Genomic DNA, 107433 nt, shown 5'->3' on the forward strand with positions numbered 1-107433 from the left:
CATGCTGTCTTATTTCCTTTTACTTAACTGTCTGCCTGATGAAGAATTCCAAAGAAATCAACACACTGCTGTTTTTGACTTTGCTACTTTTAGTTGGTCCGAAATAAAACACGGCTTGGCCTTGGGTCATGGATTTTTCTACTCTGGACAGAATCTTTTGCCACTATTAGGGTAGTTCTGACAGGCCACATGTATTTCCGGAACGAGATTTTCCAACTATCCTTCCTCTGATGATAGGGGCTGGAGAAAAGAACGTTGTATTCTGCTTACAGGGAACATTGGGAGGCATCCCTAAAAAGCAGTTCCCCAGCCAAAGAAAACTGTACTAATAATAGCTCCATACATGCAGATAAGAAGTTATGCATATGATCATTAAACTAGAAGTTCAGGTTATATAGGCAAACAGCAAACACATGATAAGGTCTATGTATGAGTAATGGGGTCACAGTACACCAATAGTATCCTCCTCCCATGTCTATCTCTTGCTGATCAGATTCTTCTTCTTTTTTTTTTTTTTTTTACATACACAGCTGTCACAGGCCTGCTAATAAATTAAATTTGATCTCTGCCCCTCCTTCAGTTCAGTTTGTCAGATAAGATCTTTAGCAAAGAAACTCCCAACTTCCCTTTTGAGAGTCCTTTTGAATCAAGACCTTCATGCCTAAATACAGATCTGGTTTTCTGTGTTCCCTGTTTTTTTCCACATTGAAGAAGAAACTCATCGTGCACTTCTGTTGAACTGGAAGCGTATGGTCAAAGAGTCATCACGGAATTGTAAAGTCATGAGGGGGACTGAATATGGGAATATAAACCAGTCTGTTAACCCAGAGAGGTTCAATCATATTCCACTCTGTTTCCCCAGAGTGGGAAACAGTCAGAAAGCTGCCTAGAATTGAGAAGGAAGAAAAAAAGGAAGCCTCTGGTCTGAAGTGTTCCTTTCAATCAATTGGCATCCTTCAGTCTCGAAAGACTATGGTATAGCACTCTGAAAAGTGGTTCTGGAACAGCATCTAGTGTGGCTGAAAAGGCCAATTCGGGAGTGACAATCCCTTCCACACTGGGAGCAAGTGTAGTCTGTCCCTGGTCTGTCTCCCTGGCTATGGGCCTTCCTTCTTTGCCTCTTTGCTTCAGTCTGTTGGGCAAGTGTCTCTTCAAACTGGGAGAGGCCATGCAGCACAGCCTGCCTCCAAGCGGGCCGCTCAGATGCTAAGGTTTCCCATCTGTTGAGGTCAATTCCTAAGGCCTTCAGATCCATCTTGCAGATGTATCGCAGCTGTGGTCTACCTGTAGGCCGCTTTCCCTGCATGAGTTCTCCATAGAGGAGATCCTTTGGGATCAGGCCATCGTCCATTCTCACGACATGACCAAGCCAATGCAAGCGTCTTTGTTTCAGCAGTGCAAACATGCTAGGGATTCCAGCTTGTTCCAGGACTGTGTTGTTTGGAACTTTGTCCTGCCAGATGACACCGAGGATGCGTTGGAGGCAGGGTGAAAGAATTGAAAAGTGAAGTGAAGGGAAAGGGAAGTGAAAGGGAAGGGAAGGAAAGTGAAAGGGAAGGGTAGGGAAGGGAAGGGAAAGGGAAAAGAATTGAAAAGTGAAGTGAAGGGAAGTAAAAGAGAAGGGAGGGATAGGGAAAGGGAAAGAATTATGTCCCTGCAGCTTCAATCATCAGCGGAACGTCACTCTCATCAGTGCATATGCACTGACTCTGTCATCACCAGCAGAATCCATAAAAGAACCTATCCTTTTATTCCTATAACTGCTAAGTGTACGTAAGTGCGTTTGGTGAGGGACTTGGTCAAAAGCTTCTTGAAAGTCCAAGTATAGTGTGTCAGCTGGATCACCTCTATCCACATGCCTGCTGACACTCTCAAAGAACTCAAGAGGCAGGATTTACCTTTGCAAAAGCCATGCTAATTCTCCTTCGAAAGGCTCATCTTTCTGCATGCCTAATAATTTTATCTTTAATTGTGCACTTACCCAACTTCCCTGGAACTTACCCAAAAATTTAGTGATGGAAACTGGTGGGGGCTGTAATTTAATTGCTGAATTGAGTTTATTTTCATGTTCTCATGAGCTCTGTCAGTTTCAATATGTTTAAGACATGGAAAAATGCCATTTTCAGTAGTGTACTAATAGATGCCCAAAATAGTTCAAGTTCTTCTTTCCTGTAAATTTCAGAGGAGCAGTTGCCTATTACAAGAAACACACAAACAAAAAGATTCCTGTGGCTCCTTTATAGTGCATGTTTCTAAATCCTATGCATGTTTGCTCAGAATTAAGTCCCATTCTGTTCAGTGAGGCTTACGCCCAGGAAAGTGTGCAGAGAATTCAGGTAGAAGTGCGATCCAATGATACCAATCTGGGTGATTTTCATGATATTGGCAAGGCTTTCTGAGTACCATTAATTTAACAATTGCAAATATACCTGAAAGTCAGAAAGTCTGCCATGCCTGGACTGATGCTAATCATTTTTTTTTCCAGCCTCATGTATGGAGGTGAAAGTAACAGCCTTGGCACCCAGGGCAATGATGTCATGACATCAGTTATGGGTTTGCCTGGACAAGGAGAAGGTGTTGGCAGCTGCTGCTTTGTGATCTGGCTGCCGCCCCCTTCCTTCTTTTGTTAGGGCTCCCCCTTGAAGGGGCACAACCTTCAAGGGGGAGCCTTCACAGGAGAAGGAATGGGGGCAGCAGCCAGATCACAAAGTGGCCACCACCAGCACCTCCTCCTTCTTGGGAGAACCTGGAAGTCACAGAGGAAGAGGCACTGGCGGAGAAAGATAACTGAACCCTCCTTGGCGTAGTGCCTGGGATAAGTGTCCCTCAGGCTCCACCCTAGTTATGCCTCTGCTCGTGTGAATACAGTATATGAAACTTGTATCTAGCCCAGTACTGTCCAGACTGACTGGCTAGTTCTCCAGGCTGTTCTTTGGCAGCTCCACATGGAGAGGCTGGGGATTAAACATGGCAGCTTCTACATACAAAACAGATACTCTTCCATGAACTACTATAGCATCTCACCTGTGAAACATGAGAATTGGTGGGGTGTTTTTATTTGGGAGGGGGGGGGTCCGGTTTTTGAGCAATTCTTCTGAACAGCTTTAGAATGCTACACTAGGGCCAACTTGTAGGGCACTAAACTTTGCTCTAAGTACCAACTGTGTAGGCCCATGGCTTGGTGAAGAAGTAAGTGTATTTAAACCTTTTACTTCAGTACCATTTCCCCACAAAAACTAAGTCCTCGGAGTCAGTGGCGTAGCTAGGTCATTTGACACCCGAGGCCCATAAATTTTTGTCACTCCATATATATTAATTATTAATTCATTCACATTTTTATACCACCCTTCCTCTAAGCAGCTCAGGTAAAAGTAGCACCTGGTCACTGCACAGGAGAATTGATTTACAGGTACAAAAGAAACTTTCCAGGCATCCCAAATACATCCAGAAGTGCATCACATCAATTCACAGCAACCAGAGGTAAAAGCAGCACCTGGCTCCCCTTCCCATACACACCCCAGGGGAGGAAAGGGGGAGGAAATATATGAAATATCTCTCTCTCTCTCTCTCTCTCTCTCTCTCTCTCTCTCTCTCTCACACACACACACACACACACACACACACACACACACACACACATACAGCATGAAAGAAATATTACAAACTAATGCTCCTCTTGGCTTCTGATTTACCTGTCTGTAAAGAGCAGAGATGTTGATGATGAAGCTGTGCAACAGATGAAAACACTGTTCCTTGCACTTGCTACTCGAGGAGAAACCACCTCCCAACCTTGTGCACTTGCCGCTGTGCGCCAGGAGGCTCCCTCCTCTCTTCCTTCTTGTTGCGCCCAATGCCTGTATTGCATCCCAGGTGCCCCAGCGAGCACGTGGATGCCTGAGCAATGGGCTTTCAGTGAGCCCCTGTTCCTGAGCTCAGACCTGGAGCTGGCGCTGACTGGCGAGCTCCTTGCTGAGGTGCTCACGTGGCCACTCTTGTGCCCCTCACAATGAGTTCCTCAGTTAAGCCTGGGCTTAGAAGCTGCTACGTTCCGCCCTGGTTCTCCTGTCATCTTGTGGGCGGCCATCTTGGGAGGGACCCTCAGGACACCCTCTGTGGGCTGGAAGCTGGGGTGGAACGCCCCCCCCCCTCTGTAGCAACGCCTCTGGTGTTCCTACTTGGCTAAAGCCCTTTTAAAAAAGTCAGGGGAGCATGTGTGCCCATAGAGTATGCACGGCACAGACACACAAAGAAGTATTGTAAGTATTGTCCAAACTGATCTTGAGTTCATGAGGCCATGGCTGCCTCCCCCCCTCCCAAGAGATGCAAGCTTTCATTCAACATATCTTCTCCCTAGCAGCAGCTACCTTTGATGATGCTTGACAGCACATGTTGGTGGCTGTGTGGAGAATATTTTTCCCTGGGCTTACTGTGGGCCTTACAAGGACAACAGCCAGACAGGTGAGGAAAGAGGCTCCAACATCACCCATTCCTCCTTTGCAGGACCTTACTTGGCCCACCAGCAAGACCCACCACACACAAGAAGAGCCCCGCTGGATCAGGCCAAAGGCCCATCTAGTCTAGCTTCCTGTATCTCATAGTGGCCCAGCTGATGCCTTAGGGAGCACACAAGACAACAAGAGACCTGCATCCTGGTGTCCCCCCTTGCATCTGTCATTCTGAGGTAGCCTACTTCTAAAATCGGGAGGTTGCACATACCCATTACAGCTTGTAACCTGTGATGGACTTTTCCCTCAGAAATTTGCCAATCTCCTTTTGAAGGCATCCAGGGTAGGTGCCGTCACCACATCCTGTGTCAAGGAATTCCCCAGACTAATTACATGCTGGGTAAAGAAAAGTTTTCTTCTGTCTGTCCTAACTCTCCCAACACTCAATTTTAGTGGATGTCCCTTGGTTCTGGTATTGTGTGAGAGGAAAAAGAACACCCCCCCCCTATTCACTCTATCCATTCCCTGCTTAATTTTGTACGTCTCAATAATGTCCCTCCTCAGGCGCCTTTTTTTCTGTACTGGAGCCCCAAACACTGTTGCCTGTCCTTGTAAGGGAGGTGCTCCAGCCCAGTAATCATTTTGGTCGCTCGCTTCTGCACCTTTTCCATTGTCACTATATCCTTTTTAAGATGTGGCGACCAGAACTGGACATAGTACTCTAGGTGTGGCCTTACCAGAAGCCTCATTTCCCTGTCTCATGTATTGTTTGACCATCTTGTAAGTCACTGTAGCGATAATGTTACTGGAAGGTGAGGTCTGAATCTTGAAAATCAATAACATGAATCAGGCTTGTCAATGGGGCAGCTCTATGTGCAATTTGTCTGCTGAAGAGGGTGCTGAGGGCAGACACATTCCATTCATACTGCAGTGGTTTGTCCATAATGGAAGAGGTTGCTCTGCCCAACCTATTGCAGCACAAAACTGAGGTCCATAATTAGTCCTCCTTGCAGGCCTCCTGGAAGGGGTGCAAACTTTGTCTCCCCCGTTTCACCATTGGTTCAGCTGGTTAGCTTGGTTGTTTTGTTGGCCCTGTCCTTTGGTTTGTTCCATTGTTTCTATTATCCAATAGTTCTTTTGTTGCTGGAGCAGAGGCAGCTACCTGTTTGAATGAATGAATGAATGAATGAATGAATGACTCAAGCGCAGGGTCACCAAATGTCCTCTTTTTCCAGGACGTGTCCACTTTTTTAGTCTGTCCTGGAAAGCAGCTTAAATGTTCTCCTTTTTCCTGTGAGCAGGCAGTACAGAGGCTTCTTGTAATTAACAAATTACTAGTAATATAGGTTTACATTCAATAATAAGTAATATAACTTAAATTAACCACATGAAATCAATATACAAGTGTTCTTAAGTTTAATTTTTGTCACGTCCTACATTTTTCTTGGATGCCCTACATTTTGGGGTGCTTTGTCCTCTTTTTCAGTTCTGACATTTGGTCAGCCTGCTCAAGCAAGCCCTGATTTAGGCCCAAATCCTATCCAGTTTTCCAGTGCTGGTGCAGCCATGCCAACAGGGCATCCTGTGGTAGGGGATAGGCATAAAGGTCTCCTCCAGGTATGCTTGTTCCCTTTCCTTGGGGCTGCATTGTGGCTGCACCGGCACTGGAAAGTTGGCTAGGATCAGGCCCTTAATCATGATTTCTAAGAAGCCTTGTTTCAAACCCACCAGGGAAGCCCTGCTTTTGGGCTTGGGGGGGCCCTCTGCACATGCTCCTTGGGGGGGCCCTCTGCACATGCTCAGAACACCCTTTCAAGCCACAGATGCAAAAGATGCAAATGAAAGGCTGAAGTCAGCCACACAATGCTGCCTTTTGCTTTTCAGGAAAGGGGCTGGCTGGAACTTTCTGCTCACCAGCTTCGCCTCCAGGCTGGGATGGCTGCTGAAAGTGTCTCCTGTTCCCTGACACAAGCAGCCTTTCAGAGGATGGGAGGCCACCGGCTCGCTCTCTTCCCCTGGCCTCAGCGAGGCTCTACTCTGCAGGCGTCCCTGCCACGCCTGGGCGGTGCAAGGCCGGCTGATCGCATCGGAGCCCAGGGGGCAATAAAGTGCGGCCCGCCCCCTTGCTAGTGGGAGGCGGTGTGCAGCCCAGCCCCATAAAGCTGGGACGGGACGGGCTTTGGCTGCCACTCAGCTGGGGATCTAGCGCCTGGCTCTGCTTCTGGCCCCACTGACGGCTCCCTCGGAGGCAGCGATGGCCCCCCCGGAGCTGTACCACAAGGAGTTCGCCACGGCGGGCCAGAAGACGGGGCTGCAGATCTGGAGGATCGAGAAGCTGGACCTGGCACCGGTGCCGGAGCCCTTGTATGGCAACTTCTACGTGGGCGATGCCTACGTGGTGCTGCACACCCTCAAGAAGCCCAACGGCGTCCAGTACAACCTGCACTACTGGCTGGGTAGGGGGCGCCGCCTGGGTGGGTGGGACGGTGGGCGCGACCGGTAGGGCTTCCAGGGCACGGCGGTGGCGCTCCGGGCTGTGCCCCCAGGAAGGGCAGGTCCAAGCGGGGAGAGTAACCAAGGGGGGGTGACACCTGCAGGGGGATCGGTAGCCTCAAAGGAGAAGGAGGGACCATCTCCACCCCCCCCAGCCAGTCCCTCCCTTCTTGCAACTTTCCCTTAAGCGAGGAGCGCTCACGGGTGGCGTAGCCAGAGGGGGGCCAAGCACTAAGTTTTGCAGGGAGTCTCACTGCAGAGTGCAAAGGACTCTTGGCAATGAATGGCTCTGAGGAGGAGAGGCAGGGCAACCAGACGCCCTCTCTTCCCTTGACGTGTCTTCTTTTTTTTAAGCAAGTGTCCTGGAAAAGAACTTCAGTGTCCTCCTTTTCCCTGTGAGTGGCAGCGCATAGATTTCTGGCAATTAATACATTGCTTGTAATAAATGATATGTAGTATAGTTTAAAATTTAATAAGATTGTGTTTAAATTAACCCCGTGAAAACAATTTATGAGTGTTTTTAGCTTTCTATTTTGCGGTGTCCTACATTTTTCTTGGATGTCCTACATGTCGGGGTGCCTTGTCCTCTTTTGTGGTTATGACATCTGGTCCCTCTGGGGAGAGGCTGCTTGGATGGTGTGGTGAGGTTCCCTGCAAAATGTAGTGCTTTGCACCCCCTCTAGCTACACCACTGGTGAGTGCTCCTTGCTCAAGGGAAAGTGGCTATGCCACTGACACTCACAACTGGTTTTGCCCACATAGCCTGAATTTGCAGTCCAAATATTTTGGCAGCATTATCCAACCAGCAACACTATTCTCATCAGGACCTCTCTCCCAGAGCAGTTTTATTGGGGGGGGGGGGGGGAGGTACGAAGTTTCTTTTTGGGTCATTTCCCAAAGGGGGAGAGGAGGGGTTGAAACAGAGCCAGGGAGTGTGGTGACAAGGGTGGGCAGAACAGAGGTGGAGAAGGGGCAAAACAGGGCAGGGAAAAAGGGGTGACAGCCAGTAGAGTCCAGGTCTACTGGGCTTTGCAATGCAGAGCCCAGGTCTACCTGTCTGTGCAGTGTTGGCAGCTAGATACAGTAATATGGAAAACCAAACGAATTCCTGAGTCTTTTAAATACAGAAAATCATTGCGGAAAATTAGCATCATGATATTAAGCCACACTAGAATGGAAAGTGACTGTTTTCACCAAAACATACTTCTGCAGCAACTGTAGCCCCACAGCTATGCCCCTGAGCTCCTATACCCTCCTTCATGCCAAGTGGATCTACATGCCAAGGACCTACAGTAGCAGGCCATTCTCCTCCCAGATTTCACACTGTGTTAAGGAGTGTCATGTATTCATTCCTTGGTTCAGCACATGTGGTTTATGGTGGCGGTGGCCACGCACCCAGCATCCCACACAGGCAGCGAGTTCAGGTGAGAAAGGAAAATAGAAGATCCCCTGAGCCCCTTTCATTGGCTTCTGGGCCCCGCACAAATTACCCCCTTTACCTCACTCTTATGGGCCCTGGTTCTCATCAGGGGCTATGAACATACAGTGGTGACCTAGGCTGGATAAGCTGAGTCACGCATCTCTGATTGATTCTTCTGTTGCTGATTCTTGGGGGATTACTTGATGGGAAAACACTTTTGATATACTCATAGAACTTTTCTGTCCAATCAGCAATCAGTAGCAGATAAAGAGCTGTTTTGCAGGGACTTGCTGTAGCTCACGGGGTGTAGCACCTGCTTTGTATTTAGAAGGTCTTGGGTTCAATCCCTATGTCACCAGGTGCTGCAGAGAAAAATTCCTGCCTTGGAGATTCAGGGCGCAGTCCTAACCAACTTTCCAGCACTGGCATAGCTGTACCAGTGGGGCAGGTGCTGCATCCTGTAGTTGCGGGGGCAGTCATGGAGGCCTCCTCAAGGTAGGGCGATGTTTGTTCCCTTACCTCGAAGTTGCATTGCCCTTATGTCAGTGCTGGAAAGTTGGTTAGAATTGCAACCTCAGTAAACATGAACCATACTGACCTGGCTTCATCCCAGAGGACAAGAGCTACACAGAGCTCTTTGTCACTTTCACAGTTTTATAAACAAAAGAAAAATCTCTTGCGGGCAGCACAGAAAAGAATCTTGCAGCATCTTAAAAAGAGGTTTTCTGTGGTGTTTCTACTTTGCTTTGGGTCCCCACAAGGGGAGAAAGGTGGGATAAGAATTCAGTAAGTGCGTGCGTGCGTGCGTGCATGCATGCATGCATACATGCATACATGCATACATACATACAGACAGTATGGTCAAATCCGGCATCTTCCAAGGTGACAAATTCCAGAAAGATGGAGCCATATTAGTTGCTTGCAACAATCACAAAAGAGTCTTGTGACCTCTTTAAAGTCAAACCAATCTGTTGTGGCACTGTAGGCCTGTTGGTCTTTAATTATGTCAGAAGACTCTGTGTGTATTTACTGTAACAGGTGCTCTCCCTTTGGAACATGCTGGCTCTGAATCATCTATAGTCCCACCCCTCCTTATACTACTCCTTTATAGCATCACCCTCCTGCCTTCTGTGACTATGACCTCTCTTAAGAGAAAAAGAAATGAAGGCATATTGTAGAATCACAACTAGTAATTATAAAGCATTTATGGCTTCTGGGTATAACAGAACAGTCACCTTCAGCTGCTTGGTCAGGATTCCTATCTGAGTCAAGACCAGACTCATTGGTGTAACTCATTCTACCGCTTACTTACTAACTTAGGCTGCAATCCTAACCACACTTTCCTGAGAGTAAGCCCCATTAAGCAGAATAGGACTTCTGAGTAAACCTGGTTAGAATTGTGCCCATACTTACTTAGAACCCAATCCTATTCAACTTTCCAGCACCAGTGCAGCTGCAATGCAGCGCCAAGGCCTCTGTGACTGCCTCCCCACCACAAGATGCAGCACATGCCCCATTGGCACAACTGCACTGGCACTGGAAAATTGGATAGGATTGGGCCCTTACTAACTTACTTTCTTCTGTTTATTCAGTTGTAAGGGGTGTGTGTGTTGTTGTTGTTCTAAGCAGGTAGCATGCCAGTTCTTCCTTGCTTATGACATTTGTGTGAACACTTCCTGAGGTACAGCCTATGGTGGCCACCCCTAGTAACTGACGTCAGATATTGATGCCATGCGTCTGTGTACTTCAGAATATGCTGGCACAAAAATACTGCTTTCCACTGGGAGCACACGAGTGGTCTTTCTGCATTGTTCTTTACTTACCCTAGTCCATGAATAACAGGAAAAACTGTCTTGCTGAAGACCTGCCGGCTAGTTTCCATTTCCAACAGCGACTGCATCAAGTTCTCAGCTTTGAAATGAAGGAGGCTTATCTTTTTTTTCAGTCCTTGTTTTATCAGAAGCTCTTGATCTGGCTTCTCTTCAATAAGGGAGGCGTAGCCTAGGCCTTGAAGATAACTGCTTTGGTCACAACTGGCAGAAAACGGTACTCTGGTTGTGATCAAAGATTATCCTGAAAATAATGAGTCTACAACTTTTGAAGTGTAGATAGAACATCTAATTATGTTATGAACTAGAGGAGGATGGCTTATTTTGAACCTCCTGTCAGAATGCAGGGATCAAGAATGTTATGTAGCTCAGTGGTAGACCAAATGCATGCTATGTACCAGATCATAGGTTCAGTCACCGGTGTCTTCAGGTAGAACAGGGGATGAACTCTGGAGAACTTGGAGAATTCAGGGCACAATCCTAACCAGGTCTACTCAGAAGTAAGTCCTATTTTGTTCAATGGGGCTTACTCTCAGGAAAGTGCAGTTAGGATTGCAACCTCAGTATAGGTGAGCAACCCAATCCCATGCAGCAGGCTTAGTGAGGCCTCCAGACTGGTACTGTATCCAGTGCTGTAATTAAGTAGGCAGAATGTCTCCTTGGGGTAAGGGAACATTTGTTTCCATTGTACCCACAAATCCCATTGTGTTCAATGGGGCTTACTCCCTGAAATGTATTATAGGATTGCCACCTTGTAATTGTTTAATGTAGATGTGCCTTAAACCTGCATAGGCCACCTGCTCTGCTGTTTTGCTCCTCTAAATACAATCCTTTCATCTTTTAGGAAAGGAATCCTCGCAGGATGAAAGTGCAGCAGCCGCAATCTTCACAATTCAGATGGATGATTTCCTTGGAGGAAAGCCTGTACAGCACAGAGAAATCCAAGGATACGAGTCTACACAATTTGTTGGGTATTTCAAAGGTGGCATTAAATATAAGGTATGCAGTAGTCCAAGCACATGATCTTTCTCAGAAAACTGGAAACTTTCAAAAAAGGATTTTTTTTTCCCAGTGAGGAAGGCATGGGTGCAGACAGATGTAACAATAGTGCAGAAATCATATTGGGTTTTTCAGATATGTTCCCTCCCACCCCCACTAGTGAGCATGGCTTTGCAATTGATATAACAGATATAATTGATATAACATATAATTGATATAACAGAGATATACAGCATTGGGACATTGCATGGTCTGAAGACGTCTCGCTGAAGCTTAACAGACAATTTTGTTTTCAGTCAATGGGAGAAAGATGGGAATTAAATATAATAAACAAGGGTAGGCTGTAGGTTAGTGGGAAAGCACACACTTTAGCTGCGGAAAGTCCTTGGTTCAGTCTCTAGCTGAAGCAGAACTGGGAAATGCCTGCGTCTGAAATGCTAGTTACTGTAACTTAATAGTAAGATAGCTAAACCCCTGTCTGGTTGAGTATATGGCAACTTACTATATTCCTTCAACTAAGCGATCACAGACTTTATGAAGCAATCATAAAACTTCTGCTTCTCAATTTAACATAGCCACTAGGAGGGGTGCCCTCTTTTTCCTTGGTCCTCCTGACTGAAAGATCATGCTTAGGAACTGAAAGTGTCTCTATAGTTTCCTTCAGCTGATTGGTCTTTTTGTTAAACTACTCCAGGGACTAGAGTGGAAGGAGGATGGTTTATGAGTGACTGGTTTCTGTCAATCAGTGCTGGACTAAGAACATAAGAATAGCCCCACTGGATCAGGCCATAGGCCCATCTAGTCCAGCTTCCTGTATCTCACAGCGGCCCACCAAATGCAAACACCAGATAACAGGAGACCTCATCCTGGTGCCAATCCAGCTAACTAGTTGCCAATCTAGCTAATTGCCAACTAGTTCAGGCAATCCAGCAAACCATGCTTTGTTAGAATGGGAAAGAGGTTTGTGTCCTCTAAATTCCAGTTTCATATTTTTGTTCCTAAACTCTGGTTAGAACAGGCTATGATTTGCTGGGACATTGAGGCAAATCCCAGTTTGTTCTAAACCAGGATTGGAAGTTTAGAACTTCCTGCCTTCATACATGAGGGGCAGGGAGGAGCTGATAAGCCCTTGTGCATGTCACAGAAACAATAAGCCATGGTTCTGCATGACTTTATAACTAGGTTTGTGTCTCAGTTGGTAAACTGTGGTTTGTGGCTGTCTGATTTGGAACCAGAATCAAAAGCCATGGCTGGAAGTGGATGTGGAAATGATAGTTTGTGCTAACGGTCATTTAGGATGATAGATAACCCATAGTTACAGCTGTCACTTTGCATGATTGAGACATACAAAATTATGCAGGCGATGGACAGAGTGGATAGGGAGATGCTCTTTACACTCTCACATAACACCAGAACCAGGGGACATCCACTAAAATTGAGGGTTGGGAGAGTTAGAACAGACAAGAGAAAATATTTCTTTACACAGCATGTGGTTGGTCTGTGGAACTCCTTGCCACAGGATGTGGTGATGGCATCTGGCTTGGACGCCTTTAAAAAGGGATTGGACAAGTTTCTGGAGGAAAAATCCATTACGGGGTACAAGCCATGATGTGTATGCGCAACCTCCTGATTTTAGAAATGGGCTATGTCAGAATGCCAGATGCAAGGGAGGGCACCAGGATGCAGGTCTCTTGTTATGTGGTGTGCTCCCTGGGGCATTTGGTGGGCCGCTGTGAGATACAGGAAGCTGGACTAGATGGGCCTATGGCCTGATCCAGTGGGGCTGTTCTTATGTTCATCTGGAGAGCCCTGAATTATGGAGATAGGAATGAATATACTTAAATATATGCCGTAAGACACACTGCATGGTTTGAAAGCATCTGTAGCAGAACCTACTTATCTAAGCCAGTATGGGCCTGCTCAGACTCTTTGATGGGAGACTACCAGAACCCCATGAGGCACGCAAGCATAATAATATATATGTTTTCCAAAATGTTTAGGTTTTGCTCCATTTTTAGCTCTAATTCTTTATTTGTATTTATTGTTGTATAGATGATGAAACCTCATAAATTACTGAAAAGAGGGAAAAACCACTTTATTTGGATTTAGGAAGTTGAGTGTTGAGATGATGGAAAATAAAATAGTTCTGTATCATGGTCTACCTGTTGCATATTTGAAAGCTCAAAGCAAAGCTCTTGGAGGTGAACCAGTAGCTCAGTGGATGAGGACTCCTTTTACGAGGAGTGAAACTCTTACATACAGTAAAAGTTTCATTCCTGATATACCCAGGTTGCAGTTTGGGAAAGATCTCTGCCTAAAGCTCCAGAGAGCTGTTGTGCCAATGGAGACAATGCAGAGCTACATAGTACCACTCAGAAGAATGCAGTTTCATATATGCAACAATGATTTGGGTTCTCTGAGCTGTGAGCCATGGTTTGGTGTGATGCCTGAATGAAGCTTCTGTGCATGAAACATAGGTTCCAATATGCTTGAAAAAGAAACTAACAAAAGTTATTTGACTTCTCCTAGGCAGGTGGTGTTGCCTCAGGCTTTAAGCATGTAATCACCAATGATCTAAGTGCACGGAGACTTCTGCATATCAAAGGTCGGAGAGTGGTGAGGGCCACTGAAGTTCCCCTTAGCTGGGACAGCTTTAACAAAGGAGATTGCTTCATTGTGGATCTTGGAACAGTAAGTTATTGCAGAATTAATTTTTTGCAAACAAATAAAGCATCCTGTCCTATTGCCACAAAGTTATTAAGTTCAGACTCCTAATTAGAATCCAACATGCATTTGGCCTTCTCCCATGTAGAGTCCTGACCGCAGTATTCCATGAGCATAGTTGGTTGACCCTTATAAACATTTAAGCAAAGCCTAAGTACAAAAGACCTACAGAAAATCAAGTTTGTCAGAACTCCTGATTCTTGGAAATGGTTCCTACACTAGTGAGGTTTTGATATTTAAAAAGTGGGGAATGCTTTTGTCTGACTGTTAATCCTCCTGATTTTAGAAGAGGGCTACCTCAGAATGCCAGATGCAAGGGAGGGCACCAGGATGCAGGTCTCTTGTTGTGTGCTCCCTGAGGCATTTGGTGGGCCACTGTGAGATGCAGGAAGCTGGGCTAGATGGGCCTTTGGCCTGATCCAGCGGGGCTCTTCTTATGTTCTTATGTTGCTGGTTAGAAAGCTGAAAAGGACACAGTTGTGTGAGAAAGGAAGGTGGAGTCTCACAGATTAGAATCAAAGGGAAACTGGAACAATGTCAAAGATGAGCTGAGTGCAGATGTATCAACTACCCAGTAGTTTGTCCAGAGAGAGCTCAGGCGCCACAATGTGCTGTATAAGTGGATCCTCCCGTTCACCATTGGAGCCATTCCAAGCAGACAGTAATGCACAGGCGCCTGCAATACTTAATGCACCACCTTCCTCTGGCTATGCAACTGCAACTGCAACTGAGAGTGTGTGATCAGGACTTGGACAACCATAGAGATATGATCTACATTTAATATAGTCTTATGAATTGCAGAGTGTTCAGCTTTAAGTGAAAGTTTCTTCCGATATGACTATTAATGCTCATGTTGTGATGGAGGAAAGCAAAGCAAAAGTTTTGGGATATGTTGATGGCCTCATCCTGAGTCAGACTATTGGGAAATTTAGCTCAGTATTATTCACCAAGACTGGGTTTTGGACAAGGGCCTTTCTGAGCATGACCTATAAGGGTTGCCAGGAATCAAACCTGGAACAAGTTTAAACAGGCATCTTGCCACATAGCTATGTTCTCACCCTTGCAAAGCACTCTTGGGCATTGTGTTGCTACAGGTGGTTACTGTTTATCTGTAGATTTTATATCTGGATCTGGCTCAACATGGGTCCCTCCCCGGGAAGCCCTCCCCAGTCCTCAACACAGGTCCTTCCCCAGGAAGCCCTTCCCAGCATAAAAAGGGAAATTGGGAAATAGCATTTTTAGCACTATGGGGCCATTCTGAAGACTGCAGGCAAACACATGCAACTTGTGTGAACTTCAGAAAGCCCTCTGGAGGTAACCAGTGCTGTGCTCTGGTTGCCTTTGGAGTGTTTAAAGGGGTAGAAACTGTGGATTTCCTTATCAGCATTTTTGTTATCCGCGGTGGGGTGGTGGTGGTGGTGGTGGTCAAAGAATGGATCCTCCATGGATACTGAGGCCCCACCTGTATTTCTAGATTTGCCAAGGAGTGAGTCATTTTTTTCCTGAACAAGAATATTCTAAAAGAAGCACAGCATGGCCATAATTATAATCACGCATCCCCATGTTGAAAACAATTGGCTAAGGATCTTAACATTCAAATAAAACATTTGAATTAGCTGCAGCCGTCCAAACTCGTGAAGCTTTTTCCAAAGTGGTCTTCTGTGCTTCCAGGTTTTCCCCACTGCTGGATTTAAATTATCTATATAACTCATCTTGATCCTCTAGGGCTAAAAAGTGAAGAAGTAACTTTGGATGAAAAAAAATGTAGTACATTGCTTGGAGAAAACAATATGCTGAACCCTGGTGGCTGTACAATTACCTACTCTTACTCACGATTAATTTGTTTAATTAGTCATCTTCCACTTGACTGTTATGGTGCAGATGAAAACTGCTGCTATATTCGAGATCAAAGTGAGCAATTGAATGAGGGACCATTCTGCAAATGCAGAGGCTGCATTCTTATGCACACTTTCCTGCACAGGAACTCACTTCAGAGTAGGTATGCCTAGGATTGTGCTGTAAGCTTACTTGTGGTCTAGGAGGGTACTTTCTTGGCTTATTTTTAAAGGAGCCTTTCAGAAATGGCATGGGGAAAAAGTATTAAGACATAGACCCTCTCTTGGGACTGAAGAAACTGAAAATGTTACTTTTATATTAGTAATGTCATTGAAAATGCTGTTGTAGTTGTGCAGCTGGGCAGTTACGGACCTGGCTGCTGTAGTGCCTGGGGCAGGCTGCAACATGCTGCCCGCCCGCCTGCCCCTTTCCTTATTTACCAAGTTGCATGGAGCCTCAGGCAACCTTCCCATTGGCACTTCAAAAGCCCTCTGAGGCTTCTGGAGTGCTGTAAAAAGTACATTCGGTTTTCTGATGGAAAACCCGAAGTTCTGTTAAGGGTGCTCCAGAAGCCTCAGATGGCTTTTGGAGCACTGCGGGGAAGGTCGTGCTGGGCCTCACCTGCCCCCCTGGTATGACTCTGGAGGGCTGGGTGGAGGTGGCAGCACGGGTGAAGGTGGTATCACGGTGGGGGTGCCACCCCCATAGGGTCCACAGACATGGCACCTGGGACTTTTGCCCCCGCACCCTCCTCCAGGCCCACCACTGCAGCTGGGCTGTTTTGGCTCAGTAGTACAGCCACCTTCTGTTGATATTTCCCAATGATTGTACAAACGTATCCTAAACACTTAGGTACAACAGGTAGGATTGAGCCATAAGCAAGTTTGATTTTATACAAGCAAAAGTGAGACCATTATTAATGATGCTTGAGCATTTTAAACTTGGAAAGCTGTGTTTTTATGATCAATGTTATCAGATAACATAGGCATGACCAGCTGGTAACATCCTGTTGGCTCTGTGGTTGGTGGATGAAATCATAGATCTGAAAGGGATTCAGTGTTCACCAAACATGTTGTATTTTGGGATTATGGGCAGGATTGACCATTCTTAGATGTACTATAAGCTTTGGTCGGGTATGGATCAAAACAGAAACTTCAGTATATGCTAGAGCTGACCTGCACAAACAGAACAAATTCCTGTAAGCTTTTCAGCAGGGAGGCCTGAAGGAAGTACGTGCACACAAGGTAACTTTTTTTTCCATTGAGTAAGGTTATATACATAAGCATATATGAGCATAAGAATGCTGGTTAGCTCTTTTTCTGCCAGCCTGGTTGTTTTCTGTGACCCTCTCTGCATTCAGTACTTGTCTACAGAGGAAAATGCTGAACATTCAGAGATGGCAGGTTTACTTGACCATGTGTCACACTCACATTTCTCTTTTCCCAATTCACTGAATGAAATCCAGAGTTAGAGGAAGTATGAATACTAGTTGTATTCAATGGCAGGAGAGGGGTATTCATCTCTGGCTTGTAGGCTTCCCAGAGGCAACTGGTTGATCCCTGTAAAAAAGAGGATGCTAGACTAGATTGATGTTGGACCCGATCCAGCAGGACTCTTCTTGGGAACCTGGAGATAATAACTGAATGCTGTAGTCCTCTGGGTCTCTGGATCGTGACTAGAGGGCTGAGTGAACCCCGGCCCGAAGGCCACATCTGACGTTCAGCTGAATCCTTCCCCCTTTGTCTGCAACGATCAGTTCCAGAGCACCACACAATTGCCAGTCCTGAGATCGGGATGATGTGACATCATTGCAGAAATCCAGATGCAATGCCTGATGGGGCATTGCACCATTGAAGCGACGGGAACAGTGTATGCCAGTACCACCGATCCTGCCCCCCCGTCTAGGCTTGATCCACCCTCCCGCACACCCGTAAGTCGCCCAATGGGGGACTCACCTGCTTTGGTGGGTGTCCTTTGCTGTGCAAGTGTGTGCACAAATGCCCCAGCCTTTGCTCTAGCGTGCCCAGCCTCCACTCTGTCTGCAATCTACTCCATGTTGGCAATCTTCAGTCTCGAAAGACTATGGTATCGCGCTCTGAAAGGTGGTTCTGGCACAGCGTCTAGTGTGGCTGAAAAGGCCAATCCGGGAGTGACAATCCCTTCCACACCGGGAGCAAGTGTAATGTGTCCCTGGTCTGTCTCCCTGGCTGTGGGCCTTCCTTCTTTGCCTCTTTGCCTCAGTCTGTTGGCCAAGTGTCTCTTCAGACTGGGAAAGGCCATGCTGCACAGCCTGCCTCCAAGCGGGCCGCTCAGAGGCCAGGGTTTCCCACTTGTTGAGGTCCACTCCTAAGGCCTTCAGATCCCTCTTGCAGATGTCCTTGTATCGCAGCTGTGGTCTACCTAGCTGTGGTCGCAGCTGCAATCTACTACTGCAATCTAAATCAAAACTCTGAGTGTTTTGAGTGTTCAGAGTGTTGAAGCTATTTGGGACTGCGAAAATGAAGGTGTGGGCTTTCGTTAGTTGTCTCCTTGGTTCCAAGCAGGATATATACTACGTTTGCCTGTACTGGTTGTGTGCTCAGGATATGTTATTTGCTGAAATGACTGTGAGCCAAAGAACATGGGGATAAATTTAGACAAAGTACATAAGCGAAGAACTGTAGTTCTTTCAGAGTCATCTGTTCCACCTTCTTGCATTTTACGTCACCTAAGTTTTGCTCTATGAGGTGCTCTGTCAAATCATCATGGCTTGTTCTGCAGTAAGTTTCTGACAAGGAAACTTATTTGGGGGCATTTGTGGCATTGCGCTGTTGTGGTTGTCCCAGTACACTGAAAGACTGTGGTTGCAATCCTGTCCTCACTTTCCTGGGAGTAAGTTCCATTGAACACAATAGGACTTACTTCTGAGTGGACCTGCTTAGGTTGTGCCCTCTGCCTGTTTAGGATAGGCTCAGAATTTGCTTCCTTCTGTGTGTGAAGCTGTTAAAACCAATAGGTAGTCTTAACTGGAACAAATAGGTGGTTTACAACTGTAGAGACAGATGTCCTCTTCATGAAAAGGCAGGCTGTGGTTTTTGTTTGACCTAATTGGCATTTCCTTTAAAAAAAAAATCCCCAAGAACAGATTTATGGAAAACCTTCGTTAAGCAGGAGAAGGTAGTGGCTGAAGACAAAGTTACCTTTGTGCAGTGAACTGTTTTCATAACAAACTACTTCTGAAGAGACCAAGTCAAATGCCTGAAAAGTTTCACGACTATTTTTGTGCTAGAACTGGTTATGCTGCTATGTGCTTTATGAACATTCTGATTGAACCAGTTCTGTCACCTTCAAATCCTAAGATTGTTTAATAACAACTGTTATAACTGGTCTAAGATCAGCTACTGAACTTTATGGCCAGGTGAGGATTAGAACCTGGGTCTTCGTCAAGAACTCTAGCCATTCCACCATACATTGGTTATTAAGTGCTCCTGAGCTTGTTAATAATCTTGGCTCTGTAATTGTAAGTTGGTCATGTTTTGGATCACTTAACTTACTTTTTAAACTGCGACTTAAAAATCACTTTCAAAGTCTTTCCTCCTGCTGTTCATTGCTTTCTAATTTGCTGCTGCCTTGAAAATGTCTATAGCAGTGCTTCCCGCCTTCTGCAAAGGAGTTGGGAACACTGTTAAGTGTGTGTGGAGGAGGGGCTATGACAGGATCCCCAGGTTGCGCTGTTGCCAGGGATGGAAGGGTTTTTTTTTCTAATTTGTTCCTGGAGTGTCTGGGGAGCCCTCTGCAGGACATCCCACACCTCCAACATCTTAAAAAAGAGCCCTCTGCAGGGCTCCCCACACCTCCAACATGTTAAAGTACTGGCTGGAGGTAAGTTTTAAAAAAACCAAAAACCCTCCAGTCCCCAACAGCGGTATGATCCTGGAGATTGCAGCACTGCCTTCCTCCCCTCCCCTGCCCCTTAAAGGGGCAAGGGTAAATGCTTCCCTAGCTGGTGGGTTGCAAACCCCCAGTTTGGGAACCACTGGTCTATAGCATAAATGCTATATGATGTCTCACTGTTCAGCCTTCAATCAGCTGGGGGAAAAAACGCCATTGTTCTGTCTCTGTAAATTGTACCTGATGCACAACTTGTAAGATTTTTTAAAAATGAGCATGATTATCATGTTTTTGTACTACTGTGTCTTAATATTTTTTGTTCGTGCTTTTAGTTTTGCACAGTTGTCAGATTAAAAAGCTAGTGTCAAAAATGGAATGACTTTGATGTGTGCAAGGAATATACTAGTATGTATACAGGAGTACTGTGAATGACTAGGGATGTGACATTCAGGGTCAAGCTGCGTGGGATCACTATGCTAGATGTGTGCAGCACAATCCTTTACATTTCTACTCAGAAGTCCCATTGAGTTCAGTGGGATTACACTCAGGAAGGCATGTATAGAATTGCAGCCTAATTTTGTTTCAAAATAGCAGTCACAGGGAACTCTAATTTGGATTGGGAGGGCAGAACAGAGGCAGGGGTTATTTAACCATTTACTAACCCAGCACAGTTTTTTTTCCTACTAAAAATTTAACCCTGACAGGACCATCTGCTATAGTGCTAGCCATTATCTACTCAGGAAGGGAAATTTAACCCTTTGCTCATGTCATGGTCCCAGTGGTCTGGATCAAGATCCCTGTGACATCCACGAAAATTGCGTGTTGGGAGGGTTAGGACAGACAAAAGAAAATATTTCTTTACTCAGCGTGTGGTCGGTCTGTGGAACTCCTTGCCGCAGGATGTGGTGACGGCATGTGGCCTGGATGCCTTTAAAAGGGGATTGGACAAGTTTCTGGAGGAAAAATCCATCACAGGTTACAAGCCATGATGTGTATGCGCAACCTCCTGATTTTAGAAATGGGCTATGTCAGAATGCCAGTGCAAGGGAGGGCACCAGGATGCAGGTCTCTTGTTATCTGGTGTGCTCCTTGGGGCATTTGGTGGGCCACTGTGAGATACAGGAAGCTGGACTAGATGGGCCTATGGCCTGATCCAGTGGGGCTGTTCTTATGGTCTTACGTTTGTTCTGGGAGGGCAGCGGTGAACTGTAGCATTCTCCTTGTGGCAGTAGCAACTGAGGGCCCAATTCTATCCAATTTTCCAGTGCCAGTGCAACTGTGCTAACGGGGCTTGCATTGCATCTTGTAGTGGGGCAGCAGTCACAGAGGCCTCCTTAAGGTATGGGAACATTTGTTCCCTTACCATGGGGCTGCATTGTAGTTGCACCGGGGCTGGAAAATTGGATAGAATTGGGCCCTGAGTGGGACCTCACTCTGGTTTGGGACTCCCTGCTGCAACTGTACACAGTACAGGGAAGAACCAAACTTATAACTGCTGCATTTAAAATCAGATTTAGTTTGCCCCAAAACTCAACTTTAAAACACTCCTTTAGGGAGCAATAAAATTTTCAAGTGTATTGTTTTCCTGAGACCTACCTCTATCTATATAGAAATGAAATGGAGGAAACCCTGTTTGTTTTATTAACTTAACTCAGCTGAAACAGAAAAAGGGTGTTCTGTGCGGTATTCGGAGACACGTTAGCAGTTTGTCGGGGATTAGACTCTGGGAATGTTGGCACATGTCCATAAAACTGCCCCATGTTAATTTTGCTGACTGGAGATATCTGTATTTTGTTTTAGGAGATCTATCAGTGGTGTGGCTCCACTTGCAATAAATATGAGCGTTTGAAAGCTATGCAGGTTGCTGTGGGCATTCGGGACAACGAACGGAACGGAAGAGCCCAGTTGGTGGTTGTGGAAGAAGGAAGTGAGCCGAAAGAACTCCTGAAGGTATTATACACCCACTTGCTGTTGACACAATTATTAGTGGCACTGTTTGTCCAACCACTCTGGTCACTCTGACCGCCACTATGTCTCAGGTCAGCTATGAATCTTATGTTTGTCCATGGGAAGCTGCCTTGAGTCAGATCATTGGCTCTTCTTGTTCAGTTCTGTTTACACTGACTGGCTGTGGGTCTCCAGAGAGAGGTTTTTCCCAGCCGGACCTGGACATGCCAGGGATTGAACCTGGGATCTGCGGAACGCAAAGCAGCTGCTCTGCCACTGAGCTTATGGAACATTCAGGCACCAGGATGTGACAGATGCTGCAGCCAGCAGCAACATGACCTTGTATGATGCTTGCTGCAGCAACCACCCTTGCCACTTCCTAGTACTTGAGGGTCCCTTCCCCCTCTATCATCACACAGTAGTTATATGTTATAGCAGATTGGGAATGGGATTGTCCACAGGGCTGAGGAGAGAATAGCCAGAGGCTGGCACTGCTGCTATTGTCCCCAATGTACCAGGAGGCATCAGGGCTGAGCAGCCCGGTGCCTGGGATGGAGGTTGTATGTGTTTGGTGGAAATGGTGTTTGCAGTGTGTTTGGGGAGCTGTGTGGAGTGTTTGGAGCATGTTTGGGGTATATTTATTTTGGAGACTTTATTCCATCCCTTCAAAGGTCACTAGGGTGACTCCCGGCCATTAAAATGATAGTCCAGTTAAGTTGTCTGATATGTGTGGCATTTGGAGCATCTTTGAGGGTTGTTTAGGGCATGTACTAAAATGTTTACTGGGGCTGTTTGCTTGTGTTTGTAGTGCGGGGTATTGTGGGACAGGGAAATGCTTGGCTAGTAATCCAAACTCTATTTGCGTACCCTTTATTCATCATAACTGAGTGAACAGTTAGGAGGAAACAGCTGGTGTGGAAGTGATCATCTGTGCCTGTCTGAACTAGCTGTGGTAAATAACATTAGCATTCCTGCTAATTGGAAAGGGGATAGGAAATTGGATACCTTTCAGTGCGATCCTGACTTGGACTTCAACCAGTGCAAGTTCTTTGCACCGACCCAGGAGTGCTGTGAATGTGCCATAAAGCACATTGGTGCCTCCTTAGAAGCAGGCTGGGCTGGCACAAGGACATGCACCGGCCTCCTTGTGCCGGACCCAGAACCAGTGCATTAGTGCTGGCTGAGGAAGGCTGGTGCAGGGGGCTGGTGAGGGTGGCGGGAGTTCAGAATGGTGGTGGGGAGGGGGCATTTTTGGGCAAGAGGAGGGTCTTGGAGGGCAGGAAACTGGAAGGATTGGGAGTAGGACTGGCTGTGGCACCGCAGAGCAAATCCTAACTCCCTTCCCAGCCAGCCTGGTGTTACACTGGGCTGCTCAGATTTGTGCCAGCAATTTTACTGGTGCAGATCCAATTAGCCCCCAATACTTCTGCAGGGCTCCCCAAACCTCCAAAAAGCTAAAAAAAAAAAAGTGATCACAACCCACTTCCAGTTTTGCAGTCACAAACCAGAGGTGGGTCGTGATAGCTTTTTAGCTTGTTGGAAGCTTCCCACATCCCCCCAGAGGTCAGTGTTGCCTTAGGTCAATCTAAACCCCCCCTTCTGGCCTTGGCAGAGATGTGTCATTGCCCCTCCCCTTAAAGGGGTAGAGACAGGGCTTCCCTGGCTAGGGCATCTAGGTGCCCCAGTTTGGGAATCTATGTTTTCAGATGGCGTCCTCTCTTTCTAATGAATATGTGAAGGATAGGACTCTTGAAGAACTAAATAGAGTGAACTGGCTTCACAACAGGTTGGAATATCCATTTCGGTTTGGGAGGGGTTTCCTTGCATTATCTGCATGATAAGGTGCTAATGGAGTGTTCACATGAGAACACTGCTGTTGACATTTGCACCTCTGCTTTTGTGATGCCAAGTGCAGCTCATAATTGCTTAAGCAACAAAGTGTGACAGCTGTGCCTTCAGGGATGTTTGGTGTATATGATTCATTGATGCCTGAGATGTGGAGGGGAAAGAGAGTGCTTCAGCTGAGCAGTGCCTGAAGCTTTCGCTGAACAAAGAAAGACCTTTTTGCCATTTTGCAAGTAATTTGTCCATTCCTCTTAACTGTGGTTCATTCATTCAGCAAAGTGCAGCACTAAAATAGCATGGTGGAGGAGCAGCGCCTCCACCAGTGTGAGCCAAGCCTTCTGCATGAAGAAGCCTGTGAATCAGGCTTCCCTGTGACTGACAATGCAGAAGGCTAGGTTCATCCTGGAGGCTGTCTGGAGGGGAGGGACATACTCCCACCATGCTGTTTCAGTGCTGCCCCATCAGAATGTGTGATCCAAATAACAGCTCAATCCTATGCTAATTCCTCAACTTATTAATAGGAAAACTGAATGTCCTTCCCCACAAAGTTATCAGAATTAGGAGACCAGTCTTAGGTGCAGGAGCTCTTGTGAGGTCAGTGTTGCCAGGATGCGTGGTGAAGCTGGGAAGCTGTCCCACTGCTACTCTGGTGGACCACGATTGGCCCCTTTACCTGGGCAGGGGCTGCTGCTGAGCTGGGTGAGGGTGGCAATTTGGCCCGGCTGGCTTGCACAGCAGCACCCGGCTGGCCTGTAAAGGCTGTGGGGCGGGAGCTGAGTCTTGGCCTGGATCGAGTTGGGTGGAATGGGATGACGATGGGGTGGAGAGGAAGGCAGTTTAGGCCTGGGAGGAGGGCAGGTTCTGTGGTGATGGCACACCCCAAATCCCAGCCCTCTTCCCGAGTTTGATCTGCCTGCACAAATCAACACAGACTGGTCCCAGCGATGTCACTGGTGCATATCTGAGTTGACCCTGCACGGCTACTGGGGCTTACCCCAGGGCAAGGGGACAAATGTCCCCTTACCGGGAGGAGACCTTTAACAGCCAAACGTCCTCTGCCAGGTGCAGTGGAAGCTATGCCAGCACTGCTACATAGCTATGTGGCAATTTAGGTAGGACTGGGCTGATGATCTAGAACAACCTTAGTTAGGAGGGCCATCCAAAATGACACAAAGTCCTTAGGAAGCTTTTGAGTACTCAAACTCTTTATCAGGCTTGAGGTTGAGCAAAGCTAAAAGTGGGGGAGGACTTGGCTTGTTGCATAAGCCTCAAAGTCTACAATTAACAGCCTTAAAATGGAGTGCAGGAGAAGGTTGGTGGACTTCCTTTGATTAGCTTCACAAGATGTTAAGACATCAATTCCAGAGTGCACCCAAAACGTCTTGGACAAAATTGGGCAGTTCTGTTTTATGAGTAGTTAAGCTTTCTCTCATCACATGTCAAGTTGCTGACTAAGCATTTTCGCTTCTACCCTTATTATTAGCTACTAATATTGTTAAACAAGCACCCTATTTGACCTTAGCAAGCAAAAGCACCCTAAATGATTCCCTTGCAAGTTGCATGACCTTACCAAGTTCCTTAATGAATGGAAACAAGGGGGGCATCTGTAATGAAACTGCTGAATAGAGCATATTTTCATGTTCCGATCAGATGTGCCAGTTTCATTATGTCTAGGTTGGACATGGGTAAATGGTTGCCAAACCATTTCGGTAATGGGCTTTATGCCCAAAGATAGTTCAAGTTACCCTTTTCTTCTTTGAAACCAAAGCAAAATAGACTTTAAATCCCATTGTGTTGACCATTGCGTACGTTTTCATTTGCCACATTGCTTACAGAGTGGTCATGGCACAGTGTTGAGCTACACTCAAATACAACATTGTGTATGTAATGTATCCTGGCATTGGTTGTGTTCAGTGCCAGGTTGCTGGGTGCCCTGGGTCAAATTCCTGCATTGGGCCCCCATGTGCCCCTGCTGGTTCATTGGACATTACTAGTGTCACTCAGGGTTTAGAGGCCCACCTGGCCTAGTGGATCTGCTCATAGATAAGGACCCTTGGCCAGTGCCCCACCTGGCCAACCTCTGGCCTTTGGCTATTTTGGTCTATATTTTGTTCCTTACACAAGCAACTCCAAGCCCATACATTCAACAACCTGCCTTGTAAATGCGCATGTGAAGATCTATTGAACAGTTATCTGTGATGAATGATGATGTCTGCTCTGGTTTCTGTGCAAGAAGTAGCTCCTTTATAGGAAGGGTCATGGGAAGAGGGATAGAGAGGAGCTTGAGAACTGTGTAAATTTGTATTGCTGTTACTACTAGTGCTGCCAAAAGACAAGGGGGATTAATACCTAAGGGCTCCCTCAAGCTCTCTTCTTTGTCTACATTGGCAGAAATCCATCCAAGTTTGGGACTCTCCACAGCCCCAGAGTACATGAAACTGTAGGAGTAAAATGCGAACATTGTTGCCATTCTGTTTGAATCATTTTCTGGAAGATGGAATCTCCAGAAAGTGGGACAGAATATAAATGTATTTATTTTCACATTTCTATACCACCCTTCCTCCTAGGAGCTCAGGGCGAAGTACATAGCTCCTTTCCTTCTTTTGTCCTCACAACATCCCTATGATGTAGGTGGGGCTGGGAGATGTTGACTCTCAGTCATGAAACTTCTTGGGTTACCTCAGCTGAGTGGGGAACTGAACCTGGATCTTCCAGGTTTAAGTCCAGCTCTTGAACCACTACCATCCTGGCTCTCTAAATGAGTGGTATCTAATCTGCAGTTTGCAGCGTGTTTCAAAGTGAGAGATATTTGCCTCCATATGTATTCTTTGGAAATGGATTCTTATCCTTAAGCAAACGGGTTTTTTGTTTGTTTGTTTGTTTGTTTGTTTGTTTGTTTGTTTGTTTGTTTGTTCTAACAGGCACTGGCATCCTTTCAAAGTCAGAGGCAATTTCCTTATGGGTTCTATCCAGCCGTTAAAGGTCAAGCTGCACATTTCCTTGTTAGCTCACTGATAAAATGAAAAGTCTTCCAGGCGGATCAGTGTTGAGATTAAAAAGGCACAGATCACGCTTTGAAAATGTATCACTTATAAACAATGCAGACAGCTCTGATTTCAGTTCTGCACTTAAATAAGAATTCGAATGGTTTGAATACGCACAAGTGGCTTTCAACATTTTTAGGAAGTGTATGAAGCTTGTTTGTAAGGTTCTTCTTCTGGAGGAAGGGAGCACAAAGTATATGCATGGACTAGCATATAACCACAATTGTATACGCAGTGGCTTGCATTCAGAGGATCTGTGTATTGAAATCTGTTTGTCTCTCAGCTGCTATTAAAGTCTTTTCAAGATACTTACATCGACTTAGGGCGCAATCCTAACCCCTTATGTCAGTACTTTCCAGCACTGGCATTGCGGTGGCAATGGGATGTGTGCTGCATCCTGCAATTGGATGCCGCTCACGGAGGCCTCCTCAAAGTAAGGGAATGTTTGTTCCCTTACGTCAGAGCTGCATTGCCCTTATGTCAGAGCTAGAAAGTACTGACATAAGGGGTTAGAATTGTGCCCTTAATGACAAAATCCCTGGCCGTGATGTCTTAAATACCTTTTTCTATTGACGTTTTGGTTTGCAAACTGGGGAAAGAGTTTGTGTGTGTACTTGAATCCTGCTACAAATTTCAGTATGTCCTTTTCAATGCTTACATCTTCTTCCAGCAATGCTTCTCAGGATCAGAACTGACCCTCTCAGCATGTTAAACGATGCTGCTTTGTTATGAGCTCTGCATAAGCTATTGAGAACTGACAAAAATGTTGGAGTAAAGATCATCTTCCAAGCTGTAGATATCTTGGGGTGCCATTTCCCCCTTCCTCTGCAAATTGCAGAACTTTTAGTTGTGTAGGAAATTACATAACAAGATTGAACTACAACTGGCAAAGAATTGCTCTTCTGAAACACAGCATGAGTTTTCTCTGAGCATTAGGAAGAAAGAGGTTCTGGGAAGTATGGCAGTCTAGAAGCCATCTAGGTGCTAGCGATCCTGCCCCCGTGTTGGCCCTGACCAGGATCTCAGAAGGTCCCCCCCCCACATGCGCAACCTCCTCTGGCCCTCTGAAGGCCTTCTTCTCTTCTGAAGGCCTTTTCACCAAAAACTAGAAGTGAGGTTTCAAGGCACCCCAGAGGCCTTTGGAGGGCCAGGGAGGCCACATGTGACTTTGGTGAAACCAGAAGTAAAATTTAAAGGTTCTCAGGAGGCCTTAGAAGGTCTTTGGAGGGCTGGAGGAGGTTATGTGCTACCTCCCTGGTCCTCTGAATGGGGTGAGAAAGGTGGTGGTGCCCCCCGCATGTGTAGTACCCCGGAGCATTTGCCCACCAACCCCCCTAGGTATGCCACTGCATCTATGTGTCCACCCTCTCAGTAGACCCAGATCTACTTTCTTCCTTTGCCTCCTCATGCTGTGAAGGGCTGTTACAACATGCCAAATCATTCAAGATACCTCACATGTCCACTTTCCTGCTTCCTGAAGACTCTTTCCCCACATGCACTTAGTTTTCTTGCTGCTTTGACAGCAAAAGGACATCCCTGTTCCTCCTTTCCCTCTGATGCCTCCATCCTACTATGTCTGTGTACCAGATGCAAGGAGTTCTGGGAACTGTAATTTTTCCAGTAACATTGTCAGGGGCTAGTTGAACTGGAAAAACTAGGACTCCCAGTGACTCTTGTATCTGGCACATAGCTCTCATAGCAATCCTCTCCAGCTTGAATTAAATTTAGTAGTCCGCCTAGTAAAATTGAGACACCCCCCCCCCCGCTAAAGGCACTGCTTCTGGGCAGGGGAAGTGATGCATGTCCAGTACTCTCTTGCACACCGGACCACCTCTTGCTTGGCAACAGTTGCAGAAACACAGAACAACATTCACATTCCAGCACATTCTCTTTCTCATACGCTTGCTTGGGTATTCCTGCCTACACTTAGAACTATCTGTTCCCATGCCATCCAAGCTAATGCTCAACTGAGGATCGGGTTGAGATAGATGATCTGTGTTTGGCTCTGTCAACACCCTTTTAATGCAGCAATTGGGTGGGGCTTCCAGTTGAATGGCATTGCTACAGGTGTGGACAACCTTTTTCCTGCATAGTTTTCAAAATTTGCCTTCCCTTGCTTCCCTGTTTCTGTTTGCTCTACAGTGGGGGAATACAGGCACCTCCTTTAAAGGAAATTGACCAAGTTTCAGGAAATGTACAAAACTTGCACTGTACTCTCTGCCCATCACAGGTGAAATCTACTCTTCAGGACAGATCAACCTGAAAGGACAAGTACTTTGACCTCTTCTTATCATTGCATTTCCGTAATGACAGATTTGCTTGGTGTATATTCTTGCCTTAGAAAGTGATGGCTGAGTGCATAAGTAGGAATGACTCATCACTGCCTGCTTTATATGCACATGAAATCTGTGTGGTTTCTCTAACACATACAGGCTGCAGTGTAAACATAGTAGCAGGAAGTCTACGCATGGTACACAATCAGCTTGTTTTTGTCCAGGCCTCCAGGTTTGCATCAGCAACTTTATAGTCTGAGACTGGAACCTAACCAAGAAAGTGACTTGGGCTTATCTGAACCATCTTCTGGCTCCAGAAGATCCAGGTCAGGCTGGTGTGCAGGGGAGTGGCTGTAGCTCAGTAACAGAACACCTGCTTCACATGCAGAAGGAGCCAGGTGTAGTCTCTGTCATTTTCGGGTAGGGCTGAGAAAGATGGCCCCACACATTGTTGAGTTGGAGAGCTCCTACTGATCAGGGTGGGCAGTACTGAACGAGATTTGGGGTGGTGGTGGACAGGTCGATGAAAGTGTCGACCCAATGTGCGGCGGCAGTTAAGAAGGACAATTCTATGCTTGGGATCATTAGAAAAGGTATTGAGAACAAAAAGGCTAATATTATAATGCTGTTGTACAAATCTATGGTAAGGCCACACCTGGAGTATTGTGTCCAGTTCTGGTCGCCGCATCTCAAAAAAGATGTAGTGGAAATGGAAAAGGTGCAAAAGAGAGCGACTAAGATGATTACGGGGCTGGGGCACCTTCTTTACGAGGAAAGGCTACGGCGTTTGGGCCTCTTCAGCCTAGAAAAGAGACGCCTGAGGGGGGACATGTTTGAGACATACAAAATTATGCAGGGGATGGACAGAGTGGATAGGGAGATGCTCTTTACACTCTCACATTACACCAGAACCAGGGGACATCCACTAAAGTTGAATGTTGGGAGAGTTAGAACAGACAAGAGAAAATATTTCTTTACACAGCGTGTGGTTGGCCTGTGAAACTCCTTGCCACAGGATGTGGTGACGGCATCTGGCCTGGACGCCTTTAAAAGGGGATTGGACAAGTTTCTGGAGGAAAAATTCATTATGGGGTACAAGCCATGATGTGTATGCGCAACCTCCTGATTTTAGAAATGGGCTATGTCAGAAGGCCAGATGCAAGGGCGGGCACCAGGATGAGGTCTCTTGTTATCTGGTGTGCTCCCTGGGGCATTTGGTGGGCCGCTGTGAGATACAGGAAGCTGGACTAGATGGGCCTATGGCCTGATCCAGTGGGGCTGTTCTTATGTTCTTATGTTCTTATTTGACCAAAGTTCTAATCTAAAACCAGACAGCTTCCTAGGTTCCTAAGGGGATATGGGTGTTATAGCATTGGCTCCTGGAACTGGCAGGCAGCATCAAGACACTGAAGTGGGCGTAAAGACTAGGAGCATGGTCTCCTGCCATTGACTCATCAACAGAACAGCAAGTTTTGCTGTTGCAGTCTAGGCTTCGGGTTTCTGAGTTCCTGGGCTGGAAAAAACACCCAAGGTCAAAATGGACATTTCATCAAATGCATTGTCATCTTTCCATTTGCGTGTTTATTATTATTATTATTAACAGTATTTATATACCGCTTTTCAACTAAAAGTTCACAAAGCGGTTTACAGAGAAAAATCAAATAACTAAATGGCTCCCTGTCCCAAAAGGGCTCACAATCTAAAAAGATGCAAATGAATACCAGCAGACAGCCACTAGAACAGACAGTGCTGGGGTGAGGTGGGCCAGTTACTCTCCCCCTGCTAAAAAAAGGAGCACCCACTTGAAAAAGTGCCTCTTACCCAATTAGGAGGGGTATTTTTGTTTAAAAAAAAACAAAAAAAAAACCCTGTGGGGTTGGGGGGAGGGATCTGAATTGGGATCATGATGCTGGAAGAGGGTTTTTAAAAAACCCTTTCAGCCTACTCTGAAGTCCCCCCCACACCCCCACGCTCCTATTTACCTAAGGAGGGAAACTTCCATTAGTGCCAATTGCAACATTTTTCCAGGGCAAATATTTCAGCTGCATTTGGGGGGCCATTTTCTTTGCAGCCATGACACAGGATGTTCCAGAACCACCTTTCAGAGCGCGATACCATAGTCTTTCGAGACTGAAGGTTGCCAACTAACATGACACAGGGTGAGAGAGTTAACTCCCCTCCCCAGCTCTGTGACCCCCTCCCTAAGTCTGTACCTTGTTGCAAGTTCCATCGTGGAAGTGTCAGTAGCACAGGCAGTCCAAATCACAGTTCAAGCATAGTTTCTGCTTCCAACAGCTTCCAAAAGATCCAGAACATGTAGGTGGTCAGGATTGCAGACAACTCCAAGGCTGGAGCAGACACAACAAGCAATGCAGGCTTGAACATTGTTCTAATGGAGGTGTGAAGCAGATGGAAGGTTAAAGTACCTGCTAGTGGCTAGTTCCAGCCCTTACCCTGAGATAAACTGTTGTTGTTTAAAGGACCTTACCTGGTTTTTCAGCTGTTAAGTCTAGCAGTGTGCGGGGGGGCGGGGAGAATGCATTACCCTTGCATGTTCGTCAGATGAGTCTTCATAGTCAGAAGATGATACAGAATGAGTCTTTGTAGTCAGCTGTGTCCTCTGGCCAGGGAACAGGTGCTGAGTCCACCTCCAGGAGTACCACTTGCCTGGGAGGTTCTGCATTAAGGGCTCCCAGAGTCAGTGCTGGAAAAATTCCCCGTCCTGAATCCATATCCTTGTATTCATCTGCCTTAGTCCCCAAATGTGGGGATTCCATTCCTGGGACTGGGACAAGCTGCCTTTGAAACATCCATTTGTGCGCACATGCGTGTACGCATGCAAACAGAAAAACACAGAACATCTTGTCTAGTTACATCCTTAGCCTGGATTTGGGTAAGGCATAGGTCTGGCCTGTCCCAATATACAAGATGGAAATACCTACATTGGAACCACTCCTCACTCCATCTAGAAAGACAAAACCTGACATATTTGTAGCTTTATAGAATCAATCATGGGGGGAAAACATCTGTTCCGGCCTATTTGTTAATTTCAAAGTGGGGACACATAAGTTCCCTTCCCCAAATTTTACTATATTGTTGTTCTTCAGAAAATTTCCACCAAACTTCATAAGGGATGTTTTTCAACTTCCTTCAGAGAAAAAGGTGGTAATCCTGTACATAAATAACCTCAGATTGAGTGTTCTTGCACTCAGTGGGATTTACATCTCAGTAAACATATATAGATAGGTTTGCGCTGTATCTGTAAGAATATTTTGGAGTGTTTTTCTAAATCGGGACTATCCACCTCAATTTTTTTTCTTCATAGCTTTTCTCTGATACAGAGAAGCAAAATCACTAGGCACAAAGGAAACCTTGAAAAGAATCCTTTGAGACGTGTAGGAGAGTCTCCAAATATTCCTGGAGATGATACGCTGAGAACAAAAAACTATCCACTTCTCACAATGAGCGAGGATTCTGGCCTTGCTTCTCACACTTTGTGATTACTTAGTGCCTGACACAATGGGGTATTGACTTTTTGTTTAATTACTTGCAGTCTTTTTAACCTGATGATAATTGAGGTAATCTACAGTAAACATTTACAGCACTACTCTATGGTCACAACAACTGTGGGCTTTGGATTACAGTCTCTGGAAAGTAAACGGAAAATGTGGGTTGTTTTGGTTAACCAGGTAGTTTGGATAGGGAACACCAATATGGCAAAAGTCACTCATGCTTGCCTTTCAGTGTGTGGGGACAATATGCCACACTTAAATGCCGCTCTTTTAAACTCACATCACTTTAAAAAGAAATTAATATGAGCTAACAAGCAAATCTCCTGTGTAAAGTTGCCTTTGAAAAATAATGCAACTCAGGGCCAAATTAAACATTACCTAAAGTAGCTCCAATGGGAGCTTCCCTCCCATCTGGGTGTGTGTGATCTGGATTGGGACTAGCAAGGCTAAAAGGGTTAAAACTGCCTTCTCTCCCCATACATGTCATGGTCCCAATCTGAGTCATATCCCCCCAGTTGTTATTTGGGGGGGGGGAAACAAACCCTTAGTTGTCCAGCCAGAGTTTTATACAACTTGTAGTTTGGCCATCAGGGGTTAACTGGAAGGTGGAGAATGGCCATCAGGGGTTAACTGGAATGGGAGACTTGTGATCAAACTGTATCAGGTTTTTTACTTTCCCAGTTCATGTATTATAACATTAGCAAATCAAATTAAAAAAGAAAAAAAAACCCGAAACACTGGTTGGCAACCTTCAGTCTCAAAAGACTATGGTATAAGCCTATAGCACCCGGTATTCCCAGGTGGTCTCCCATCCAAGTACTAACCAGGCCTGACCCTGCTTAGCTTCTGAGATCAGACGAGATTGGGCATGTGCATCAGCAGATCAGTATAAAATAAGATCAAAGGTTACCCAACATGTTAAAAAAACCAAACCAATTCAAGCCAGCCATAGCTGCTCTGAACTGAAAACAACCCAACAAAGATTTGGGTGAGCCTGATGACTGATGTCCAGCATCATGTCTCGTTTGGCCCACAGCACAACTATTACAGAATGGAACTGAAGCCCTTTTACTCACTGCCTGGCTTCTGGGATTCTGCCAATGGTGAGAGTGGGCCTCTGTGCCACCCTTGTCCTCCCTCACTTCCACTGTCATGGAAGGAGGATTACAAGTACAGTATATGAAGTGATTCTATGCTCAGTTAAATGTGAGGTCTCAATATTACTAATAACACTTCAGTTACCAACTAACAGGGATGTGCGGTGGGTGGGAAGGCAGGTAAGGCAGAGCCTCCCCACTGGAGTCCTTTGAAAAGTGCTGCTGCCAGCATATAGTTTGCATATAGTAGCATGAAGGCTAGCATTCGCTTTTTGTGTAAACCGACATAGCATTATGTTGTAATTCATAGAAATTATGATCCAATGATCGTATGAAATCATGATCCAGTGAAGAAGGGAAGGGACCCAATACAAACTTTGTACCTTGATAAAATTCCTCTCAGAGGTCCAGCAGTGCAAGAAGTAAAGGAGGGAGTGGACTGGTATACAGCACTATTTAAATCCCAGGGGCCAGGTAACTAGCAAAGAGGTTGTATGTATCAAATCAACACAGAAAACAAATGTGCAAAGGAGATCATTAAACGGAGTAAACCTGTGAAATGGATGAATCATACTGGTCCTTTCGGAGGTGATTTCCAGATAGCCTTTGATGTTGATGAAAAAAATTCTGAACATATCCTTACTGTGCCATTGCAATGCTGTTGCAGTATTCGGAGGAGATGCTTTTGAACAGAGATAACTTGCGAATTTGCAATGACTAAACAGTCCTAGGCAGCAACACAGGGAGAGAGTGTCTTCTGTTATGACATTTTTTTGTGCGTAAACTGTATCCAGGTGGCTATTTTCCGAGTTGGGTGCCTGAAAGGCGAGACGGTTTTGCTTATACCAGCACACAAATCCGAATTTAAGTGGCTTGCTCAGTGTTTCCTCAGATCACGGTTATTGCAAGGCATGACATTAATCTTATAGTTCAGGAGAGGCTCTAAAGTGAATGGTTGCAAATGCCCTTTAATTTTCTTAGGCAAGCTGAGACATCCTTTTATTAGGTGTTTAAACAGCTTGCTAGAGTAATTACGAGGTTTTGGGTAGCGCTTACAATTAAATTATAGTGCATTGGATTTGCATGCAGGAACCCATGAATCTTTCCTGTGTGGTCTTCTGCTTGGCATCCTAACTGCTTACGAGGTTAGAACTCTAGACAGGTTATAAATTACTTTCAAGCCCTGCCTTACAATTATTAAAATGGTAGTGGTTCCTTTTGCACACTAGGCTACAATCAAACTGCTGTTATTCACGGGGGGGGGAGTAAAATGGAAGGTCTTGTTGGTTCCATCATCTGCTCCTCAAATGTAGGAAACAAAATCAGGTCAGGAGAGGGGGCATGGCATCAGGAGCAATTTATTCCCCCAGTTCCATGTGCTCCTGCATTTCATCCCTCAAGGGAGAGATTGCAGCTCTGAAGCAGAAGAACCACTTTGCAAGTAGAGCCTGTTTATCTGCAGATTTTACATCTGTGGATCTGGCTCAATGTGGGTCCCCCAGATCCAAGTTGGGCCAGACTTGGGCCCCACCTGAGCCCTCCAAAGGGGACTAGAACTGTGCTTCGGTCCCCTCTGGAGGGCTTTCTGACGCTCACAGATGCCACCCGTATCCACCTCCGTATCTGGAGGGCTTCAGAATGGTTCACGGAGCCAAAAGAATGAGACCTCCGTTCGGCTTCATTTTGCCCCCTCCCTGCCGGGAATGGCTCCAAAGGGAGGGGCCGCTCGCCCACCTCCCTGCCAGGCTGAGTCCTCCGCCCCCCTCCAGCTATGCCACCGATTGGCACAATACTCTAGTGCCTCTGTGCTGGCAGAGTGAGCACTCCACTGGCACAGACTGTCGCAAATGTCCTGTAAAGCATGTTATGACAGCATTGGAGTTAGTGGCACTGGAAGGAAGGCTTGCACCATCCCACCAGTGCCAGTACAGGACCTAGTGCAGGCCGGAGCAGGTAATCTCCATGCTGAGCTGCAGGGGAAGCGCAGGGTGGGAGCAGGGGATGGGCAGATCAGACTCCAGGAGTGGGACGGGATTGGTGGGACTGGTGCTTGCTGTATCCTAAACCCCTTCCTGGCCAGATCAGCAGACACAGATCCACTTGGACCTGTGCTGATGATTTAGCAGGCACAGGTTCTAGTTTTTCCGTTGCTGTGGCTGACGCTTTCCCCAGGGCAAGGGGACAAATGTCCCCTTACCTCAAGGAGACCTCCAGACTGCAAAATTCCGTTGTGGAATGCAGTACAAGCTGCACTGACCCTGCTGCATCAGCATGAGGAAATTTCAATAGGATTGGGCTGCCCATGCATAATATGTAGTGAGGAGGAGGATACTCTCCTACTGTATCCTTACTTTTTGCGTTAAGGCTCCATCACCCTTTCATTGAGTCCCTGCTTCACTTAGTGTCAGACACCTGCATTTGTCTCCCACTTCGGTTGTTCTTGTCCACTCCCTTACAGCCTGGCAGTATGTCACTTTCTATGTCCAACCATAACATTTTCTTAGTGGGGTTGCACTGGGAAGACTGTTGTCATAAACTGTAATGAAGCTTTTCAGTGATCACCCTTTTTATTTGCCCCCCAGGTCTGGAACCTTCCTGCCATCTCTCAGCCCAGCTGAATTGTGGCTTTGCTGGCTGAGAGTCAGGATGTTGCTAAGCTGTAGTAGACATAAACAGACCTACTATGATCACTCATGCTGTGGTTGAAGATGCACACAGTGTCTCATGCGAGGACTTACAGGAGGGTCCATGCAGATCCTCTTCCCTCTTGTGATAGTGTCCTCATTCACTGTTTTTAGAAATCTGTGAGACACATGGTTTAGTTAAATGGAGGCAAGGAAGTTGTGAGGCTTGGAGTTGTGGATTTCATTAAGGGCTCTCCCTACCTTTTTCCTCGTAAACTGAACATTGATCTGATGGTTTGTGGACAGTCAGCTCCCCCCACTGTCAGGCTGGCCATGTGCATGTGAGCCTTGAACCTCCAAAAAGGCTTCTGAAAGGCATTGATGTAGAGATCCACCATTTGTCTTAACCAGATGCTTTTTTATGTTCTTGTGGTATTTGGACAAGGGTCATTTTTGTTACAGCTCTTTTAGTGAGCACTTCAGGTAGCTTTTCAGATGTAGAAAATGCTTTACAGTCTGCCCTCTCACAGCACCTCTGGGATACTCAAACACATAGCAAGGCTTGTGGGGAGGGGAATGAAGTTCAGGAGGTCACCATTCATCTTTTCAGATGATCTTCACACAGATATTTCAAAAAGGAGCCAAAGTGCAGAGGATGAAGGGTTATGCATGCTTGGTTCTCTGACTCTGCTTGTCAGGATAAGGCCGGTTTCTGGACTTCCTGTCCAGCATAAAGCATCAACCACCTATATGTGCTAAGTACTACCGGCTATTCACAGTCCTTATTCTAGCTGCTTCCTCTAGAATTTCTTTCACTCTTCTCTCTAATTCAAACAACTGTCAGTCTCTTTGTGTTTTATGCAAATAGTTCCAAGAAGCTTTAAATGTATCCAGGCTCAGATCTGACGCCTATTGTCTTGTGGTGCTCAGGATGCTCACGATAAATATTTGATTAGTTCAAACGCTTAGGAAAGAAAAAACTTACAAAAAATCTCATGGTCTCGCAAGATAAAGTCTTCACTCAGGAGTGTTTTTTGAATAGTTGCCACCACAACGAAATTGATCTTTGTGGTAACATGCACATGAGATTTTTTTCATGACCCTGTGTGGCAGCTGAAGCTTTGAGACAAGCTGTGTGGACTTCCTGATGGTCTCCCAACGTGGATGTAACTGGCGATGACATCATAGCCAGTTACTTCTGGTGGTACTTAAGATAATTAGATGATGAGAAGTGGTACACTGGGGGACAAAGGTTTAAAAAAAAAAACTGCCCAACATGGTGCACTTCTTCAGGATATTGATTTGGCCTGGCTTGCTTGAAGGGGCCTGGCTTGCAACGAAGGTACCAGAAACTGACTGTAGAGAGTTCAAGATCTCCCAGACACCTTAGAGTTATACTACTCTGGAATTTGCATAACACTGCAAAGTGCCTTTTCCAGTGCTGATAGAAGCGTGGAAATAGCCGAACCCATTTTGTACCATTTTCATTAGATACCAGTGTGTTTCTAGGCTTAGGTCACGGTGTTGGTTAAAACATTTAAAGCCCCTGATGGCCTGGGGTGAGGATATTTAATGGACCGCCTCTCCCCCTATGAGTCTCTCTGCCTGCTTTCTTCAACATTAGAGACCCTGCTCCATATTTCCCCTCTTTTTGAAGTTCATTTGAGGGAAACACATGACAGAGACTTTTATGTTGTAGCTCCCAGGCTTTGAAACTCCCATCTCCTGGAGGCTTGTTTGGTCTCCTTCTTGGTGACTTTTCACCTGCTGGTAAAAGCGATTTTGTTTCAGCAAGTGTTTCAGCTAAATTAATGTCCCCATATGCAATTGTTTTTCCTTTTTCTCAGTAGATCTCTGCTGCCAGCCAGATCCCATAGGATTGGGCGGTGTAAAATATTGCCCAGTAATTTAAATCCATCTTGTTCTTTTATGGCCTCCTAAATAGGAACACATTGAATTGGAGCAATAAAACCAGTTTGTTTGAATTGCTATGCCTGCAGGAGAAGGTAAAAGCATAAGTACTGGAGCATAAAAACAGCCTGTACTTTCCTGATGTCTTTAGTGTTATTGGTTTAATGTCGATGGGAAGCCTTCTATCAGGACTTAAGGCCTACATTTTACACCTGTGGCAGTTTCACTCCTTCACAGTTTGCTTCTGTGTGTCTGTTTATCTTGTCTGTCCTTGTTTTCTCTTTCTAGGATTTTACTCTTCTCTGTATTATAACAGGGAGCTCTTTCAGTGAATCAACAATGCTGTTACTTTTCTAGCTTTTGACAATGAATCATTTCAATATTTGCAAGGGTTTTTTTTGTTTTTTTTTTAATATTAGATTTGTATAAATGGTCTTTCAGTTATAAAAGTTGTGAAATAGCTGCTGTCACCAGGGGCAATCCACTACTGCGTCATGCAGACCTTGTGAACTGTTGTCAGTTCTCAGCATTTACCAGTTGAGAAGTGAAAAAGCATTTGAGGTTACCTTGCTGTAGTCTCTCACAGGCTTTCTATTGATCTGACTTAGGCTGCAGTCCTAACCACACTTTCCTGAGACTAAGCCCCATTGAACAAAATAGGACTTACTTCTGAGTAGACCTGGTTAGGATTGTGCCCTTAGAAAGAAAACCACGCAGGTCTGTCTGAAATGTTTAAGTTGTTCTGTAGAATTATCTTTGCACTTCTTGCCTTGCCAGTTTCTCCCTTGTCAAATATTTACCTAGTCAACATGGGACCCTATGCTCTGTGAACATCTACCCTGAACAGGTGACATTACAAGGCACTTATCTTATTTAAACATTTTTCTAGTTAGGCATTAAGCCAAATTAAGCTAGCCCTTATATGGAGAATATGAAATGCAGTGAATGATGCTGGCACACAGTCATATTTGAGGATCATTTTGCATTTCATTTGAGGCTTTGGGTTAAGCTGGACATGTCTTTAATCACGTCATTGGCCCTGGTGTGTTTGTGTCATTGTCCCCCAAAAGAGCATGAGCATCCCCCCCCCCCCCGGGAGAGGGATAGAACTTTTGTGTGTGCAATTTGGTCTAGTAAAAGAAACATTTCTAGTGCAGGTTGTCTGAACTGTGTGGACCTGGTCTTCCTAGTGTACTGCTCAGATGGGAAGACAGGCTTCTGGAAACTGCATCTTTTTTACCAGAGCCTTGGGAGATACTAGCACAAAATGGCTGCTTGTGGAAGTGGAAAGTGTCACAAAATGGCAACTTGAGGAGACAGAGCCCATTCCAAAATGGTCACTTGGAAATCACTGTTGGGTTTTTTTTTCACACATGCACACAAACACAAATCAGCAATACACTCTGCTTTATATTCCTTCCAAGTTTGAAACAAGCCTGGACTGGGATTTGAACCAGTGTTCACAGGAGCTGGGGAGGACACAAGAAAAGAAATGCAAAACACTGAGGCAGGGGAGAGCAGGCCAGAAGTTTGGAGGTGACAACTTTGCAAAGTCCTTCTGTCAGCCTGAGGACCTGACACATTCTTAGTAATAGTTCCTAGAGTGCAAACGTTCTTCTGGGCTTACAGGTTTACACTGTAAACCTGCAAACAGAACGTTTGCACTCTAGGAACTATTACTAAGAATGTGTCAGGTCCTCAGGCTGACAGAAGGACTTTGCAAAGGTCAGAACAAAAGAGATAATTTTGCGGTTTGAGCCATTAAAAGGATTTGGCACTCAGTACATACAGATCTGCTTTTCAGTTCCGTTATCCAAAGCCTTGGGCTGATGTCATTTGGTCTGCTCCCAAGATGGCCTCTTGAGAGAACACCTGAATTGCATTTTGCGCCATGCCCAATGTGTGTTTATAAACGCATTAATCTGACTTTTTTCTCCACAGCATATTCTGTTCTTATGCTTCGGACTGCAGTCCTATCCACTCTTACCTGAGAGTAAGCCCCATTGACTATAGTGGGGTTTACTTCTCATGCATGGGATTGGGCTGTTAGCCTTATGGCCCCATACTGTGCCGTGCCTATGGCAGCTGATTTTGCAATCCGCTGCTGTAAGTCCTATTAAGGAAGTGTGAAAAGCATGTCGCCACCCCGTACATTCCACAGCTGCTGATGCAAATGATCTGCAGGCTCCTTGTGCCCATCAGTGAATCTTGAATATCCACTGGAGTAGATTTGGTGCCAGCAGGAGTAGGCAGGGGTGGTTTGGGGAAAGACTGGGGTGGGGATTGGGCCGGGCAGCGGCAGTACAGGGTTAGGGGCAGGAGGGTCTCAGCAGTGGCAGCACACACCAAGATCCTATGCCCCCTTCCTGGCCTGGACCCAAACCCTGACTTTCTTTAGACTTATGCCAGCAAAAGAGTGGCAGAGGTTCAAGGAGACTCAGGGCAAACCTAACAGCTCCATGAGCTGGTGCAGCTAGTTCAGAGTGTCACAAACATGCCATAACGCACATTTATGACTACTCATGATGGCTCAAAGGCCTGTGCCAGCCCACCAGCACTGCATCCAAGAGCAGTACGGACTGTGATAGGCTAGTGCTGACTAGTGCAATGGTGTGGGGAGGATGGCGGGAAGGGGTGTTCCTGGGTGGGTGGAGGGCAGAACAGGGCCAGTCATGCCTGGGAGGGGGTGGGATCAGTGGAGGCCTCCTCTGCCATATCCTAAACCCCTTCCCAGCCATTCCGGTGTTACACTAGGCTTACTGGAATTGTGCCAGCTAAATACCTGGTACAGTTCCAAGAAGTACCATAGGGCCAGCTGGGGCTTGACATGGGGTAAGGGGAAAAATATCCCCTTACCCAAAGGAGACCTCCAGCTACCTCCTAACCTGCGCTGGAGACAGCGCAGGCCATGTGGCCTGGCTGTGCTGAGACTTGTTAGGATTGGGCTGCCATAGATAGCCAGATGGCCTACAGTAAGACAAGTCAAAAATATTTTTTAGGATGCAGTGTCCGCTCACATAAAATGGTGGGAGATACTGTTGGGGCATTGTACGCTGAAACGAGAAACTAAAAATGCATTAGGTATTAAAAAGTCAATTATTTTCTTTATGTCTCTGCTATAATCTGGAAGGTATCTCTAAAATCCTTGAAATAGTAATATTTTTACTCTTGTTCTGCTTATTGTATGCATATCTTTTGTTTTTCCCCCTTTATCACTTGTAATTGGGGGGGGGAGACAAAGTCAATTGAAGAAATGGCACAGGGGGGAAAAGGTTAATACCTTTCTTTGCCCAAGCAGCATGCTTTGATTCAAATTGCCCCATCCCATGACTGTTTATAAGAAAGCAAAGAGACACTGAAAGCTCTTTTATGTCTTTATATTTTTTAATATATGAAGGTTCTAGGACGCAAGCCAGAACTTAGTGAAGGTGATGACAATGACGATGAGGCTGCTGATGTTACCAACAGGAGAATTGCTAAACTGTACATGGTAAGAATGGAATCTTCTGCTTTCTGTGGAGTTGTTTTTATATGCAACTTATTGAGAGCCCAATCCTGGAGGCAGGGAGACAGGAAGCCAGGAGGGGGCAGGGGGAGGCGTGCCGGGGGGAGAGAGCAGGAAGGGAGGGAGGTGGGACTGATGGAGCTATGCTCCACCGGATCTTGAACCTCTGCATCAGGCTTGGCGCCTCACACGGAGGCTTTTTCTATTGTGGGGCAACTCCCTTTACCTGGGGGAGCAGCCGCATGCCCCGGGGAGTTCAGGATTGGGCTCTTAAGTTGCAATCCTCAACACACTCATTAGGGAGTAAGCCCTACTGAACACAGTGGGAACTGCTTCTGAGTAAACATGCATAGGATTGTGCTGCACTCAGCACAATGTTTGTTTCAGTGGTTTTGAAACTTTTTGCCACTGGGACCCACTTTTTAAAATGACAGTCCTTTGGGACCCGCTGGAAGTGACGCCATTAACCTGGAAGTGATGTCATGCCTGAAAGTGGCATCATGAAGCAGGAAAATTTTTAACATCCCCCATATGACAAAATCAGATCTAGTTAATTAAGGGCAAAATCCAAAGGGCACCTTATGCCGTCCCAAGAGGTCGCAAACGTGCCGTAAAGCACATTTGCGCCTCCTTGCAGGGAAGCCAGGCCAGCGCTCCGAGAAGCGCCGGCCTGTGGAGGCTGGCATAAGCTTCTGCCGCAGCTTCCGTGCAGCCGCTTGTTTCGGCACAAGCGGCAAAGGTAGGCGTGGGGGGGCGGGGAGGAGGAGGGAAGGAGGCGTTTCTGGGCGAGGGGAGGGCGGGTGATGGGTGGCCCCGGGGGTGTGCGTGCGTGTGGGGAGCTGGAGACGGGGCTGGGACCCAGCAGTTATGCCGGATCCCAACCCTCGTCCCCACGGAGAACGTAGTGGCTTCAAGCTGCTCCATTCTCCTTGGACTTGCACTGTCTCCAGAGGTAGTGCAGGTCTGAGGAGACCCATTGGGGCCAGCAGCCCTTATCCAGGGTTAAGGGGAAGAGTTTCCCCTTGCTTCTGGCTGAGCCGCTGCTGCCCACAAACCCACGTTGGATGCAGCAGGATGCAGGTTTGGATTGCACCCTAAGTAAATTAAAAGTTTACAATAAGTATAAATTTAAAAATTTATTTAAATTAAAGAATCCTCCTAACCTTTCTGGTAGTAGTTTAAAAAAAAATTCCCCAAACATTTCAAAGACTGCAATTCTACCCACACTTACTTAGAAGGAAGCCCCATTGACTGTTAAAATAATATACAGAGTAGCCTGTTAAAAGTTCAGATTTCCCCAAATGTAGTCACATATCATGGTAGCATCAGGTCAAATATTTTACAAATAAAATGCACATTGACATGAATGGGGACTCACCTGAAATTGGCTTGCGATCCACCAAGTAGGTCCCAACCCACAGTTTGAGAAAGGCTGGTTTATGTTGTTAACTACAACTGAGGCATGCTTATTTACTTTATCCTCAGTTTTCAGGCAAAATTGGCTTCCAACAGTTAAGATCAGTCACAAACGTACAATATAAGATATCAGATATATATTGATGTGTATTGGGCAACTTCTTTTGGCTCCCAGAAGCTGAGGATGCCATCTAGATTCCAGGCGATTCTTCCAGCTGCAACTCACGGGCTGGCAGATGGTAAAAATGCCAAAGAATCATCCTTTTGGTTAATCCATGGACTCTTCTGACCCCTGGTCGGTGACTATTCATTCCAGAAGCAGCTCTTCCCTTGTGCAGGAAATGTTGATACATAAACAGGTTGAGATGGAGGACTCCCGTGTAGAGTTGTTAACTTTGTTGAAAGAAAGATGAGCATTCAGACACTAAAGTTCATGGAAGCAATTGTAAGGGACAACATGCTGTCTTATGCTGGCACAAGATCTCTGCTCTGATGCAGTGTGGTGTTGGCAGAAGTCCAACAGCTAAAGGCTTTTCCATGACTGCGTCTACATTCCAGGAGAAACTTGATTGGTTTAATTTTTGCCTTTTCTGCAGTCAAAAACACAGGATCTCTGCAAGGGTTAAAAAAATTAAAAGGTGACAAACACTGCAGTGCATGGGAAGGGTATCCATGTACTTCCTAAGAGAAATCTGTCATAAGAACTTCAGTTGATTTTAGTTTTGTCATGTCTTTATTATTATTTTTAATTATAACATGTTGCACACACCTTATGAGATACTTAGGAATGAGCCAATACTGTACAATATGCAGTTACAATGAAAGAAAAGAAACTAGCAAAACTGTGAAGCATAACAGCATAGCTCCCTCTTTTGGAAACAAAGTTGCATGAACCATTGATTCAGGCACTTTCATGTGAGGCAGTAAACTTCAACTTGTGGGTCGGGATCCCAATGGGGTTGCAAAGTCTCATTTGGAGGATCATGGCAGCCTTTCAAAGCCTGCGTAAGAGAGAACTTGAATCCAGTCCAATAATGGTACTGCCATATCAAAACAGAGTTCTTGATATAAACCTGCACAGGCTCTTCTGTCTTGCCCCTCAGCTCCTAAGGCTGGCCCTGCTCAGGTTACTACCTCACAGGGTTGTTGTGAGGTAGGGGAAGAGGTGAGGCAGGAGGTAGGTGGGCAGATTGGGTCCAAGGAAGAGGATGGGATTGGCAGTGAGTCCCCAGGCACGCACTCTTCATTCATTCATTCATTCATTCATTCATTGGGGTTGTGGCATGAAAAAGGTTGAAGAGCACAAGTGTAAGGTGTAATTTGCATGAATTGATACTGGTATAATATTATTTGAAAGACAACAGAGCCTGAGGTCAGCACACACTTACCTGGGAGTAAACTCATCAAACACAAAGAAGTGTACTTCAGAGGGCTGCTTTGGACAATATGGTCCCTCCAAACCATGTGGGGATCGGTGCATGTGTGCACGCCACATTTTAGAAGAAAATGTTAAAAGAAATGTTGACTTAAAGGGCAGAGCCACATTTTGATCTGATGTAAATGGGAACATTCTGTATTATCAGGTATCAGATGCAAGCGGATCTATGAAAGTGTCAGTTGTTGCAGAGGAAAACCCCTTCCTGAGGGCAATGCTCTTGTCTGAAGAATGTTTCATACTGGATAATGGTGTAGCTAGAAAGATCTTTGTTTGGAAAGGTATGTTGACAAATCTCTTTTTGGTATTAAAATTAATAATTTTGTAGAGCACTTTTATGTGCAGATATCACCAGTGTTAAGAACATAAGAACAGCCCCGCTGGATCAGGCCATAGGACCATCTAGTCCAGCTTCCTTCTCACAGTGGCCCACCAAATGCCCCAGGGAGCACACCAGATAACAAGTGACCTGCATCCTGGTGCCCTCCCTTGCATCTGGCATTCTGACATAGCCCATTTCTAAAATCAGGAGGCTGCACATACACATCATGCCTTGTAATCCATGATGGATTTTTCCTCCAGAAATTTGTCCAATCCCCTTTTAAAGGCATCTAGGTCAGATGCCATCACCACATCCTGTGGCAAGGAGTTCCACAGACCAACTACATGCTGAGTAAAGAAATATTTTCTTTTGTCTGTCCTAACTCTCCCAACGCTTAATTTTAGTGGATGTCCCTTGGTTCTGTTCCACGTACAACTCCTTTTTATTGTTCCAATAGTAGCAGTCAACTTAGACGCTGTGCACTCTGATTGTCTCCAGATCTCCTGCCTTGAATCAAGGCAACATTTTTAAAGAATTTTTATCTCACCATTACCCCATTTCCATTGACTTTTTTTATTTGAAGATGGGAGCTGATACACTGACTTGCACTAGTAAGTAAGGACTAACTTGTTCACAGACGTGCACAGAGGGAGGACATGAGATAAGGTTTCCTTTTCATGTTTGGATTCCTGGTTCTTTGCCGTAAACGCATTGGTGACTTGCACAAGCAGGCAACGTGGCTCTCTTCCTTCAGTACAGGATAGACCCAAGACACCTCAAAATCTGAGGCAGTGAGTCAAATGCTACCTCTCCCTTATCTGGTGATGTGTCAGCCTCTTCTCCTTCCACTCCCTGGATTGGAAAAGGAATCTAATTTCGGGAGGCCAGAATGGAAATGTAACCGTGGAGGAGAGGACAGTGGTGGGCTAGGGTGTTAGAGATGCTTTTCTTTTTTTTCTTTTTTATTTATTTATTTTTAATTAACACGCACAAACATATAAACATATAACATACATTTAGGAGTGTTAATACCATATACCATTACTCATTAATCATACTATATCTCCTAATCTACTACTCATCTACTTCTGCCTCTTATTAGTTTATCCATTTATTTATATAATATATATTAAATTTTCCCTAATGCCCTGTACTATATTTTCTAAATTTTCACTTTCTATCAAACATAAACTTACTTCGATTACTCATTAATATTAAAACAAAATAATCTAATTACCAAAATATAACAACATATAAAACAATTCTTCCAACTCTTCTACTCATTTATATATTTCTTATATCAAATATAATAGATTTTTCCTAATTCCCTGTAATATATTTTCTAAATATTCACTTTTTATCATTTAACATAATAACCACATATAAAACAATTCATCCACACGCTAACATTTCCAGCTATTTTTCTAATTCATTCTAATTCATATATATCAATTTTGTATGTATTTGTTTTTTAGGTAAATTGAAACCAGTTATTAACTAAACAAAATTCTCCAATTTTCTTTAACCCTCAGGTTAACCCTCAGGTTTCTTTTTCTTTCTTTTTTTCCCATTTTTTCTCCTGTAATATCTTTAATAATTTATCTCCATAACAGAATCCAGTAAGCCCACACTTTCTTGTATAAGGTATGTTCATTCTTCCAATTAACTGGGATATGTTTTCTTCTTGTTCCTACAAATTTTGTATTTTGTGCACCCATGTTACTCTGTCCATCTTCTCCATTTCAATCTCCATCAGCGTCCCCTCTAGATCCTGTTGGTTTTCCACTCTTCTAATTTCTGTATCCACTCTTCTGATGATGATTTCATCCCTCACCATCATCTTTTCCGCTTTCTCCTTCTGTGTATCTTCTACTTGTTTCTTCACATCTTCCAATTGCTCCTTGCACACATCTATCTGTTGAGAGAGAGTCTTTAAACTGGCCTGAATCTGCAAGGACCAACTCAACTGCTGTCCGCATTGTGAGCAATTTTTCCAAATTTTTAAGGATCATTTGAGTCCAAATATTGTGAGCAATTTTTCCAAATTTTTAAGGATCATTTGAGTCCAAATATCTGGAACAGGCTTCTCTCTAATCCACAAGAATGTCCACAGCGTATTATTAAAGATATTACAGGACTTGTAATCACAAATACATTTATTGGGCAAAGATTCCAGGACTAACTCAGGCTTGGTTCTGTCTCATCAACACATGATCATGGGCCGGCTACAACATTCTGCCCCCCAAAGGGCTGCACACATAGCTTTTGCATTGTGGCTCAGTGTTCTCTGTGACACTGTAGGGGTTCTCAGCATATATCCCTTGGGTTCTGTATCTGCCAAGGTATTTTTTATGTTTTGTAGGAGTTTGTCTTCTCATCCACCCTTGTAACCTTTCCTGTGCCTTTATTTCAACAAGGTAAGAACGCTAATCCAAATGAGAGGAAAACAGCCATGAAATCAGCCGAAGAATTCATACAGCAAATGAAATATCCTGCCAATACCCAGGTATGTCTATGAGAGGGACAACAGGCTTCTCTTTTAGGACAGGTGATGCCTAAATGTATGTTAATGAAAGACAGGAGATACAGGGCCACCTTGATACCTGCCACCAGCAAAATGCTGGTGAAATAGCTGGTGCAGACTATTGGCTGAAAGAGAAGACATATGTAACAGGCCTGGCCCAAGCTCCTCTGGCACTCGAGGCCATGAGGTCTGCTGCCGCCTCTCCCCTCAGCACCAAAGTGCAGCGTGCAAATGTCCTCCTCCTCCCAAGGCAGGTGATCACCTTCTTCTGCATGCTCTGTGCCAAATTTCCCTCCTTTCAATGTGGTCACTGCCTCCCACCAGCCCTGTCCATCATCTCTACCACCTAACTTACCTCCTCCTTCTCCAGTAGTGTAGCCAGAGGGGCAGCAGTGCAGTAAGTACCGCAGGTGCTGCAACTCGCCATGTAAGCAGCCTCTCCTACTTACCTTCAGAGTCATTCTAGCAAGTGCTAGCAATGTGCTGGAGACACATTATGTCTTACATTGTGTATTATGGCACCTGCAGTACTTATTGCTCTGTCCCTTCTCCGGCTATGCTGTTCTCCTGCTCCTGGTTCCTGGTCTCTATCATTTCAAATGGCAAGAAAGGAGAAGGTGGGGAGAGAAGAGGAGCCAGAGAGGACAGAGTGACTCCTTTCACATTTTCCTCTGCCTTCCCCTGCTTTCTCTCTTTAGGATGGCACGGAGCAGGAGAAGGAGGGAGGGCAACTCCACACCTCCTATGCTACTCCATTCCTCTCTTCCTTTTTCAGTTCAGCCAGTGGGGGAACAGAGATGGGCAAATCACAAGATGAAGGAGAATAGTGTTTGGCATGCCACCTTAGGCTCTAGGAGGTTTTGGGTTGGCCCTGGGAGTGGCAGTGATCATGTCAGTGTAGCTGGTATTTCTCTATCCTCTTGATAAGAGTTCCTTTCACAGTTTTATGTGTATTAGTCATATGCCAGCTTTCTCATTCTGTCACTTACCAAGACAGTTGTTGTTTCTTCTTCTTCTTCTTCATCATCATCATTATTAACAGTATTTATATACTGCTTTTCAACAAAGCGGTTTACAGAGAAAAATCAAATAAGATTGATTAGCTTCTCAGATTAGCAGGGAGAGAAATCGTCAGAGATAGACCTCACAGTCCTCTGGCTTTTTAGTCTTGTGTGATTTATTTTTATTTTTAAAAAAATTATCCCTCTTTTCCATAGCTCAAAGCAGTGTACAACATAGTAAGACACAATTTAAAATACCTAAAAATAAGCACGAAGTAAATACAATTACAATAACATTGTCATTTCAGATTCAAGTTCTTCCAGAAGGGGGTGAAACACCAATTTTCAAACAATTCTTTAAAGACTGGAAGGATAAAGATCAGAGTGATGGCTTTGGAAAAGTGTACGTCACAGAGAAAGTGGCGAGAATTGAGCAGATTGAATTTGATGCCACCAAATTACATGAGTCTCCTCAGATGGCAGCCCAGCACAACATGGTGGATGATGGCTCAGGGAAAGTGGCGGTATTTGTATTCTTTGGTTCTCTTTTTGCTATTCAGTTACCTGACCTCTTTAAGGGCCCACTTCTATCCTTTTCCCTGCCATAGCATGCAACCCTGCCAAAATGGGCTGCTCTGTATGCTATGGGAGGGGAGACTGGGAGGCTTGGGAGGGGAAAAGGAAAATACCTCTCCATAAGCCTCCTGATTGCCATTGGATCTCCTTGGACGTGTACCAGCTCTTTAGGCGGCTCAAATCAGAGGAGACAAAGGATCCATGCTAGTTGCTATTGGAGGGGATGTGCAAGTTGTCCCGCTGGGTGCTACTCCCCCTCCTGCCTTTGTCACTCCCCCAGCCTTCCCCCATTCTACTGTCCCTGCCAATCTACCTATGTCGGTAGATACCAGAAAATGGGAGAAACAAGAGGAAAGTAGGAACAAGCAAGTGTTGTTCTGGCAAGTATAAAACCGCATTCAAACTTCCACTGAGGAAGAGCTCTAGGGAGCTCAAAGTCTGGGATATGCTTGTGATCAGAATGACCACAATGCACCAGAGCTTCATGTGATCATGAATGCTCCAAAGAAAATAATAATAACAACAACAACAACAACAACAGGTATTTATATACCGCCTTTCTTGGTCTTTATTCAAGACTATATTCAAGGCTGTTTACATAGGCAGGCTTTTATTTAAATCCCTTATTAAATAGCGATTTTTACAATTTTTGAAAGAAGGTTCTTTCTTTCAAGAACCACTACATTCAAGGTGTTTTGTTCTGATCTGGCGTCACATTCTGGCCTCCATCCTCCCACGCTCAGAGCAGATGGAATAACTCGGCTCAGCTTGTCAGCTGCTTCAAGGTCGCACGGTGCCGGTGGCCTCGAACTGGCGACCTTGTGGATGTTATCTTCAGACAGACGGAGGCTCTATCCTCTAGACCAGACCTCCTGCCCTTTGATAAATTATCACTTATCAAAAATGACAGGGACTTCTGGCACAATTAGGACTAACAGATTTGTTGTAAACAGTGATGCCCAAAGGCCATGAATGCATTTCAGGCCTTCTTTGCAATTGTCTGATGTAGAATCTGCCCTCTGAGGATAATATCTGATTTCATGGCTGAAATCCATGAAAACTTAAACCACAATAAATCTGTTAATCTTTGAGGTTGCACTTGTTTGCACTGCAACAGACACAGCTGCTGTCCCTCTGGAATTAGTCATGTTACAAAGATTCTGGTTTGAGAATCCACAGATATGTTTTTCTAATTTCCTAGATTTGGCGTGTTGAAAGCAATGGCAGAGTCCCTGTAGAACCGGAGAGTTATGGACAGTTTTATGGTGGCGATTGCTACATCATTCTTTACACCTACCCCAAAGGACAGATAATCTACACATGGTAGGTTTAGTTGAAGCTATGCTAACCTTTGACTTGCTTCTGTATCCTTGTTGTGATCTGAGTAGTTTCTCTGAAATCCTGGCATTTTTGACAGGATTTCAAATTCAGGCTTTTACAGTTTCTACTAATTCAGGGGTGTCAAGCTCACTTCATACAGTGGGCCGAATCGCATTCAGGATGCCTGCTGAGGATTGGAAGTGACATTATTAAGCAGGAAGTGATGTCATTAAGCAGATGATGGCCAGAAATAAGCACTTTGTTCTCACATAGAAATTCATTAGCTGCCCAATTATCAAGTGGGCTTCCCTTTCAGCAGGGCCAGTTCTGCCACAATGTCACTTTCCAACTCAACAGCTGAGAGGTGGTCTGCGTAGTGACGCCACGGCAGGGCGGCACTACTGAAAGGGCTCTCCCAGCATCTCATCAGTATCTTACCCTCTGACCCGTCCTTGTCTGCCGCTTTCCCTTGTTGCATTCCTTGCTTTCTGTCTCCTTCTGTCTCTCCCTCCCAGTGTCTTGGCAGCAGTGCTGCTGAAAGGTGGCACTGATGAATGGCTGGTGCTGGGAGAGCCCAGTTATCACATGGGCTGGATAAAGAGTTTCCAGGGCTTGCATCTGACTCACAGGCCTTTGACTGCCCTAATTGGTCCTCCCCACTGTTTCATGAACCATGTCTTGTATAGTCAGGAGCACCACTTCATGATACCCTGATGCAAATTAGAAGTCAAGAGACACTTTAGCTTAATTTGTGCCTTCTCCATCCACAGGCAGGGGGCACATGCAACTAGAGATGAACTGACTACTTCAGCATTCTTGACTGTTCAGCTGGATCGAACACTTCAGGGGCAGGCTGTCCAGGTTGGTGCCTTCTTGTTGAGTTTGAAAATAGAAAAGAAACCAGCTTTGTAACTTGAGAGTGTGTGTTTGGTCTTTACTCAGTGTGTGGTTGGTCTGTGGAACTCCTTGCCACAGGATGTGGTGATGGCATCTGGCCTAGATGTCTTTAAAAGGGGATTGGACAAATTTCTGGAGGAAAAATCCATTATGGGTTACAAGACGATGTGTATGTGCAATCTCCTGATTTTAGAAATGGGCTATGTCAGATGCAAGGGAGGACACCAGGATGCAGGTCTCTTGTTATCTGGTGTGCTCCCTGGGGCATTTGGCGGGCCACTGTGAGATACAGGAAGCTGGACTAGATGGGCCTGTGGCCTGATCCAGTGGGGCTGTTCTTATGTTCTTAGAGCTGAACTTTTTGCTTAAGGCTGCCCACACAACCATTTTTGTTGAATCTCCTGTATATCTTGTTGTAGTGTTAAATAGCTATTGCAGTGGTGGTAAGGAGGGGGATGAAGGAAGGTTATTCCTTCTACCCCCCTGTAATTGTTGGCACACTGCTACACAGTGTACCAGGAAAGATTCCCATGGTCTTTGGGAAATGTTGTTTCTCTAAGAGCCACTATGCAGCATGCAAAGAACCAGGGAGGAGAGAAGTGATGCCCTCTGTGTTTTTTGCTATTTCTGTTTTTCATTTCTCCAAGGAGTTTAATATAAGTTTTGGCCTATGTAGACTTCTTCTTGAGACTTTTTATTCAGCGCTATTTATTCCTTTATTAAACAAGTCAGCACTACTGATTTGTTACAACTTTGTCATGCACCTAAAAAAAGATATGGACAGTTGATATTTTGAGATAGTGGTCCTCACCTTAAAGATTTGGGACCTTTTGATATATAGAGTAATCTGCACTGGTTTATCGTAATACACTTAAGATGCTATCACCTTCTTAGCCATTAGATGGCACTGCCGCCTACATTACAATAAAAAAGATGGTCTATTTTTTAAAGAAAAAGGATATCTTTGTAAACATTCTCATACTGTTTCCTTGGGAAACTTTGTCAGAGTTGGCTGCCTCTCTTGCACATGCAGTTTGTGGTGCCAACATAAAGTTGGCTTAACTTGGCCATCTCTTTACGTGATCAAACCAGCATATCCAGATGTTGGTCAAAGAGAGCCTTAATTACAATAAATTGTATTACTGTAAGGGGGAAAAGAGTGGAAAACATATTTTAGTCCTGTCTGGGGAGGGGGAGAGAATTCAGAGTATCTACAAGATCAGAACATTTTTTCTGCTTTATCACCATGTTGCACTCCATATCTGAACAGGTGGCACTGAATTATGGGTGACATCAACAAGATCTTGGTTGGCAACAAGATTAAGAGGTTGGCTTTCACTTCCCAGTTTTGCAGCTGGGACAGATTGCTCATCTTGTGACCAATCAAACCAAATGCAGCCCACTAGGCATTTATGGTGGTCTGCCAAGTGTTTGCTCTCCCATTTTTGCATTCCAAAGCAGAGCGTTTATTGGGCCCCCAGCAAACCACAGTACCTGGCTAGCAGGCTGTGGCTGGCCGTAACTTGTGCAGGCCTGCATTACTAATACAAGCACCCTGCACAAAGTGCTGATGGAACTCCATCAACTGTTTGTTTGTGAATGTGTAAAATACACAATTTGATCTCCATGTGTACGCAGAGAATGAAAAAAATAATGATCACGACCCACTTCCAGTTTGTAGTCGCAAAACTGGAAGTGGATAGTTATTGTTATTTTTTCATTCTCCGTGGCCTGTGGAGGCTTCCATGGGGCTCCCTGCACCACTGGGAGCCTGCCGCTACATCGTGTGAGTAATGGAAAGCCTCTGGACCCCCAACAGCTATGTGATCCTGGTGATTGTGTCGCTCCATTCCCCCCTCCCTGCTCCTTAATGGGGAAAAGGCAGAGGTCCTCAGACTGGGACGTTGCAATGCCCCAGTTTGAGAACCTCTGCCCTAAACTAAATTCAATCTTTAACTATTACAATCTCTGTTTGCCCCCAATGATTCTGGCAGCCCAATTCTATTCTTCCTCTCCCCACGCTGAAAAGGGGGGCACAGATCAAGAGGCTTCGGAAGGGAAAGGGGATTTTAATCCGCTTACTCCTCTGTAAGCCTCCTGCTCTGCAATGGGTCTCCTTGGACCTGTGTCATCAATTCTGCTGGTGCAGGTCCAAAGAGTGAAAGAGGGTGGGGAGGCTGCTGGGGATAGGATCAGGTGTGGGCCATTACCACCAGATCCACCCTCTTCTGCAGTCTCCCTGCCCCATTCCCACCCTCTACCCCTGTTCCACCCTCTCCTACTTCCTCCCATCTCCCCTGCTTGTTTACCTGCTCTGGCAGGTAGCTAGTGATTCAGCAACTTGCATGGGAAGGCTCTGGCCTTTCCACTGGTGTTCTGGCAGAGCAACTACTCTGTGCACTGCTGAAGCATGCTTTACAGCTGCTTCTCAGCAGCCAGCTGGCAGAACACATATTCTGCCAGCTGGGCAGCCCAATGGGATTGGTCTTTGACTACGCTTCAAAAAACCATGCTGGGTCACAGTAATGAACTGTCTGTTCCAGTGTAGAGTTTCTGCTGTCGAAACAACACCTTACATGGACTTCAATTACATGAATTTGGCAAGTGTCTTTTTTCTTCCCAAAAGAATCTGTGTGGTAGAATGATATTTGAGAGTGGGAAGCTGTTACTTGCCCTGTTAAGGATAAGTTGTGTGCACCCATAGGCAGCTGTAGGGTGTGAGGGATTCAAGTTGGAAAACTGGCATAAGGGCAATGGGTTTAAAACTTTTTCTCCTGCCATTCCCTCAGTCTGGATCCCTGCCTCAGCAACTGCTGTTTGAAAACAAAAAAGGGGACAACGACATTGTTTCAATTATGTAATTCCATATAACATAACATTTGGCCCTGACACTTGCTAACTTGAATATTTCCGAAGCATGTGTTAGCGCAGGCAATAAGAGATCTTCAGCTCCTTGTCTTTAATTTAAAGCTCTGGGTTATGTGATGTTGCAGGGCACCTGAATATGGGAGTCCAGCTCCAAGTGTATTAGCTGATGGACATTTTTATCCCTTTTCTCCATGGATTTTTCTTTTTTATTATTTTGAAAGTCATCAGTTGCTATCTGCTCCCCCTTGTGGTAATAAATTCCATAGATCTGTAGTGCTTACAGTTGCTGTAAGAAAGATTTCCTTTTTAAGAGCCCTTCTTCAGTCCTAAATGCCAGCTTTTCTTGTAATCAGCAGTTTGTACATTTCCATTCCCATATGGTTTAATGCTCTTTGCTTTCTTCCAACTTGAAGCAGATACATAAATTGGGTGAAAACAGATATGATGAGATCATGGTTTCTGCTGCATTTAAATGCAGATCTCCCTGAGCAGCAAAACACACACACACACACACACACACACACACACACACACACACAGAGCGAGAGAGAGCAAGAGAGAGAGAGAGAGAGATGTTGTTTTAGGAAAATTAAGAGTGGAAGAAGCATTTATGCTAGCGTGAGTGAGAGACTGAACAAATTCAGAGTGCCATGATTGCATGTCCACTACAGTCACGCAAGCTTAAATTATTAAAGGCAATTTTTCACTCTTTATTCTTGCTGGTCTCTTTATCCTGTGGAGCATCTTCATTGATTGTTGAGGGCAAGCCAAGGCAGAAGGTAGCATTCCACAAGACCTGTAACAATTTGTTTCTGTGCTGTTGCATTCCAATGTCTCATCAGGTTCGAGTCACCCAAGGCAAGGAACCTCCACACTTGTTGAGTCTGTTCAAAGAGAAGCCACTTATTGTTTACAAGGACGGGACATCCAAGAAAGGTGGCCAGGTGCCTGCTCCTCCAACACGCTTGTTCCAAATCCGCAGAAATCTAGCAACCATCACCAGGATTGTAGAGGTAATAGTCTCTGAGTAATAAAATAATGCAGTGGTTCTGATACATTTAGCACTGAGACCCACTTTTTAGAATGAGAATCTGTCAGGACCCACTGGAAATGATGTCATGGCCGGAAGTTACATCATCAAGCAGGGAAATTTTTGCCAATCCTACCCACACTTACCCAGGAGTAAGTCCCATTGACTATCATTGTTAAAAGCATATACATAGTAGCTTGTTAAAAATACAGGTCTGTAACATTTCCCCAAATGCAGTCACCTACCAGGGTAGCATCAAGTCTAATATATTAAAAATAAAATATTGAAACAAATGGGGACCCACCTGAAATTGGCTGGCGACCCACCTAGTGGGTCCTGATCCACAGTTTGAGAAACACTGAAATAAAGGATTATTTCAAGGGCCAGGTTGACGTTCAAACAAGATACAGTGGCGGCAGATATAGAATCACAGACTTGGAAGAGACATTGTAGATCAGCTTGCCCGACCCTCTGCTTGATGATAGAAATCCAGAGCTATATATCCCCCCATAGATGGCTGACCTGCTTCTAGGTTACCTCCTCCAGAAGGGAGAGCCCACCCCAGTCCCTCAGTAATTGGTTCCATTGTCAAACTGCCCTTTCAATTAAAAAGTTCCTCCTCATGTTCAACCAAAATCTATTCTCCTGTAACTTAAGATCTTTAGATGAAGTCCTTCCCTCTGGGGGCAGCAGAGAACAAGTCTTTGCTTTCCCCTGTGCAAGTGTAAACTATGGATCTGCCTTAGTCATATACAAAGGGGGGGGGACTATTTTGATTTTGAACAGCAAAAGAGGTGCAGGGGTGCAGAATGCAGAACTCTCACCTACTCACTACTTCCTTTCCCTGCAGCCCCCCTCTCCATGGTCTTCTTCCACCTGAGGTCACTTCTGGTATCTGAGCTCATCCGAGGAGAAAAGTGCTGGGGAGAGGTTGGACAACAGATTATGGGAAAAGTTTTGTACCCCTCACCCACATTGCCCTTTTGCAGTTAAAAACAGATTCCCACTCCCTCTTTCTACATGATTGGGGCAGATCTGTGTTTAACCACGCAGAACTACTACCACCACCTAATTTGGCAAACTTGACTTGGCAATGTGTATTTGACTGTTGCCACCCTGGACTGATTGTGTTGTAATATAGGAAGCCTCAATACTTGAGAGACAGATAGGTGATATACTTAATTTATGAAGCATGTGTTTTCTTGGTAGCAGGATTCTCTAGAGTTCGATGTTGCCAGTCATGACAAGCAATGCAACTGCAACTATTCCCTAATTTATTTGTACCCCCACTTCCATGAGAATGCAAGAAGAGCCCTGCTGGCCCTAACCAATCACATCCAACACCCTGTTCCCCATAGTTGCTAGCCAGATGCCTTGGAGAAGTCCACAAGTAGGGCATGGTGGGAATAGCTGCTCTCCAGAAGTTGGTATTCGGTGCCTCTGTATTTGGCGGTTCTATATAGTCATCATGATTAATAGATAATAATAGACTTGAACTCAATGAATTCATTTAGTTCTTAATTAGAATAGGTATAAGTATCCATAGCTAGTTTGTGGATTTTGCAAAACTTGGGAGATCTATGCTTAGTTAGATAGTGTCAAGAACCAATCATATAAATCAATCCATGTGCACCACAGATGCACACCTTGCCCCTTTCATTAACAAGAGGGAAATATCTGGCATATCTTGATCCAGGCTTCTTTTTGCTGGTGTGCAGATGATGGCTTTAGCATTAAAAAGCCCCATGCAAAAGGCAGTAAATGAAATTTCAGGTTTTTTGATGCTAGGAGTATTAGGCTTTCTCCTGCAGGAGCAAGACAAGACTAGCAGTGACCTGCAGATCATCATTACAAGAAAATGTGGTGTCTTGATTTCAGGTTTTATGTACTGTATGGATATGTGATTTCTTAGACCCCTTTAAGCAGTCTTAGGCTGAAGTTCATGTGCTTGTTTGTACCTGACTGTTATGAGTAAATTGGAGGTTTTCTAAAAGCACTTTGCTAAGAATTTCAGAAGAAAAACACAGCAAAATCTTCCTTTCATAACTAGTTTATTTTTAACATTATAATCAGCACTTTGTTCCTCAACTGATTGAGTGATTATATGTATTTTGTAATCTGCTTTTGAACTCAAAGGTTCCCAGAGCAGCCCTGAAACATTTAAAAACAACAATCAAATCAACATCCTTAAAAAATAAGCACATGCCTTAAAACCAGCAAAAAAGAGAACTCCGTATAAAACACAACAATGACAGAAAACATTAAAGATTCTAAGGGACCAATCCTATCCAATTTTCCAATGCCAATGCAGCTGTGCCAATGGGGTGTGTGCTGCAACATGCGGGGGGGGGAGTTATGGAGGCCTCCTCAAGGTAGGGGAACCTTTGCTCCCTTACCTTGGGGCTGCATTGCGGCTGCATCAGTACTGGAAAGTTGGATAGGATTGGACCCTAAAAGATCTAAAAGGCCTGGGCAAATACAAAGGACTTCACCTGGCCACTGAAAAAGCATCAGCTTCAACATCAGCAGGCCTCCCTGGGAAGGGCATTTTGAAGCTGGGGCACTGCAATGGAAACCCTGTTACCACTCACTTCACTGGGTAAAGCTCCCCCCCCCCCAGTGTGAAAGAACTCTGAGTCACATCTAGGGCCAAGGTACATGTTGTGCTAAATGCATAATATGGCCTGCTGGTTTGTGTGCAGCCCAAACAGACACAAGAAGAATGGATCCATGGTGGGAGAGTTAAGGGGTTTTAGGACCTTGCTGCCACTCCAGTTTCAGCCCCAATTGTGCTCCCCAAATGCCATTTTAAAGAGAAAAGGGGCTTCAAAATGGGACAAGACTATGTGTCTATGTGTACATGTACTGATTGGTGTGATTGAATCCTGACACGTTACCTAACTGACTCATAAGCTCTTAAGAGTTTTTAAAAAACCCACAAAGCACCTGTGAACTTGTTGGTATTTATGCCTATTCTTATTAAAAGAAATGAAACTAATAGAAGATAAGTCTATCATTGTGTGTTAATCATGATGGCTATATAGAACCTCCAAATTCAGAAGCAGTATATATTTATATCCAGGATGCAGAAGGTACTGAAGTCCTAAGCTGTCTTCTTTTGTGTTTTGTTCTTTTCCAAGAGCGTGCATCCAGAGCAATACCAATGAAGTCAGTGGTGTTTGTTCTAAGGTGAAACTTAGCTTTGCATACTGTGCAGAAATAGGAGATACAAAAGTCAGAAGACTGAAGCAATGTCACCCTTGTCTTAGGTTGACGCGGATGCAACTTCACTGAATTCCAACGATGTCTTTGTTCTGAAACTGCCAAGCAACTCTGGGTATACCTGGGTTGGTAAAGGAGCAAGCAGAGAAGAAGAAAAAGGAGCACAGTATGTGGCCAGTGTCTTGAAATGTCAGACCTCAAGGATTGAAGAAGGTCAGGAACCAGGTTAGAGCACATGATACCTGGACAATCCTTGGCAGTCAGGAAACGTGGTCACCTAATATTTGGGGAGACTGTGTACCCAAACCTATGCATGGCTCCTCAGAAGTAAATCCCACTATACTCAATGGGATTACTTCCAGGTAAGTGTGGATAGGATTGCAGCCTGGGACTAGCAATGTGCAATGTCTGTTCTAGTAGGACTGTGAGAATCCCACATGCAGAGATGATGGAGAGAAAGATGGATGGATGATGGGAAAAGCGGGCTCCCTCAATACTTATTTGCAGGACAAATCACCACGGATGTGTTGCATTATATATTCCAGAGCAATTTTGGAGTGCCCTTGGTGGAAAGAAAGAATACCAGACATCTGCACTGTTACTAACTGAGTCAGAAGACCATCCTCCTCGACTTTATGGCTGTTCTAATAAGACTGGCAGGTTTATTGTAAGTATAAGAGAGCTTTTCAATTCTGCCCATTGCTTACCATGGCCATTCTGTCTCTCAGTCTTATGTGAAGACACAAGGGAGGGAGTTTAATGTAGCATGATGGTCTCAGACAGATGAATGTCTCATAGTTGGCGGTATTATAGAGGGATCCTGCTAGCTGCTTGGTGTTCCGCCTTATTCTTTCTTTCATTTATCTTTCAATTTGATCAGTATTTTCTCTCTCCATCTCTTAAGCAAACCAGCACTGTGTAGTCTACTCATAATAGACTTCGGTCAAATCCTTGGTCAGAGTGTGGTGTTCTTGGCAACTCTGGGCATTTTTTTGTGCCAAGTTCCAAAGCATGTCAGAGTTCTGAATGCAAGCCTGATGCAATTAACCTTTGACTTAAGTGCATTTCATGGTTAGATAGCAAAGGCCTGCAGAAAATTAGTAGGGTTGAAAGCAGTGTAATTTTTTTTTTAACAATTCTGCATCTGCAAACAGAATAAGCAAAGATGGCATCTCTTTTAAAATAGTTAATTTTAAAAGTTTGCAAGCTACACAGAGGATTTGTATCAGGCCTGGACAATCGGAACAAAACTAAAACAAGTGAGATATTTTTGTACTTAATGCACTTGGTCTTAGTAAGTCACTGTATTGCTATGTAAACAAAGGAGGTTTGACCAGACCTTGTTAATGAATCAAAGCTCATGGTGGGAATACTTTGCTGTTGCAATGTGTTTGGAGTTATGTAAGCCGGATTAAATTGTTGTTTAAAATTGATAGGAAAGATTGAAGCATCCAATTTCATTGGATCAGTTTGCAGTCATCCTGCTTCTCCCTGAAGCATATTATGCTAATGATCTTCTTTAAATAAACTTCCTAGATAAACTTCCTAGCAGTGGCTACCCCTTTTCCTCAGTTTAGTAGCTTTGTATCTCATCAAGTGGTGGCAGCTTATTCATTAGTCAAACTAGCAGGTGCAATGCTAATTCCCACACACATCTGCCCTGTTTTACAAAAACGCAATGTTCTGTACCAAAACTGTTTCCCGTGAAAAAAATCTGCTAATTGGGATTTTTATAATGTGACCGGGTGTCTAGTTAATCTAACAGATTTACTGCATTTAATTCTTCTATTAAATCTTTTCTGAACCTGGCTCTGCCATGAATGTACAATCTGCACGCTGTACATTGTTTATAATAAAAATCATCACCAGCTTCATATTCACTGTCTGATTGAGTTCCCTGACAGCTGATTTGCAAAGAATGTCTCATTCAGTGGTTTGGCAGGTATATTGCCACCTGGAACAGCTGTGGCTAATCTGACATTCTGACTAGCCAAGCGGAATGTGCTCCATATTGCTGAGTGTGTTAAAATATGGAAGAATCACAGAAAATTACAGACAGTGTCCTAGCAAGGCTATTTGGCCAGAATTCCAGTTGAGTCTTCCATATTTAATAACTACCGCTTGTGCACTGCCGCCAGCTCCACAGCTGCAGTCTTTTGTTTCTTGCTTGTTCTTGATCCTTTGGCTCCCCGCTTGCTTTACTTTGACCTGCATTTCTCACTACTCACTGTGCTGATATGGACTCCGTCTCCAGCTGTTCTCACGGCTATAACCCCTTGTCTTGCGGCCTTCTGCAATCTAACCTATTTGTGTCTATGATTCATACTCTGTCCTCATCTGCCAGCATAATCTGACACTCATGCTTTAGTGTTAAAGACACTCAAGTACTTTAGTGTTATTCATTCACTCAGAAATCAGATGACATTTTAGACTTCCCCATGCTGCTTTATTTAGGGTGCGGTACAGTACCATAACAGTTTTCATGATATATTATAGATTGAGGAGGTACCTGGAGAATTCACTCAGGATGATTTGGCTGAAGATGATGTTATGCTGTTAGATGCTTGGGATCAGGTAAGGCATATATTTTATTGAATGAGTTTTATTGAATGAACTAAAGAAAGGTAAAGCTTGGTTGACACCTGAAGCAGAATGGGGTGGTAGAATGGAAAGATGGAATATATTGTACTATTTCATACTGCAGGTAGGGGAGCCCATATTTTCATGTACGAGCTGAAAGTGCAGGATATAACAACACAAATACATTAAAAATGTGTAGAATTTGCCTAATTAGATGACTGTAATGTAAGCTGTTAGCCACATGACTTCAGAAAACATTGGAATGCACTGTAAAAAAGTGAATGAATAACATCTTCATAAAACTGCAATCATATAAGGAAATAAATTCTTGATGTTTTTAAACAGGTGTAGCAGCTATTGGAAGCTAGGCTTCTTTAAAAGTGTGTAACATTTAGAAATGCATAGTAAGATACACATGCAGTGATCCATTAGTTATTCCGGGAGCCCAGGTCTCACCAGTTTCTGTGCTTTCCACTATAGCCAGTCCATTGCTCATAACAAAATACCTGGCTTTAACAGGGATCCCTCTTCATATCTAATATCACCGTGTCCTTTGCGCATGAGAAGCAGGGGCCTAAGAGTAGTATGTGTCTTGAAGAGATGTAGGACACAAGCATAAGTGAGGCTGTAGGAAAGTGAAGCTGAAGGAAAAGCATCACCCAGGTTAGAAACTGGAAGAGTTCTATCGGGGACTAGAATGGACAGAAAAGGGAAGTAGAGAATCTGCAAGGGTGGGCAGAGAACTGTGAGCTGAATTTTAAACATTAATTGGAACTTATCAGCCAGATCTTGGGCTGCAGGCTACCAGTATTTCATTATTAGGATCCAGTGTTCTTTTTTTTTTAACCACCCATTGGGTTGCTTCAGATTCACATCAGGTCCAGTACACAACAGTTTGTGTCTTTGATCACATCTAGGTTTTTGTCTGGATTGGTAATGATGCTAATGAAACAGAGCGCACCGAATCAGTTAAATCAGGTAAGGATCCAAATACTTATGCAAGCTGGAATCATTATAATGGAGGCCAAAATGAAAGACAAGCTTTAAAGTGCCACCCAACTAGCTAGTCTGTTCAAAGGAGATAGTAGTAACCCTGAAGACTTTGGGCCTAGTGACATAGCTACTGGTTCTATCTGTGTGGAATGTCTGTATGTACCTTTTAATACTAATATTTATAAAGCACCTTCTAGATGCTTTGTGTAGTTGGTTTTTTTTAATGACACTGGCCCTGCCTGCAAGCTTACAGTCTAATTAGGGTTATTTCCAGGTTTGAAGGGACCATAGGCAAAGTGTCCTCCAGTGGGCTGCCTCCTACATCCTCCAGGTGGGTGAGCCCTGGTGGATTTATCAGGTGGTGACAGCAATAGTGGCATGTGTGGCAATCTTCCAATGTCCCAAGTAGCAGTACTCTCAAGACTGGTGTAGCTAAAATCACCATCCCTTACAATGTTCCTGATATAGTGTTGCTCCAGAGCACCACTACATCAAAGGCATTATGGGGGAATTTAAATGATAGCTCTGTTTTGTCTACCACCCTGACAAAGGATAACCTAGCCCCCATGGATGAGGGATCCTGCAGGGAAAATGCAGTGTGTCTCTATAGTAAAGATCAGCTGAACCCCAATGCTCCTTGTTGTCCCTCCACACCTGCCTCACCCATTGTAATAACAACAGCTGGCATTTTGCTAATTATTACATGCAGGGCTTGAATCCTGCCTTGTCTTGGTCAGGGTCTAATTTGATCTTAAAACCAAACCCATTTATTTGATGAATTTCTAGAGACTGCTTTATAAGCAAAACTCTTTGCGAGGTTGAACTGTACAAGATTAAAATAAGAGAAACAATAACATCATTAAATCATAGCTTACAATGCAAAAACATACAACAATGGCAAAAATTAGGAAAGAACAGCAATTCTCCAGTTTACAACCATATCTGGTTAATAGATCTTTGAACTAAAAAAGGTTGTGAGAATTTACATGAAAAATGAGGGTGGGGGAGGGAAAGCCAGAGGAAAAAACTGATTCCACGTTCAGGCCACTGGAGTTCTAGAAGTCTGAAGTGTCTGAAAAATAAGAAAGAGGTGTGTTGATTTGAGGAGTTTGAATGAAAGAGGGCATTTAGCTAGGAGGATCTACATCTAACAGACAACTACATGAGCTTTCCAGCTCAAGTGCTGCTGTCATCTTCTAAACGCAATCAGTGGAGCTTGCTTGCACTGATTGTGTTCAGGATAGTGCTACCATGCCAGAATAATAACTAAGCGCACAATCCTGACTGGCCCTTGGGCCAGTGCAATCCCTTGCCCTGGCCTGGAGGTGTCACAAAAGTGCCATTACTCCACAGGGAGAGGAGGAAGGCTGGCACATGGACATGTGCTGGCCTACAGAGGCAGACACAGGCCCTGCAGAACTGGTGCACCAGTAGGTTTATATCGGCCATCAGGGACACGGGGGCTTGGGGAGAGTGAAATGTGAGCATTCCAGGGCAGGGGGCCAGATAGCAGAAGATGGGCCTGTGGGCAGGCCGGGCCTGGGCGGGGGGTGGAGCTAGGCGGCCCTTATGCTGGATCCTAACCCTACTCCCAAGCACCTCGAGTAAACCCATTGGGGCTGTGTTACTCAGAGGAAGGAATTCCCCTTGCTCCGGGCTGAACCACAGGCAGCCCCAACACTATGCTGGATAAGGGGCAGGCCAGCTGGCCTGCTTATTCCAGCATGGGTTAGGATTGGGTTGCTCAGCCTTAATCCTAATGGGGCCTTGTGTTGCCGGAACTAGCAATGCAGCAGTGCAAGTGCCTTTAGAGTGGTGCAAAAGCCAGGGTGCTGTCACAAATGAGCAACAGCACAGCACATGCAGTAGAGGCTCAAGATGCTTCCATCAGTACCAGCTGGCGGTGGAAGCATATCATGGGCATGGAGGGGGAGTTTTAGGGAGGATCGGGGGAGGGCAGGATGCAGGGAGAGGGAGGGTGGATCTTGGTGTCACTAGCATGTGCCATATCTCATCCCCTCTTTTTGAAACCTCCCTTCCTCTTTTCTTTCTCTGTACTTATGCCAGCAAAATGGCTGACATGGGTCTGAGAGATCATAAGTAATCAGGCAGCTTACTGGAGGTTAAGTTAAAAATATTTTTACTTACCTCCTGCAGGCTGTCTGATTACTCCCAACCCCATGCAATTTCCATTGGCATGGCTACTTGCTATAACATGACAGGGAATAGGAAGGTAGTAACAACAACAGTATTTATATACCGCTTTTCAACAAAAAGTTCACAAAGCGGTTTACAGAGAAAATCAAATATCTAATGGCTCATATCTAATATCTAAATAGTAAGACATCCAGCCTGACTTACACACATACCTAGAATGGGAAGAGTCAGTGCTCCTGGCTCAGTGCAGGAAGCAGTACCAAGCTGTGCACTAGTTTGCTTTTAGTTGTTGCATTGGGTTGTCTGTCTGGGCTTTACCATCTACACTGGCTCTTTGACCTACTATGCAGGCCACAAAGCCTTCAGTGCAGAACCAGCACACCTGTGCGTCACAGTGATCAAGTGCACTGACTGTACACACCAACCTATCTTGCATGGAAGTGCTGGAGAGGATATTTCACATGCATAAAAAGATGTGCACATGGATTGGTGCTCTCCATTGAAGTGAATGAAAAATGGGGCTCAGGATCTGGGGCAATGATTTATGGTTGAACTATAATATTAATCTTTTGCATTCTATGTTTTAGCCAAACGCTACATTGAGACTGACCCTTCTGGACGAGATAAGAGGACTCCACTTGTTATTGTGAAACAAGGATATGAACCCCCAACATTCACAGGCTGGTTCTTGGGCTGGGATTATAACAAATGGAAGAACTGAAGTGTCACAGATGCCTCATCCACAGCTTAGAAATTGGAGTGCAACCATACTCTGGCAGTTTTAAGCAAGTGCTTGAAAATCACTGTTATTCCACTGTTACTGTGCTCCATAAACCAAATGTGTGTGTATGATATATTAATATACACATACACACTCATTAGCAATTGAAGCTTGCATTCTGTCAGCATATATATATGTTCCTGGATGCTACTGAAAATTCCTATTCCTCAAATTTATGGATTATTCAAGTGTATGAAGGAAAAAGACCCTATACCTCTGGCCAGTGGTCCTGGCTTCCATTGCAAATCCCACCTCTCCAAATCTAAGGATAATCACATCTGGGAAAGAGCAGCAGAACTTCCACAGATTGTTCCACATGCAACTTTGCTTGCTATGTGCTTGAATTGCTATGTGCCTCCTTTGTGAGAAGTGATGTGGCCACAGTCCCCTTGGCTCAGTTTAGAATTGGACTGATAATTCTGAGCTCTCTTAGTGAGCATTCAGAAAATGCTTGTTTTCTCCTGGTTCATAATATTGTGACAATCTTTTAAAAAGTTCTGCTTTTGCATTTGTTCTTGTCACAACACACCTGTGTCCTTCAGTGAGTTTTTAATAGCTTCTTAACATTTCATCTGTTTGTCTGGATATTAATTTCAGCTCGGAAAGACCCCAAAGGTTAATTTTTTTAAAGGAAACTGTGACATTTCTAAGCTACTGGCAAAGAACATAGCTCAGAGATACTGCCAAGACTTGGGAACTTTGTAATCCTTGCACTTGTTTGGCAGAGATCAGGGAAGTTCCCTGACCCCAATCAGCAGAAGCTTATGCAGAGCGTATGCAAAAACTCTGTTATAAGCAAATGGAAAAGTGAATAAGAAGTCTGCAGAATTGCTATTTGTCGAAAATAACAGAAATCAAGGAAATCTGGGTGTGCCCTTTTGTCTTTAAGAATGTAGGAATTCATTTCAAAAGTAGCATGCCATTTTTAATCAACCAGTTCCCTTTAAGTGGCTTGGAATGGACATGTGAATTCCACATCCTAAGTGCAAATGAGGATCACAGTGGATATGTATTGCTGTTCAGAAACCATCTAGCCTGCTGGGCACCTGGGTGCTAAATTGAACAGTTATATATAATATTGATTTGTTTTAAAGTACGTATAAATGTTCAATGAAACATCTTTTATTAGAAAGTGAGAATCCCTGTAAAGTTTCTATAATGATTTAACTATTTTTTAGCAATTAATTGAAAATATGAGGCCCTTTTGTAGATTAGGAGCCATATTTACCAATAATAAATGCTTTCCAATTTGGAACAAACTTATTAAATGGTTGTTCTCCTTTTTGTCTGGATGCAGTTAAGTTGACATGATGGCATATTCATGGAGTTTATTTTTGCATTCGTGTACTGTAGAGACAGATACTATTCTCCAATATGTAGTGTAACTGCTGGTCCAATCCTATCACCCTCCCCTGTGTCTTGTTCACTGAAGTGTTTGGACACAAAATGCATAACTTGCATCAGTTTGTGGAAGTTACATTCTCATTCATGAGGAATCGAAAAACTGCCTTTCAACTAATTATTTCATTTGGAAAATACTCATAATTACTTGGTCTTTCCCAAATGCATTCACTATATAAATTCATTTTCCTTTGTTCAGACATAGCCTAATCCTAGGCATATTTACTCTGAAGTAAATCCCACCATGTTCAAGAGGGCTTACTGCCAGGATGGCAACCTTTGGATGCTGCCTGGTATTGTTACCTAATGAATCTGATTCCAAATGCACATCCAACAGCTACAAGCTGTTGCAAAATTAGGTAGTCATAAGCTCACTGAATTCAGTTTTTGTATAAAATATATAAAGTGGTTAAAATATAACCACATTATGTTCGAAGTTATATAAGCTTTTGATAAAAACACAAAATTCAGGTACTGGATTCCAACACAGTTGTCTTATAAACAAAGTTCTGCTTCATCAACTCATTTCCATGCCAAGATTAGAACTGAGGGTTCAATTCAGAGCCCTGCGCACCAGCTTATTGCCAGCATGCACTGTTGCAAATATGCCATAAGGCACGTTTGCGAGCTCTTACTGCAGTCCCAGTGCTGGAGCTAGCTCAGTGTAAGCCCGTGTTGAGCAGTTCCAGCATTGGGCTCGCGTTCCACCCCTGGACTGCTGGCAGCAGAGAGGTAAGTAGGGGTGTGGGGGGAGAAGGCAGAGAATCAAGAGCTGTCAGAGAATCGAATAGTCCCATTGCAGGGCTGCTTCCCTTACCCGGGGGAAGGGGAGAAAAGTCCCCTGCTCCCAAGGAGCTGCTGACAGCTGCCTGGTTGCGCGCTGGATACCGCAGCAGCCATTTTGGCACTGGGACAGCCCCGAGCGGGGCGGGTCAGGATTGGGCTGTGAATTAGCAAAGCAGTGAATGCGCATTTCTCCTGACATGGTGATTCTTCATGGTATACTGTAATAAAATTCAAGCAAGATACTTAGATGTGGACAATGATCCAACCTACATCAAAGTCTTCCTAATAATGCACACCACCTTTTATGGCCTATAGACAGTACTTGTGGAAGAGATGTGGGAACTTCATATCTGACTGCTGGAACTTCTTTCCCTCACGGCATAGACCAAGGGTAGCCAAAGCACAGCTTGCAAGCCACATGTGGCTCTTTCACACAATGTGCAGCTCATGGAAATCATGTTAGCTGAGCTCCTTTTTGCATCACAATTAATATAAATGGCAAATAAAAAAGCTTTATAATTATTTACCAGGTATAAACTGAGAGTCCACTGGATTAAAACATACATTTAATGGTCATGGTGAATATTTAAGGATTTAAATGCTTCTTAAATACTACAATTCTCAAACATCTCTCCTGCTGTTTTCAATTACCTGAAGGTCATCATATGTGACTCTTAAGTGAATCAAGTTTGGTCATCCCTGGCATAGACTAAAATAGCACGAGATTCAAACAATAAAGAATACAATGTAGTCCTATCACTGTGGTCACCATACCTGATATGCAGTGAGATTTCTCATCTTCAAGGCAGCTGTATCTGTTGCTTTTTAAAGTTTGTCTCTAGAAATGCAAAACAAACAGATTGGTGCATCTGCATCTCATTTCCTCATAATGGACTTGTGCAGCTTGTATGTTAAAGGTCACCTTACAGAAAACAACAAAGCTTATATTACTATTTGCTCTAACATAACCATGAAAGATCTGATTAGCAACTTCTTTACATTGTGGAATCAGTAAAAGACAAATCAAATGCTGTGTGATATTTTTTCCCATCGGTAAACAACTTAAATGGTTCTCTGCTTCTACTGATCCTAACATCAATAGCAGCTGAAGCTTAATTGCTAACATCAGTTCCCTGTTAAAATGTCCTGGTGGCATTGTCTGTACAGTTTGTATATTAATGTAATACTTTTCTGACATCAAGGGAGACTATATACATTTGACTAACCTAATGATAAGTACCCTTTTGCTGTAGTATACCATATCCTGTGAACATAATTCTAATTTAATGAATCACTTTATTAGAAAGTCTAATGTTAAAATTATCTGGATCCAAATTAACAGTAATTATAGTATTATGACAAAATAGGATAAGTATTAAATTGTATATCAAATGTACATGAAAACAACTTTATCATTACATGAACTGATAATTAAGAACTCTTTGAAATGAGGTTTGTGATACACATCTGGATTTTTAAATACATGACTCATCCCTTCCCTTCCATGCAGAGATTTAAGTAAGCCAACGGTTTCAGCAATTTTAGGATCAGATCCTATGCTGGGCTAGCGCTGGCAACTGCTGCACTGTCCCAGCAACTACTGTTGCAAAAGTGCCATAAATCATTTAGGCCTATTGGGCCGGCACTGAGGACCATTGGGGCAGCCGGAACTTTACTTGTGGTAAAGGAATAAATGTTCCCTTACCTCAAGGAGGTTCTGGCAGCTGCCCCAGGCCCACAGGATATAGCAGCAGCCATTTCAGCACAGCTCCTCCTCTGGGTGCAAGAGCAGCACAGGATTGGGCTGCCTATCCAGTTACCTTCTGGTTGAATTGAAAATACTGTTTCCACAACAGCACACATGTGACATCCACTGTTATTTGCATAAATAACTGTGGCCGCCTAAGATATGTATGTGTATCAGTGCATTATATGTAATTCTTGTGCACTTCTTTTGTCAATCATGTGGCTATGTTAGCCACAAATGTTCACAAAAACCTATCCTATAAAAGAACAACCCTCTTGTAGGAAAATATCTACCAAGATCTACTATTTCATTGGCAAGACCAATTAGATACTAGATTTTATGATATATCTTTTATTATGTCATTGTACCGTGAGACTGAATATTGAAATAAGCAAGGAAGGCCTTTTTAAAAATTTAAAACCTCAAAGAAAAGCTTGCTGTACACATGCACCTAGTTATATATTGCTACAGATAAATATAATTTCCACACACCTGCAACACAAGTAAATAATTGACGCTTAATATGATAACTCATTTACTGCCTATCCAGGCAGCATTTTCAGTCAGATTTCTGAAGTTGTTTGGAATATTTTCATAAAACTACAACGATGCAGTATCTTGAATGCAATACTGCCAGTGGCTGGATAACACTGATACCATTTGCAGACAAGTGGCACAAAAAAACCCCACTAATCATAATGTTTACATTGTGCTAATCAGATTTTTCCATCCTCCATTTCCTTTCTGTGTGCACTTCCCTTCCCTTGCCCCGTTTTCTAGCTATAAGATTAGAAAGACCTAGACTCAGGGTCAAGGACCAACAACACAAATTGTAGCAAAATAAGCCATGTTCATCTCTAAAATAGAAGTGGTAACAATACTTCAAATTGCCTCCAACAAGCCGTAATAATGAACTTTATTTTATTTTTAATTCTATTTATTTATAAGATTTACACTCCGCTTTTTGGTAGTAGATCCAAGCAGCTTACAATATTGAAATACATAAACGATAACACTAAAATTTGCACAAGACATTAAAATACATTAAACAAGCCCAATAACACAACTTCTGTGGAAGTGCCATATGTACAGCAGTCAGATACATACTGACTGAAATGGGAGGTAGCTAAAGCTACAGAAGATGTTGCACTAGCCAAGAAAGATGCAAATGAGTACGTAGCATAAAGAGTAGAATAATAGCCCTGGGAGGAGGGAGGGGGAGGGGAGAGAGGGAGGAAAACAGCACATGCAAGTGCTTGTCCTTAAAAATGTCTAGAATCATTTGAGCTAGTGTTACTGAAGGCAGGAAGGCATAAACAAAGAAAGCACCTTCCTGTTTTACACCTAGACCTGGAAATAATATTGACTACAAAAGTTGAGAACTAAATTCTGGCATCAAAATAAGCACATACATGCACTGTTTAAAATATTTATAACCTGCCTTTCAACCAAACCTAGGCCTCCAGGACACATCATGGCTAATTAAACAATCCATTTCAAGAACCAAATACAGACAAACAAGAGGCAGATCCAGCAGTTGAAAACAGCAAAACACAACACTAAAATTAAAACATCAATCACACCACCAAAAGCTTCAGCAAACTAAAATAAATAGTGTCCTAAAAAATGAATAATGTATGCACCCAATGAATATAGTTGTGGAGGGCATTTTAGGGCTTGGGGACCATAATAAAAAGGTGCTGTTCCCAGAAGCCACCATCTCAAGATGGCTAAGTGATTGCAGAATGTGAGGTCCCTTGTTGCAATCTTTGTGTTAGTGTCATCGCAGCTAAACCAAGGTCATTTTAATGATCAGTGAGCAATGTTGTAAAGGAATGGAACAACTCAATAATAAACCCATAAACAACAAAATATTTTGTTAAATAGCATTGTGTAGCATAAGGGGATTTTACGAAAATTAACAGAATAAAATATCAGTGACACTGCAATTGAAACTACATGTGAAACAACAGATTAGGTGTTGCTCCTATGATCCTGAAGGCTGCTCTTGCTATAGCTGCAGCTCCTGTGCCACAGCAATCATAAGCCTATGTGCTGCTAGTAGCACCTATAGAAAACAATAGCTGTAGGGAGAAGCATGTCTGTTGTGGCGACATCAACATCACTTCCAGAGCATCCCTGGCAATTCCGCTCATACTCACCAATCATATACTGCACATCAATGATGCTCTGTCATTAACTCAAAACTGGAAGGCACCAACTACTGCACATTAAAGTTAAAGCAGAACTGGTTTTCTGAGTTCAGCTGTGAAGAGGAAATTGTTTGCATGATCAAAGCACAGTGACGGAACTTTCAGAGCAACACATCTGCTCAATTTATGCACATTTGTACACACTAGATTATGTGCAGTGGCACAACTGCAAACATTAGCCTTAAGGGTCAAACTAAATGCTGCTTTAAGCAGGGGATTGGGACTTAAATGTGTGTTTTTTATTTAGTTAGTAGCAGCTGGATTGGGCACCCAGTGGATCTGGACCATAGCTGGGGCAGTGGTGGTGGTTGTGATGAATCCTCTGTGCAACAGTCTTGAATCTGATTGGTCCCTTCCTTGCTACTTGCTCTGGGGGGAAAAAAATCCACCATTAATGTTAAAGTAACATCTAGTTTGACCCTAAGTGCTTCACTAGGAAAAATTAAGAACAGCATTTGGCCCATTGACTGAAGAAATAATGGAAGTTTTACAGCAGGGGTGCTCAAAACGTCACTCGCGATCGACCAGTCGATCGCGAGGCAACAGTGAGTCGATCGTACGCCGGGCTGGGCTGAGGGGGCTGCCTGGCCGCGGCGTCAGTGCAGGTGGGGGCGCTCAGGGCTGCTGCGGCCGGTCCCAGACGGCGGGGCTGCCCCTGACGGCGGGCGGCTGTGGGGGGAGGACGGAAGCCCCGCCTGAGCCGAGGCATGCCCCTGGGCGGCAGGGGGGCGGTGCTCCCTGTCTCGTTGGCGGGTGATGTGTCAGCTCCCTGTCTGTGATTGGCCGGCGGCCTTGCCTGAAGAGGGAGGGGGAGCAGCGGTGCAGCTATGGCTGCCAAGGAGGGACATGCGATGGGAGCGGGCAGAGAGCGGAGAGCGGCCTGCTTCCTGCTGCTGTGCAAGGGAGGCCCAGTGCGGTGCACAGGTGCAGAGGCCGGGAAGGTGGCGCGCTCGGGCCTGTTGGGGAGGCCCCTGCTCGGGCTGCGCTGACCGCTGCTGCGCACGCAGGGGCCTCCCCAGCAGGCCCGAGCGCGCTGCGCGCCGCCTTCCCACTGCTGTGTACGCCCCCTCGGCGGCTTGGGTGGAGCGGCGCTGTCCTGCCGCTGCTTCAGGGAGCGCAGCTGAGCGGGCTCGTCCCTCTGAGGGGGGCTGGGGGGAGAAGCGCTGGCACGGGGGCGGTTCCTTCTCCCCCTTCACGAGGCTCGTTCCCAGGGCTGCTTCGAGGGCGATCGAGGGGCGCCTCAGCACTCCCCTTCCCCACAGCTGCCTAGTCGCTGGATCGTTGTGCGCCCTGGGCTATGTGCGCGCGGCCGGCCGGCCCCCTCTCCTCGTTCTGTGTCGCAGCGGCCTGTGACGCACTTCCCCCGCGGCTTGGGCGAAGGCCCCCCTGGGTGGCTTTTGTCTCCCAGGAGTTAGGCCCTCCTCCCTTCCGCCGGCCAAAGGTGCACGAGCAGTACAGCAGACAGGCAGGCACTCCTTCCCAGGGCTTTCCAGAGGTACTCCTGTGGTTCCTGTTTGGGTCTGTTCTAGGCCGGGTGGGAGCCTGGAAGGTCGAGAGGTCCAGCCCTGCCTGAACGTTCCTGCGAGTAAGGCCCATTGACTAGAATGGGCCTTACTTCTGAGTAGGCCTGCCTAGGATTGGGCTCTTAAGCTGCCATTCTGGTCACACTTTCCTGGCAGTAAGCCCCACTGATGAACATTTGGAAGTGTGCTTGAGGCTGGCTGTCAGCAGCTACTGTCCGGACTATGCATCCTTGCCTGATTCACTTCAGTGCAAGTCATCAAAGTAAACTCAAGTAATTAATAATATAATAATAATAATATACAGTATTTATATACCGCCTTTCTTGGTCTTTATTCAAGACTTTATTCAAGGCGGTTTACACAGGCAGGCTTATTAAATCCACGCAGGGATTTTTACAAATTGAAAAAAGGTTCTCTCTTTCAAGAACCACCACATTCAAGATGTTACGCTCCGATCTGGTTTAACATTCTGGCCTCCATCCTCCCACGCTCCGAGCAGATGGAACAGCTCAGCTGCAGCTTGCCAGCTGCTTCAAGGTCGCACAGTGCCGGTGGCCTCGAACTGCTGACCTTGTGGATGTTAATCTTCAGGCAAATGGAGGCTCTACCCTCTAGACCAGACCTCCTGCCCTATAAACTATAAACAAAAAAATGTTTATAGTTAATTATGTTGTGTTGTGCAATATTGGCTCATGTGGTTATGCAAGGTACACCAACATACATTGTACACATAAATGTTATATGTTATGATGGCGCGAACATTGTAAAAAAACTGGTAGATTTCCAGGCCTTGCTGGGTTTCAAAGTAGCTCTAGAGCCAAAAAAGTGTGAGCACCCCTGTTTTACAGCATACCAGGGCGACATTATTAAGTGAAATGATTTTCAGAATGCCATAAAGAACACAGTGAACATAAAAATGTTGTTTCATTCATGATTAATCTTCAGTTTAAAGTCAAACATTTCTTAGAATGAGTCTATTTGCATTTTTTATTTTAAAGAAAGCATTTCCTTTGGCAAAATGTGTGGTTTGCTCTGCAGGGTTTTTATTACTAAATTCTTCAAGAGAATGATTAGGCTCTTAACATTTCACTGAAAATGTGAAGAGCCACAACGTAATGCAAATAATGGCTAAAACTGACTGACGTGCAATGTAATTTTAACCAAGTAGACTTTCATAATCTCTCCAATGCCTGTTGAATATTCCTGCAATAATTTACACGTTGCCTGAGTTGTTTTGCTTTGGTGTTGGAAAAAGGAGTTGCTGGTACAAAATGTAATGTATTCTTCAGAGAACAATGTTTAGGAGCAGAAGAACTGAAAGTGCTCATAAAAAGTTTCCCCCGCCCAACAGGCTTAGGGTGCAATTCAGCCCTTCACTTGGGCCAGCGGAAGTCCCTTGTGGAAGTCCCTTGCACCAGCCCAGGAGCGTCCCGAACGTACCGTAAGGGCATGTAAGAACATGTAATGGACTGGGCTGGCTTCCTCCATGAGTCTTGCATTGGCCCGGCTGGTGCAGTGTGCAGCCCTGGGGACAGGTGGGTGGGGAGGTGGGGCTGGGATCCGGCAGTTATGCCGGATCCCAACCTCCGTTCCCGGGGAGAACAGCAAGCCAAACAAAGTCCAATGGCATCCTTGGGAAGACAGGAGGCATGTAGGATAAAGTCTGCCCAAGGCAAGGGTTCAGGTCCCTATGGGAGAACACATCCAATGGAAATGGGGAACTTTGGTCCTACCTGTGAATTCCCCTGTGGTTCGAGTGCAGTGTTTCTCAACCAGTGGTATGGGTACCACCAGAGTTACTTGAGGTGGTCTCTGGTGATACTCCCGAGACCATAAGACCCCTCAGTAACAAGACCGTGGATGCAATACAACAAATAGAAGACTTGGCTTGGTGGCAGAGTTCGTGTGTATGCCCTAATCCCAGGGGCTTCCTTCCCCCAGGCCTTGCAGGTCACTAAATTACAATCCCTCAGTCATTGGGAAACTGTGGAGGATCCCAAATTAGACCAAACAAACATGACCTCAACCTTTCTGAATTCCTAAGTCCTGGACAAGTAGAAACTCAGTGCCCTTCAAACGTTCAGGGTGTGCCCGTCACGCTCCCTGGGATGAGTCAGGCTGGAGTAGAAAGAAAGTAATATTATCTCTTCCAATCTATGAAAACTAGAATTAACCTTTGGAATGGTCAGTACCTCCCTGTCATTATGAAAACCACATAGCTCTTTGTTCACTGAGAGTGCATTCAGTTCAGACTTGTCTGGCTGATGTTATGCCAAGCCAAAACACAAATGCATGTGTACATCATGCATGCACACACATGCGCATACACACTTTCAACGTAAAATCCCTAAGAGGAGTGGCCATAGGTTCAAAGGGTACTGAAGGAATAAGAACATATTAAGATCCAAAGATGGAACTCAATGAACTGGGGGGATTTATTAAAGCTGTCCTCCAGAGGAATTTGTGTGAGAATACAGGTGGAATGACAATTCCTTCTCCCAGATAATTTAGGTACTGAGTACTTTAAATAATAGTTTAGGAAAGTACTCAGATGATCTAGAATGGAGAGGAGGGCAGAGAGAACCCTTGGAAAGGGTGAGATAAGGAGCCTTACAACCCATCCTGGTTGTCTGACCTCCCACCATGTGAAAGCTGCTGCACTGCAGTCATTTCTAGGGCAATGTTTCTCAAACTGTGGGTCGGGACCCACTAGGTGGGTCATGAGCCAATTTCAGGTGGGTCCCCATTCATTTCAGTATTTTACTTTTAATATATTAGACTTGATGCTAGCATGTGACTGCATTTGGAGAAATGTTACCAATCTGTACTTTTAACAGGATACTCATATCGTATGTATATGCTTTCAACAATGATAGCAAATGGAACTTACTCCTAGGTAACTATGGGTAGGATTGCTGCCTAGGATTGTTAAAACTCTTCCTGCTTGATGATGTTACTTCCGATCATGACATCACTTCTAGTGGGTCCTGACAGATTCTCATTCTAAAAAGTGGGTCCTGGTGCTAAATATTTGAGAACCGGCCAGTCATATAGGCTGGTCAGCCTAACATCTATACCAGGTAAGATGGTGGAATGCCTCATCAAAGGTAGAATCTCAAAACACACAGACGAACAGGCCTTGCTGAGGGAGAATCAGCATGGCTTCTGTAAGGGTAAGTCTTGCCTCACGAACCTTTTAGAATTCTTTGAAAAGGTCAACAGGCATGTGGATGTGGGAGAACCCGTGGACATTATATATCTGGACTTTCAGAAGGCGTTCCGACCCGGTCCCTCACCAAAGGCTGCTGAGAAAACTCCACAGTCAGGGAATTAGAGGGCAGGTCCTCTCCTGGATTGAGACCTGGTTGAAGACCAGGAAACAGTGTTGGTGTCAATGGGCAATTTTCACAATGGAGAGAGGTGAAAAGCGGTGTGCCCCAAGGATCTGTCCTGGGACTGGTGCTCTTCAACCTCTTCATAAATGACCTGGAGACAGGGTTGAGCAGTGAGGTGGCTAAGTTTGCAGATGACACCAAACTTTTCCGAGTGGTGAAGACCAGAAGTGATTGTGAGGAGCTCCAGAAGGATCTCTCCAGACTGGCAGAATGGGCAGCAAAATGGCAGGTGCGTTTCAGTGTCAGTGAATGTCAAGCCACGCGCATTGGGGCAAACAACCCGAACTTCACACTGCAGGAACTCTGCGCTTGGCACGAACTCTGGCTTCGCTACTGCAAGCGTCGCGCTCCCCTAAAGCGGCGCGGGGAAGGAGGCGCTGCCAACGGCCTGACGGCTCGCGTGACTCAGGACTGGGAAGGCCGGGGCGGGGCGCAGCGCTCCGAACGCGAGACACGCGGCCAGCGCATGGGACTCCTGAGGAGGCGTGGCTTCGCTCGGGTAGCCACGCGTCACCGCGTCCGAGGACTGGCGTGAGCCGTTGGGAGGGGGCGGTGCCACAACGTATCTCTTCAGGAAGGGGGCGGGGGGCGCGCGTCATTTGAATGCTGTTGCTAGGAGATGACTGAGTGCGCGCGCGCGCCTGCGGGCGGGCCAATGGGGATGCTTTTTCGGTTGTGATGATGATGATGACACCCGTGTTGAAGAAGGCGCAAGATGCGCTATCGCTGACCCGGCTCGGTCTTCCCCGCCCAGAGTCGTGCGAAGGTGGTGAGTCTCTCTCCGCCTTCCAGGCCTGAGGGGAAGGAGGGTGACGGTTGGTGACGTCCGGGGGGGGCGAGGGTGACGGTTGGGGGGGTCTCAACCTGGCTGCAGGTGGAGGTGGACGAGGGGGAGAGTGCGCCGTGACGGGGCTGAGGGGAGCCTTCAGCTTCGCGCCCCCCAATTCCAGGGGGCGCTGGGCGACCTTCAGTGGTGGTTGGAGGCACGTCACGTGTCCTGTCGGGATTGGGGCAGGAACTTCGTCCCCCTCCCTTTCCGTAAATGGGAGGAGCTCCTTTTACCTTTACCGGCTCAAGGAGGCTGAGTAGGTTCAGCTCTCAACGGCGGTTTCAGCCGGGGAGGCGGGACACAACCTGGTTGGCCGAAGCTCGCTTCCTCCCGCCTCCCCGCAGCTTCGCCCTGTCCAATGGGAGCGAAAAGGAGCGGCTCGAGCGACAGGCGGTAGGAGCCAATGAGGTGACAGGGAGGGTTCCTGTGGCCCCGCCTCTCTTTCTCACCCCTCCCGCCGCAGCTCATGCCGTCCAACGACAGGCGCCCTTTGCAGCAGGGGGGCGGGAGAAGCGCGCGGTTAGGTGGAGAGGGAGGAGGCGTGGCTTGACCAAAGTTCGATTCCTCCCGCCTTTCCGCAGTTTGCCCCGTCCAATGGGAGCGAAAAGGATCTTCTTGAGCGACAGGCTGTAGGAACCACTGAGGTGACAGGGAGGGCTCCTCTGGCCCCGCCTCTCTCTCAGCATTCCCGCCGCAGCTCTTGCTGTCCAACGACAGACACCCTTTGCAGCTCAGGGGCGGGAGGAGTGCGGGGTTAGGTGGAGAGGGAGGAGGTGCGGCTTGGCCAGAGGCGCTGGCGCTTCTTTGCTGCTGCATCGCTGTGTCTGGGGAGGGCGGAAAGCAGAAACGCTGCTGCGCCTTGCGGGCGGTGGGCGCTTCTTGGCTGGGCTTGCTCGCCGCCCACGCCCTGCTGCTGCTGCCCTCCCTCCCGCTCGTCCGGCGCTGACTCCTCGCTTGTCTCCTTGTCAGGAAGGGACCGCGACCAGGAGCCTGAGACCGGCAGGAGAGGCGGCGGCGGGTGACCGGTGCCCCCGCTCGCCTCGGCCCCTCCCCTGCGATGGGGAATGGGCTGTCGGAGCAGACGCCGATCCTGTCGAGCCTGCCCCCTTTCCAGTGCTTCCATATCGTGATCCTGGGGCTGGACTGCGCCGGCAAGACCACCGTGCTCTACCGGCTGCAGTTCAACGAGTTCGTCAACACGGTCCCCACCAAAGGCTTCAACACGGAGAAGATCAAGGTGACGCTGGGCAACCACAAGACCGTCACCTTCCACTTCTGGGACGTTGGCGGCCAGGAGAAGCTGCGGCCCCTCTGGAAGTCCTACACCCGTTGCACCGACGGCATCGTCTTCGTGGTGGACTCCGTGGATGTGGAGAGGATGGAGGAGGCCAAAACGGAACTGCACAAAATCACGCGGATCTCGGAGAACCAGGGGGTGCCTGTGCTCATCGTGGCCAACAAGCAGGACTTGAGACACTCGCTGTCGCTCTCGGAGATGGAGAAGATGCTGGCCACCGGCGAGCTAAGCTCCTCCACTCCCTGGCACCTGCAGCCCACCTGCGCTATCATCGGGGATGGGCTCAAGGAGGGACTGGAGAAACTGCACGACATGATCATCAAGCGAAGGAAAATGCTGAGACAGCAGAAGAAGAAGAGATGAGCTGCCTGGCTGTGAGGGTAGCACCTTCTGTCATCTGACTGAAACAGTTTCCAGCACCTGGCCTGCTCGTTTGGATCCTGTGCAGCCTGATTAACAAACACTCATCCTGGTGGGAAGCTCTGCAGACACAGACCCTTTACATGGTTTCCCCACAAGTTCTTTGGCACTACTTCTGTGTGTTTGTGTGGTTTTTTAACTCCCTTGTTACATAGTACAAAACGATCAGGAAACAGATGGGTGGGTAAATGTGACCTGGATATCTAAACGGCCAAATAAAACAATGAAGAGTGTTCTGCTTGGTGGTGTAGTCATATGTTTGGGAGTGCCTTTGCAAGCGAAGTGCGTTTAAGGCATTCAGTGTTTTTCAGCTACTGCTTGTATAAGTGGATTGTTTAGATGAAGATATACAGCTTTAAAAATAGTATCCTTTAACATATATGGAGCTAGTAAACCATTATTTAAAGAGGCTGTGAATGTGGAGGGCTTTTAAATGAAAGGTTGGCTGTATGGTTATGCTTTAAACTGGTTCTCTAAAATATCACCTTGAGCTCAGATAGTCATGGTAGTCATGTATCTGAAGCTTGATGGAGGAAAAAGTATGGAATATGTAAGAGCATGGATGAGTTTCCTGATAATGTAGCATGTCTTGGTGTGTAGGGTTTATTTTAGAAATAGCTGTGTATCATTATACAGTGCTTAATCAGGTTTGGACCATACTTGTTTGTCCTAGGGAGGCATGTCCAATAAAATTTGCTCTCCAAGAAAACCCTGAACAATTAGAGACTAAAGTTAACTACTACTGCAAGGGACTTAGATTTCAGGATTCTTATGGTGCAATATTACCTTTAAATGAAATTGATGGCAATAAAATTTGATCAAAGCAAAATGTAAATTTAAGTTAAATTCAGTAGAACAAACATGTTCAAACTGCCCAGTGCTGTTAAAAAGATGTACTGCCAGGTCTTTTCTTCTTGCAGTACTCCTAGGAATGTACTGAAGCTTTATACACTTGAAACATTTTGACACTGTGGAAAAACAAGAATTTAAAGATGGCCTGTGTCTGCCATAATTGTGCTTTAAGCTTTCCTTGTTTACAGTCATGGAAACAGTGTTAACTGGGTGGGACAGCATATGATGGATAGAGAGGCTTTTTCTTACTGGTACCGTTTTTGTAAAAAAAAGAATAATTTAGGTAACTTGGGTAGCAGGTTAAAGGGCTAAAGTAAAGCCTGTGTTACTCTATTGGTGCTGTGAAATGTTCTTGGAATAATTCCACTGTAAAATGAAAGAGCAGCTTAAAAGAAACAACAAGTCTTCTCCTTGTGGCACAACAAAGTTAGTGTGTTCTCTTGCCTACTTGCCAGGTATAGAGAAAATAACTCTCATTCTGAATGTTAGTAAAAACAACTTATTGACACTTGTATAAAAAAAATCAAATTTTATAGCCAGAAACCGCTTGGAAGGTAACCAAAAATGCACTTTAGTGTGTTCCAATACTGAAAGTGACAGCTTTTTAAAATAAAAATGAAATCCTGGTCCTTTTTGAAAGAATTGAAGTAGCTTCCAATGGAGCTTTTGTATGTTGGTTATATGTACCTGCATTGGTGACATTGAAAGTCACTTGCCTATATTTATAGAAATGTGGATAACTTCTTAAACCTCAATAAACCATCTCTAAATGAGTCATCAGAGACAGAAGTTGACAGAACACTTTACTATGTGCGGATCTCGATTTTTATTGAATTGTCTGCATGAAACTGAACCCTTTATTCATGTGAGATTTGTAAATGTGACAATGTTAAAAATTGCAGGTATTTCATTAAAGACTTAATGTCAATTTGCAATACGTTCTGTGTTTACCATGATCTCTGCTTGTTGACAAAGCCACTTATGTTTACTTTCTGTGACTAAGGTGGCTGTTGAAATCTTTGGAATATGTCTTGTGGAATGTTTTGTCCACTATTATGAAAAGCATGCCAGATTTAAATGATTTGATTGTCACCATTCAGTGACAGTTTCATACCTGCTCTTGCAGACTCAGGCCCTATGTACACAATCAAATACAAATCAAGAAGCACTAACCCTGGTATTTGATAGTATAAACATTTCAGAAAAATAAGTAATAAAAGTCTTAAAAAGCTCGTCTTCAAGTAAGTCTAATTGAAATTAGAGAGTGACTTGGGAGAAGACATGCTTAGGGTATCATTGTAGAGTAGAGTATAATAATTCCTCTTTGCTGCATAGCTGTTAAGAACATGGTCATCAATGATCAACAGCATTAGTTTTGCATGCATACAAAAAATTTTCAGTACAGAAAAGTATACATTAGTCTTATTTAATTTGGATTGTTATGCTACTGCATATGATATGATATATGCAAGCTCACCAGAGTGGTTAAATCAGTATACCTTTACTGGCTGTGTTTGGGGTGGGGGGAAGGGGGGTTAAGACTAGTAATTGCCAAAAAATCCCTGCATTTGGGGCTATGGATGTTGGTAGTTTAGGCAGAGTTTTACTTTGTTTTTGAAATGTCTAAAGTTCACAGATAGTGTAAATGGTTATGGTCTTCTAGTTTTAAAATGAAAATGCATAACATAAAAAATGTTTAACACAGAGGGTGATGCCCTTAATAGGAATTTTTCTGTGCTGTTTTGGAGACCGAACAGTCAATGTAGCTAATTGTGTTAGAGCCACGTGTGTTCAGAATGCTTTTTTTAAAAAAAGCTGTACTAAATCCTCTTAAAACTACAGCAGTAAGAATTTTGCAGAAAGGTGCTTGATGATTTTTTTTTCTTTCTTGTTTTAGCAGCATGAGGAATAATTCCCCTGCTGGGAAGAGCTCTGTTTTTAGGGGCAATGGAAAGACTGAGAGGTGATAAGACTGAGTGCTTGTTTTTCACTGTCTCTTCTTACCTACCCCCCTCCCCCATTGGCTACACTCTGCTGAACCTGGTTCATCCTTATACTACTGTGAAGAGGGGTATCCCTGCTAGAATAAACAAACTAGTAATTTACAATAATTCCATTTGGTTTAGACCCAAGGAAACTTGGAAACTAGGAGAAACATTCCAGTAAAATGTTTGTGGGAAGGAAGAAAAAACCTGTAAAGGAATACTTTGTGGGTTGGAAGAAAACTTCCTTATTTTTATCTATGAAAGACTTTGATGTAGATTTATAGAACTTATGCTTCAGATCATGAGTGATGCTTCTCTTATATAGTAGTTGTGCTTGAACCACAGTTTTCAGGGAGAAGATATTTTCTTTTTAGTAGTAAAACTTTGTAATGTTTTCCTTTCCTTGCCCATTTTTGCAATTCTGCTATACTTTTGCAGTTAACTAGAATGTACTATTTAAAATAAACCTTATAATCTTATACCAGCAGCCCAAGATGCACCAAGACTTGCATGACCAATCCTTATAAATCCTTGTTTTGACAGAAGTGTAAGAAGTAGTATAATTGTGTGTGTGTGCGCCAGTTTAGCTTTATACTGAGCAGGGAGTGAAACTATGGGAAACTATTGAGGATATCTCTAGTTGCAGACTCCTGAAAGTTGAGTTGTGTTGGTTCTTCCTGATGTCTGATTCAGCAAGGTCAGTAAACTCAACTATGTAACAGATGAACAAGCTACCTGGAAGAGGTAATGGGAGACAGAAGATTTGTTAATGCATATCTATGATTTGGAAAGGGCCACTATAACAATAGCTGACTGAACCTTTATCTTACTTAGAAAGTTCTGTCATACCTGAGATGGTAGGCTTTGTAAATATGCTGAATGGTCCCAATCAGGATTCTGATTGTAATTAAGCTTCTAGATAAAAGAAAACAATCACAGTAGGAACTTCTAGAGGGTGTGTGCTATGGTGGTTAGAGTATCGGACTTTGACCAGGATCAAATCCCAGCTCAGTTCTGAAGTCTACCAGGAGACCTTCAGCCAGTAATTGTCTTTCTACCTTACTGGGTGGTTGTGAGTTCCTTGCAGAAAGATGGAATTAAAAAGTATGATACAATAAGAGGGGTTGTGAGTAAAAAATTGAGTTGGGTAGAAGAGCCATGTGTGCTGCCCACAGTTTCTTGATAGGAGGGATAGAAATGTTAGAAAAGTGGAGTGGGTAGCTGGCTGATAACTGCTTAGGCAGACTCTAGTGGCTTTTGAGAACAACCCTAGTTCTCTTATACAGCTGCAAATGTGAGTTTGTCTAGCATAGGGTGCTGCCCTTCAGGAGCTGTGGCACAACCTTCATCTTGTACCAAAGTAGCTGACATGGCTTCATAACAACAATTTGCAAGTTCTGTGTGTTTTCCTTCTCTTCTGGGAAGTTCTGTTTTCAGCTTCTTAGACTGGAAATATAAATACTGGAAAGTAACCTGTTTCAAACACAGTGGGAATTCTGAGTAAACATGCTTAGGACTGTATTGTTGGCGTTCGGGGTAAATGAGGGCCTGCCAGAACTCAGTTTAATTCCTTATCAAAACTCAATCATGCATGCACTTGATAGAGCATGGGTGGGTACGCTAGATAGATTAGTGTATGTTAGAGTATCAGGGACTCCCTAAGGCTACTAAGATGTGTTAAGGAATTATTTTTGCTGAAATTTGCCTGTAATTGCCTGCTAGAGTTTTTGCTAAGTTCTGCATCTGAGCACTTGCAATGTCCAAGCCTGTTCTATTCTTTTCTCCTTTGTATTATCCAATCCCCCTCTTAGTGTGCATTTAAACATTTCATACTCTTAACTCTTCACCTGCTTAGTATTGGTTGAACTCTGCCAAAGCCTTGCCCCAGTACTCCTGCTTCCTTGGCAACCTGCTACAGTCTAGTTTTTTGGAAACATTTCCGCATAAGCACCATCGCAATAGGGGGAGTGAGCATTTCAGCCACTCCCCAGCTCAGTGGAGATGGCAAGGAGGAGTGGAAGGGAAACCAGCAACATGGAAACTGCTGTGAAATGCTTCTGCATGGCAGGGACCACCTTGCAATTGTCTCTATAAGAATATTCTTAGATTGATCCCTTGAAACACCTGGAGACTCTCCATGTCATCAGCTGCTACCACAAAGAATAGGTGGAACTGGTGTGGAGAATCTTGGGCTGCAATCCTATCCATGCTTTTCCAGGAGTAAGCCCAATTGAACACATTGGGACTTCTGAGTAGACAAACATAGGATTGTGCTGTCAGACATTCAGATAGTCCATGTAAGGGACTATTGAACGGCTAGTGTTCTTTGGGGGAAAAGTGTGAAGAAGGGGGCAATACAAATGATAGCTTATGATATGCATGGCGGAGAGAAAGCAGATAGACAAGTTTCTCATAATGTCCAGAGTTGTAGAGCGTGTTTGGCCTGTATGGTTTTTTGTGTTTAAAATAGCACAGGAGATGTTCAAAACGTGATGGAACTGTAGTGGCAAAATTGAGCATTTTGCTGTGCTGATCTGGGTTGCATGACTTTCAACTAAAGCCTTTTTTTCCTATTGTAAATAAAGTGTGTGTGTGGGGGGGGGGACACTTGTGTGTAAGTGGGATCAGAACCACAGAGGGGAAAAGTACTAAATCATCACTAAGTTCTCCTTCAGCAACAGCTTCTTGTCTTGGACCCAATCATAAAGACTAAAGAGCCCTAGTACCAGCGCTGGGCCCCAATGCTGGCACTGGCTGTTGTAAACTTACTATAAAGTGCAGAGTAAGGAGCACTAGCACCAATCATCACCAGGCCCAATGCTGACAGGAAGAGAATGAGCCACTGCCAGGGTATGTGCAACCTCTGGGTTGTGATGCAGCCTCTGGGGCTGTGGGAGAGGGCAGAACGAGGGCAAGGTAGGGGAGAAAAATGGGGCAGAAGGGGGATAGGATTGGCAGAGTTCTGTTCTGCCTTATCTTGAACTCCGTATTGCAGTGTTTCTCAAACTGTGGGTCGGGACCCACAAGGTGGCTTGTGAGCCAATTTCAGGTGGGTGCCCATTCATTTCAATAATTTATTTCTGACAGACAGATGACCTTTATTAGGCATAGAACTTGGCAGTTGCCTGAGCAACTTACACAAAGGATTACATTCAAGCAGGTTATCAGAACAAAATAAATAGATTCAAGTAAAATTTCCCTCCATTTTACGTTTAGTTAAAATCTCATATAAAAAGTCCGCTATTGGTTTTACCATTTTCTCATTTGTAAGTAAAATCTGTAATTTCAACTCATCATGACAGTCAAAGTGATTGACAAAAAACGGGTCTAAATACATAGATCTAGACTCCTTGTAAAGCAGGCAGTGGAGCACTATGTGGATCAGAGACTTCCTGGATCCCAACTCACAGGAACATGTCAATTGCTGTTGCATAGTTTTATTAAATTTCAGATCCAGTTCCTGGGAATAGAACACATTACATCTGGTGAGCATAAAGGCACAACGAGATAAAGGATTATCTAAAATGTATAAAAATCTAGAACACTGGCCAGAAGAAGGAAAAATCTGAAAAAATGCAAGGGTGAGTGGGTTTTGTTTGCCTCAGCAAGGAGTCGCTGGTATTCAATATCTTTCAATCTAGAATTATGATCTTTCTGGCCCGCATCAAAGAATCATTATCCACCAGGTCTTCCGGTACACCAATCAATCGTAGCTTACTAAAAAGGCTAGTATAGCCAGAGTAAATCCAAGAATCAGAAAATCCTGAATCTGAGTTATTCCACCTACTAAAACAAATACTTAACCAAAAACTAATGAATATGCACAAAGCTGTGCATTCAAGTCTTTGTTGTCCTGCTTCTAAATAAATTGCGGTGTAAGGGACACAATGGAGCAATTTATTTTTAATATATTAGACTTGATGCTGCCATGGTATGTAACTGCATTTGGGGAAATGTTACAGATCTTTATTTTGAATAGGCTACTATGTATATGCTTTTAGCAATTATAGTGGGACTTACTCCTGGGTAAGTGTGGGAAGGGTTTCAGCCTAGAATTAACAATTTTCCTGCTTGTTGACATCACTTCTGGTGGGTCCTGACAGATTCTCATTCTAAAGAGTGGGTCCCGGTGCTAAAAGTGTGAGAACCGCTGCTGTATTGGGCATTCTGGCCTGACACAGAGTTGTCTGTGCCAGCAAAATAGGGGACCAAAGTCCCTTTCCCCAGGGATACCTTCGGCTGCTTCCTGGTGCCCAATGGATACAGTGGTAGCCGCTTTGGCACTGCTGCTTCAGTTGGTGTTGGGAAGTTGATGATTGGGCTTCCTATCTGTGTGCCTTGTGCCCACTTGCTGCGTGGAGATGCTGCTGGTGGTATAATGGGTAAAGCAGCTGAAGTGGGTGGGTGGGGATGTTTTCATTGAACCTTTAGAACAAGTGGAGGAAAGCAGCGTGGTAATTGGCAAGAGACAATGAAGATATTCATTTTTCAAGAGACTTTGATTACGTCTCAATGGTACAGAATCATTAAAAAGGTTTTTTAATTTCACAATGCTTACTGTAAAAAGGAAAACAAAAGGCTGTTTTGGTATGAGGCGCCTCCTGTCACCTCTTCACACAGGGCTAGTGGGGTGTTGAAATATTTTTTCAGATGTGAGTCTTCATAGATCTTCGTAATGAAGTGGTCTGCACAGGATGTAGCTGCTTCCAGATGATAATGCACTGTGAAAAGCCTGACCCTGGGAAGCCCCAGGGTGACTCAGCATGGCACTGAATTCTTACAAAGAACTGATTGCTTTCCCATAATGAGGACAGGAACTGGGGCAGATAATCTGTGCAAATGCACTTGCTTCTGCTAAAGATTCACAAGCAGCTATGTTGTGTTTGGGCATATGTATCCTTGCGTCCTAAATGAGAATGCTTTCCTGGGCGGATCACTGTTGCTCTAATGGCTTGGTGCTTGGAGAAGAGAGATTGTGATATTAAAGCAGTGCTCAGTATTTGTTCCAGCACTTTGTAGTAGTTGCTGCCCAAGACCCAAAAATATTGCAGTTAGAGTTGCCATCCAACTGATAATATTAGTTCTAATCAGATCTGCATATATTTGCCTATTATAAAAGCCCCCTTTTTAGATGGGTGTGTGTTGCACCAGATGCCATTGTAGAAGAATTTCCTTCTTCCAAGCTGGTGCCTGCCACCTGTAGTTATTATAATAAATATTTATATTAAAATAACTTCATTTAAACATGTGTTGCTGGATTACTCAGTGTGCCATTTAAAAAGTTTGTCATTGGAAAACCAGCTAATCTCTTGCAACCCTAAATGCCAAGGAGACACAATAGAGCAATATCCACCTTGAAACATAGTTATCCTTCACAGTAGAGCCAAGAAAATGACTATCTCTTGTAGATCAGGAACTTGGGGAGAGAGAGAGAGAGATGCTGGCCCAACATCCACTTGCCCCATACCTGGATTAGGCTTTAAATGTAGGCCATTCCAAACAGAGTCTACTGTCTTATCTAGGAGATCACAGTGGTTCTTTGAATAGTTGAAGCAACCAGTTGTATAATAAAATGCTTTTATTAGATTACCTTACTTGCTAAGACAGAACAATATTCTGTAGTCTCTTTGTATGTGTGTATCTATATGAAATCTTAATATATAGTTACAGCACTTCCCCTCCCACCTTAAATTGATGCTGGAACTCAAGCCAGTCTGGAACGTGTCCCTTCTGATGTAGAAGCCCTTCTTCTTTAATCTCTTAATATGTGGTTACTCTGCAGTCAGGGTGTGCCATGCTCAAGGGCACTTTTCCTTTTTATTATTCCTTTTAAATACACCTTGTGTTAAGTAAGCGTGGCCATACATTCACATTCCTGGCTGCTACTTGACGTGCTAAATGACTGTGGCTTAGAGCAGCTAGTCACGGAGCCCACCAGAGGACAGGTGACTCTGGATTTAATATTGTGCGGTACGCAGGACCTGGTTAGAGATGTGAATGTTACTGAGCCATTGGGAAACAGTGATCATGCTGCGATCCGTTTTGACGTGCACGTTGGGGGAAGAATACCAGGCAAATCTCTAACAAAAACCCTTGACTTCCGACGGGCGGACTTCCCTCAAATGAGGAGGCTGGTTAGAAGGAGGTTGAAAGGGAGGGTAAAAAGAGTCCAATCTCTCCAGAGTGCATGGAGGCTGCTTAAAAAAACAGTAATAGAGGCCCAGCAGAGGTGTATACCACAAAGAAGGGTTCCACTAAATCCAGGAGGGTGCCCGCATGGCTAACGAGCCAAGTTAGAGAGGCTGTGAAGGGCAAGGAAGCTTCCTTCCGTAAATGGAAGTCTTGCCCTAATGAGGAGAATAAAAAGGAACATAAACTGTGGCAAAAGAAATATAAGAAGGTGATATGGGAGGCCAAGCGAGACTATGAGGAACGCATGGCCAGCAACATTAAGGGGAATAATAAAAGCTTCTTCAAATATGTTAGAAGCAGGAAACCCACCAGAGCAGCGGTTGGCCCTCTGGATGGTGAGGGAGGGGAAGGGGAGATAAAAGGAGACTTAGAGATGGCAGAGAAATTAAATGAGTTCTTTGCATCTGTCTTCACGGCAGAAGACCTCGAGCAGATACCGCTGCCCGAACGGCCCCTCCTAACCGAGGAGTTAAGTCAGATAGAGGTTAAAAGAGAAGATGTTTCAGACCTCATTGATAAACTAAAGATCACTAAGTCACCGGGCCCTGATGGCATCCACCCTAGGGTTATTAAGGAATTGAAGAATGAAGTTGCAGATCTCTTGACTAAGATATGCAACTTGTCCCTCAAAACGGCCATGGTGCCAGAAGATTGGAGGATAGCAAATGTCATGCCTATCTTTAAAAAGGGAAAGAGGGGGGACCTGGGAAACTATAGGCCGGTCAGCCTAACATCTATACCGGGTAAGATGGTGGAATGCCTCATCAAAGATAGGATCTCAAAACACGTAGATGAACAGGCCTTGCTGAGGGAGAATCAGCATGGCTTCTGTAAGGGTAAGTCTTGCCTCACGAACCTTATAGAATTCTTTGAAAGGTCAACAGGCATGTGGATGTGGGAGAACCTGTGGACATTATATATCTGGACTTTCAGAAGGCGTTCGACACGGTCCCTCACCAAAGGCTACTAAAAACACAGTCAGGGAATTAGAGGACAGGTCCTCTCATGGATTGAGAACTGGTTGAAGGCCAGGAAACAGAGAGTGGGTGTCAATGGGCAATTTTCACAATGGAGAGAAGTGAAAAGCGGTGTGCCCCAAGGATCTGTCCTGGGACTGGTCCTTTTCAACCTCTTCATAAATGACCTGGAGACAGGGTTGAGCAGTGAGGTGGCTAAGTTTGTGGACGACACCAAACTTTTCCGAGTGGTGAAGACCAGAAGTGATTGTGAGGAGCTCCAGAAGGATCTCTCCAAACTGGCAGAATGGGCAGCAAAATGGCAGATGCGTTTCAATGTCAGTAAGTGTAAAGTCATGCACATTGGGGCAAAAAATCAAAACTTTAGATATAGGCTGATGGGTTCTGAGCTGTCTGTGACAGATCAGGAGAGAGATCTTGGGGTGGTGGTGGACAGGTCGATGAAAGTGTCGACCCAATGTGCGGCGGCAGTGAAAAAGGCGAATTCTATGCTTGGGATCATTAGGAAGGGTATTGAGAACAAAACGGCTAATATTATAATGTCGTTGTACAAATCTATGGTAAGGCCACACCTGGAGTATTGTGTCCAGTTCTGGTCGCTGCATCTGAAAAAAGACATAGTGGAAATGGAAAAGGTGCAAAAGAGAGCGACTAAGATGATTACTGGGCTGGGGCACCTTCCTTATGAGGAAAGGCTATGGCGTTTGGGCCTCTTCAGCCTAGAAAAGAGACGCCTGAGGGGGGACATGATTGAGACATACAAAATTATGCAGGGGATGGACAGAGTGGATAGGGAGATGCTCTTTACACTCTCACATAACACCAGAACCAGGGGACATCCACTAAAATTGAGTGTTGGGAGAGTTAGGACAGACAAAAGAAAATATTTCTTTACTCAGCATGTGGTTGGTCTGTGGAACTCCTTGCCACAGGATGTGGTGATGGCGTCTAGCCTGGACGCCTTTAAAAGGGGATTGGACAAGTTTCTGGAGGAAAAATCCATTACGGGGTAGAAGCCATGATGTGTATGCGCAACCTCCTGATTTTAGAAATGGGCTATGTCAGAATGCCAGATGCAAGGGAGGGCACCAGGATGAGGTCTCTTGTTATCTGGTGTGCTCCCTGGGGCATTTGGTGGGCCGCTGTGAGATACAGGAAGCTGGACTAGATGGGCCTATGGCTTGATCCAGTGGGGCTGTTCTTATGTACTGGCACTCCTCTCAGCTGGAGGTGGCTCCTCTAAGTGTGTGAAAGGAGAATTCCCATGTCCAAACAGTCAGTCCCATCTGTGCCTTGGCTTTCTCTGTGCTAGAGTATTGTCTACTTGACATAGCAGTCTGAGTTTGGAGAGTGCCAGGTGCTCTCCAGATGCTTGTGCTTATGTGTGTTGGACTGTAAGCATGTGCTTGCAAAACTTCTGTTTTCTCTGTATCATGGAAATACATTAACAATTTTGATATATTCAGTGCCATCCCCAGGTTTTGGAAGGCCCTTGGGCGACATGCCCTGAGTAAGCTCACATCCTTCTTGCTGCTAGTGCTGTGGAGCTGCTGTAGCTTCTCCTTCACTTGATTGGGATAGAGCTGGCAGGCTAGTGAATAGTCAAGGGCTCCCTCTATCTTCTTACAGCTATTGTTTGCTCCCTCACAATGGAGGGAAAGGGTAGGCAAGCAAGCAGCTGGCATTGGTGAGAAGTGGTGGAGGCCAGAGGGGCTCTTAGTGATGGCCCTCTGCAGTGGTATCCAGCTATATCAGTCCCTGATGCCAACCCTGAATATCCTTGTCAGAACCTGAGCAAGTGAGGGCCAAATCCTATCCAACTTTCCAGCCCTGGTGTAGCTGTGCCAGTGGAGTGTGCACTTCATTTTTGGTGGGAGGGTAGTTATGTAGGCCTCCACAAGGTCAGGGAACATTTGTTCCCTTGCCTCAGGGCTGCATTGCAGCTGCACCGGTGCTGGAAAGTTGGATAGGATTGGGCCCTGAGTCTCAAAGGTATACATGCCCCAGAACATGTATGCTGTGCATGGAAAACAGATTTCAGTGTAGCTTGGTGCAAATTAAGCCTTGAATTGTACTACTGTGCACTATTTTAGTGCCACTAGCATGCTGTTTATTCCATGCTGTCGTTCCTATTCAGGGTGCTTTTATTTCATAATTTTGTCCTGTTGTGTTGTATTAAAAACTATATAGGCTGTGAGCCAGGGCTCCAAGTTTCTTCAGACGTTGGCTTTTGTGCACATACAGGCTTGTGGCTTCTATTTACTGCTGTGGTCAGTCCTGCGCATGTGTACAGATGCATTCATGAAAGTGAAGCAGGGAAGGGAGTCTTGGTAGGTGGAAGGAGTTCTATGTGAGCATTGAAGCCCCCTGTGGCTGCAAAAGGATTATTAGAGAATGAAGTGATACAGCAGAGCTTATTTAGCTTCTTCAAAATTGAGCCTTTTATTTTTTTGCGCTACTCAAGAAGTTTTAAATTAAGGGTAGTGCTATTAATTTGACTCTGAGTTATGGTTGTCAGCATTTTGGTTATGTTTCTGTTTCAGGGAACATAATAACTTTAAAAGGCACAGCATTACACACTTATCTGAAATAGGCTTGCAAACTCTCAGCTTTTGGATTTCTGTCAAAATGATTATTTAATTCAACATTTCTCACTGGAATGTAGACAAACCAAACAACTGGGGGTGGGGGAACAGAATGGAGTGTTTCTTTTGATATAACACATTAACTTATTTCTTATTAAATAAGAAAAAAATAAATAAGAGCTGTGGCTCTTAGCAACAATTCTACAGGTTTTCAAACCTATTTTAGAATCCAGGTGAAGTGTTCAAATTCTTCCTGTTTATATAATCCAGTGTGGCAGGTTCAAACCAGTTCCAATCCTTACTGTAATATATAGTAGCCTTGGCCAAGTTTTATTTAATCTACTAGGTTTGAGCATATTTTTTTCTCCAAGGCGCTAAGCCTGTAACAGGCAGAAGTTAATCAAGTTTAGATTGTGAGCCCCTTGGGGACAGAAAGACTTGTGTTTGGGGAAAGCTGCTCAAACCTGCTCATAGCCCCCAGGACAGAGCAAGGTGATAAATCTGATAAACAAGTTCACTCAGTTTGCCCATCGCTACATCTCCTTTCGGAGCAATATTACCTATTGAATCTCTGACTTGCATGTGTTGCCGATGATGATCTTCCGCCTGGTTAGAATGGCGAAAAGTGGCTTTCATCTTAACTTTCCTCCAACTATTATTCACTTCGGTGCCCCAAGACTTTGCTGCTATGGGCTAACACAGGAATGTACCCCCCTGAAGCTAAATAAGAGGCACCTGAACATGAATTATATAAGAATGACTGTAATCCTTTGTTCTCTTTTACTCAGATGTGGAAAGAATGCCTCTTCTTGAAAGGAAAGACAAATTTGGTAACGTGGTTTGTGTAGAGTCTACACTGTAGACATTTGGGGGGGGGGTTGATTTTTATTTTTTGCACTGTATAAGTAGAATGCTGTTTGACTTGGGTGGAATGTCGGACTCCCTTAACCATTACATGATTGCACTCTTGCTGACAAGTAATTGCGTATTGTACAGAAGCCTTTTGTTATACTATGTGGCAAGCAGCAGAAAATCCTTCCTGTGCACTCATGCGTCACTCCTGAAGAATGAGTCCAGAGGGCTGTTCCCGGTGAAACAAGAGGAAACATCATTGATTTACCTAAACAGTGTAAGTGATAGCATTTACTTAGCTGACATTTGTAGCACCGAAATGGTTGGCATCATAAACTGTCATGGCTTGGTCCCCCTTTTAAGGAACCCTGACCTGCAGTTCCTGTGTAAATGTGCAATCAAGGACAATTCATAGGAATTCAACCAGCATAATTCCCCCCTGGAGGGAGGAAATTTGCTTTGGGCAGTAATAATACTGCTATTTATATACCGCCTTTCTGGTCATTGGATTATTCCTCTGACTTTATTCAAGGCGGTTTACATAGGCAGGTTATCTCTAAACCCTGAGGGGATTTTTATAATAACAGAAAGGTTCTATCTTTCAAGAACCACATTTCAGATGGATCTTTCATGGTCTGGTATCACTTCTGGCCCACAGTTGTCTCCCACGCTGGCTGGCAAGCGGCCCCTTCATCTCTAACTTGAAGGGCAGCCAAGACGCTTCTTCTCTCACACCAAAGAGCAGGTGGAATAACTCGGCTCAGCTTGTCCAGCTGATTCAAGGTCTTGCCATTCATGGAGCTGATGGTGGCCTCGAACTGGCGACATTATATAAGCATTTGGATCCCTTTGCTGTTGAGCTTCACTTTTCACAAATACCACTGGTGCCAATTGGAGGAAGGGTAGAATGGGGACAGGCCGCTCCCTGAAACCCTGGAGAGCTGTCACCAGTGAATGTGACTGAGGTAGTGGTCCAAATGGTCTGGTTCAATATAAGACTGCTTATTGTGTGGATATGCATGTCAATAGCTGAAACAAGAAATGACACAATGTCTGAACCAGTTGCATATATGATCTTGTGCTCTATGGGAGCACTTCTCGACATGAAATCACTCATTGGTGCACTACTGGAAGTATAATTATTGCCAGTGAGGAAAGTAGGATCTGACCTTTGCAGGCACTGTTGGGGGTCTTGTCCCACCCACCCTCTTTAAATTTCAGCTTCTTAGCCAGCAGTCGTTGTTATACCTCCTTCACTGTAATGGATATGAAGTAATAAAGGAACTTTTGGGCACAGACTTCCTTTCCATCAATGATGATTAAATTGCTCCTCAACCCACACAGCAGGGGCTAGGTTTCCTTTCAGGGCAAATTGCAGGCCTTCACCATAAGGCTGCTTGTTCAGAGACCTGTCAATGTAGGAAGAGAAGAGGCATAAACCACATCTTACTATAGTTTAACCATATATATTTCTTATAGTTACACTCAACTAAGTAAGGGTAAACACAATGTTACTGTTGCTGGTGGCATACCAATGTTATTCAGTAGAGTGGTCTTCAACCTTTTTTGTGCCACAACCCAAATGAATAAATTAGAGTGGTGTCCCACTGTTGGTTCCACCCACTCCTTGCCCCCATTGCCACCAACTCCTCACCCCGTCACCTTCTTCCAGCATTGTTCACTGTAACCAAATACAAGTCCAGCCTATTTATACATGGCTTTTTTATACAGGGATTTGACTCAACATGAATGGCCCCTGCAAATGAGAAGGCATGTGCTGATCCCTGGAGAAGGGGGAAATGCACCCCTTTAAAATCAGTTTTAAAAAAGGAACAGTCCTTTAACAATAGCCTCCTTAATGAGAGAGGGGGGGCAGCTGGCTGACAATCAATCCCTTCTCTCTCCAGCACAAGTTCAAGTTCAGAGGATGGTAGCAAAGATTGTTTCCAGATCCCTGACTAAGTCCTGTGATAGGTGGTTAAAATGGCTTGGCATGCCTGTAGATAAGTATAAGCGGAGATAGAATAACTGTCTTCGAATATCTGAAGGGCTGTGTAATGTTCATAGCGGCAGGAGGCCCCTTCCCTGGGGTTGCCACCGAATGTGAGGGGCTTACCCGGTCGATGAACAGAAGTCGGCGGTGGATTAAGGGATGGGAGGCAGGTATAGTTGTTCGACACAGGCAGTTTAATTGCGTCAGCCGTTTTACATTCATGTGGACTGTTACATCACAGACCACCATACATCATGCTGACACGTGCCGTCGTTGTCTGGTAGATATGACCCTGCCAGTTCCTTGGCGGTCTCAGCCCGAGCTTTTCGCCCAGCGTCTCTGGGCCAGGGGTCAGGGTTCTTGAGGGCTGCCACCCTGCCGGTCAGGGTCAGGCTAGCTGGCCTTAGGGTGCTAGCTGGCCTGATACCTCCGTGCTTGTCCCCCAGGCAGTTGGCCACCACGGGGTATAGTTGAGCCCCTGTCCTGATAAACCCGTCTCTCCAGAGGTCACCCTCTGGGTCCAGACTGGTCAGGGAGATCTCTGCCCCAGCCTCCTCTCTCCAAACCTCAGTCCTCGGCCTCTGGAGGCCTCCCCCCTTAGGCAGGGGTGGTTTTCCCCCTCTGGTTTCCCTCTCTCTAGAGAGGAGCCTCCTCTCTCTTCCCTCTCCAGGCTTCTTATGAGGCCAGCCCCACCCCTTCTGACCACATGCCTGCTTGTTGTTCCCAGCTGGTCCTTGCCCCTACTCCTGGGTAGGTATTCTGCCAGGGACCCCAGTCCTGATGGCACTTGGGTCTTACCCCCGAGGAGGCCTCTACCCTAGAGGAGATCCCTGCTCCTGGGGAGCTTTTGGCCACCCGGGCTGGGCCCAGGTGACAGGCTGTCACAGAGCACATTTGCTCTCATGTAGCCCCTGAGGGCAGAACAAGAACCAATGGGTTGAAACTACAGGAAAGTATATAAATACTGGTGGTGCTGGTTGTCACAGGGAAGTAGGTTTAGGACAGATGTGAAGAAGAATTTCATAATGGTAAGAGGTGTCTGGCACTGGAACAGTCTCTCCACTGTTGAAGATTTTCAAGCAGCAACTCCTCCATGGCCTGTTCTACAGTAAGGAATGCTGCAACAGTTGTCTGCACTGAGCAGGGAGTCGAGCTAGATGACACCCAAAGTCCCTTCCAACTCAAACGTTCTGAGATTCTACCCTGGTCAAAATAGGTTTGCCAGGCAACTGAATGCAAGCATATTACTTCTGCATTTTGTTTTCTGGGGAAAATGTTTACTGTAGCAACTGCAGCTCATGTTCTGCCTGAACACTCTCCTTTTGCCAAAAAAATATGGTTCTGCTTTTTCCAGAGTGCTATGCTTGCATATTGGCTCACTGTGAAGAAAAGCTATGCACATGAGTCTCACTATAAAACAGGGGTCTCCAACCTTTTCGGTCAGAGGGCCGCTTCAAATATCTGGCACGACACTGAGGGTTGGAAAAATAATAAATTTTAAATATAAAATTTAAATACATTAGAAATGGAACTTCAATGAACGAATGGGCTCAAATTTCCAGGATTTCTCCAAGCATCAACACACACCACAGAAATAAAGCACACATTCAAATGGACCCCATTCCCCCAGGCTTGTCAAGGGCTGCATCTGGCCCCCTGGGCCAGGTTTGGAGACCCCTGTGCTATAACTTAAAATGTTGCCAAAATGCAAGAAGAAGTGAATCACTCAAAGTTATTTGGGGGGGGGGGGGGGGAGAACAGATAAGATGCTGTGCTCACCCTCTCCAGCTTTTTAAAAACCCTGATTTTAGGGGACAGCTGGGATGCTAAAGGAAATCTTATAAAAATATTGTGTGACTGAACAAAATTGTCTTCACGTAAGCTGAATTTTCCTAATGGAAGGTCATCTGTTTTATTAGTGGGGGAGTAACACCTCATTATTTTTCACAGCTAGGAAGCACTTGTTTGAGATCTGACAGTTGCCATTATTAAGTCATACTTATCTGAAGACTGTGGCACACAGTTTTCTAACACCAATAGACAACCAGTTTTCCTCATTTTATCACACCATTGTGACAAAGAAATGGAGCTCATCATGGTCTGCAGAAAGAGAAACAGACTTAATTTTCATTAGCTGGAGTCAGTGGGACAGATTTAGCCCCTCTGCTTCTGCATTATCCCTCTGTGCACCTTTTAATTTTCTCCTGTATAAGTGAACAATTGTAATTGATGTCTGGAGGGAAAAGCAAAGCAAATCATATTATAAAGTATCTTTATTCTGAAAAGCACTCTCACTCACTGCCTCAGATTTGTCACGATTTACAAGGATTTGTCAAGTCTAGGAATTGTCCCCTCATGGCTGTGGTGCAGTTAGGGTATCTGGCACCCAGGTCATAAATTTTTAACACCTCCATACCCCCTATGCACCCACATGTGTGACCGCCCCAAACCTCAGAAAGCCTCCAAAAGGCACCACTTTGTCACCCCCTCAAGGTATGGTCCCTAGGGCAATGGATCCCCCTGCCCCCCAGCTTTCCCACTGCCTCAAGGTCAACTAGATTTGCTGCAATGGCTCTTTTGAGGGCCAATAGGTGGTTTGAAGGCCAGTGTTTGGCAAGAATTGGCATGGAACAAAGGGTTAAACCCTCTTTCCATCACACTATGATCCCAGTTGGATTGGACGACTCCTGTGGATGCTATTCCAACAGGAGGGGTGGGGGAGGAAATGAGAGAGGTTATGACAATGCGCTGGCATTCCCAGAGGGGGGGGCAAAGTACTAAGTTCAGGTGCCTGAACACCCATGTAAAGTGGCCCCTCCTCCTTATCTTCAGAGCCATTTGCAGCTATGAGAGCAAAGTGGAGGCATCAGCTTAGCTTTGCTCTTGCACCCTTGAATGGCTCAGAAGGCAAGGGGGAGGAACCACTTTGCAAGGGCATTCAGCTGCCTGAAAAACTTAGTGCTTTGCCCTCCCCCACCCCGGAACACCACTGCAACAATGTGAGTAATAGAAGTAGTTTAGCCCTTAGTTGCAAAAGTGGTTTACTCTGTGGCGTAGGGGAGCGGCTGTTTTGAGAAATACAAGCCTACAGACCCTGGGCATAATGAATTATCATGCAATCCTATGCATGTTGACTCAGAAGTAAATCCCACTTTGTTCAATGAAATTTACTCCCAGATAAGTGTATGTAGGATTACAATCTTAGCATGACTGTTTTTTATATCAGGGATCTGCAGTCTGGATCTGGCATCACAATTTACCTGTCCAGGTGCAACAATGGTGAAGGCTTTCTGTTCCACCTCACAACCTCCTGTATTCACAGCTGATCTTTGTTGCAACTTGTGTCGGGCAGCCACTTCTCCTCAGAAATTGGGACACAGAGCCTGCTGTGGCAATGGGCAGCAGAAGCGGAGGCCTGTTGTGAGTTGTGATAGGGATTGGCCGCAAAGATAGGAGGCTGTGGCGTGGAACGGAAAGCCTTTGCCACTCCCATGCCACTCCCAGACAGGTAAAACTGCGATGCAATGGGCTGCTTTAGATCTGGACTGTTGCATATTAGGAAACAATAAAAGTAAAAAATGCTTTTCCTCACAAACAAAGGCTCATATCCTAAGTTTAGTTTGCCATGACTAGCAGCCCAATCCGATCCTTTTCTCCACTGTAGGGGGATGGATTGGAAGAATTGGGAGATCTCTGAACCTTCTGCTTGCCAATGGGTCTCCTTGAATCTGGCCAGCTTTTTAGTCTGATAAGATAAAGGGGGTGCATCAGGAGGCGAGGAAGAGGTTAACATCCAGTGTAAGTTGCCCGCACTGGGTGCTGCCCCTTCCTCCTTCCGCCACACCTCACTTCCTTCCCATTCTGCCCTGCTGCGGACTCAGCATAGCTGGCAAGTGCTCCTCTGTCCGCTGGTGTGCTCTGGGCCTCCACAGCATCTCTGCAGGGCCATCAATAGAATTGGGCTATAAGGAAACTAGTCATTAATAAGTCCCATTGACTTCAGTGCAGCTTTTGTTTATCTGGATTGACTCTGGCTTGTTATTTGGATATTTCTTAAATTGATCGCTTGACAAGGTCTCTGAAAAATACACCCTGTAGTAGGTACAACAGGGCCATTAAACACACATTTCCCAGTACTGAACAGTCCATATGCTGTTGACTTAATTCAATGAAACATTTAACTGATATAAATGTGTCCTGGCTGTCATTGTTTGTTTAATGTTTCCAAAACAGGGATTGCAAAAAGGCAGGGTTACAAAATTCAAAGGAAAACTTAATTTTAATGTGACCACATTTTTGAGTCATTTTCCTAGTGCATTTCAACAGTCTGTCATCCAGAATGACTATTCTTAACCTTAGTGGTCTTATCCTTGTCACTGTCTCTAAAACCGCTTCTGTAGGAATGTCCTTGTCATCACCTTTGTTCTTTTGACCTGCTAGAATGTTGTCTTTTCCCTGAAGATTTTGCAATTGGATGCATTCTTTGCCGTGACACATTTGTTATTTGGGGAAGAGATTAAAGTGCCTGTGGACACAGGTCGGTTCGAGGACAAGGGTTGCGAAGTGCCATCAATTTTCCGTCTGACAGATCATGATCATGGTGTATGACATTAATGGATATCGGTGGATGAGCCCTGACATTTGTTGAGTCCTTTACTTCAAACTTGTGCCAGTATTATGAAGTGATGGATCTGGTGGTTGCAGTAAAGTTTGATGAATCATTACCCTCTCTGTTCATGATGCTCAGAGTGGTGGCATTCTCCATAATCTTGCAGTATTATGATCCATAGCCTTTGTCTTGCTGAAGAATTACATTTGATAAAATGCTAACTTTGCAGTAAGGAATTGTTCCCCTTCTCTCCATGGCACAAGTGATGGGAACCAAGATATTGGCTAGGTCCTACCTCTTACCATGAAAAAAGACCATCGTTAATCCATCTTTCCTCTGCAGTGTCTTTCTAGAAATGTTGAGTTGCATATTGTGTGTGGAGAGATGTCATGCCCAGCATTTTCCTGCCCCCACTTCAGTTCATTGGCTGCTTCTTGTAGTTCTTATTTCTGTAGGCCTGTGTTTCTTAACCAGTGCTACAGGTACCACCAGTAGAACTTGAGGTGGTGTCTGGTGGTACTCACAGGACCCCTGGAGACCTGCTGCCCAGCAGCAAGACCAGGAATGCCTCCCAACTCAGAAGTATTTGGTAATGATGTGATTGCCAGTTACTTCTGGTGGTACTTCGAAAAGATGGACCATGTGAAGTGGTACTGTGGAGGACAAACATTGAGAAACACTGCTGTAGGCTGTAGTGATAATGGGGTGTCAAGCTGCCATGCACTACATGAACCTGGTGTCTGCCCCAGACCCACACTGCATGCCACAACTTTGAGAATCTGTTTAAAGTTTAGAAATATTTGCAAAATACCCCAGCATGTGCTGTGTCAGGTCACTTGCCAACCCAGGATTATTTTTGCAATTCTGCTTCAAACAGCTCTCCAGCATCTAGGTGCCAGCAATGGTCAGGCACTGGGTATGCCCCAAGGGTACAGGAATTGAATTCATGGACTTTGCCTGTTGCTAGCTAATGTTGGACATCCATATGCTTTTGCCCAAGAATCTCATATGTTGAGTAGAAGGAAATCAATGGTATTGAGAGCTGTAAGCAGTGACATAAAATCACAGGGCAGAAATATGAAGTGAATTTGGGGTTAAAAAGTTGTGGATCCACAGGAGGCTCAAGATGGGCATGTCTGTATTCAGTCCTATGCAGACCTTCTTGATTTGCATAATTGATATAGGTTGCAGAAAATGGTTTCTCAGTGCAGAATTTTATTTTTTTTTAAATAAAGGCACAGAATGCAAAAAATTGTCCTATGCCTTTCTCTTTACTGCAGTCAGTTTGAGCCATTTCTGCCCAATGTTGCATATACACAACGGGGATCAAATGTGTATACCTGCGGGCCAGGCAGAAATGGATTAAATGACATTGACACCCTCTCCTGAACTACCTTTGGGCCCCATACATTCCTGTTCCATCAACTGCACCTGCATAACATTCTTTTACTGGTTTTCTGCTTTGGGCATGACACTGAGACTCCACTTGCATCTTGGTTACCATTGTTTTCTAAAGGTCAGCGAGGATAATTGTACCAAGTAGTCACATGCTCTGCTTTGAAGAGTAACCAGGAAAAGATGGACAGACTGGAACCTTAATAGGCAGGCCAGGTCTAAGGACCCACCCATGCGTGAAGCCAACTGAAGTGGTCACACAGCAGAGCAGCAGAAGATACCCAACTGTCTGGCCAATCACCTTCACTGCTCCTCTTCCTCATTCCACTCCTTGGATTGGAAAACAGGATGGAGCAGAAGAGAAGTGTGGAGGAGAGGGGAGCAGTGGGCTAGAATGTCAGAGATTCACATACTGTATGTACAAGACACTCTAGCCCACCACTTTCCTCTCCTCCATGCTTCCTCTTTTTAAATCTAGGGAACAGGAAGATCAGAAGCTGGTGCTTTACCAGATAAGGGGCAGGCTGCACTTGACACACTGCCTCAGATTCCAAGAGATCTTGGGTCCTTCCTGCCAGGTGGTTCTGTGAAAGTTTCTTCAACAAGCAAAGGAGAGACCACAGGAAGTGAGGCGAACTATAGGGCTCCCTTGGTAGGTTTTCCTGACAGTTTCCTGATGGAACTGCTCTGTATTGTACACAACTGTGTGATAACTGAGAATCTAATCTATTGCTTTGTAGTATACTTTCTGACTGTCATGCCGGATAGAGGTACCTTTTCTCTGAAGAGACTCTGTTGCTAGAAGGGAGGAGGCAGACTCTTTGATCTGATTTGATTATTATGAATCATTTCTATAGTGCTGTTATTTTGTGATAATTCACTGTAAGGCTGTCATTGAGTTCAGCTTCTCAAATAGGAGAATTTCTGCACTTCTGCTTCTGTTTCTTTCCAGCTTGGTTGGTTGTTCAGTTGGAAAAACAAAGCAAAACATTCAGACCCACTAGGAGCAGACATACCAATTTAGCAGGCTGCAGAATCACTTTAATGATAAGTCATTTAACCAAACAGGACTGCCTTCAAATGATTCATACTTTGACATTAGCTGTCTTGCTACCTAGGTGGCTGTGGCTGGGATTGTAACTCTCTGTTTCTCGTTAATTTGTGGGGAAACAAAAAGCAAATCAACCATTTAATCTGGTTCAGGACTGATTGAACTTCTCTCCAGCATTTCATATGGTGAGGGAAGCAACTTTTGTTTCCCAGGAGGAAACTGAAACCGTCAGGTAGAGTACAGTAAGATGTGTGGTTTGTATCCATCCATGCAGTTCTGGCTCCAGGTCTGAGGGGGGTCCTCTACCAAGTGTCCTCTCTTTATAACCCTCCCATTACCTAACAGGTAATGTTATTTTATGATGTAGAAACTGGAGTATTGGGTCACAAGCTTGGGAAGTACTACTTTTTGTAAAGCACCTTTACACAGGGGTGGGGGGGGAGAGAGAGAGTATTTGAAGAGATAGTGATAGAGGGAAGGGCAGCAGAAATTGGGTGTGTTTCAGCTGAAGAAAAGACAACTCAGAAACAACATGGGGGATATGAAAAAAGAAATGATGAAGAAAAAGACTCTTTCACCCACTGGAAGCAGGGCTCTAAGCAACAGGCTGAAATTTTCTGGTAGGACTTTCCTGATCACCAACTGCAGTAGCTCTTAACACCAGGGCAGTTGTTGGTCTGCAATCCACCAGTGGTCACAACCCAATTTTTTGTGGATCACAAAACTGACAAGGCAGATTAGGCTATGTGCATCAAGAGCAAAATGTGCAACTGGTAAAATGAAACTTTTTTTAGGTGGGTCCTGATGCGAAAAGGTTTGGGAACCATTGAATGAAGGCTATACAGCACAGTTATGTGCATGTTAAGTCAGAAGTAAGTACCATTGTATTCAGTTGTACTGTAATTGAATTCAATGGGCCTTATTCTCACGTAAGTGTGCATAGGACTGCAGCCTAATGACCCACTCCTATGGACTTGTTGTGCTGGGGTACAGGTGCTAAGTATGCCAGCTTAATGAAGACTCTGCTGATGTGGCAGCCTTTCTGCCAGTCTGCACAAGCAGGAAAGCTGCATGCCACCAGCATTGTGGTGCAGATTGGCTGCCAGCAGGGTCCTGCAAGTGGAGGAGAGGAGATCAAGGTGGGATGGGTTGGATTGCAGCAACAGTGGCATCCGCTGCAACCCAAACCGACATCCCAGGCCAGACACACCCCCAGAAGGCTCTGCGGAGCTACAACAGCAGAAGAGGTGGCGTAGATCTGAGGAGTCCCATTGGGACCATACAGTGGCTGGGAAGGTAAGGATTTCACTTCTTGCCTCGCCTGACTAGCCTTTCCCCTGGATGGCATGCTAGATGGTGGGGACGCCGCTCCAGCAGTCCTGCATCAGCATGCCATTGCTCTATCGTATTGAACCCTTAGTCAATTAGTTGAATAAATTATAGACAACTGATCAATTTAATTAAATTTGTGCATGGGAATTGTTCTGAAGCAAGGAGTGTATTTTCTCTGTGTGTCACATGATGTGCACATGTGTCACTGAAGTTGTCGTCTTCAAAGATACATTTCCTCTGATGTGAGAGGTGTTACGGAATGCCTTTTGAAAGATCACCTGCTGTGACTGTCTCTCTGCCCACTGCTTGATTAATTGGGGATACCTTTTTAGTCATCTCAAAGTTTTTAATCAGTTAACTGATTAATATATGAAATGCTGTTGCCTTACTTCAATCATATCAAACTGGAGTATCTTTAGGAACCAATTGTACCAATTGTAAGACCCTCTTTATGCAAAGGCTGGAGCTAAATGAGAAGGGAGATATTTTGGTCTTAATTGTTATCCATTTAATAATTTGCTTTTATGTGTTCTCATGGGACCCAAGCCCTCTGGATGGAGTGCAGTTAGAGTCAAATAAGCTAATTAAATTATGATTCAGAGGCGTTTGGCCAAGCTTCTTTCTTTTCCCTTTGCTGCGTAATGTGCACACTCCCAGGTTAAAAGTAAGAGGGAACACTGAATGCAAACAACCTGTCTTCTGGAGGAAAAATCCATTATGGGTTACAAGCCGTGATGTGTATGTGCAACCTCCTGATTTTAGAAATGGGCTATGTCAGAATGCCAGATGCAAGGGAGGGCACCAGGATGAGGTCTCTTGTTATCTGGTGTGCTCCCTGGGGCATTTGGTGGGCCGCTGTGAGATACAGGAAGCTGGACTAGATGGGCCTATGGCCTGATCCAGTGGGGCTGTTCTTATGTTCTTTTGTCTTTCTTTAGTATTACTTGTTCAGAAGGTTGACACCATCATAAAAAATGCAAAAAAAATTCAGTAGTGCACATTAAAGATACACATCAAATGGTAGGAGAGGGGCCCATAGATCAGTGGTAGAGCACATGTTCTGTGTACAGAAGATCCAAGGACCTGAACTGAAAAGAAAAATAGGGTTCATCAGAAGGTAAATTGAGAGATTGGTCCAGAAATTTGCTCATGTTGTTTGCCTAGGCAAGTTGTTACCAAACTTTTAGCATCAGGACCCACCTAAAAAAGTTTCACTTTGCCAGGGGCTCAAGCCTCTGTGGCTATAATGGTGATTGTGCAGCAACATTCCCCCCCCCCCCAAGTAGCAGGCTAACCCTTGATGCACATAACCTAATCTACCCTTGTCAGTTTTGTGAACCACCAAAAATTGGGTCATGACCCACTAGTGAGACTTGGACTCACAGTTTGAGAACTGCTGGCCATTGTCTTTCCCAAGGGCTACCTAAGCAGCAGTATGTACGTAGTTGAGGTTACATTAAGGCTACATTCCTAAGCAAACTTTCCTGGAATCCGATTGACTACATTGGGAAGTATTTCTGACTCCTCTTGCATAGACTGGCGCTCTAACATTCCCATTTATCTGGGATTTTTTAAATTCTGTTTTTCAAGTTTTATACATTTGCTTTATAACTACTGCAACCCACTCTAAGAGCATGGAATGATATGAGCTAGATCTTAAAATGCAGTATAAGTGTCAAAGTGGAAATAAGGGGCAAGAGAAAAAAGCATTCCAACGATGAAATGTAACATAGATTTTTCGGTGTGTTGTAGTCTTGGGGCATGGCTCTGTGGGTGTGATAGTATGGCGAATGTCATGACAAGCTCTTGCCTTACACTACTGAAGCCTTACACTACATCATACATTCTTGTGCCAGTTCTTCAAACTTTAGATGACCAGCTTTTCAATGACAGTGAGATAGTGAAAAGCTGCTACTTTTGAATTGCTGTTAGCTATGATACATGCAGTAGTTAAGTTAAATGCAACCAACTGCATCAGAGATGATCCAATATTTGTTTTTTGTTTTTAGCAATTTGCTTTTAATATCTTTGAAGGCTTTGTAGAGGCTAAGCAATCACACCGAACTGAGTATTGTTTTTCCCCTTGCATCTTCAAGGAAATGCACCAAGCATTCTCCAACCTTTACATTAGATGTTCTGTTTCAGAATCAGAGGCTGCATGAGACAACTTGATGGAGAAACTTCTGTGTCTACTATTCCATGAGATTTTGTGCTGCTTCAGGACCAGGCATAATACCCGAATCTGCTTTTGTAACTGTGACATGAGAAGACCTTCTAGTGCATTATTCTTCAACTAGTGAGCAGACTGGGGCTGGAGTATGCATTACAACTTCCACATAGAGGCCACATTGAGGCTTGGTGTAGATGTAATTCTGATAGACCACCTAATAATAATTAGGAGATTGGCAGCACCCTGTGAATTCCTGCACATCTCTATCCTTCTTGTCCTTTCCATCTCTTCCCTCCTTCCTTCCACTGTCAGAGCAAACCATTATTAGTGACATCAGCTCTGTACAGTCCAAATGACAGCCTGGAAACATGCTTCTTCTAACTATGCTTGCAAACTGTGGGTTGGCGCTAACCATGGTTAACAAAAACGCCAAAGAGAATGTAACACTGGTGATAATTGGCTCCAAAATTGAGTAGTCAATGTGCCTAGGAGGAAGAGCTAGGATTGGTGGGGAGGAGGAGCTGTGTGAGCCTGTGTGACTTTTCCAAGACAACTAATTGTGCATGCCATGTAGCAACTGGCTCAAAGTCTTATGAGTGCAGGTGGTATTTTCACTGTATATTTTTCTCCAAAAGGAGAGGAGGGTCTACGGTGGTTAAAAAACAAACATTTGCCCATGTTGAGCCTACTGCATATGAACGGTGCAGCTGTTTTGGCTAAGCACAGATGTAATGCTGGCCAGCTACATTCATAATCCCATAGAAATTGCATCAATGAATACAGAATATTTATTGCTAATCAAGCAGCTGCATGAAGACCTGAAGTGGCAATATTTATATAACTGAAAAGAAATCAAAGCCAGGGATGAAAGCATCCAAGATGGATTGTCATTGATTATTTAACATACCTAATTTCAACAAGGGGCTACCTGACTAGCATGTTAAGAGGAGCAAAAGTACAGTGTCAACAACCACCCACAGAAGGTAAGAAATGGGAGATTCAGGGCTCAATCCGAAAGGCCCTAACCGCTGGCACTGGGCATCATAAATAAGCCGTAAAGCATGTTTTTGGCAGGGAGCCTGGGCACCAGCCCACCGCTGAACAGATACCACCCCGAGCAAGGGAAGAGCTCTTCCGGGAGTCAGGAGGGGTCCAGGAGAGGTGTGCCAGGGCGGGGGAGGACTAGGACCAAGGCAGGAGGTGGTGGGACTGGTGGAGCCCTGCTCCACTGTATCCTATCCTCTGTGTTGGACTGCAAAGCCCAGCATGGAGGCTCTCAAGTTCACACTGGCAAAATAGCTGGTGTAGACTTGAGAAGCCCCATTGTGGGGCTCGGGGCTTTCCTCAGGGGAAGGAGATGAAAGTTCCTTTCCTCTGAGGAGACCTCTGGCAGCCCTGGCAATGCTGCTGGATGCAGTGTTAGCCATTTTGGCAATGCTGCATGAGCGGCACCCACCTGCAATAGGATTGGGCTGCCCCAGAGCAATCCTAGGCATATCTACTCAGCATTAAGACCCATGTTGTTCAATGAGGCTTACTCCCAGTTAAGTGTGTGTGGGATTGTAGCCTTAAGAGCCAATTTCAAATGCATAAGTGAGTTGCCAACCTTGTGGCTGGACGAGGCTAAGCTTGAGAGAGTTTCTCTTTCAATATTCCACAGCGGAAGATACAGCTTCTAAGTGGTATGGTCCATACTCAGTTTTTCATTAGATAAATTGGAGAGGCCATGTTGCATTCTGGGAAAGAGGATGGGATGACAAAGTTGGCATTGCACTGAAACTGCCTGCTGGACTGTGAATGAATGAACTATGGTGAATGCAAGTGATCAAACCTCTATTGAATGGATGTAGACCAGTGCAGGTCCATGACCTTTTGATACCTGGGACAGCATGCCAAATGCTGCCTCCACTTACCTGATGTACTGCTGTTGACTTCTCTCACTCTCCAGTGCTCTTTTAGTTCAGTACTCTGGCTGAGCATCACAGACCTCGTTAGCCACAACTAACTTATTGCAATTTCCAATGGTGTTTAGTCAGAATTCACTTTCCCTGGGTACATCCCCATGGATTGTCCCACAATCACCTGCAGTGCTATGTTTTGGTGGCAGACAAGTTAATGTCCAAATAGACTAGACACTCTTGAAGCTTATGCTGATCTAGGCAGTAGAGTGACATTTATCCCCTTCTTCCACCTGTAGGTTGCCAGCACTTGTATTATCTTCTCCTGCTGATAAAGTATTTTTAAGATAAACTGATTTTTGTTGAACAACTGATAAACAAAGACTCTTAGGACCAAGCTATGTGGTTGGTTAACACTGATTTTAAGAGAGCAAGACTTGCCACATCTCTTAACAATGTGACATGAGACTGGGGTGATGGGGTTAGCTCTTTTCCCTGGCATCGTTTTCCTACAACAATGCCCTTCAAGCTATTTGTATTCTTAAGGGCAAATGGCAACATGGGGGTATTTGTAGTGGAGGGAATAAAAGAGTAAACAGTCTTCTTCCCAACAGTCCTACAACTGAGTCCTTCCTAAATCCCCACATGGTGATATAGTGGTGTGCATTTTCCACTCCTGGGGGGGGGGGGGATTCTTTGGGGCAGAAGGACATTTTCCCCCTTGCCCCAAGGCAAGCACTAGCAGTTGCTATGGGTCAATTTGGACCTGTGCCAGCTTGGAGCAAGTCTGCATTGACCCAGGAAGTCAGATCTGGCCTGGGAAAGGATACAAAGAAGGGAGATTGGGGCTGTAGCTCAGTAACCAAGTATACACTTTGCGTGCAGAAAGTTTCAGGTTCAGTCTTGGGCTCTTCACTGTCCAGTTTCCACAATTAGCTTTCCTAGCAATAATACCCTAGCAGGAAAGCCAAGCAGCCAGTGGATAGATGGTTGTTCATCAACATCACTACTATAGCCATGGGTGGAGGAGTAAAGGAGCTATTGCTGCCTCCTTCTCCCCCAACCTCCTGATAAGCAGTGTCCCTTACCTGGCTTACTGGATGAAGGTGGGGAGCAGCAGCAGACCCTCACTGTTTCAGGGGTTGGTTGGTTAGCCAGACATGATTGTGGGCCCCTGCCTGGGCATGAGTGCCTTCCACATATGCCATCTGTGGAGACACCATTGCCTAACATTTTCAGATAGGGGAAGAGCTAGGGAAGAGCACTGCCTGCAACCCTGGAGAGCCACTTCCAGTCTGTGTTCACCATACCGAGCTAGAGGACATGAAAAACAGCCCCACTGGATCAGGCCATAGGCCTATTAGTCCAGCTTTCTGTATCTCACAGCGGCCCACCAAATGCCCCAGGGAGCAGACAAGACAACAAGAGACCTGCA

General features: G+C 44.9%; 2 protein-coding genes across 2 annotated transcripts; both read left to right on the forward strand.

Moving 5' to 3' along the window:
- The first annotated feature begins 6647 nt into the window (after positions 1–6647).
- Positions 6648–65739, forward strand: SCIN (scinderin). Its single transcript, XM_066631415.1, has 16 exons — positions 6648–6901; positions 11032–11186; positions 13716–13877; positions 21417–21566; positions 41267–41359; positions 44374–44506; positions 46965–47053; positions 48381–48596; positions 49850–49971; positions 50739–50829; positions 54576–54746; positions 58033–58210; positions 58531–58652; positions 60482–60559; positions 61483–61543; positions 64303–65739. Exons 1-16 carry the CDS (start codon positions 6700–6702, stop codon positions 64434–64436), a joined length of 2157 nt encoding a protein of 718 aa, XP_066487512.1. The 5' UTR covers positions 6648–6699; the 3' UTR covers positions 64437–65739.
- A 10465-nt stretch (positions 65740–76204) lies between these two features.
- ARL4A (ADP ribosylation factor like GTPase 4A) lies at positions 76205–79896 on the forward strand. Its single transcript, XM_066629050.1, has 2 exons — positions 76205–76330; positions 77360–79896. The coding sequence occupies exon 2, from the start codon at positions 77448–77450 to the stop codon at positions 78048–78050; it is 603 nt and encodes a 200-aa protein (XP_066485147.1). The 5' UTR covers positions 76205–76330; positions 77360–77447; the 3' UTR covers positions 78051–79896.
- The last annotated feature ends 27537 nt before the right edge of the window (positions 79897–107433 follow it).

Source organism: Tiliqua scincoides, chromosome 5 (genome assembly GCF_035046505.1).
Source record: "Tiliqua scincoides isolate rTilSci1 chromosome 5, rTilSci1.hap2, whole genome shotgun sequence".
NCBI classification, from domain to species: Eukaryota; Metazoa; Chordata; class Lepidosauria; order Squamata; family Scincidae; genus Tiliqua; species Tiliqua scincoides.

Bases quoted from the DNA above. Each gene is read 5' to 3' on its own strand.
- SCIN (XM_066631415.1), top strand. From the start codon at position 6,700: ATGGCCCCCCCGGAGCTGTACCACAAGGAGTTCGCCACGGCGGGCCAG. The intron at 49,972-50,738 runs GTAGGTTTAGTT...CTCCATCCACAG, and splicing joins GGACAGATAATCTACACATG to GCAGGGGGCACATGCAACTA. The intron at 58,211-58,530 runs GTTAGAGCACAT...TATATATTCCAG, and splicing joins TGAAGAAGGTCAGGAACCAG to AGCAATTTTGGAGTGCCCTT.
- ARL4A (XM_066629050.1), top strand. From the start codon at position 77,448: ATGGGGAATGGGCTGTCGGAGCAGACGCCGATCCTGTCGAGCCTGCCC.